General features: G+C 35.4%; 1 long non-coding RNA gene across 2 annotated transcripts; it reads right to left on the reverse strand.

Annotated features, from left to right (window-relative positions):
* Positions 1 to 30,790: 30,790 nt before the first annotated feature.
* LOC138708628 (uncharacterized) lies at positions 30,791 to 96,572 on the reverse strand. 2 transcript variants are annotated; one of them, XR_011334734.1, is made up of 6 exons: positions 96,316 to 96,572; positions 95,251 to 95,487; positions 88,984 to 89,066; positions 88,513 to 88,620; positions 66,159 to 66,331; positions 30,791 to 30,922 (listed from the first exon to the last, which is right to left on the reverse strand). It is a non-coding gene; the product is annotated as an uncharacterized lncRNA (long non-coding RNA). The 2 variants fall into 2 exon arrangements; XR_011334733.1 differs by lacking the exon at positions 96,316 to 96,572 and having other exon boundaries at positions 95,251 to 95,869.
* Positions 96,573 to 144,179: the final 47,607 nt, after the last annotated feature.

Below are 144,179 nucleotides of genomic sequence, written 5' to 3' on the forward strand. Positions count from 1 at the left end.
TTGCACTCCAATATTTCTCAAAGATATTATCATGGTCAGCCACTGAAGCACAGATTTTGAGGTGTTCCGAATCCATTTCTTCGTTTGAGTTGCACAATGGGCAGTTAGGGGACTGATATATTCCAATTCTATGCAGGTGTTTGGCCAAACAATCATGGCCTGTTGCCAATCTAAAAGCAGGTACAGACGATTTTCGTGGTAAATCGGGAATTAACTGTCGATTATGATGCAGAGAGTTCAATTTTTTCCCTTGATTGTGTTATCAAATTTTGTTTGTTGAAGTATAAGTATGTAGATTTAATAAATCTTTTCACAGAGTAATACGTAGATTTAGTAACAGGTCTGTAAGTAGCAGTGCTGCCCTTCTTTGCTAAAGCATCCGCATTCTCGTTTCCCAGGATTCCACAATGGGATGGTATCCATTGGAATACAATTCTTTTATTGAGTGATATTAATTGAGGACTTCACCCAAATAACGGCGTATACCCTTATACGCCCGTCTTCCGACGACCAAGGGATTAGATAGTTGAATGCGTATAGTACACTGTAGTAAATTTTCGTAAGTCTAGCTTCAATACGTAACACAGGAAACAATTTTACATGTTTACGTTGAACAAGTGGATGCACCTACTACAGCGGCAGTCACGTGCTGTTGCAAGCCATTCTGTAGTAGGCTAGTATTCGATGTTTAGGCTTACTTCAGGTCGTCAGTTGCAGCAGTGTATCATGACCGAAAATATGGGGGGGAAAAGCTTGTGACAAAACTAAATGGAAAACCGAAGAAAGAAAAATAAATAAAAACAGTGGCAAGTTATACACAACTTGTACAGGCAAGGAAATGGAAAAGAAGTCATATACACCGGTAAGAAGACGATGTATGAAAATGTGTACACATGAAATTTCAAAGGACGATCAACTCTCTATTTCTAAACGCTTTTGGGACATGGGTTCGAAATTAGAACAATATCATTTTATTACTTCTTGCCTTGAAAGAGTGAATCTAAAAACTAAGAAGCTTCAGTCTTTCAAGAATAGGGTTAATGTGTGGAAATATAGTGTTTTCTGTAATGAGGGTAAAAAATTTGATGTGTGTCGACACTTTCTATTGAGTCTATTGCAAATTTCAGAGAAACGATTAACAACAGTCCAGAATAAACTGGTTTCAGATGACATCCTCGATGATAAAACGGGTACACACTTAAATCGTCCTCATACAATCATGATGCAAAAGTATAAACAAGTGCAATACAGTACATGAGGGGTATTTTCAGTTTGAACCTCATAATCTGCATCATTTGTTTCCTTCAACATTTGGAAGGCGGGAATGGAAGTGTGGCAACTGAAACTTTTGAGTCCAACACAAATGAACCCAGTGCCTTTGAAATCCTTCAAGGCGGAGAGACCTCTTACAGTTTTTAGATGAAGATGGCCAAAGTTTTCTGGACTAAATGCTGAATAAAGTCGGGACATCATCACACAATGGTGAAGAAGACTGTAGCAACAATAGATGATGCATAAAGAAGAAAAAAACGTAAGAACAAGAAAACCATAAACTAAAAATGTAATATTATTTTGTGGGCCTACTTGTGTAATTATTCAATATTTTTATTTAATATGTTATGGTAAATGTATATTTTATTTCGTTGAATTTATTTTATTTTACTTTTTTTAATAAAACTATTTATTATTAAAGTACGAGATGTTCCCATATATAATTAATTTTCATGCAAAGTTAGTCACCTAGAACATCAGAATAATTAAAAACAGTACTAAAACATATTGTCGCCGGAAAAAGGGAGTATACAAAGTTCCATATTATATTTATTTACTAATAGCAGAACATACTTTTTGCTGTTATGTTTCAATAATTTTGTTTTAAATATCCTCGAAACTATTTAACAGTAATGAAAAACTTTTTCGACGCAACTATGATGAACCTGACAGCTTACAAACATTGAAATTAATTTATATCAGAACTACATTTTGCTGTATACGCCCTTATTCGGGTGATGTCCTCAATTGAGAGAGCATTTTAGTTATTTCTGCTGTTTGAGATGAAGGTATGTGTTTAGAGACTATTGATAGAATAGCTGCTTTGGAGTCTGACAATATAACTGCATTCTTAAATTTATTGATGTGAAATAGAAGATTCCTGAGACTTTCACTTATTGCAACGATTTCTCCATCAAAACTTGTTGTTCCATATCCAAGAGATCTATAAAGTGAGAAGAGACAGCATGTAACACCTGCACCGGCAGTGCACTTCATGTAGCAATAAATGCTCTACTGAAATTCCTGTCTGTGAGTTGTTAAACATAATGGTTGATGTCGTATATCTCAAGAACGGTGGGTAATAGAGACAAATGGTTTGCATATTCGGAATCAGCATGTTCCAGTTGTCTTAGAACGCTTGTTGGATACCAAGATATCCACCGAAAGTGTTTTTTTTTTTTTTTTTGTTATTCAGTGTTATCAGGCAGCACATCTCACTTGACGATATGTGTCAGAGGAAGAACAATTATTGTTTGTATGCATCTGAAGTCTGACTAGTGTAATATGTAGCTAGTCGGCGTTGTATTCTCTGGAGGGGGAAAGAAACTGGCCACCCTAACCCATAATCTCCTGACCTAGTTACCTCATAAGTGGTGCCTTCTTGGTATCACTTGTGAGGTTCAGACTTGTCTTCGGACAGTAGGCTAAAGAACAACAATAATGCTGAGTGAAAATCGTCGTTATCACACTGATTGCTAGCTAATGAACAAGATAAAGAGTGCCTATTAGGTAAGAATGATAACGTGTACATCAAACTATCAACAATAAGTAAATCATTTTTAGGGAGCCGTGATTATGTACACTATAAGAAAAAAGTAATGGGCCTTTGAATATTCTAAGTTCCAGATACAAGCAACTGCGCATGCTCAGAGACATGGAGCATTCGTTCTATTTCGAGTGCTGTCGTAAACCGTTCTGAAATGCACTTGAGAAAATACGAAGAAAATGGATTTGTATAGGTAATTTATATGAACGACTCAGCTCAGAAGGAAACGACTGAAAATTTAAAGTTTTGAGAAAACTGCATTTTAAAGCAATATGTTGTGTGAGTAACCAATTACTCCAGAATTCTGTTAATGATGTTTCATATAGTTATATCATAAGTTTCAAATAATTAGAATGCGTTAATTGGATTTTTCACAGCAACATGAAGCTTAAAATTCTGGTTTCTCATAACTTTAACTTTTGACTTGTTTCCCTCTTGAACTGGCCGTCTATATAGTGTACTATATTCAGAGCTCGGTGAGGGTACTGACAGACGACGCAGAAGTGAAGTCCTCTGTCTCGGCTCAGATGGTTCAGACATGTGCGAATCATGCAGGGAAGAGCGGATTCGAGCCTGGGCGCAGTGACTTTTATTTCTTGTTTAACTCGAAAATGGAGTTTATTTTACAGAGTCATGTGACCGATGTTTCAGTTTATTCAACATAAAGTGGAATAATTATTGCCCAAATCCTATCAGTTATTATTAGGCTTCACCTGCCTCAAAAATATAAAAAACGAACCATTACTTGGGAGATAGTTTGTCTTCTTGAAACAAAATAAACAAAACAGCTATAGAAAATGTTCTCTAAAACATAATTTTAGCGTTATTCCCTTTCCCTCGAAATTATTCAAATTAACTTCACAGGGAGTTATTCCTGAAAGCTTAATTTGCATAATACACGTCACTGTACGTAACAGAAAACCACAATTTAAAGTCACACAGAGATAGTGTGCACTCAAATGTTGGTTGCTTGACTGTTGTCAGCCCACTTTAAGGTCTGTGGATATAGAGCGAAAAATTGGATCGGTGTCGGGTAGAGTTCCCGGGTATCTCAGTGGGAGAGCGTTGGTTCGTTTAGCCAAAGGTCCAGGGTTCGATACCCGGCCCCGGAACGATTTTCCCCTCGAAATTATTCAAATTAACTTTACAGGGAGTTATTCCTGTAAGCTTAATTTGCAAATAGAAGAGAGGTTATTAATTATGTGTAGCTAAATTAAGAAAATTGCAAACTGTGAGACGGCGAGTTTATGTGAGGGCGGCAATGAACTTCTGGGTTCTCTCAAAGCCATTTGTAATTATATATTATTAATATTGTTGTTATAACAGTAATAATAATAATAATAATAATAATAATATTAAAATTTAGTAAAAAGTAGTATTTTATGAGGAACAAATATGATTTTAAGAATACATTACCACGGTTTACCCAAATATGTAATTATTTTATAAAATATGTGTATCTTGCTCTGTAATTATAATGTACCACCTGTATATTTGAATCGCAAGTTTCAGAAAGGAAGTAAATCAAAATTTGCATTTTTTGTGATGAAATGGTTAATATTTCCGTGAAGAATTGAAGGAAGAAAGGAACTTAGTCAAGCCTTCTCCTGTATCTCTAACATCAAGATGATATTATTATTATTATTATTATTATTATTATTATTATTATTATTATTATTATTATTTATTGAAGTGGGTGTAAATGTTGAATTGAATCTATGTTAATGACGCACATACCGCAGCCACATTGTCAAAAACATGCATTTTCAATTTATTTTAAAAGTGCACATTTACTATAATTAATATACCTGCTTTGAACTTTTATAACATGGTTAAAAGAGAAACAAACAAAATAATCCTTGCAATATAAATGTTAATATAATTTAATAGTATTTAATAATTAACACACATAATTATATAAAATCCAGTATTTAATTATTCTGTTCGATGGGATTAATATGTTCCCTTTTAAAGGATATAATTTTTTTTAGAATGACCTGGGTTTAGGGCGGAAAGCTGTAGTCTCATTTCTGCTTTTGCATTTAGCCTGTTTCGGTCATTTGTTTTCATGGATAAATATGCAGAGAATCCAGATATGAAACTGATTAATATTATTTTTTTAGATCTTTAATAATAATGAGATATAATGATTATTAATATGTATTTTGTAATTTTACAATTATATTATAATTATTATTAATGAAGAAGGTTCATGTTTTTATTGATTCGTATTTTCATGACTTTGTACACATTTTGTAGCAGGCCTATTCTTCAAATTTGAAATATTATTTAAATATAATTTACGATTCACCGAAGTCCACACTTTCACAAGCGCTGCATTATACGATTTATTTTGTTCGTATTTATTGATAAGGATGGATGGCCATGAACCAATGTAATGTATTACAACCATAAAACATTATTCTCCTCAGTAACTTTTTAATTTCGTCGCGATTTCGGTAGTGATTTTAAATGTGCATGTCCAATAGAGGGTTAATTATCAACTGCCAATATAAACATTAATTCCTAGAATCGCTATTGATGCTAAAAAACGTAAATGTTTTTTTCCCCTCCTACTTACTGTAGCAATAACATTAGATTCAGTCAAGTGACTGCCTCCACGCTTAGGTAAGAAAGAACGATTTAATAATGTGATATGATTATGTTTACTGTCATGTTAAAAAGTTACAGAATTCCGTGTTAAAATGTTAAATATATTAATGTTCTTCATATCTGTCGAGAACCTAATTTGTTTTAACTTCAAACAAGTGAATCGGGCGATTGGTATGAGCTGGCTGAATGACACCCCAGGATAAATGCCCTATTCGCTACCAGTAAGAATTTAAGTCTGCTGAACTTGTGCACGGAGTCCGTGAGTACCGCAATCCTTTGCGCCGGAAATTCCGACAAATCAGCCACTTTTATTCCAGCGCACGCTATTTGTCGGTACAGTGTATAGGGAATAAATGTAACTTAAATCAGAATCAAATACAAGGGCCACGGACAATGGCCTAAATTGAGTTTTGCTTTAAATGTTTCTATCCCAAGCGTGTTGAAATGGAATAACAATGGCGGCCAACTAGCTGATTGCGCTACTCTGCGTGTCCACGGATTCTGCTTGAGAAAGGATGTAAACAGTTACCGTACCTTCATATTTATACAGATGCACCTCCAGCTGCATCAGCCCCTCCTTCCTGATCATCTCCTTCTGCCTGTCGATCTCCTCCAAGTAGTCGCTGCTGGAGGTCTGGGTGGCCAATTGTTTCTTCTTCATCTAAAAGGCAGTGTAATTCTGAGTTAAAATCTCCGTAATACACTGATTGCTAACTATGAAGAGGATAAATACTGTAGGTACTGTCCGGCCGAATGGTTATATCGCATCCCGTTTCTCCTGTCCTCTCTGTAAGGGCTAGTGGCTGAGCTGTTAGGCTCTTCTCTGCTAATATTTGCTGTAGCCTACAGAGTTAAAAGTTTACGCAGTATTATACAACTGTTTAAAATAATTGAAAGGAAAGGACTCCGTTAAATAAATAACTGTCATGTGATTCCCCCCGTTTTGAGAACCGTGTGATATAACTACTCGGACGGACAGTAGCAACACAACATGTACGTCACCAAGCTATTCTAACAGTAAGTGAGTCATAAAAGTAAAGTAAAAAAAGGAATAAAAACTGGGGCACGTGATAACAATTATTCTAATGCAGGTATAACTTCAAAGAAAAATAAATTGACGGAAATGAAATAAAGGAAGTTTGGACTTTTATTTAAAAAAGGAAATTAATTTATGCATATTCTTTTATTTACAAATGACTTCTAAATGTTGTATGCCTGTGTGTTAAAGCAATTCTCAGAGTGCTATAAATGACAATGCTATGTTACAGTTCTCAAATTTCCATCTGAAAAGGATAAATTATGTCGCTAGAAGCTTTCGTATACCACGAAATGTCTTCACGCCAACAAAGCATTCAATCGTGTGTATTAAATACTTTGAAGTAAACGATTTGTATCTAGTACATGTTTCTAGAGACAGAGAAGAAAATGTGCAAGAATACCCCCGAAATAAATGTTCCTTAAAAAAAGATATTTCCAGATTTACCGGAACGATTAGACAACAAGAATGGACCCTGCTAATAAGTGGCAGAAGTAGGTACGTTCAGAGATTTGAGCAGCAACAAATTAAGTGGTTGCAAATGGACAAAATTAATTCGTTTGATGAACTGTATAACTGTGTACCGCTAACCTTTGTAACTTTACTTCAACGTCAAGCCTAATAATAACCCAAATAGCCAAGTCTGCATAAATAATAAATGTTTATTTAACTCACTTAGAAATCAGTGCATTGTGGTGGAGGATATATTTTTTATAATTATTTATAATTATGGCTCGGAAGTTGATGACCTAAAAATCACAGCAAAATGTTTATTAATAATAATAATAATAATAATAATAATAATAGGAATTATAATGATTCGTAGAATTTTTGGTTTGAAGGATCGCCGGTTGTCTTGAAATACATTCCTGTATATTGAAAAACTCTTCTCTACTTCAACTGACGTCATGGACACATACTTGAAGTGATCAACGTCTGCTGCTGAAGAATCATCAGAAACACTGAATATATATATATATATATATATATATATATATATATATATATATATATATATATATATATATATTAATTTTCTCTTTACCTTCTTGTCAAATACGCTGTGAAATAATTCATATACAATTTTTTTTCTCTCAAAAAGGAAGCAAAAACGAGCAAAACGGTATTAAACTATTTTGTTTCAAATATCTCAAAGAATAACCCCTTGAAATTAATGACATTACTTACGGTTAAACCTGAATAAAATCTCGTACTAAATTGTTTTGTTGGGTGGGATGAATATGTTCCTTTTTAAAGGATACACACTTTTTTCTACAATTATATGGTTTTAGGGCGGAAAGCTATAGTCTCATTTCTGTTTCTGCATTTAGCCTTCTTAGGTAATTTGTGTTCATGAATACATACGCAGAGAATCCTAATGTGAAACTGATAAATATTATATTTCCTTTTAGAAATGTTAAATGTTATGTTTTATTTAACGACGCTCGCAACTGCAGAGGTTATATCAGCGTCGCCGGATGTGCCGGAATTTTGTCCCGCAGGAGTTCTTTTACATGCCAGTAAATCTACTGACATGAGTCTGTCGCATTTAAGCACACTTAAATGCCATCGACCTGGCCCGGGATCGAACCCGCAACCTTGGGCATAGAAGGCCAGCGCTATACCAACTCGCCAACCAGATCGACTTCCTTTTAGATCTTTGATAGTATTAATGATATTAATAATAATGAAATATAATAATAATTATTATTTATATTGTAATATTACGATATATCATAATAATATTATTATTGATGATGTTTCATGTTTTTATTCATTCGTATTTCTGTGACTTTGTGTACATTTTGCAGTATTCCCCAATTTTAAAAATACTATTTAAATACAATTTACGATTCACAGAATTCCAAACTTTCAGGAGCGCTGTATTACACGATTTATTTTGTTTGTATTTATGGATAAGGAAGGATGGTCATAAAACAATGTACTGTATTAAAACCATAAACGTCATTCTCCTCAGTAATTTGGTGATGTTTCATGTTTTTATTCATTCGTATTTCTGTGACTTTGTATACATTTTGCAGTATTCCCCAATTTTAAAATACTATTTAAATACAATTTACGTTTCACAGAATTCCAAACTTTCAGGAGCGCTGTATTACACGATTTATTTTGTTTGTATTTATGGATAAGGAAGGATGGTCATAAAACAATGTACTGTAATAAAACCGTAAACGTCATTCTCCTCAGTAATTTTTAAATTGTGTCACTTTTTCAGTAGTGTTTTAAAATAATATTCATGTCCACTCGAGGCTTAATTATTATCCACCAATATACACATTTATTCCTAGAATCGTCACTGACGCTACAAATCGTAAATATTTTTATTCCCTACTTATTTTTGCAGTTTTCAAGCAGCAATTATAATATAACTTAGAAAGCTTACCTTAGTGGGAAGAGGTTCATCCTGGTTGTCCCGTGGGAATCGATCCGAGCTCCTCAATACACACACTCTCCATAAAGCGCTATATTTGCTTGCTTTAATTGAAATCAGAAAGCATAATGGCGGTCCAATATGTCATTTGCTTTGTTGAAGACGGCATTGTTACGTGTTGAGTGATGAACGCGAATTCCATAGAGAATGAAAAAATGGATCTAGCGTCAGAGAGTAGAAGCAGTAGTTAAGAAAATTGATAGTCCTTGCATTGAGAACTTTCGACCTGATTTTGAAATGTAGTCAACTGGCCGCAAAGGAATTAACAAATTTGATTCAAGTGCAAGAAGGCGAGAAATTTTACAGTGTTATTAAATCAAATTTCCGTCTGAAATGTGCGTTGATGGATATACGTAGTAGGGCCTACTTTCATTCGTTATTCGCATTATTATTTTCTTTCCTGTATCTCTCATACTGGAACCTCAATTTCGAAGTCTAATTATGATATGTGATCAGGGTATTGTCTACATATCTTATCTATTGTAATATAATATATTTCTTCTTACAAGTAATACATTTATTTCCTCCAAGTTGTCTGCCATTATCCCTCAAAGGAGAGAAATCGAGAGGAAGCATCGATAATCCGTCTTTCTATCTATAAATTTTCCCGTTGATTGTGAAATAATTTTGACTGTTACAAATATGTAATAATTTAGTAAATTCTTCAATTTCTGTATCGCTTTTATTTTGATCTTTTAAGTTTTATCGTATTATTTCTATCGTTTCGTTGGCCGGAATATTTGTGTACAAACGAGAAAAGTCTGCTGTTAAAGTTTTATTTAAAATCTCAACCAATTAAACGTTATTTTTAACATTGTAGCTTTTATTGTATTTAAATTTTGTTCTAAGGTATTTTTGTAGTCCGCCACTATGGAGTAACGGCTAGCACGTCAGACCGTGAAACGAACAGGTCCAGATTCAAATCCTAGTTGGGACAAGTTACCTGGTTGAGGGTTTTCTGGTTTCTTCTGGGGTTTTCCCTCAACCACTTCCAGGAGAATAGCACCTCGGACTCATTTCGCTATCATTAATTCACATATCATCACCATCCATACAGTCGGCCTAGGTAGCGTAGTCGGTATAGCGCTGGGTTTTTATGCTCGAGGTTTCGGGTTCGATATCAGTCCAAGTCGATGGTATTTAAGTTTGCTTAGATTTACTGGCATGTAAAAGAACTCTCCTGAGGGACAAAATACCGGCACACCGGCGACGCTGATATAACCACGGCTGTTGCGAGCGACGTTAAATAAACCATAATAAAAAAAATTATCATTCATACAGTAGCCCGGGTTAAGTTCACGGTGCGGCGTGCAGTACTTGTACAAAAGTGCGGCCGTTCCGCTACCCAATAATTCACAGAATAGGACTGGTAAGCACAATAAGCCTCAGGCTGCAATGTAAGACTTCCGGTCCCCTCCTCCGTACAAGAGAAAAAAAATATGTTTGTAGAAATGGAATAGAACATGGGTGTCCAAACGCCTATAGAACCAGATTGCATGTCAAACATGCTCTGCTAAGGTCAATAACTTTTCATATAAAATAGGAAAAACGACCTTAAAGATTATGCGCTGTGGGTTGCTTCGTACGAGTTACAATTGGACATCGCGCTTGCTCGTATGGGCATCACTTGGCATGAACGTGCTATTTGAATATAGTGACTTCTTAGTTGTCAGGTTGAATTTTCTTTCGCTTTGTTTCGAACTTCGGTACTGGCAAATACTACAACTGGCAGGTACTTTCTAGATGTAACGTTAAGAGAATCTTTTCCCTTTGTAGAATGCCAACGTTCATTAAACAAAAGTTACTAACCAGTTTTTTTTTTAATTTGAAAATAATTAATACTTATATTAATATTATTAATAAATAATACTGTAATAATAAATAAACACCATATACCTAGTGGGTTAAAACACTTCCTTACATTCAATTTACATTTGACTACACATTCCTTTACAGATTTTGTTCAAAATGGAGGGCCCTGTTTCTCGATACACAATTCATAACTAATTTACAGATGGCAGAACATAACTCACGATTTTCACGAATTACTGTTTGATCATCTGTCGCAATTTATATAGATCCTGCATTTCCTGAGCAAAAACATCGTTTTTCAGGATACCCCACAGCGAAAAATCACATGGTGTCAGGTCGCGTGATCTGGGTGGCCATTCTATTGTGCCACGACGGCACATCCATTCCTGGAATTGATGGTTCAAGAAGTCCCTCAGTCCTACACCAAAATGAGGTGGTGCTCCATCCTGTTGTCATATCGGCAAAACGAGGGCTGTTCCCAAGACATGACATCGGAAAAACAGTTGACGCAAGAACATGGTTGCCAACTCACCAGCTATTCGTGTTCAAGTTATGACATCTGTATATGTGTAGAAGCATGAAACCTTAGAACGAATATTGGGGAAAGCGACTTTTGACCCAACTTGTATTTTATTTTTAAAGTGATATTCGGTTTTCGGAGTTCGTGCTAATAATTTCATGTGGTCAAACAAAATAAATTTGTAGATTAGGTCTCATGAACCATAATTATTTTTAGTTAAATCGATTAATTTCGTGTTGTGAGATAAAATATGTTTTTATATTAGATCAATCATAAATAAATAGATAATATTTATTATTATTTCAGTACAAGGCATAGTGATTTAACCTGCTTTGGTGATATCTGGTAACAGCTGACAACATTGAAAAGATGGCCATACTAGCCTTTTAGGAACTAATCTTACGTGAACCCCAAAATATAATATAAGTCGTGGGTACGCCGGGGATCGAACTCGGGAAGTCCAACGCTCTAGCCACTAGATCACTTTTCCTGTAATCTAGAATGCTTGCAATGAGCCAAAATTCCGAAAATCGAAGTTCCGAAACCCAACATTATACCAGTGAGTTCGGTAACTCTGACTTGAAACTTGAAGAGGTTTTGTCACCAAAGTTTGATATCTGGTTTTATAACGCAGGCTTTTTCCAGCTTTATAATAAAAAGACCGTAAGAGACGAAAAAGACCAATACACGCCTGGAAGAAAGATAAATAAAAGTTGGATTCTTATTGCTGTACTTCTGGGAACATTTGTGTTGTTTACATAGAGATACTAGGAAGTGAAGGTACAGTGCAGGGAGTAATAAATCAATAACGTTTTCCTAGTTAGACAAGAATAAAACCTTGCATCCTTTTGTGACAGAGTTCCACGTGCTGTGTCGGTCGCACGCGCCTCTCGTGCAGGTACGAAACCGCTGCTGAAGTGTTTAATTTCTTTGGTCGAAGACAGAAGTCCCGACTTGTCTTGCTAACAGACTACATAAATACAAGTCTTGTAGAAAATAGGTGCACAATGCTGGCCGCGATGTATTCAACCAAGGCTACTAGAGATAGCCTTGATTCAACGGCATAGTGCGCAGATTTGACGATACATAAAAGCCACGGTCACGAACCCAACTTTAGTACTTACTAGTACAGCTGAGACGAGATGTTATGGCACCAACATGCGCGAAGTTTTAAATTGCCGGCCAGCAGGGTAGAGGAGTGGGGGTTGTTTGGGTTACGGTTCTCAAGCTCAGAGCGGCAGGCATATGCGTTCATATCTTTCCAGAAACATTCGTCTTACCTTAGTATCACCACTTTCCTACTCAAGAGTCCGAAGGTACCTAATGAAATTACGCCCGCTATTCCATCTTTATATTCTTATTCTCCGTCCGAATCAGACGACTGATCTGTGCTGGAATCAGATGTCCCTAAGTCTATGGAAATGTTCTAAAAATACTGTCCATCACGTGCTCAATTTCAATGTAATTATTCTCTACTTTCTTCAATAATCATACACTGATATCCATTTTGGAAGAAGTGATTGCAGAGTCGGCCTCTGCTTATGCGTAGCGTAGAAATTATAAATGAGTCTTCTTATGACTTCCTCATCAAAACTGTCTACAGCTGCAACAATCTTCTTCTTCGGCTGTGATTTTTCCGGACTGGGGAAAGAATCTGCTGTTCCTGCCTCAATATTTTTCCCTTCTTTCCTGATTCTTGCCAAGGTTCGCTATGAAATACCAGTGGCAGCCAGTACTCTTGCACACACGCTTTTCAATGGAATTGGTATTCCGTTTACAGCCTCTTCTGACATGAATTTCCACACATTGTATGCTATTTCATGTCCTTGACTATGAACTACTCTATGATTTCACACCTTAGACAATGCCATAATGAGGGCGGTCAGAAGGACAATGTTTTCAGTATTAGCAATAGCGGTAGTAGCAGAACGATCTGAACACTCGGAATGCTAGTAACCAACTAACCCAACACCCCTCCAGTTGTGTGTGAGGGCGAGTCCAAGCAAACGAACTAAAATGCGTCCCTCGCGCCGGTGCCATAACTTCTCGTCCGGGCTCTATAGTATTTCTTTATTTAACCTAGTACAAATAAGGTCATCAGGCCTTCTCTTCCCCTCTACCAGGAGATTACAGCTACAATATTAAGAATAAAATTAAAATTGTAATTACAATTAATATTACATTTACAATTACAATAAGAATCAAAGTACTAAATCATAACCTGATTAATAAACATAGACATTTTATTGTAGAAGTTAAGAAAAAAGAACATTTTTTTCACTGAAGTACAAATTAAACGTAGAATAATTATATAGGGATAAAATTACCGGAGATTCAAATATTTTATGCTAGAATAAGAGAACTATATACTGGAAGGTATGTCTGAACGAGTCTCAATTACTGACCAAGTGCCTAGTAAGTCGTTTTTTAATTCAATTTTATTTCCACAATTCCTGATGCTAGTAGATAGTGAATTCCAGAGTCTTGGCAGGGCTATTGGAAAGAGGTTGAGTATGAGGAGGTGCGGTGGGATGGCATTGTTAGTATTGTTTCATGGCGAGAACGTGTGTTCAGATTATGATGGAAAGAAAGGTAAGGGAAGCGAGACAACAGGTACGAAGGAATAGAAGAGTTCAAGATTCAAATTTTAGCAGCCACAAAACACATTGGACATTTCTTTGGACATCGATCTTGTATAATTAATTTTTACTTACTTACAAATGGCTTTTAAAGAACCCAGAGATTCATTGCCGTACATATAAACCTCGTCATCGGTCCCTATCCTCAGTAAGGTTAACCTAGACCCTAGCATCATATCCCACCACTCTGAAATCTATTTTCATATTATCCTCCCATCTACATCTCCGCCTCCCCAAAGGTCTTTTTCTCTCCAGCCTCCCAACTAACACTCTATATGCATTTTTGGATTCGCCCACACGTGCTACATGCCCTGCCCATCTCAAGAGGTTAAGGGTGTCTCAGAATAAAGTGCTTAGGAACCTATTTGAGGCTAAGAGGGATGAAGTTACAGGAGAATGGAGAAAGTTACATAACGCAGAACTGTACGAATTGTATTCTTCACCTGACATAATTAGGAATAATAAATCCAGACATTTGAGATGGCCAGGACATGTAGAACGTATGGGTCAATCCAGAAATGCGTATAGAATTTTTATTTTCGCTGGCAGAGTTAAGGCCATAAGGCCTTCTCTTCCACTCAACTAGCCTTAATCAATACAATAGTTACATACATATTTAAATTATGAATATTTACAAAACACTTAAAAGATTCTCCAGCACTATTCTTCAGTTAAGTTTTAAAGACTAGTACATGTTTATTTAAATTTAAGATAAAATCTATAAGAAAAAGTAATAACTTAATTTATGAGCTAATATAATTCAATTCAGTCTATATGCAATATGTAAAAAATTACAGTTAAGTTGAGATAGCTAGTTGGTTAAAAATGATGAGAATTCATTTAATATAAGTTTACAAGAACTATGTTATACGGAGAAAAATCTAAATCTAAAGTAAGTTATATTGATATAATGAGAATATTAATGTAATGAGATTTTGCCATTAGAGGTTTTGTATTATATTTAGAGAAATTAATGGTAATATTAAGAATGGACAGATGTTAGTTTCATTATAAGTAACAAATATTAATCAGTAATTAATATGTTAAGTAAGAATTTATGTAATTTTGGCCTAAATGAAGTTATTGTCCAACAATCCCTTTCATTACTCGGAAGCGAGTTCCAATTCCTAGCCACTGAAACTGTATAGGATGAAGAATATAAAGATGTCTTGTGGTAAGGTATGAGTAAATTGTTATGATGAGACCTGGTACTTAGCTGATGATATGAGGATAAATTTTGAAAACGAGAAGCCATATAGATTGGGGTAGCGGTGCGCAGAATTTGAAATAAGAGAATCCAGGGCTCGTCGATCGCCTAGCCTTAGCCAAGACAGATTTTGGAAAAACGGGGAAACATGATCATACTTACGAATATTGCAAAAGTAACGGACGCACGCATTATGCACACGTTGTAACCTGCTGCTCAAATTTTCATTTAGGTTAGGTACTTAATACAATATCGCAGTAGTCGAAGTGTGGCATCACGGGTGTTTGTACAAGGATTAATTTTAGTTTATTAGGAAGAAAAGTGTTGGTTGGGAAACCTGAGGGGGGAAAAAAAACTTTTGGAGAGGCAGAGACGTAGATGAGAGGACAATATTGAAATGAATTTGAAGGAGGTGGGATATGATGCTAGGGACAGGATTAATCTTGCTCAAGATAGGAAACGATGGTGGCTTATGTAAGGGCAGCAATGAATCTCCGAGTTCTCTAAAAGCCTTTTGTAACTAAATGTTAAAAAAAAAATAACTAAGTGAATGGCCGCAACCCTACCACGAGAAAACCTATTCAATACTGAAATTCTTAACTAAATTCTACTTGAACTCACAGAAACTTGAACCCGAGTTTTCGGCGATACTGTACGGCCCAATTGTATAAACCTCCCTGTCTAAAGATCGGAAAGTGAACTGAGTTCAGACACTTCTCATATTGTATAAAACTTTTCTGCGATCAAATTACCTTGGTTCAAATACAATCTAAGTTCACGTGAAAAGGATATTTCAACATCGCATAAACAGGTGAAGTAAGTGATGCGCGCCATGTTGTACAAGTTTGTTCAGTGTTGCCAATTGAGTGACTTTAACTCTTTTTCAACGACAATTTCTTATAACTTTTATATTGCTTAAATAGGGATTTAGCGACCGTTTTAGCACCCCATAGTGATAAAACGTAATCTTTCTTTGTTGATAATGAGAAATCTAGCGACTTTCCATACACTCGGTTGGAGACACTGGTTTGTTTCGTGCATTGTAAATAATGGCGGACAATAACAAGAAGGTTTATTGTTCTCCAAATTGTTATCATGTTATGGTGTTGTGGTGTAGTCACATAAACTGTAAATGTTAGGGTTCGTTCGGAACCTAAGTCCCGAAATGATGACTCGAAGAAATTGTAGAGTATATTTATTATAATATATACAAAATACAGATACTGAGCTCAACTGTAGAACTCCCAGTAGCAAAAGGCCCCTCTGGTAATGAATTCCATGCTTATATTATCCGAGGAAATGAAAAACTCCACCCTATGAGGTCATCGGCAGCCAATTAGGGGTAGATGTATTTTTAACCATGAGGTCATCAATAGCCAATAGTAGGCATGTATGGATAACATCTTTTAAGTTTATCACATGAGTGCTGTTTACTCTGACCATCTTACTTGTGATGAGAGAGTTAATGTTATTGTGGCCCTCTGCGCGTGATTTAAGATTGTTTATACACGTGCACTACAGACTACTCATGCGGGCGACTTCATTTCCTCGTGATATTGATACAACTAGACTCAGCTTGTTCCATGAACATAATACAGATTAATAATATATAATATTAATTCTAAATACAATATTAATTCGATAGATAGGTAATCATATCTGGTTATGCCTCTATATATGACACGCCCCTCCTTATTAAAAGTTTTACAATCTTTGTGAAGTTAAACTTTTCTTTTTGTCCAGTGAATTGGATCTTGAAGTGATTTTGTCATCCTACGTGACTGAGTGTTTGATGATAGTGATTCTAATGATTGAGCTTTAATCTGTTCTAACATTTCTGATACTTCTTCGTTTCGAATTGGTTGCTTTATTAGAGGGTCTTGTCTTTTTGATTTTGGTATTAGTTCTAATTTTATATTTTCATGTTCATCTTCCGAACTAGTATATGAATCATTTTGACAAACAGTAGTCTTTTGTCCATACTGTTGATTTTTAATTATAATAGGCCTGCAGCATGATGAACAACCTTTCTTACAGTCCCTAATTGCATCTTGCCAATTACAATATCTGAATAACCATAACCCACATTTACGACAACTAGAACAACAACAACAACACAAGCATAATGCAATACTAATTCCAAACACAGTACTACAGTAAAACCAAGTAGAGTATGAATACCAGAATGATTGATATTCTATTTTATCTTCCTCCTTTTTAATTTGTTGTTGAATGTCATCTATTCTTATTCCCATGTACTTAAAGTCTGAGGTTGATGAAAGGATATTTGGATAAGGAAGTGACATTTTTATTTTTGGAATAACCTCTTCTTCCATTTTAGTGAGACAACAATCTATATCCATTGGTACAAGAGGAATAATGTCTGTTGTTGAGTGGTTCATTACTTCATGTTTTATTGGAAATATCATTCCAACTGACGTTATTCCTTTACACTGTATGGGAAGTACCAATTTACCTCTCTTATACAATTTCACTTTTTCCTTCACTTCATCGTCACACACAAAAGTTATATCATCTACTTGTGAGGTTACATACAACCATTCATTACTTGGTGCCAAAGGAATCCAAATGGTTTCGCTTAACATCATGTATTGTTCTAGATTTATACATTCTTCAGGATAAACTTGAGTTGAGGGATGTATGAGCCCTGTCATACAGTCTCGTGTATTGAATAAATTTATGGGTATATTTTCAATGCATACTAAATATTTTAGTCCTGCCTTCTTACATTGATCAATTTGTCGTTGATTTAGATAAGCATATTTTGTCTTTATAGCGTTTGTAGCTATGTATTCCGTGTGAGGTTGAATAAATTTTGAAGTTTTATTATTCGGTAATTTTATTGGAAATGGAATCATATCATATAGACTGAATTTTTCTCTTTGCACAAGTGGTACCTTTACCCTATAAACTATCAACGTAGAAGATTTGAAAATTGTTGCAGTTAGAATTTGGTCAACCTGATCGTTTGAAAAAGGTGGTAATTGCAATTCTGGGGGAACTGCATTAGCCAAAAGATTCTTAATTTTTACGTAAGTTATTACCTGCGGCTGAATGATTCCTTGTCTTCCATTTACTACCATTGTTATTAGCAATGTGTAATACTCAAAGCAATCATGATATCCTAATTCTATATGTTTAATTATCAAATTAATTTTGGTTATCACGTCATTTTCATGTAACGTTTCTTTCCATTTCTCTCCCCATGCATTAGTAACTGTCTCAAAATTCTTTATTATTTCTTTCTCATTTAACGTTACTTCCGTGACTGTTTCGTTGATACTGATCAAACTAGACTTCAGTATTGTTAATTGATCTGAGCTTAATTGCAAAAACTTTAATTGTTCCGCCTGCATTTGATCCATTTTACTTTTATAGGTTTCAATTTCAGCTTCTGTTGCGGTTCCAAACAAAATACGAAATGTTTCTCCTACAAAACCTAACATTGATCTTTTGCGTCTCTGCTGGTTAGGACCAATAATTTCATCTAGAGTGACTTTTAATTGTTGGACACCAAACTTTCTTGATCTTATGTCAGTCAACCCTTGCTCACAATCGGTTTTATGAAACCATGTAAAATCCTTTATGGCTTTACATTCTTGTTCTAATCTTGTAATGCCCTTTTGCAATGTGTCATACAAATGTTGCACAGATTTTAAATCTACGTACGTGATTACGTCCCAAGAGTATGGCGTAAACCACACATCATTTACATGATTAAAATATAAACCAGTTTGTCCTGAAATTTCGTCATTCTGTATTCTAATACCTTCACTTACTCCTATGTATCCTAGAATCATTGCTATATAGAGAGTCATCAGCATGATGCTCTGCAACAAACAAAACAACATTGTCTTATTCTTTACTATTGTTACTCTGTTAATATGTACTATAGATCTCTTACGACCTGTTCCACCTATTTTACACAGTTCCACGTTTACTCCTTGTAAACCCATTACTTCATATGGTCCCATTATCTCATTCTTTGCATATTTTTACTCTGTTAATATGCACTATAGATCTCTTACGACCTGTTCCACCTATTTTACACAGTTCTACGTTTACTCCTTGTAAACCCATTACTTCGTATGGTCCATCCCACAAAGGATCCAATTTTTTTCTGTTTTCTTTCCTAACGTAGACCTTCATGCCTACTGTTATCTTTATTTCCTTTTGTTTCCCATTGAATTCTTGAACTCTATGTTCCTTACTCTGGATTAATAACTCTCTGGCTTCTTGCCATGTTATTCTCATTCTCTGTTTAAACGTTGCAACAAAATCATCATAGTTATACAGAATCCCTGCCTTTTTCTGTAACTTCCCTGGGATATTTGCTATCCTTCCGTACATTACTTCATAGGGGGTATATTTCGTACTACTATGGGGCGTAGTATTGTAAGTAAATACTGCGAATGGCAACCACTTGTCCCATTCATCCTGTTTCTTAGTACAATAACATCTTAAATATTCGACCAACACCTTGTGAGCTCTTTCGAGACTTCCATTTGACTCAGGGTGATATGCACTGGTATGAATTTTATCAATTTTAAGAAGTTTACATATTTCATGAAATACCTTACTCATGAACTGGCTTCCTTGGTCTGTTAAAATTACATGACATATTCCAAATTGTAAAATTATATTATTTACAAAGGCTTGAGTTACAGATTCTACTGTCATGTCTATCATAGGTACTGCTATAATATATTTACTTAACATGTCCTGACATGTTAATATATATTTATTACCGTCCAGTGATTGTGTTAAAGGACCCACAATATCTAGTGCTATTTTATCCCAAACGTTTTCTGGAGTGTCTGTTATTTGCATTGGTGCCTTAGGAATAACCTGTTGTGTTTTATTTACTTGACATGTTTTACAGTTTCTAATATAGTTAGTAATGTCTTTTAACATATCAGGCCAACTACAATATAACTTAATTCGTTCATAAGTCCTTTGCACTCCTTGATGACCACCAATAGGACATTCGTGAAGTTCTTTCATTATTCTGTATTTTCTGTCCTCATCCATTTCCAAAGTTTTCCTTTCTACATCTACATTGAAAGTTAGTCTACTCAAACAATCGGCATTCACATTTCTCTTTCCTGCTTTGTGAATGACTTCAAAGTCATATTCCTCTAACAAAAGCCTCCATCGTAATATTCTTGAACCTGGATCTTTTACGTTCATCATCCATTTTAAGGGCTGATGATCAGTTACTAATGTAAATTTAGTCCCTAACAAATATGGTCGAAAATGTTTACAAGCCCATATTATGGCTAATAACTCTTTATCTGTTGTGCTATAATTTAATTCTGCTCCATTCAAGGTCCTAGATGCATAAGCTATCGGTTTATCTTTTCCAATTATTCCTTGACTTAAGATAGCTCCTATTGCCACGTTACTAGCATCCGTAGTTAATACAAATGGTTTTGTAAAATCAGGAAATTGAAGAACGGGAGCTTCCGATAGTGCTCGTTTCAGTCTTTGAAAACTCTTCTCTTCTTCTTCAGACCATTGCCATGATTTACCTTTCTTTAACAGATCATTTAAAGATTTGGAAATTTCACTAAAATTCACTATACATTTTCGATAATACCCAGCTAGTCCTAAAAACGACTTTACATCTTTAGCATTCTTGGGTGTAGGGAATTCTTGAATTACTTTTACTTTATCATTATCAGGGCTAATCCCTTCCTTGGTTATAATATGTCCCAAATATTTTAATTCTTCTTTCAGAAATTCGCATTTGTCTGGCTCTATCTGAACTTGATACTGTCGGAATAGGTCAAACACAGATCGCAATCGTGTATGATGTTCCTCTAATGTTTCTCCAGCTATTATTAAATCATCTACATAAACAAAACAACGTGTCCCTATCATATGTGAGAGAATAGTATTCATGAAGCGTTGGAATGTGGCTGGAGCCGATTTTAATCCAAACGGCATTCTCTTAAATTCAAAGTGTCCGCTAGTTGTACTAAATGCTGTTTTGCACTGATCTTCCTTTGCTAAAGGAATTTGCCAATATCCACTGGCACAGTCTAAGGCAGAAAAGTATCGTGCCCTTCCTAATTTATCTAAAATATCTTGAATATTTGGCAGTGGGAAACTATCCCCTATCGTCTCGTTATTTAATTGTCTAAAGTCAACACAGATACGCCATTTTCTTTTCCCCGACGCATCTATTTTCTTCGGTACTACTAACAGTGGAAAATTCCATGGACTTTGACTTGGTTTGATTATGTCCTGTTCTAACATAATTTCTACTTGTTTTTGTACTTCATCCTGATACGCTTTTGGTAACCTATAATTCTTTAATGTCAGAGGTTTATGCGGATTAATATGAGGAGTTGGAATAGTATGTGCCAAACCTTTTACTTCGGTTAGTCTATCTCCTGGCAATCTGAATATATCATTATATTCTTGACATAAAGATAATAGTTCCTCTTTCCCTTCTTTCACGTGTGCTAGTCTGATAGTTTGCTGTAAATGTTTTAGTCGGTCGCTTCCATATAGCGGTTTAAGATGAGTATTGCACAATAATTTCTCTAGTACTGGGACTTCCGTTATGGTTTCTTCACTTTCTGACAAGTTAATTACAGAGACCATAAATGTATTATCCGTGCAAGATACTATACCTTCCGCGACATACACTCTGTCATTAAGTTGTTGTTTAGGACAATATCTGTCTCCTATTTCTTGGGTAGGAAATGCGATAATAGTTTCACTCATTTTAGGTATTAAGTATGTTTGTGGAATTCTTTCATTATTGGATTGCCTTATCCAATCTCTACCTAATATCATATGAATGTTTGAATTTGGTAATTTTGGTATAACATATAATTTTGTCTTAACTCCCGCTATTTCCATATCAACCCATCCTTTTATTTTCATAGTTTTACCCGTAATCCCCTTCACTTCCATGGGTTCAACATTAATTGAAATATGTGAATGTACTTTGTCAGCTAGTATGAATGAAAGACCAGAGCCTGTATCAATTAATGCAGTGCACATCCCCTTTATGTCCTTATTTTCTAACTTTATTAGAAATTCGTGCTGTTGTTGACAGTCTTGCGTAGTACAACAACACAGCCTCGACTGCTCAGGTGTGTCGACATCTAGTTTCCCTGACTTGAGTTACTTCCCCTGGAAGATCCTCGGTTTCCTCGTAGACCACCCCTATTTGATCTACAATCCCTTGTATTGTGCCCTATGCGTTTGCAATAGTCACATACTGGTGTAGAACATTCCCTCGCGAAATGTCCTATCTTATTGCATTTATAACACCCCTTTGTGTCCACCATGTGAACATTTTCTCTTTTAATCCTATTTCCTTGAACGTTCTGTGGGAAACGTTTCTGTACGGCATTCATGCCCTTATCCTGTATTTTTACGTTAGACCTACGGTCACAATCCTCAATGACTGCTCTATCTATTACCTCTTTCAATGACATTTTCTCCGATACCATTTTAACTGCTTCTCTTACTGCATCATGCAAAATTCCATTTATGAATACATTTCTACCTAGTTTAATAATAATATTCTGTCCTCCTTGTTTCTCTGCATTACTCCACTCTGTTGTAAAACGGGCAGTACTATCAATTGTGGCTTGAATCAACTGTTCCACTCTAGCCCCCCATTGAGTTATGCTTTCATTGGGTTTTTGTTTCACTTGACACAATTGAGTAGTATAGTAAGCAAAAGTTCTTTGAACAGAAAAATGAGTTTCAAGTTTCTCTTTTATTTCAGCCCAAGACGTTATAGTGGATGGACGAATGTTCAAAGTACGTTTAGCATTACCAGTGATTTTGGCCAAAATGTATTTTACTAAAATAGGTTTTTGATCAACATGAACAAGCGATTCTGCTGCCTCTACATTGTCAATAAATTCAGTTAAGGTAGAAGGTTCGCCTGAGAAACCTTTCTCAAATAATTTAGCTGCCGCAGTAATAGAGAATTCATTTGTTACTTGGCGTTGTCTTAACAAAGTTGCTATTTGTTCTTCAAGAAGTGCTATGCGTTCTTCATTTTCAGGTATCAAATTATTTGGTTCTGCCATTATTGTAGATCTAACGGGCCCTTTGTATTCTGTGAAATATACTATAATCTTAGGAAGATATATAAAGGATTGACGACGTTCCTCGGAACTAGTAGACAAAACTCACCCAGTAACTAGTGACTGTTGAACGAAGGCGCGCTCCCATCGAACGTGGATCCTCGGACTTCGGTTGTCAGGGCAGTCGTCCAGTGAGGCTGCTACGCGGGTCGCCAACGGCTGGAAGTGCCGGAAACCTTGATGAGTGACGGGCACCCCGAAGAGGAAGAGCTGAAGCAGGAACAACCGGCTCGCAGCTAGGGCTGTTGTAACTTCTTCGTCGTGGAACAACCAGGATCGATGAAAACAGCAAAGTGTTGAAAAGAATATCCTCTACGATGAATTAGTTGTTAATATGTCGATCATCATCACACCGTCGCTGCCACCAAGATGGTTTATGTGGTGTAGTCACATAAACTGTAAATGTTAGGGTTCGTTCGGAACCTAAGTCCCGAAATGATGACTCGAAGAAATTGTAGAGTATATTTATTATAATATATACAAAATACAGATACTGAGCTCAACTGTAGAACTCCCAGTAGCAAAAGGCCCCTCTGGTAATGAATTCCATGCTTATATTATCCGAGGAAATGAAAAACTCCACCCTATGAGGTCATCGGCAGCCAATTAGGGGTAGATGTATTTTTAACCATGAGGTCATCAATAGCCAATAGTAGGCATGTATGGATAACATCTTTTAAGTTTATCACATGAGTGCTGTTTACTCTGACCATCTTACTTGTGATGAGAGAGTTAATGTTATTGTGGCCCTCTGCGCGTGATTTAAGATTGTTTATACACGTGCACTACAGACTACTCATGCGGGCGACTTCATTTCCTCGTGATATTGATACAACTAGACTCAGCTTGTTCCATGAACATAATACAGATTAATAATATATAATATTAATTCTAAATACAATATTAATTCGATAGATAGGTAATCATATCTGGTTATGCCTCTATATATGACAGTGTTTGATACTGCTAAACATAATAAAGCTTTATAAAACGACAATATTGGTTTAGTAATACGGTTAATTGAAAATTTATTAATGTACCTATCATATCCATTAATAATTAATGGTTGTTATAAACATAATATAATTATAGGTTATGTTATTTGATACTGCTGAACACGGTAAAGCCTTATAAAATATAAGTCTGTTTGTGTATGAAGGCAGGAAATCGAAAAATATATATATATATAAATGTAACTACCATATGTATTAATATTAATAAAATAACTGAACTTGGATCGTCTAACTTAATCGGAGAAATTTCTTCAGTCAAAGTTGACTTTAGTTTAAGACAAATTAATCTCAGATTAGACTTTATACAACACAAAATTCCAAGTTCAGCTAGAACGAGGATCAATTTAATCTCTGATCTAAGATTAAATGGTTTATACAATCGGCCCTACGTGAGTCAAAACAACAAAATTATAAGATAGCGTATTATTGTCCCAATAATGTCGCAATCTTTGCTTTGTTCTTTCTTTCACACAGGAGAAGAGCGTCATAATCTTGGAGCATTTCTTGAAACTTTCAACTCATGTGGAATTTAATTGGAAGTCTGAACAAACAAGCTGTACTCCCACGTACTGCGAGGGACATCTGGCGACCACACGCACACGCCAGTGTTTTATTGGTGAAAAATTTATCAATGCTCTTAACTATGCTCAAAGAAGTTCTGGCATTCAGGAACGTATTAACACACACTCAAGAGGAACTGTGTGTTTATTTGCTACACAAGGTGAATGAAACTGCACTCACAGGCATGGTACTAAGAGAGCGGAATTAAACATTAAGAATTTTTATAATAATTTTAAAACATGTCTAGACTTTTTGTCGAGATATTAATCAGTGGCAGAATAAGATAAATTTGTCACTGTGACAGTTTGATAATAATAGCACAGTCACGAAGCTTGAGTTTAAGAGGGTACTAGGAAAAATAAACTGTGCAGGTACTATTTCACATTGTCTGTAATGAGGCGATAGTAGCGATCCTAGTGGTTAGCAACTATCTATGGATGCATATTTACTACGTATTGAGCTTCGTGATTGTATATACTATACTCTGATAATAGTCGTAATCGTAACAATAGAGCTGGATTTTATGGAGAAAGAAGAGCAGGCGTACGTAATAATGAAAGAGAAAGGCAGAGTGAATATAAGATTCGTCTAGATTCAAAACCTTCTAAACGCAATTTTTGCACATTTTCATGTTTTTATACCATGGTATAAATATTGAAGTTGAAAGCCAACCCAATCCGGCAGAAATAGAGTGATGAAAATTGGGTTTAGTTTCAAAATCCCCTGAAGAGCGTAAAATTTACAAAATTGTTAGATTCAAAATTCTCTATCAACAAAAGAGCCAATCGGTGATGAGGATCGGTCATGTGCCAGTATGGGGTCATGCATTCTGTTGTAGCTTAAATGAAGGGTTCAGAGCCATAGTGGGCCAAGCGCCATATATTAAAAACGAAGAAAACAAGGGCTAAAATTAAGTGATTACCATAATTTAATAAAAACATATAGCAAGTAATATAAAGTATGAACATTAAAACTAAATGGCATGTCAGTCTTCATTAAACTATTATATTCAGTTAACTTTAAACCTTGCTTTCTCCGTTTTAATAAATGACGCTTGGCCCACTATGGCTTTGAACCCTTCAAATACGGTCCTGTTGTGAAAACATAGTCGTGTTTTTCGTTGCAAATCACAGTAAAACACGAGCGAATTTAGTGCACATGCTTCTCTTCTCCACCGTATAGATCCAGAAAGCAAACAAGACAAACAGGATGCTGGAAGAGAAACTGAATGGGTCAAGAAAGGTAATTAAATTTAGCCTTTTAACACAGCTTCCAAGTTTTTTTACGTATTATTTTTGCAGTCAACATCGATAGGGTAATTATTGGCATTTTAATTGTTACACACACATTTTCTAAATTAAGCACAAGACGAAAATATTCCGAAGTACAACATCACGAATGACTGATATGAGCCGTTCAGAGCAGAAGTGGTGTAAGTCAAAAATGGGTAATAAGGGTTAAAGTAAACATTCTGTAAAATACAGCCCAAAGTAGCAATTAATATTCAATTTATTTAAACTATTACTAGTCAGTGGATAGCAAGAAGGCTATATTAATTGCTAGTTTGCGCTGTATTTTACAGAATTTTTACTTTAAACCTCATTATCCAATTTTGACTTACACCACTTTTGCTCTGAACGGCTCATATAATGAAGTTCCGTAAGGTATTTTATCAGTCTAAAGACAAAATACATCAGAATAATTGTATTCTACAACATTGCAAGTATTCTACAGTAAAGCAGTAGCGGCTCGCAATCTCAAAAGTTGGTGAAGCTCTTTTATTAAGGGACATGATGTACGACTTACCTATATTTTTTGTAGATTAAGTTGATTCGTCTGTCTCTACGAATGGAGAATTTGTCACTGATGTCGTCATGAAATGGCTGCTTCTCATTCAGATCATGTAGCAAGTCCTTGTGAATGGAGATGCATGCCAATGATGTTAATCTCGCTTGTGTCATTGAATTGCGAAGATTTGTCTTTATGCGGTTGAGTGCACAAAAAAACAAAAACTTCGCTCCACTGCAACGCTTGTTGACTGTAATGTCACAATAAGGGAAAAGAGCCTATAGGTTTCTTCAATACGCATTTGTTTTCTCTTACAAGTTTTAGTGCTTGTTTCAGGGGAAATGTTCTGGTACTCATGATCTGCATAGAGAAGCTCTAGTTCTGTTTTCAAACGACTTACATTGAACAAATTTGGGAAAGTCTTTTGTAGAGCGGCAAGAGCATTAGAAGGAAAAATATTAGAATACTGAAAAAATTTTAAAGTACTGACAAAAGAGCAAAACTGAAGCTGTGCAATATCTTGATATCTGCATAAATATGACGTCAAATATTTCAAAAATAATTGTTTGTACTTCTGAAAAAATTCACCTTCTGATAGCTTAACATATTTCCGCCCAGAAAATTCACTCCTTCCTTTAGCCTCTTCAAAAAACTGACGAAAACGTAATCTGTTTTCACAAAATCCATCCGAGTTCCATGCCAAATTTGTTATTCCAGCTAACAAACAGGGCCAAGAAAACAATTTTTCCAAATAAGAACTACTGCACAGCCACTGATATTCACTGTACCACGCACTTTTAAAATGTTTGGTGTAAGATCTTGCACCTTTCCTTTTCAACTTTTCTGCCGATATATTAATAACAAGTGTTGGTTTCCCCGCCAACAATTTTTTTTATTTTATTCGGTTATTTAACGACGCTGTATCAACTATGAGGTTATTTAGCGTCGATGAGATTGGTGAAAGCGAGGTGGTATTTGGCGAGATGATGCCGAGGATTCGCCACAGATTACCTGACTTTCACCTTACAGTTGGGGAAAACCTCGAAAAAACCTAACCAGGTAATCAGCCCAAGCGGGGATCGAACCCGTGCCCGAGCGCAACTTCAGACCGGCAGGCAAGCGCCTTAATCGACTGAGCCACGCCGGTGTGGTTTCCCCGCTAACAATACATCTCTTTCATCACCTTCAGTCCATCGCGAAAATGGTGTCTGTAACACGCTACACATTATATCCTTTATGGGATACATTCCTTGTTGTTAATAAAATTATTTAAGTCACCACTTTTAAAAATAATTATAAAACTATCACAAAAAATAAATAACTGCTTAGTTAACTTAATCTTCTAATATACCGTTTTAGCAACAAGACATAACACAGTCACTCTATTCACACGTCTCACAAACTGAAATTAACAGGTACAAAGAAGTGTGAACACTGTGAAAGACAAGGAATTTTATCTCATTGTATTCGCGTGCCGTTATTTTCCTTTCAAAAGAGCCAAGCCAGGAAGCTATAAGGTGTTTGCAGCTACAAGAAAAATGTTTTGTCAGCGATTCAAGTACCCTCGCAGACAGGTTCTATAGAAATCTTACAAGGGTTCGTTGCCATGGTTACCCGTAAACAAATCCGCAAATTGAGAAGCTCTACCTCTGAAAGAGGGATATAGCTGCAATTGTCACCCTTCCCCACTCTGCGGCAAGACTATGGGACTGGTGTTCCATAATGCAGAATACCTAAGTGCAGAACATATCACAACGCAGAACGTAAAAGACAAAGTTGATGTGAAATAAAATAGAAATATTAAAATATTTGTAAATAAGTGAAGTTACGCTTAGTAAACAGGTGAAGTGCCGCTTCACGAGCTTCACCCGAAAAACCGCCCCTGCAGTAAAGACTACTGCTGTACAAAATTCAAAGAGAGGATTAACATTTAAATGCAACATTCGTTGTTCGTATACACTATACAGGTTCCCTAATTCCTGTGTGTCGAAATTCTTTTCTTGGTGGTTTAGGTTTGAAAACAGACAGTTCGGGATGTTTAAAATCATGTACCTTTAGGCCTATTTGATTAGAAGAATGCAACCCAGGCACGTTTCAAAATTACAGCCAATTGGCATTTCAAATTTCAACTCTGTAATTTTTTTTTATTAATGCTGAACTAACACTCATGTTAATATCATACCGGTATGTACTGTATCATATGTATCATTCAGATTATTTATCGAAAATCATCCTGACACCTAATAATATTCATAAACCGTTATTCTAGAAACAACTTGATTCTTTCATGGAACTATAAAACATTGAAATTCCTATAAAATCATGTATGAGGATTATGGAGGGTTTTGAATCTAGACGACATCAACATCAATGCTTCTTTAATCTCTTTGGCTTAGGATTCCAGCAAGAATATGTCGAATTCGTGGTAGTTCAGATAGGCCTACATTATTCTGGAAGTGTTCCGCATTTCTCCTTAATTTACTATCATTTTTACAACCAGTATAGAAACAATAACTTCATCGTATCCATTGTATCATATTTCCAAGAGAGCAACACTGCAGGATTCCCACAGAGAAATTCTTCCAGAAAATACAAACTCAGATAAACTGTAGCTTACGATGACGTTTTAATCATCAAATTTGATATTCATCAATCAATCAATTCGTCATCCACATAAGATATAAGATATGATATGATTTATTGTCACCCAAGTGTTTGGTCCTACCGAAATTGAGATATTTGTCATATCATGGGAGCGACAGAGAGTTGCAGACGGCTGTGAAACGCTGGTTCCGATCTCAGTAGCTAACTTCTGCGACAAAAGGTTACAGAAATTGATCCCATGGTATGGCAAATGTCTCAGTTCCAGTGGGGGATATGTTGACAAATAGCGCAACAATTGCTGTATCTGTTTCAATAAATCTTTGCATGCAATTGTGCTTTTTTTTTTTCTGTGAACGGCCAGAGAGAAAATCTCTTCTGGACGATCTTGTAATTCCGGTTGAGTGACCAGAATTTGTATATGCACTTCTTTTGACATTATTAACATGGTGGAAGGAAAAAAAATTAACTTTTTTATCTGCCCCCATGAGAACGTTTGCTTGATAGTGGACGACTCATGCACTTATCTTTCTTTATTCAATACTGTGTCCTTCCGTGTTCATTCTCTTACTTATCACTTCATCTATTTCGCACTTTATTCATCAGTCGAAATGTAAGTGACGATACCTTGGTCAGTTCTCGAATGTGACAGAATTGAAGTTAATGTATCGAATTGCCAATCCTTTGTCAAGTTTGGTACAAATAAAATACCCATACGACAAAAGGTGAAGTTGAAGCAACTAAACTACAGGTAAATCATTACCAAAGGGACAAGGCTTCTAAATTCAACACGGACCATGAGACTTGTAAACAAATTAGTTGTGAATCATATTTCCCTACGAGTACTTCACTAAACATTTCTCACTCCACCATTAGGTCTTCTTCATTGATGCAACACTGTCTCGTCTCTAATTGGTATCAGTAATTTAAGGGGGACGTCAAATATTGAATCGGTTATTTCGAAAAGGCCACTTCTCCATAAAATCAAATTTTACAGGAGAACAAAAAACTGTATTTTTCAGAATTCACATTACTATACACAAATTGAGGTTACCAATATAAAGAGCGACTAATATGAATTGTTTTTATGTGCCTAAATTATTTTTAAGTGTATAACCCAGGGTTACAGAACTGACAAGAGAGGAGTGGAAAGCGTTCGTTCCCCGCCCACAGAACACTGGGGTTGAATGACGTCACTGCGCCCCTACGCAATCACATAACACAGACACTGAATACAAATCCCCTCTCCTACCAAGGCAATGACGCGGGGGTAGAAGGAAGAGATGCGTGACGTTTCCGATGAGTGATGACGCAACGCCACAATTGTCGCCCTGTTCTGCAAACTTGGTATAACCTCTTAAATATGTAAATATATGTATCTTGGAGATGTTGCCTTTTGGAACAAAATTGACATTGAGGACTACAAACAATGTTATCTGCTGGGACATAATGAGACAGAAATAATATTTTCATAAATAGATATTCAAATACATATATTATTTTATACTAATACCATAATAAATGTGACAATTAATACTTATAAGAAATAATCATAACATTTTTGTAACAAGTTATGATACTAGCCTAGGGAGCTCGTACTGAAGGGGAAACTCAATGGCAACCTCACTCCACTTTCTGTTCGTGTACACAACACTGAGTCGATGAACGGCCGCTCCACTTCAGCACAGTCACAGTCTGCAGCAGTGGCGTAGCATTATTATCTGAAAAGTCAATGACATTAAATATGGCTAATTGAGCAATATCTTTATTAACTGTACTTTCATTTAGTGCCATGGAGTACCACTTCATAGTTTGTATTTTATTCATTAATTGTACCCCTACATCAGAACTAAGTACCGCTGTTCTGCCCCAACTGTGTGAGGAGACAGACTGATGCACTTGAATTGTTAGGACAAACATCTTCTGCAACTAACACCAAAGTCTTTAACATTCTCCCCATTGCGAATGGTTTCATTCTACCCTCAATATATTTTGAAATGCGGTAGCTGGCACGAACCGAATTTTATGCTGTGGTTTGTTCACTATCTTGTGCGATTTTTTCAGTATTTTGCCTTTTCAGATTTGTTAACAACTACTTTCTCTCGTCCCCTATAATAGATAACAAATTCTAACGTTGATACAAAGTCGTGTAGAATTACACTACTCTAAACGTTAAATTTATTAGTAAACAGTCATTTGACGCAGCTAAATATTATCTGATAAGTCAATTCAGTAATTTATTACTTGTTTATTTTATTAAATTTATAATAATTCTACAGAAATGACATTCCGTAAATAATATCTGAAATTATACTTTTTCCATACTTCTTGGTATGCTTCGTACTGAACTGTTGTTTGATGTTAAAATGTGCAATAAAGCAAATTGGTACACAACATATCAAACAAAACGCTTTTTCATTTTGTTCACCACAAAAATAATCTAATTCCCATTCCTTACGGAAAGAATATTTTCTCTTTGGTTGTGCCATATTCCTTAGGTAACGTAGTACATTCACAGTCACGAAGCTCAATATGTAGTAAATATGCATCCATAGATAGTTTCTAACCACTAGGATCGCTACTATCACTTCATTACAGACAATGCGAAATAGTACCTGCACAGTCTTTTGTTCCTAGTGCCCTCATAAACTCAAACTTCGTGACTGTATATACCAGACTGTGGTACATAACTGACTGCTTCAAAACTATGTAATGTTGCGTAAACCGTGCGCGTAGCGGGGCGAGTGGTAGAAGGGGTAATGGAGGGGAAATAGCTTATGCACTCATTGAGTGCCAGCTCGCAGTCGCTGTACTAGCCTATACGAATAATACTTACAAATACATTAGTATTCATAAAGTATTTGTAAACGAATTATTCACTAACACTAATATAATGATCATATTAACACTACAGACAAATACGTATGACAATATAAAGAGAGCTGCAAACGGGATGTCGACTTTCTTACAGTTCCTTCTTATATTTTGTGAAGCCAGTAGTCAGTCAGTATTTTTTAACTTTCTAGTTTTTCACATCTAGAAGCCTTCTTCCGGTGATTCAACGTTAGCAGTTGTTGGCCAAGATAAGATATCTTCATAGAAATGCATTTGTTTCGCTGGGGATGTAACAAACCAATTTCATGCCGTTCATATTTTGTAATAATTAATGGGGAGCTTTCCTGAGTATGCTATATAATTGTCAATATATATATTTTTTTGTACTTTCAATTAGGCCTTTCACGTTTCCCTATTAATTTAGTTCAACGTAACTCCTAACTCTTGAAGTAGGTTTGCTGTTATTTCATAATTTCTCAAACATGATAGAACTTTCCCATTGAACATTCATCATATTAGTCTATTACATCTCAGTTTATCATGGTATTTAACAGACGTTTTGTGATAAGTAACATAACATCAGCTCTAACATTTCTCTTATCGTATGTAACGAAGACTTGCTTGTGGATTTACAACAATTCGTTTCATAAATTGAAATCGCACAATGTGTTACAATAAGATTTTTTTATATACAGATCTACAAAAGACCTTTCCGGTTTCCAACACATGTAATTTACGTTCTACGAATCTGAGATGCGTGAAATAGCACAAATGGAAAGAGAAACTCAGAAAGATTATTTGTGTCAACATTGTTTTCCTAGTTGGTAACACTGTCTTATAATAGCTCATATAAACAAATTTATTCATTGTTGAGGCGAAATGGCTGCTACCACAGTTGCCAGATGTGGCTACTGTCGCCATTCTGGCGCCTTTTATGTTCCTTGTGGCGACGAAAATTTCCACTTGGCGACCTGGCTACTTTTCTGGCGTCTTTAATGTTAAAATTATAAAAATAATTTAATTAAAACATTTTGTCACAAGAGTGACTGTGATCCCTTGTATGTAATATTCTTCAGAACGTAAATATTCGTCAGTTATTGCATTCCCCTTAATTTTCAAAAGATGGCAGACTAACGTTCAAGGTTGCATAGAAAGCTTCCCAGGCAATGACACGGGGATCAGTGATTTACAACGATGTCTTTAATAACGGAATTAATGCTTATAAATGTATTACATTAATGGATTAAATAAGTGGATTTTATTACCGATTAAACTTTTAGTTTAAAATACATGTAATCCATTTCTATGCTTAATTTCTAAACTTTGATAATTAATAAGATACGATGTTGAGCAGTAAGCCGTTAATTAATAATAGCGGGAAATCAGCAATTTACCTTGGACATATTAGCTGATTCTTTCACTTGGTTACTTTCTCTAACTGTGATAACTTTTATGTAGAAGATGCCGAAATATGAGAGGTGCAGAAAGTACAATGAGTTGGAGAAGCGGCCCTGGGCACCATTAGACTACAGACACACCTAATGCAGGAAATTAATATTTTCAGGCTGGCTTCAAGAAGCTACAGATTTTAAGAAAAATTCGAATGAAGCAATTTGTAAAGTATGTAATACCTGTAAACAAACAACAAAATGCAAGTAACAAGTATCATAGCTGAATAATGCCACTTAATGGTCGTGAATCTTTGTATTAAATAATATTGACAATAAAATTATTACAAATTTATTAATGAACATGAATGGTTACCGTATGTTCATAATAATCCCTACCGACTACAGTTGCTGCTAGCGGAGACAGGCAAAATCTCATTCAGACCTCCCATAACTGTTTACCTTCGTGACTGGTGTCCGTGTGCACCATTCTCGATTAAAATTTGACCATGGTTAAGTCGGCACTTGACCATCTTCAACGCCAATTTGCGGAGTATCAATCTCGATCGAAGTTAAACAAGCGAGTTGAAGATGATCAAATTTGATCACGGGTGTGGGACCGATTATCTTGAATTGAACATGGTCAAGTTGAGAAAACCAAAATGGCGGCACGATTTTACGTACTTGATGGAATTGAAGACGAAATGATGTATCTTGAACACGGAAATCACTGCGGAAATAACAAAATTGGTGTTATTGTAGAAAGAGTAAGTTTGTAGATGAATAATAAAAATGTTATTTTTTCTCAAACTAGACTAATGTTTTATATATGTTTGTGCTTTGGAAGATCGGGACTTTACTTGAGGACAAAATATTATTTAGGCGTAATTGTCCATTTTTGTTAACATAATAATAAAGTAGTTATTCTATGCCGGTAATATTATAGCAAAACTAAATGACCATTTTGTAGAATGCGAGATTATCACTTATTAGCTATAGATTTGCCGTTTGAAACTATTAAGACCTACATGACGTTTTGGACAATTAGGCTATTTACGCTTGAATTAAGAGAAATTACACGGATACCTTCCTTTCCCTCTTACTCCAAAATTCCAACCTTGTGAACACAAAATAAATGACAATTTCAGAACAAGGATACTTTCCTTTCCCTTTTACTCCATAATTCCAACCTTGTGCACACAAAATAAATTGGCACTAAAAACTTTCTTTTCGTATGCATGATGATGCGTATTCGACATACACAAACGAATTTTTTTTTTTTTTTTTTTTTTTGTAATTTTAAAATAATTGTTAGCGAGGTATACGTATACTGAAATTTTCCCAAATAAGTTATTGGCATCGAAATGTGTCTTTTCGTAAGCAAGATGATGAGCATTCGACAAACACATAGCCTACATATCTGCTCTTTTTAGTAGCCTATTTCAAGATAATTGTCAGTGAGGTATCCGTATACTGAAAATTTTCCAATTCTTATCAATAATATGAAATAACCACTGTATAAATTACGTTACAAATTATGTGGAATTATGTAAACACGTATAACTCATGTGAATTGTGAGGTTAAATCCAACCAGGTAGCCTGCTTTTCTCTTAGAGAACTTCCGTCAGTACTTTTATTCTGTAATATGGATGCATAATTGAGGCATTGACATGGGAAAGGTCGTAACTGCCAAAAATTCGAATTTTTAGGTTTTTCATTGAGAAGGTAGTAAATGGCCATGCCAATGGCACAGAGAAGGTAGTATGTCCGTATGTAATGAAACGAAGTTGGAAACGTAGTCACTAGATATTGTAACTTGTATGTGCACAGCTGTTGGCCCGGAGAAGGTAGTAACTCCTTTTACAACATCAGAGTGTGTCTAGACAAATATGGGTTGATAACTGTGCAGGGCAGAATAAGAATCGGATGATTCTAATGGTCCTGATTTACATTATTGCCAAGAAACATTTTGATTCAGTGGATTTGAAATTTCTGGTTTCAGAACATTCCTACATGCCATGTGATAGGGAATTTGGCATCATAGAGAAAAGATAAAAAAGATGCAAGACCATGGTTCCAGAAGAGGTAAGGCCTAATAATGTAATAATGATGAAGGATGAGGATTTCTTCGACATTTCTGCAGAATGTGACAAGTTTTTTAATACAACTCCTATCAAAATCAGCACCCTCAACTGGATTAGACTCTCAAGAGCTGATTTTCCTCTAATAAAAACAAGACAGTCATTTAATGACCTTGAAATGTGGATAGAGCACAGGATTTTTAAGAAAGGACAGTCATTAACGTCAATCACTAACTTGCAGTGCTTGCAACACCTTGAAAGAAGACCAGTCGTCCCTGATGCCAAAAAGAGAGACTTGTTATCCTTGTTAGACTTCCTCGATGAAAAGTATCATGCATTTTACAGAAAAATTTGTGCATAATGCATAAATAACGTTAATTCTCAGATTGGCTTAGGAGTGATTTCAATGTTGTATTTTCATAAAATAGGATTTCACAGATAAATCTGTGCCACACTTTTCAAATTTCATATGTAACACAAACATGAGTGTATGCCTTTCATTTAAAGCAGTTTCTGTAATAATGTAAGTGAGAAAGTGTTCATAAATTTGTTTTTTGCTTCCCCTGAAAAATTTTGTTTTTGGCAGTTACTACCTTTCCCATGTCAGCGCCTCAATTGCTGACGAGTTCTAAAGGAATTCCCACTGCGAACTGTGAGAAGTTCGGTGCTCTTTTCTTTTTTTCTTCCATGATTATTGAAACTTGTTATTTGAAAATAGCGAGGATGTTTGAAAGCAGTCCGACAAACAAAAACGAAGCGATAATTGACAGAGTGCGTTCGTTCGCTGTTTTATACGCGGTAACCTAGCGCTCAGATGATTCTTCTCAAGCGAGCGTACCGTCAGCTGACGGTACTGAGTTGATCGAGGGAAAATGTCGGTGCACCGCATCTGTAACTTGATCACTGTCAAGAATTAACCATGTTTCCGTGATTGCTAATAAACGGGATAGATGATCGAGAATGGTGCACACGGCCATGGATATCGCTCGCCTGCCGTCAACCTTTTCTCACAAGCAGGCAGGCTTGTGGTTGCACGTGACTCCCAAACAGTCCTAATAGCGACCAGAAAGGCCGGTTTTGTTCCGCAGACCTGCACCAGACTGTGTTGCTTTCAGGTGCAGGATAAATATCAACCAAATCTCATCCAAACCCGACAGGAAGAATACAGATATAGACAAACTATTGAAAACTTAATTTATCGTCTTCTGAAAAGTAATTAATATAAAGAAAACTATTTCTCGACAGCATAATATACATTAAATGCCAACAGTTAGGCCTATTATAAATTACTTACACTTTCCTTTTCATCATCTACACTAATAATAAATCCGTAGCCGAAATTTTTCTGGTAATTTTCGATTTTCCAAAAATAATTGGTCCTAACATATATAATTAACCACCCTGAAACCGAAAATCGCTTTTTTTTTTTTATTTTCGTTTGTATGTCTGTCTGTATGTTTGTTACCTTTTCACGCGATAATGGCTGAACCGATTTATATGAAAATTGGAATATAAATTAAGTTCGTTGTAACTTAGATTTTAGGCTATATGGCATTCGAAATACTTTATTTAAAAGGGGGGTTATAAGGGGGCCTGAATTAAATAAATCGAAATATCTCGCTTATTATTGATTTTTGTTAAAAATGTTACATAACAAAAGTTTCTTTAAAAAGGATTTCCGATAAGTTTTATCCTTTACAAAATTTTGATAGGACTGATATTTAATGAGATAAATGAGTTTTAAAATTAAAATAACGCCATCTAAGACGGTGCAATGAATTAAGAACAAATGACTTCGTCTATAAGGGGCCTTGGACAACAACAATCGAAACAGGGGCCTTGGACATCAACAATCGAAAGCTATTAAATATAGCCTACAGAAAATTTGATAGACTATTTTGTACATTCGTTTTCTGTATTTCTTAAAATAATATTTATGTACACTCATTTTAATCTCAGAGAATTAACGAACAACGAGAGTGTATTGATTTAGTATGCAGTAATAGTACGTTAGCTTAGCAATCCATTATTTTATAATTCAAATTTTAACTATGCTAAATTGAATCGTGTTAAAATGCATAAAATATATATACAATAAATGCAATGCAAAAACAATTGGGTAATGAGCGAAGCAGATTATCTTGCGCTGTTGTAAAAGTTGTTCCCTGGATCAAACGTCCTATTTTAATTATGTAATTACTTCATATTTATCTCTAACAGGTGCAGCGGAGCGCACGGGTACGGCTAGTAGTAATATAAATTTAGTGCAAACTCTTCAAACTTTAAGTTTTACAAATAAAAATAAATCTATTCCATAGAAGTTAAATAGCAAATGAATATTCTGAAGGACGAAAAACATTTTTACATTTTATAGGTCTTTATAAGGCTTATAATTGTTGATAAGGAAAAAGTTAAAATTGAATTTTTTTCCTGTAATAGATGTTGATATTCACAATAATTGTTACAATGTATTTTCAACATCTTTTTTCCCTTCCCTTCCCTTCCCTTCCCTTCCCTTCCCTTCCCTTCCCTTCCCTTCCCTTCCCTTCCCTTCCCTTCCCTTCCCTTCCTTTTCCTTTCCTTTCCTCTCCTCTCCTTTCCTTTCCTTTCCTCTCCTTTTTTTAACTAGTCACAAGTTAAGAAATGTTACTATTTAGTTGAGTCAGATACACTTTTGCAGGAAAATAAAATGTATAATATTTATCTTATTTTTTATTAAATTCTGTAGTGAAACAAATTGTGAAACTATGTTACTTTAATAAAGAATTTTCTGCCGTATTTTACCAGAAAATACAGATTTCCGAAGTGACTAAATAGCCAACGAACTTAGATTTCAAACTAGTACTGTTTCATGGATATCTGATTGCAAGTCACCCTACAATACGACTACACAGGCAGGCTTTCACGGGTCCCGCCTGGACTTGGCTTATAAAACCAGGGCTGAATAAGCCAGTCTAAATTCTAACCTGTTCTGCAGCTGCGCCGGAAGCCAAGCCTGACGCAGGCAGTTACGGGCGTGTGTTGTCTGGCTGCTAGCCCTAAAACCAGAGGACAAACTGCTACTGCATAAGTATAGAGACTTTAATTGAAAACGATGGAGAATTGATTCGTTCCGTGGTGATTTGTGACTAAGCCACTTTTCATCTTTCTGGTAAGGTGAACAGACATAACCTCAGAATCTGGGGATCGGAAAATCCGCGTACCTACGTGGACCACTTGACTAGAGATTGATGTGTGATGGGGGGACACATTGAACATCTTTAAGGTAAGAAAGTAAAGTTTTTTAGTTTCTCTTTCCATTGGTACTATTTTCAAGCACCTCAGATTTATAGAACATAAATTACATGTGTTCGAAAACGGAAAGGTCTTTTGTAGGAGCCCTGTATAATACAGTCCGATTATACGGACTATACGGGCCGAGGGCAGGGTTGCCAGATGTCCCGATTTGGCGGGACATGTCTCGATTTTCGTTTAAAAATCTCGAGTCTTAAAGGGACGAAGGTAGGACCCAGTAATGGAGAAAGATGTTACTCACATGTAGGCTCACATAATAAAAGCGTTTTTATTCATAATAATACATTTATTACATAACATAGTAATACATTCCATTTTGATATATTCTTCCTTACGTTTTTCCATATTAACCATTTGTACTAAATGAGTTGCTTTCATTATATTCCAATGTATTTTACTTTCTTTTTTTTCTATTATGGTATTATTTTCATGTTGTTTAGTGTCGATTTTATTATGCTATTATTATTTTTTTTTGTAATATGTTAGTATTTTTTCTTTAACCTTTGTTCTTAATTTTAACTGCTTGTATACATTGTGACCTGGTAGAGTGTAAGAGAAGGCCCTATGGCCTTAACTCTACCAGTATAAATAAAGAATTATTATTATTATTATTATTATTATTATTATTATTATTATTATTATTATTATTATTATTAAATACAGCATGTAATTAACTTAAAAAAAACTGTGTTTTTGTTGAGTGCTGTATATAATGTACACTACTGCAATTAAAAAAAGTAATCCGGGTAACAGGGAAGGAAGAGGAAGAGGAAGAGGAAGAGGAAGAGGAAGAGGAAGAGGAAGAGGAAGAGGAAGAGGAAGAGGAAGAGGAAGAGGAAGACGGAGGTGGGAGGAGGAGGGAAGGGAGGGGAGAAGCATTTGAATTGAGGATATGAAGAAGATTGGAGCGTGTGAAACAGACAGAATAAGAAATGAAGCTGTGTTGGAAGGAGTGGGTGAAGAAAGAATGATGCTGAAACTGATCAGGAAGAGAAAAATAAATTGTTTGGGTCACTGACTGAAAAGAAACTGCCTACTAAAGGACGAAATGGAAGGAATGGTGAACTGAAGAAGAGTTCCGGGCAGAAGAAGATATCAGATGATAGAGGACATTAAGATAATATAAAAATAAAATGATGTCGCTGTATAGGAATATGCAAAACCGCAAAAAAGGTGAACGGAAGTAGCGTTTCGATCAATTAATTCATCGATATGTATCGTTTTTATTATGTTGCCAACCAACCAATATTATTTGAAAATTAATTTGATCATAATCATGGCGGCAATTTCGAATGCTATAGGTCTAGTTAAATATAAAAAGGAGTGGCTCAAATTCTTCCTGATGGTTTAAAATGTAAGACTAGAAATGAAATTATGGAATTATAAATAGAACCTTTTTACTTACTTTATCCATAAATACAGATATGTTCTATGTTTTTTATGTGATTGTGTTTTACTTAGGAGTGAAATGTTCTGCGAAACATGTAATTCTGGGATGAGTTTGAAGAAATGTAAAAGTAAACGAGATGGACTCATGTGGTGATGTCATCGGAAAATACAAGGTATTAAATGATAAACAAAGGAACGCCGTATCGTAGCACGTTGTGAAATCACTTGGATAACGGAGAAAATTAAACGAAACATCTCCAGTGAGGTCCAGTTAAATGCTAATTTTTACATCAATTTTTTGACCCAAGGAAAATACCAGTAAAAAAGTTCTTTTTTATGGAAGACTAGTATTTTCCCTGGACCAAAAATGCAGTATAAATAGAGTAAAATTAGTATTTTGTAATGTTTTATAAAGATGATTAATATCAACTAAATTTAATTGTTGTATTAATACCAGCGTTGTATTATTTGAAAGTTTAATGTCACTGGTTTTTCAAGTTTAGTTTCGGTTTGTTTCTTTAACTTTATTTTGAATATAATATAATATATAACAAAGGTGACTAATATGAGCTTATTTCATAGTTATTGGTTTTATTAAATCATACTTGTAGTATGGTTTTAGTTTTGTTAAGATGGCATACTTAATACAATAATCGAAAATATACAATATATTACAATCGATACTCGAGGTGGGGTCCTATAATGCATCTCCTCCAGTATCTCAATAAAGGAACCGTAACTTGATTCCTGTATTTTCTATGCAAGAGTTTTATTTGAGCATTTTTATTCCTTGAAATCCCATTTCCATCATACTGATGCCCAATAAGACGGATAGTTAATATCATCGTTAAATATAAATACAGAATATGTAATATAACATATTTAACTATTGCTTTTAATTATTGATGTAGGCACATGAAGTGCAGAGATACATTAAGATTACGATAGCGAAAACTAAGACCTATTTTCTGTGTACGAAATGTATGATTTTCAAACCAATAGGCTAACTATTCCAGGATGTCTCTATGCCAACATACGAAACTCTTTACTTCAAAGGCGTCGTTAAATAAAATAAGCATCTCTAATGAGCCTAAATTTGGACTTTTTTGTCTGAAATTAAGCGGATAAATAGTCAGGTTTCTTCGATAGGCCTATAGAGTAAGCATGACACTTGTCTAAAGTGCAGTACTCTTTTTTTTAGCTATTTTGTAGTAATGGTAATAAAAGTGATTTTGTAGCGGTAATAGGCTAGCAGTAGTAGTAGTAGTAGTAGTAGTAGTAGTAGCAGTGCTGATATAGGCATCCAACAAGGAAAACTCAGTGCGCAGAAACCAGTGGGCGTGACTGTTTCGCGCAGATGACGTATGCTCCCGTTCCCAGCATGCTCTCAAGCCTACTGAAGGGGCATGCGCGGCGCGAGAAGTTCGAGCTGAGTTTTGCTTGTAGGATTCCTATAGCATTTGTGGTAACAGTAAGAATAATAAAGCTAGTAGTAGTACAGGTATACACCTGGCAGCAAAAGAAATGCCGATACGAAATTATATCGTTTCTCCGAGGACTTTAGCAAACATGGCGAGGTGGAAAGCTATTTTCCTGAGATTAGTTTTATAAAAACATATAAATACGACTTCTGTAATATATTCACGTTATTATTTAAAATGAATTGATTTTAAATTATTCACATACAATAAAACCTCGTTAATCCGGACCATGATAAGCCGGACTTCACTTAATCCGGTCAGGCAATAGTACATTATGCAACGAGCCTATAATGGTAGTAATTAAGATGCGAGGATGTTTATGAAACAAGCGCAAGCGAGTTTCATAATTTTTATACGAGAGTTTTAATTACCATTATAGGCAAGTCTCATACGACTTTTATGCTCGACTATATTTCTAACTTGAAATTATTCATAAGTATTCATGTTATTGTCATGTGAGTGAGTGCAATAGCCTACCTCATGAATTGTGAGATGTGCGCAGACGCGAAAGTATTGATTTTTTCCGGGAAACGAATGTCGACGACCTTGATATAATCTAGAGAGTAAGATAAACTTTAAACTTGATATAACCTTGAATTCGACATTGAAAAACGAGATGACAAATTGAATTTATTTGAATAATATTTACAATTAACGCTAATTATTATAGTAACAGAACATAACCTTCTGCGACAGTATTGGATTTCCAGCCTTCGTGACGTTTCCCTAGTTGTCTTTCGATTGTATATCCGAGAATAATCGAAAACCTGAACTTTGATGAATAGGTGTACTTTAATGACATGCATTAAAGGACTGCTACCAGGTGCATAATAATTACTACATTTCGGCATGGTCGAGCATAATAGTACATTATGCAACGAGCCTATAATGATAGTAATTAAGAAAGCGAGTATGGATGTTTATGAAACGAGCGCAAGCGAGTTTCATAATTTTCATACGAGCTTCTTAATTACCATTATAGGCGAGTTCCATACGACTTTTTATGCTCGACCATATATCTAACTTGAAATTGCCGGTATTCAGATGTAGCCTATACATTTTATTTGTATTTGACAAGATCGGAAGTGACCTTGTTCAAGGTCGTGAATTGTGAGATGTGCGCAGACGCGAAAGTATTGATTTTTTCCGAGGAACAATAATGTCATTGACCTTGATGTATAATCCCGTTAAACTTGATAATATTATAATATTATAACCTTGATTATTGAATTCGACATTGAAAAATGAGATGACAAATTGAATTTATTTGAATATTATTTACAATTAGCGCTAATTATTATAGTAACAGAACATAACCTTCTGCGACAGTATTGGATTTCAGCCTCCGTGACTTTTCGCTAATTCTCTTTCGATTGCATATCCGAGAATAATCGATACTTGCGGTTTTATAACGGTACAAAGCTGACTTGTCATTGGCTGAACACATGTAAGCTGAGTTATCATTGGCTGAAGACCTGTACTTTAATGAGTAGGTGTAATTTAATGACATGCATTAAAGGACTGCTACCAGGTGTATAATTAGTACATTTCGGCATGGTCGAGCATAAAAAAAATTATGAGTTTGGAAGAATTAAAGAACCTTGTTTCAAGACTTTTATACATTAGAACTATGGACTTATAATCATTGCAATATTACTCCGATAGTATTAGAAATAAAGAAAATTCATCAAGTTTGCATTAACGTAATTAAACTATACAAATTAATATTATTATAGAATACACAAACAAAGATTAAAAGTATAAGTAAGAGGCAAACGAGAAAATAATGTTTTAAATGGGGTTAAAAGTCAACAATCGCATTCGTCATATAGCTCCGTAACGGTCAAGAATATTTTCCTATTGCTGTGGACACTCATTGCAGTCAGTTTCTATTAGAGTCCGTAACAGGGTAGTACAAATTGCTTCTACTCTTGTAAGTATGGAGAAATAAAGTACAAATTTACAAGAAACCTTCGTGGAACACAATTCTATTAACACTATTATAGGTATCCTACAAACAAAACTCAGCTCAAACTCCTCGCGCCGCGCATGCTACACCCCTCTTACCCCCCTGCAGTAGGCGGGTTCTTTAATAAGCGGCTACCGGTATAGCTATAACGGCTACGGTTGCGGACATGTGCACTCAAAGATCAGCTGTTCCCACATCTTCCACCTCAACATCACAGCCGTCAACAATACAACCAGACTCCGCAGAAGAGTGTGACGAGGAAATTATATTTTTCTTCGCATATGTATGTTTTTCTTATTTTTATTTAGTAATATTTATTAATAAATTTTTAGCGATGTTTCTGGGGATTTTTTAACAAACTTTCGACAGATTTAGCTACTTTTTGTTGAAAAGTTAGCGAGATTGTAGGGCGATATGTTGGCAACAGTGGCCTATAGTTACAGCTCAATATTAGACCATACTTTTGTGAAATAGGGCCCTAGGGCAGAGTTCTTGATACTGGTAATCATGACGGTAGTGATTGTATTATTGTTATTATTATTATTATTATTATTATTATTATTATTATTATTATTATTATTATTATTCAAATGTTCTGCCCAAGAGAAGGTCTTTCAGTGCAAACCGAGCATTCTCCAGTATTTCATACGTTCCGCCTTCCTCTTAGTCTCCATATATTAATGAGCCACATATCTGAATGTTATCTGCCATCTCATATCATCTATTGCCCCGAATTTTTATTCCGTTCACCATTCCTTCCAATGCATCCTTCAGTAAGCAATTTCTTCTTAGCCAGTGGCCTTTTTCTCTTCAGTTTCAGCACTACTCTTTCTTCGCTCACTCTTTTTAGCACAGTTTCAATTCTAATTCTGTCTGTCCATTTCACACGCTCTATTCTCCTCCAAATGCTTCTAGTCGCTTCTATTCACGTCGTAATGTCCATGTTACTGTCCCATACAATGCTACACTCCACACAAAGAACTTCACTAGTCTCTTCCTTAGATTTTTTCCAGAGAATAGCAGAAGATGCTCGTTTTTTCTTTTAAAAGCTTACTTTGCCATTGTTAACCTCCTTTTGACTTTCTGGCAGCTCATGTTACTACTTATAGCACACCCCAAGTATTTGAAGCTATTCATATCGTCCGCTACTTCGTTTCGAATTCTTTAATTTTTCTATAACCATGATCTTCGTCTTGTTTGCATTTATGTTCATCCCATAGGCTACTGCTCACAGCTTCATGTACGTCCAGTAGCATGTAAGTATTGTTTACTAAACGACATATCATCAGAAAATCTAATGCACTTTTTTCTTCTTTCTACTATCACCCTTCTCATGTTCTGAAAACAGTTCTTCACTAAATCCTCCAAGTAGATGTTGAACAGAGTAGGTGATAAAGGGCATCCTTGTTTTACTCCTCTCACTATTCCACTTACCCTTTGATATTTATTCTCCCATCCTGTTTCATAAAGAGGTTACAGAATAGCCTTCTCTCTTTCCAATTCACATCTATTTTCAACTTATTATTATTATTATTATTATTATTATTATTATTATTATTATTATTATTATTATTATTATTATTATTATTATTAGCCTATTTCTGTTACATGAAAGCCTCGATCTACACTAAAATGACTTTAAAATGTTCTACTGATATTAAAATTTCATATCGCAGAGCGCAGAAATACAAAAATAATCCAATTTACACCGGGGACAGAACAACTAGAGGCTTCAATGACGTCACTACAGAAGAGCCCACACACAGCAGAATTGTTCGTTGCACTACAAACTGAAAGCGTTAACCACCTACTTTCACTGATCCAGCTGCGATCTCTCAATACAAGCTTCCAAGCTTCTAGATGTTCTGTCCCCAGTGTAGAAACTAACCGTAGTTGAACACCTAATTTGCATAAGCGTTTTGACTGTTCCATGCAAGCAGGTAAATCTCTGTAGGAAAACCTCAAAGGTTTAGAATTAAATGGAAGGATGTCTCCTACTCTTAATACGCTACAGAAATCTTTTTAAAGCACACTAGCCTACAGCATTATTGGTCCCGCGCCGTAGCGTAGTAGTGCAAGGCGTCATTCCCAAGATGCGCCTTACGGAATGAGCGCTGGTTTGAGTCCTTGTGGGGAGAAATTTTCTCACGAAATTTCTGCCAGTGAATAAGACCGGTGCCCACCCAGTATCGTGATGAATTTGGGAAGATAGTATAAGTAGCGAAACGAGGTTTTGAAAACCATCTATAACTGCTATAACACTTTACTCCCGTACTGGATGGATGATCGTTTACCTCTACTGAGACATGAAGACGTGGAGCGAGCAGCCGGCTGGTTGGCCACGAACGAAAAGAAATAAAATGGCAGAAATAATGGCTACAGCAGTGGTCGGCAAAGAGTGCAGTCCGTGATACACAGCAAAGGGGAAGTAGGAGGAGACTGCTTAACTGTGAATGAAGAAGTGATGGCTAAGGGAGGGGGATCATGTCTTACTCCTCCATCCTACTTGAGTATTAAGGGATTAACTGGCGAGTCAAGAAATACCGACCACTGGGTTCGGGTATTTGCTTTCCACCAGCTCAGATCAATGTAGACCTATGTGAATATTTTTGAAAAAATTTTTTTTTTTTAATTGCGTAGTTTTTTCTGATATATAGTTTATTTATTTATTTATTTATTTAATTTAGGATTACAAATGCCTTTCATAGATTATGAAAAAGCTTTTGTCAAATTAAACAGAAAAATTGTTAATTATGCTAAAAGAAAACGAGATCCCAAAGCAAATATTACAATCTATTTATAATATGTACAAGAACAAAAAAATTGTTGTTAGAGTAAATAATCAACCAACAGATTTTAAAAATATTAACACAGCTGTACGACAGGATGTCCTCTCTCGCCTCTGCTTTTTATAATCTACATGAACTCCATGATATGTAAATGGCGTTTCAAAACCATAGGCGGAGAGAGAACAGTTTCCTGGGGGGGGGGGGCAAAGCAAAACCATAGAATCCCGATATAACGAGATTATGGGGGACATCATTTATCTCCTCCCTCCATTATAGTTTGGCCTTATTACAGTATATCGGAATATGATCATAATAAAGGGTATTGTAAAATAAAGTAAAATTGTAACAAAATATACAGAGAATTTTACTTTTTTTTCCCTCTTGTACGGAGGAGGGACCCGAAGGCTTGCACTATAGCCTGATATTATTGTGCTTACCACTCCTATTCTGTGAATGATTGGATAGCCAAACGGCCGTGCTCTTGTATAAGTACAGCAGGCCGCACCGTGAACTTAACACTGGCTATTGTATGGATGATGATGAAGATGATGATGATGAAGATGATGATGATGATGATGATGATGATATGTGAATTAATAATGATGAAATGAGTCCGAGCTCCAACACCGAAAATTACTCAGCAATTCTGCTTCAATTGGTTGAGGGAAAACCCCAACCAAGTAACTTGTTCCAACCAAGGATTTGAACCTGGGCCGCTCGTTTCATGGCCAGACGTGCTAGCCATGAGTCCATAGTGGAGGATCAATTTTACATTTACGGTCTTACTAATAAAAACTCTATATACAGACGTTTAACTGTCTTATACTTATACATTGAGTAGCTCGTTTATACGTCGTGTGTAAATTCCTTACTGATAATCACTACATACGTCGTGTATAACAGTATAACTGTTACACAGCTACGTCATAGTTTCGTCATTACTTCGTTACGAAAGGTAATAGAATATCTGAGGTTCTCTATTGCATTCGGTAGAGCGCTCTAGTGTGGCGTGTTAAAAATCGATAGTACAACTGGCTCTAATCGATTACCACACTACATTTTGGTCAAAGAGTACAAGCTACAGCAGTATTATTCTAATAATTCTATGATCTTTGGTTTGTTCTTCTGTGGTTACAAGGTAACCATGGTAACCATCATCATAAAATGACAGTCGATACGAACAGCTGTTAGAGGGGCGGCCATTTTTTCGCTATATACAACGCTTAAACAAGGGGTTTCGTGTATATAACTACTGCAAAGCAATTCCCATTGTATAGTTACAGCCTGTTTATACGTCCATAGCTTATTCATGGTTTATTAGTAATGTTTTCTGTCTCAACTCTGCATAAGTCTCGTATAAAAACTATACACGGTTTATTAGTAAGACTATTAATATATATGTTCATTTAAAAAAGCAATATATCGTAAGAAATGTAAACTCTATTTTATTTAATTTCGTCTTTATGTTTACGCATTATACCGGGATCACTTTTCTTTTTTCTGCATTGTTGTGCAGTACGTTATTCATATTTCTCCAAGTGACTGCTTGAACACCTACAGAGTTCTAACACATCAGTACAGGCTGTTACAAAAAACATTGCAGTGCTTCCATCCCTCAATTGAGGTATAGAAATTCTTATACATTCAGAAATTTGAAATAAATATTGTAGACCAGCCACATGGTCTGAAGACATTAATTCGTCAATTTAAGCACAGAAACTTAATCATAAACAAAAGCAAGAAAAATGTTTTGAATTCAACATTTTCTAAAGTTAATAGAAAAATAATTCGGCCAAGTTGGGGGGCAGTGCCCCCCCCCTGTAACTCCGCCTAGGTCCAAAACCCAAACAGAGGCTATGTTTCTATAAATAGATACAATCAATTCTCTTCGCAGACGATCAGGTTCTGTTGGCCACTTCAGAAGTCCATTTATTCATTGAACACAGTTGCAAGGGACTGCAATGTGACGACTTCTGTAGAAAAGTCAGAAGCAGTGGCGTTTAAAGGTAAATATCCAATAAGAAGTAAAAACAGAATTCTACAATAAGTGAACACATTTAAATATTTAGGGTACCGTCTTTCATATGAAAAAGAAAAGGATATCGATTCTAAAATAACTAATTTTGTAAAAGTTATCGGCATTATCAATTCAATTTTTAAACCTAATTTAGTACAGAAACATACAAGATTAAAGACGTACAACATTTTAGCACGACCTATTTTAATCTAAGGATCAGGAGCCTGGACTTTGACAAAAAAGATGTACAATGTATAACTCCAACGAAATGAAATTCATGAGGAAAACGGCGCGATACACAATTTGGGATAGAAAACGAAATACAGAAATTTTGGAAGAATTGATCGTCCAACCCATATTAAATTTTCTTAAATTCTATAGAGTTAATTGGAAACAGCATGACGAGAAAATGCCAGCAGAATGCTGGCCAAAGGCAGTGCTACATTACCGCCCTTCTGGACAACGATCTATTGGAAGACTATTAAAAAGATGGCAAGAGACCATTGAGACCGCAACAGACCACTAGGCCTAGTGCTTGAAGTGGATGATTTATCTATCTATCTATCTATCTATCTATCTATCTATCTATCTATCTATCTATCTATCTATCTATCTATCTATCTATCTATCTATCTATCTATCTATCTATCTATCTATCTATCTATCTATCTATCTATCTATCTATCTATCTATCTATCCATCTATCCATCCATCCATCCATCCATCCATCCATCCATCCATCCATCCATCCATCCATCCATCCATCCATCCATTCATTTATTTATATGGACATGTTCTAACACAATACAAGTAAGGTAAGATATTCACTTTTAACTTTAAATTAAATTTCCCAAAAGATGCAATTTTTCCACACATATTATTTCATAACTCCACAACCATTATTGATAGAATACTGAAATTTTTTACACTAATTTCACATCTATTTATGCAAAAAGCAGACTACAATAATGCTCATGCCTTTGAAAATGAAAAAATGGGTCACAAAAAATTATGTAAACTTTAATATATCTCATATAGGACACATAAAAATCCAATTGTATTAAAATTAACAACTCTACATGTCTGAGAGTAGTCCACTTTTTAGAAATAAGTGTTTATTACATAAAGTAAAAACATTAAATGTGTCAGAGAAACTCTAACATTGTTATGGTTAGCAAATGATATACGTAACTTCATTTTTTTTTTCATACTCTGATAAAACTGGCTTTAAAAAATATTAGTAACTTTTTATTATACTTCTATCAGCTATTTAAGTTCTAATAAGTCTTTTTATGGTACATTGTAATTTTTGTCCACTTGTGAGTTCATTTTCTTGTAAAATATTAGAAACTTAGAGTTTGCACATTGTGATATTATTTGCGGTCGTTCACGTACATAATATACCCTTAAATAAAAGAAGATGCTTTCTATAACGATATGAAGTTCGATTATAGATGATATATGACCTAAATTTCCATCAGTTCTTTTCTTCCGCTTTTAGATGCTAAATATGTTTCAAAGTGTCGCATATTATAAAAGATCCTATACTGTACACATTTACGTGATGCACTCCTAATAAAACGACATAAGACAGCTTTATGTATCTTCCTATGTAGTTCCAATAATAGAGAAATTAACTAGATTTTCTCGAAGTACAGTACTTCCATTACTGTCAACAATTTCCAGCACGTCTCTATTATTCGTAATCATTCTTGCCACCATTACAGAAAGCCAAGCTACAACGCCTAATCATGTTTCAACTTGAACCGAATGAGAATCAGGTATATGACAAACGTTCACGAGATTTCTCCTATTGGTGCAGATGTCTGAGTTAACTGTTAAGGTTCGATGATTATGATGGCTATTATTATTATTATTATTATTATTATTATTATTATTATTGTAGTTGTAAGTACGTGTATGCAGCAGGAAGGGCGGATGTTAATATAAATGGGAGAGTTATAGTTTAATACAATTTCTTTTTTACTTGAAGGCAAAATCTTCACATAAATCTTTGTCTTTTCGTGCCAAGTTAGAAGAATTATCTGTAGTAATGTCACGAGAGGTCTGAGATCTGCCGATAAATCCACGAGCGAAGCGAGTGGTTTTATCTGGGAAATCTCAGACCTCGAGTGACATTTATTAGGACTATTTCGTGAATAAAATAAAAATTTAAATAATATATCCCTAAAATTCGATCACAAAATGTTAATAATTGTATATTAACGAATACTTAACCTATTCAGACATTGTGAAGTTGAAATACTCGTAGATGAATATCGATTATTGCAATAAAGAAATTCGATGTTATTATTCAGTAATGCCAATTGCGAAAATCGAAATACAGGTTTAACATTGTTAATTACATGTACTGCACTTTTCTCTTATTATTATAACAAATACATTTTCATTATCTGCTGAAATCATAATTTAATTTAACAGTAACAGTGGGGACAGCTATATACCAATGCTTATGTATTCACAGCGAGACATGTTGCTACACAGTGAAGCCATCTCTGTACAGATAGGCCTAATTAAAACACGAATTCTATTACGCCATACGAAAGGCAGTTTGATCAAAGACATTATTACTATGCAAGGTCTTTGAGTTTGATATGCGATGATGTTACATAAATTTGAACGTCTATTAATTGTTTAATTTCAATACAAATGTTATAGGCTACAATTTTATAGTTTACGTTAGGCTACCTGTGGAAGCAGGACCAATGTCAGCTGTGCCTTGTTTCGACCGTTACAATGAGTGCTACACGAAAGCATTTTTTATAGCTCGACAAACGAATTCTCGCTGTAGTAACGGAACTAAAGCTGCATCTACACTGTTCAATATTCCAATCGCGTATGCGTGCAATCTGGGAAGAATAGAATCAAGTTTAAAAGGTACGTTCAATTAAGATGCATAAGGATTTTGTGTCTACATGGTGCGCCGTTTTGGATCTTCACTGCGTAAATATATTAATTAATATTAAATATCAATCTTGCATTCATTGTTTTAAAGTTGAAAAAAAAGTTTAACCGTGTAGTTGCATCTTAATGTATTCATGATCATCAATTTACGGGGAAACAGTTGGCGACAACGACTAAACAAAAGAACGACCATGCGATAAATTGATAGCGATAAATCTAGCTGCAGAAATTATCGCAAAGTCTGACTGTGATTGGTTGGAATTCAAAATTTCATTACACTTCATTGGTCCAAAATGGAATGACGTCATATAAGCGAAATAGTCGTTGCGATTCAAAGTAAAACAAAAATTACACAAAATGTTGTCTTTCAACGAAGTAATTAAATGAATCAGGAAGAGAAGAAAATGATGGAGAAACCATGTATGCAGAATGGCTGAAATGGCTGAAGACAGGTTACCTAAATCGCCATCAAACACGCCAAATACATCACGACCATTGAGGCGGCATCAAGGCGGTGGCAAGGAATATGGTCACCAGACACATAGTGAAGCAAAATGGAAAAATATAGGACACAGTCCTAATATATGAAGAAGAAGAAGTCTTTCAACGGCGACTTTGTTATTGTTCATTGGAACTCACTATCCTACCCCATTATCTCCTGGCCTAGTTGCTTCATGAGTGATGCCTTATTGGTGTTACTTATGAGGTTCAAACCTGTCTTCGGACAGTTGACTAAACAACAAACAATTGGTCTCGAACGTCCCCTTCTAGAAATAATGCATCGAAACTATACAGCATTCTGCAGTCATAATAATGATCATAGTGTACAACAGAAAATGTATCTATATTGATGATAACTATGAATTATGATGATGATGATGATGATGGTGATGATTATGTCGTAATGATAGATAAGGTAAGATAGAGAGATAAATAGAGAAATAATAAAAAGTTCGAAAGCTAGAAAGACAGACTAGACAGACAGAACAGACGAACCAGACAGACAGACCAGAACGCACAGACTAGACAGACAGACCAAAAGAAACAAACCAGACAGACGAGAACAGACAGATCAGACAAACCAGACAGACAGACAGGCAGAGAGATAGATATTTTTGTTCACCAAACAATTTTATTCCACTCGGAATCTTTGCGATTTGAACCGGGTCTCCAACGTAGAAAGCCGCTAACCTAGCCGTTCGGCAAATAAGATTCCATGCCATATCCAATATATGGTTAAAGATGTGCTCATTCCTTAATGTATGTTGACCAGCAAGTATTTTATGAAGCATAAATGGTCTTGCTGGATCCCACGTCGATGTTTCCCTTTCACAGCAACGCGTTGGTGTGAACGCCGCTTCACCTAGACCTCGCAGCTTTCAAACACGTGCGCCGCAGCAACTGCATTCGTTTTTTCTTTTCTTCCTAATAATATTATTTCCCGGAAACTTCTTTCAAGTCGGAGCAAAATAAAAGACACTAATGTACACAATAGAATAGATATAGCAGCATCGAAGAAAAAATATATAAATCACTGCAAAAAGAAAATAATTGTGAAGTGAATGTAAATACCCATTAGCAGTTTTACATTCTTCTATGGTGGACACAGTGAAGATGTGAACTCGTAAATCATTCAACTGCTTATAGGCATGCGGAAAGCTGTGCTCTGACTTCAGTCAACAGAGGGAAAAACCAGCTTCATATGCTTTGCATCGGGTGGGCGTTACGTCCCAACAATATGCAATGGCAATTAGAATTCAAACAGGTAAATACGTCATGATATTTCACACCCAAAATGGAGAACTGCCAATTCGATGCCAACATTGAACTCCGTAATGTACAGTACAACGAAACACAGACACGAGATCCATTTCGTAAAGTCAAAAATGTAGTGTCTACTTTCTTATGGCCATTAAATTATGACTAGAGCCCGAATTTTATGTAATTACATATTCTGGTCCTATAAGAAAAGCTAAAATGTCGGCGAATCACACCAAAGGAATCATTATTCCGAGTTTTAAGTTACATATTTTTACATATTTTGGTGCATAATAAATATTTTGGCATACATTACACATCTATATATATATATATATATATATATATATATATATATATAACTTGAAATGGTAATGGAAATTACGGGAAAACGGCTGAACGGATTTTAATGAGTGACCCCTCATTTTCACGCCTGGCATCCAAAGTTTTTCGGAAAAGTAGTAGTTTTCAATGAAATGTCAATTTTCCTACATAATTTTCCTATTTTCCAAAATCCACCTGTTGTCAGTTTTGAGAACTAATTTTATTGAATCACGGCCGACTTGATTGAATTTCAGAACAAAACACACACTACAATAAACAATAGGCTATTACACGAAGGCCATGACCTGCAGGATTGCCGACATATTTAGAGCTCAATTCAATTTGTTATTAAAAACTGATTCTGCAGTGTATAATTTTCTGAGTACAGCTGTGTATTGGATATTCAAATCTACGAAACTTGAGGTGGTTTGATGACATTATTACCATTAGAAATTAAATATTATTATAGTTAATATCATGATGCGTCTATTTTTCATTAATTGTACATAATATTGATGCTATATTGATGACATGAAAGTGAAACGTTTTGAGGTTATGTAAGTAAATGTAGAGAATATCTTAATTTAGATCTACATTTCTATAATTTACTGAGTGGCTGCTATATACAGTAAAACTACAAAACTTAAGTAAGATAACAATATTGTTATTAGAAATCAAATATTTTTATACTTATTAATCCAGTGGGATTGGGTCTTTTTCATATACTTAATGGCAGTGTAGTGTAGATATTGATATGTGTCATTGTCTTCAGTATTGGCTCGAGAGAACGCAAAAATTACAGTTCCTAAGGAAAGCTCAAAGGTATTACTTACTGATAAAATAAGAGGCCTAGAAATTTTTGTAGTCTCCAGATCATTTCAGCAAGATCTCTTAGTAGGATAAAATGATTTTACGCTCTACATTTCAAGTTCTACATGCAGCAGCTATACGAAAATGCTATTGTTCGAAAGCTTAGCAAACCTGACATTTTTTTTAACTTTTGCCTACAATCCACAATGACCTAAAATAGCTACTGCTATCGTCCTAACAGTGATACTTGCGTTTTCGTGTTGAAACTCAAAAAATGAAGTTGGATAGGTTCAAAAAAAAAGTATTTGGCATAAAAAAAATCCATTCAGAGGGAGTATGTTTCATTATTACGGAAGCAAATAACTATCAAAAATAAGTATTCTTCATTGAAAATAAATCTGAAAAATATTTATTTGAACGTCTAACGAACTTAGTTTGCAGCAGCATTTGCTGCACAAGCCACTAGTTTTATATATTTTGAAAGGACACACTTCTTTTTTACAAATTTTCCCTCGACTTAGCTCATAAGTTATACGTTTTAAAATTGTTTATAAAGCTTTTTCCTTCGTCTCTAGTGCATAAAAATAATTTAATAATTAAAAATGCATTCTGTCAAAAAATGGACATCCCTTTGCCATGTTAACATTTTATGTATCTCTTAGGAAGTAACGGTAAAGTAGGAACAAATAAAAATGCGAGGGATGGGCCATTGTACTGCTACCGTTTGCCACAAACACCCCCAATCAGTTGCTCTGAAAGAAAACAGTAGGTCTTAAGTTTTCTTGAGAAGCTTATTCTGACATCAGGTGATAACAGCTAGCTAGTCTACTGCTATGGCGCCAGTCGCATCCAAGTTAAAAGATCGCAATTAAATTGATGATGCCTTTACTATAGTTCGGGTCAGCTTACTTCATACCCTAATGGTGAAACCTAACCACTTTTCCCCCTTTACTACATATGCTAGTGGATTGTGGTGACTTTCTAGTTTGCAGGTTGAATTTTCTTTTGCCAACTACGTTTCGAATTTCGATACTGACAAATACTACAAATGGCAGTGATTTTGTACCTAGTATATTGGAGTTCCATGAAATTGAAATTGTACTAGATTTCTGAGTCTATTACTGGAAAGTAGTGAAATTTGAACATACTAATAATTAATTAATATCAGTATTAATATTAATGCATAATAGATATGTTATGTGTTGCGTTGTGGTTATAATTCAAGACTGTAGTCAGGTAAGTTTTCGGAGTTAATACTAATAATTTCATGTGGTCAAACAAAACACATTTTTAGGTTAGGACTCGTAAGTGAATTTTTTAGTCAAACCAATGAATTTCGTATTGCTAGACAAAATACTTGACATGTTGATCCCTTTCTCGCATAGTTTGCCTACGAAAATATGTTACAAGTTATTGAATTATTTAGAATAACCTTCCAACGGTAAGCAAGTAAGTCATTTAGTACGAAGGATCGTCTGATATCTGGTAACAGTTGGCAACACTGACAAGACGGCACTATTTGCTGTTTAGGAAGTGTTCTTATGTGACCGTCACTATAGTGACTGCAAAATCGCTCCGTACAAAATCTTCATGTTACAAATAAAAAACGTGCTCCGTCGAAAAAACAAGTTCTTTTACACAAGTGGTGCTGCAACCTTCTACCAGTGAATTTAATAAAGATTTGTGCATGGCAAAGGGGTATAAACCACAGTCTAGTATATACAGTCGCGAAGCTCAATACGTAGTAAATATGCAAATATTAGGTAGTTGCTCACCACTAGGATCGCTAACATCGCCTCATTACAGGCAATGCAAAATAGTACCGTCACAGTCTATTGTTTCTAGCACCCTCAAAACTCAAACTTCGTGCCTGTATATAGTAGACTGTGGTATAAACTTGGAGTGCCAGAGTTTCAAGCATTCCTAAGCAAATACTGCAACTCTGATGTTTCAACACTCTGGAAAAATTATTTGAACTCCTGCTACATTGACACAATGGAAAAGATTAGAGCTTCACTTGTCGATTCCTATGCAATGGGTTACAGCAGAAAATATGGAAGAAATATTTAATTGTTAATTGCGTCTCTAAATGAGCATCAATCACATGTGCGCCTGTAATTTTGCAAAATATATCTAATAGAGCTTACATTTTAAGTTACATATTTTTTTATTTATTACATATTTATCTAGATTTACATATTTTGCCATTTTTGGCTACAGATGTCGTATTTTCATATTATATAAAATCCGGGCTCTAATTATGACCATAAATATATGTCCAACTAAGTACATGTTCACTTTATTTTTGTCCAAAACACAAATGTTGTGTCCACACTTGTACGTCCACTGCATGAATGTCCAATTAATTAAGTCCATCTACAAATTTAATGTCCACTTAATCAATTACCCAGACGTCGTCTTCTGTTTTTTCATTTTCATATTACCTTCAAATAACTAATAGCTTTAAGTTCGGATGTTCCTGTACAAATTGCATTATAAGTACCTCTCTTTTCACATTTCCATTCTCCTGCCCATTCCTGCCGTATGAATTTGTACAATAACAAAGGTTTTCCTTTCTACGACTGGATAAATTTAGCGAGATAGGTATAACCAAATCGTTCTCACAGTCACAGTAAACAATGAAACAGAACATTGAGCATTATAAAATTGCAACGATGATGAAAACACTGTATTAATTTGTACAAATTTGCCTGGTGGTGTGTCTTACGGCCTTAACTGTAAATAATACACATATGCATTTCTTATTCTGCACTACCGTGACTACAGTAACCAAGGGCCGGATTTAGGTATAGTGCAGCTCCTAGACAGTGCTAAAATTTACCGCCTCCAACTCCCACAAACAGTTTATGAGCAGCTATTATACAGGGATATCATTTTATTTTTACTAACATTTCTAATATTAACCTGGCTATACCTCTGGATTAACGGTTGAGAACCGAAAACACTATTTGCTACCCCTTTCCACTGAGTTCGATGATACTGGCGTAAAATACAAACAAATCATTTTACTAGGTACAGGAGGGAAGAAAAGTAGTTCATCCATTTACGTAAAGTAGGAAATAACGCAATTTTGAGTTTGATAATATTCATGAGGTTTTTCTTTAATCAAAATTCAGTACAGTATTAACAACAAGTGTTTTCACTCATGAACTGAGCTATCCATTCCGACATATTCATTATGCAGTGTACATTATACTGTCTATTGCACATTCGCGTACAATATGGAGAATGAAGATAAATTCAAGAATAATCATAATATGGACATTTAAACATATTTTTGAAAATGGTGGCCGTTCATTTCGATACAGGCTTCAGTTCTTTTGAACATATTATCGCACTATAGAATATTGTACCTAATTTTAAATTACCAGTTTCGTCCTTCGTACTAGTAACTGATGTTGGAATAATTCTGTACCTACTCTATAAAAGAGTACCTTACATACTGTAAATACAATCTTCACTTCTGCCGTTCACACCTGTGGAGTAACGGCTAGCACGTTTAGCCGCGAAACCAGGTGGCCCGGGTTCGATTCCCTGTCGGGGCAAGTTACCTGGTTGAAGTTTATTCCGGGGTTTTCCCTCAACCCAATATGAGCAAAGGCTGGATAACTTTTAGTGGTGGACCCCGGACTCATTTCACCAGCATTATCACCTTCATCTCATTTAGATGCTAAATAATCTGAGATGTTGATAAAGTGTCGTAAAATAACCTACTGTCTGTCTGTCTCACTTCTGCCCGATCCGGAAAGATAAAATTACTCAAACAAGCTATCTACTGTCCGTCCAAGTGGTTTTGTCGCTGGGTCGTAGAAAGGAGGGAAATCACGTGACATTTAATTAACGAGGCCCTTTTATTTAAATCATTTTAAACAGTTGTATAATATTACGTAGACGTCCAATTTCTAACAGAAATTAATGTTTTCAGAAAAGATCTAAGACAGCCCAGCCACTAGCCTTTACAGAGGGCCGAGCAGAAGTGGGTGAGGGAAACCGGAATGCGACGTATGCAAACGGACGATAGTACCTGTGCGAGAATATGATTCAATATTGAAAGCTCTTTCGTCACTGGAAAATGCGAACATATTTCTGGAACATACTATACCCACTAACTCAGTACTGTTTGTGTTTACTATGACCGTAAGGCGACTTTGACTTCATAAGCTTGGTTCTGTGTGAAGGACGGTTGCAAATTTACTAGTAGAGAGGGTGGGAGTGAAGTACATTCAAAAACTCAGGTACAATAAAAATTGAAGTAAAAGTAAAATGATGTCCCTGTATATGTCATGTTTAGTTTAAATTAGTTTTAAATGAAATGTTACAATTCAGAAAAGAATAAATTACTGGAATCAAAATACATGCGTCTTACTTATGAATTATAACGATTTCCTTCTCACTTTCTTCCCAGAGAAAGCATTCATGACGTCATCAAAGTAGATCTGACGAAGCATATCAGACTCGAAGCAAATAAATACGAATATATTCAAACCTAATCATTGTCGAAACAAAATTAATTTGTGAAAGGCAAACTGTGGGTTTTGTCTGTGGTATAATAATTATTACGAGTATTTCTTACTTCGATAGGAAGTATAAAGTAAATTGAAAAATTAACTCCAATCTTTTTGCGGAATAAACCTTTCATATCGAATTATATAGTGCACATTCTGGAAAGTGGTTAAATAATATTGTTGACGATATTTCGGCAGAACTCATATCACTATTCGTTGCGGACGGGCGACGGCCAACTGATCTACTGCGTCCATTCATACTGCGTTCAAGTAGTAACTGAGGGTTCTAGTTACTATTCATAGCAATAATATAATAAACACACATCCAATTTGATTTTCAACAATGCATTCTTGTTTATACAAGCAGTTAAATTTAAGCAGTTTCACAGTACAATAACGTGATACCGGCATTACAATATAATTATGCAGCTGCACACTTTCCTTTTACTATCGCCACGACCACGACAATGCGATAACAAGACAGTATCCAATTTCCACAAGGTGTTCAAGAACAAACTTCCGAAAAGATTTACCAACAAGCATTTTAAAAACAAATTTCACTCTAAAATGAAAAGGAAAAAAAAAAAAAGAGACAAAGAGAAAGAGGGAGAGAAAATTCCGCCCCTCTGGAAATTACCGCCCTAGGCAACTGCCTAGGTTGCCTAGGCGTAAATCCGACACTGCAGTAATCTAGACATACAGTCTATAAAAATGGACATAAATGTGCAAGGACACGGTTCGTATGAACCTCGCAAAGGTTACTTGAACGAAGTATGAATGGACGCAGTAGATCAGTTGGCCGTCGCCCGTCCGCAATGTATAGTGATATGAGTTCTGCCGAAACGATTTCCTGACTTCAGATATAAGTGAATAATGTAGCATAAGCAGAAATTCCGTAGGCAAATATTTTTAATTAAATATGTTGTTATTTCAATGCCTTGCATCTAGCAACGAAGTCATTAGCATTCTTGCTCTCCAATACTTCTGGGCTACAGTGTCTTCTGCAGAGAGTGCATTGCAGTGGCTCTTGACTGTTGCACAGGGACACGATTTGTAATTCATGTAAGTGGCTTGCCAAGCAATCAGCCCGAAGGCTACAACTGCAGTTTTCCGTGGTGCTTGTGGGATTACTTCTGGGTTCAAGATTAGGGTGTTCCATTTTTTGTTTTCGGCATGTATTTTTGTTTCCTCAATATGAAAGTGTGAGAATTCAGAATTGATTAGGCGATTTACTGAAGCCATTGACAAATTTTGTCGTTTTCATTTGCTGTAGCCTATTGTTGTGCCTTTCTTGGCAAGTGTATCTGCCAGTTCGTTGCCCTCGATCCCACAATGTGCCGGGACTGTGCCCACTGTATGCGAATTGTTTTGTTAAGATTTTGAAGTTGAACTAACATGTCGTAGCAATCCTGTATTTATTTTCAAATATAAGGTCATAATATTAGCTGTATATTTGCAAATATGTTTTAAAAATTCAGAAAAAAGAAAAAGATATGGAATGAAAAAAGTAAAGGCTTTTGTCAGCCAGATTTTGCAAGACTTACTTATTTTATTTATTTATTTATTTATTTATTTATTTATTTATTCATTTATTTATTTACTCTGATAGAGTTAAGGCTATCAGGCCTTCTTTTCCACACCATCAAAAACTTATTAAACTGCTTCACGAAAAAGAAACATATGAGAGAAGTGAGAAGCCTTGAAATACAATTAGGTACCAGATATTAATTGAAAGACGACACAAGTACACATAATCTAAAATTCCTTATGACAATAGTAGACAACAAGGTGTAACGTGTAGGCCTAATAGTTATGTAATTTCAAAAATGCTACATTTGCGGCTGTAAGCCCAAGGAAATGAATAATACCGTGAAAGAATGATCATACAGTAGCGTGCAAATTAATCCGAACACGACATATTTTTACATTTTCTGTCATTGTTGGCCTCACAGCTGCTCATACAGCTTTAATTGACATCTGTAGTACGTGTAATTCCATTGTTGAAGGTCTGCCGTTATTATTTTTTTATAATATGTGACATTTTGCCTGTCGTTTTGTACTTATAAGCATTTCAGTTGTGTTGAAGACTTAATACTGCAATCCTGTGTACGTTCTGTCGTCTTCACAAATGGATACAACTCCACGAAAACGGTCTAAAATTATAACATTAGCAGAACATTCTTCTATGACACAGAGGCAAATTGCTGCAGAATGTCACATCGGTTTGGCTACTGTTAATTCGATCATAAAACGATGCAGGGAGACTGGATCCATCACACCCCAGAAAAAAGGAAACTGTGGCCGGAAAAGGAAGACTTCACCTGCAGATGATCGTTTCATTGTCAGGAAAAGTAAATTAAATCCTAGACTAACTGCTGTCGACTTAACCCGCGAGTTAATGGCTACCACTGGGGCGAATATTCACGTCACAACAGTGCGGCGTAGGCTTTTGGAAGCTGGACGAAGGGCTCGTAAGCCTACTAAGAAGCAACTGCTAACCCCTGTTATGTGCAAAAAACGCTTAATGTGGGCAAAATTACATCAACACTGGACAGTGAATGACTGGAAGAATGTACCTTTTTCCGATGAGTCTCATTTCGAGGTCCACGGCTACCGTGTTTCTTACGTACGGAAAGGATCCGAAAAAGTAACAGTAGCTCATCTCCATCAAGCACCCAACTACCCCCCTAAAGTAATGTTTTGGGGTTGTTTTACACATGAAGGGCCTGGAGCATTAATACCTATCAAGGGAATGATGAATTCTGACAAATATATTCACTTATTGGAAACCAGAATCGTACCCCAGCTGCAAAAATAATTTCCGGATGGCAGAGGTGTGTTCCAACAAGACCTGGCACCATGCCATACGTCTTGAAAAACTATAGAATTCTTCAACAAGAAGAATATTCAGGTACTCCCCTGGCCAGGCAACTCACCCGACATCAACCCCATTGAGAACTTGTGGTCAATTTGCAAAAGAAGAATGCAAAAAATGGATTGTTCTACAAAGGAGATGATGATTTCTGCCCTCATTGGTGTATGGTTTCGCGATGAAGAAATGAAGAATATTTGTGGGAAATTAGTGGAATCCATGCCAAATCGTCTCAGAGCTGTTATTAGGAACAAGGGAGGCCACATAGATTACTGAGATATGTCTTAGATCCTTTTTTTTTTATCCCGTTTGAGTGTTTTTGCATAAGTAATTACGTTGTTCGGATTAATTTGCACGCTACTGTATTTATCTGCCATTACAGCTTCTTTATCTTGGACACATGTGCAAAGACTTCTTACACATTTGGCTAGAGTTGATATACGAAAGTAGCAAGTCAAGATAAAATGGAAAAAAGTGCATCAGAGGAGGAACTGATTAAATCATCAGCCCTCCAGTGAGGGTGACCACAAATATCAGAATATAGAACAGTTATGTTTTTTTAATCGATTAATTAAAAAAAATACTAAAATTTCGATTTGAGATGCGCTTGATGCCAAAATGTCATATTGACAAAATTATCTTTCTTGAAAATATAGATGATATTGAATGATATGTAAAGAGTCCCTAAGAATTTGTAATAAAATGTTTCGTATTTCAAGACTTGGAATTTTAATTTCACTAATAGCCTAGTTGTAGGTAGACTGTGGAAGGGAACCTCTCGCTCCAAATAACATACCTTTGACGACCCACTGATTCACAGGTATGTTATATTTAGAAGAGAGGAAAGGTAGGCATGGTTCATGTACTTCTTGTTTTTCCTTGTTGACCTCGTCCGCTTGTAAGAGGTTTCTCTCAAAGCGGATGGTTGGATCTAATATCATGGCCTTATCCTTAACCCTGCCGATGGCTATGATGTCCGCGCGCCTGTTGGAATCTGCGGCCGAAATGCAATGAACCTCTTCGTGAACCTCCCAACCAAGGTGTCTTAGGACTTCTGCAATACTTGTCCTCACTCTGTGATGTCTGTTGTTCCGTAGCAGCTCGCTTTTCCTGCAGAATCCCAATACTTGACCGATAGTTTCTGTCTCGTTGCAGACAGTATGCCTACAACGGGTTGTATTAAAGGATCTGCCAGGAACGGATCTTCCAGGAATAAGATTGCAAGCAACCTTCACCGCATTGACGTATTCAGATGTTGAAAGAGGTTTTTTGCTGGATTTTTTTAAGTAGGTTATTTTACGACGCTTTATCAACATCTTCGGTTATTTAGCGTCTGAATGAGATGAAGGTGTTAATGCCGGTGAAATGAGTCCGAGGTCCAGCACCGAAAGTTACCCAGCATTTGCTCATATTGGGTTGAGGGAAAACCCCGGAAAAAACCTCAACCAGGTAACTTGCCCCGACCGGGAATCGAACCCGGGCCACCTGGTTTCGCGGCCAGACGCGCTTGGACATCCATGAATTAACTTTAGGGCACTCAGCATACATAATCACTCCTTTCCCTTTATGTGGCAGTTGACGCCAAGCCTGGAAAGGTCTCGTTCTTAGAATTTCTCTAAGTTCCCTCCCACTTGTCTTTGGAGAAAGAGACGACTTAGTAAAATTAAATTTTCCAAGGGTCGCATTTTTCTCTTCTTCAAGATTCCGTATGTGGTGTAAATGTGGATCATGAAGGGGCTGAAGACGATTACAGATATTAAAATGCTGTATACTGGCTTCCCATTCCGCACACAGTATACCCAGTCGACGAACTTTTTAGATGAATATAACAAAGAATTTGGAGTGTCGTCTGGCAACATCGTGATTTCTTTGACAGCACTTCTATTTTGTCAAGATCTCTTAAGAAACCGGTGGATAATTGATTTAAAGGTGCACATTGTAAGGGATATATGAGACTAGGCCACACATATTCATTAATAATTTTTAATTTCTGCTCAGATTTAAGTAATATTATTTGTACAAGGCCATTAAGATCAGATGTTAGATTTTTAAAAATTCTAAGTTTGTCAATTGAAATTTCATCAGTAAAATCAATGCCAAGATATCTATTTTTTATCTGTTATTGAATCAATTTTTTACCCTTGTAAAGTTGTAATTTTTCCCTGTGTTAAATTCCCTTTCCTTAGTTCTAAAGCTTTACTGTTTGAAGGATTAGTTGTTAACCCAACTCTGCAGACTGCCCTCTGCCACATTGAGCATTGTTGTTTACTGATCAAAGTTATGTTATCAGCAAAGCAGATAAAGACGGCAGATTTTCCGATAAATAATTTGTATCCATATTGTTCAGTGATTTCATGACCACGTATTAAGTCCACCAGTGAACGAAATTAAATTTGTTACTTTCTATTCCTTTATCTTTCATGTTGTGAAGTTTAATGGTTCCAAGTCGCCATATTTGTAAACTGTGAAACAAATTCTTAAAAATGGTTTTGTGTAGTGTATTGAAAACTTGTCCGGTTTACGAGTAATTCAGTTTTTCGTCATTCGTGTAAAGAAATTGTATGTTGGACGTACGGTAAAGTGGGGATATTTCGGACGCAGGGGTAACATCGGACGGTAATTCAATTTATCATATTTTATGTTGGTAACACCAGTTCTTAGCATCTTTTCCGCGCTTTTTACTATGTTCGTATGTTTCTGCACATTTTTAAAGACCCATTGGTGAACTGGTGTTACCAACATAAAATATGATAAATTGAATTACCGTCTGATGTTACCCCTGCGTCCGAAATATCCCCACTTTACGGTACCTAATACGATTTGAAACGAAGCTCCTCGTTCAACATCTAAGTACTCGCGAACTATCAAAGTGACCTCCAAGCAAAAATACGAATAATTAAAATATAAAATTCATTGTTCCACGTAACCTTTCTAGCTCTTATGGGTCATTACTTGCCAAAATGTTCTTAAGTAATAATTTGCATGTATATACACTGTAATACGTGTGGGCTGATTTGTAACATTAGTAGTCGCGTGGGGGTTAGAGTGGCCCCCAATTAAAAACACGAATTAAAATACGAAATATCCTGGTTCTTACTTACATTACTTACAAATGGCTTCTAAGGAACCCGAAGGTTCATTGCCGCCCTCACATAAGCCCGCCATCGGTCCCTATCCTGTGCAAGATTAATCCAGTCTCTATCATCATATCCCACCTCCCTCAAATCCATTTTAATATTATCCTCCCATCTACGTCTCGGCCTCCCTAAAGGTCATTTTCCCTCCGGTCTCCCAACTAACACTCTATATACATTTCTTGATTCGCCCATACGTGTTACATGCCCTGCCCATCTCAAACGTCTGGATTTAATGTTCCTAATTATGTCAGGTGAAGAATACAATGCGTACAGTTCTGCGTTGTGTAACTTTCTCCATTATCCTGTAACTTCATCCCGCTTAGCCCCAAATATTTTCCTAAGCACCTTATTCTCAAACACCCTTAACCTTTGTTCCTCTCTCAGAGTGAGAGTCCAAGTTTCACAACCATACAGAACAACCGGTAATATAACTGTTTTATAAATTCTAACTTTCAGATTTTTTGACAGCAGACTAACTTAGATGATAAAAGCTTCTCAACCGAATAATAACACGCATTTCCCATATTTATTCTGCGTTTATTTTCCTCCCGAGTGTCATTTATATTTGTTACTGTTGCTCCAAGATATTTGAATTTTTCCACCCCTTCGAAGGATAAATTTCCAATTTTTATATTTCTATTTCGTACAATATTCTGGTCACGAGACATAATCATATACTTTGTCTTTTCGGGATTTACTTCCAAACCGATCGCTTTACTTGCTTCAAGTAAAATTTCCGTGTTTTCCCTAATCGTTTGTGGATTTTCTCCTAACATATTCACGTCATCCGCATAGACAAGAAGCTGATGTAACCCGTTCAATTCCAAACCCTGCCTGTTATCCTGAACTTTCCTAATGGCATATTCTAGAGCGAAGTTAAAAAGTAAAGGTGATAGTGCATCTCCCTGCTTTAGCCCGCAGTGAATTGGAAAAGCATCAGATAGAAACTGACCTATACGGACTCTACTGTATGTTTCACTGAGACACATTTTAATTAATCTCTACTGTATGTAAATACTCTGACTCATATGCATCATTACTTGCCATAATCTTCTAGAGTAAGAGATTTCACGTATAGAATCACAAAAATAATACTATACTACTTGTGGACTAATTTATGATATTAGTAGTCGCGTGGGGTCAACAGAACCCCAAGCCTAGAAAATTTAAATTAACGCAACAAATGACAGTGATAAACTGGAAGTTATCATGTAGTCGTATTGCCGACACCTTTAAGGAAGGTACTGATAAGCTGGGCAACAGCGTAAAAATAATACAAACCAACATATAACACGCGACTACTTAAATTTTAATGTGCGACTGCAGTGTCAAAACACTCAATAGTGATTATAGTTACTCACATTATGGTAAGGGGCTGCACCAAGTGATGAGTCCGTGATCTTCAGAGCTGGAATCAACGGAACTGAGGGAGTTAATTACTTCCTCGACACACTCATCCAATATTCCCTCTTTCGTCCATGCCTCTTCTTTTGACGTCAGTCACTACTCCTGCCCAGTCTGCTGCAGTGACTTCCTGTTTTCATGGCAAAGAAGCACATGATGGTAATGGAGTAACACTCAACATATCTTAAATGGAACAAGTGTTGTGAAATTTAATCCTATACTACGCATAAGTAGGCAGTTCAGAATCGATTCTGAACAGTGCTGGAACAAACTTTATGAAATAATTACATAAAAAAAACATGATAGCCCTTATTTGGTCCATGTAGCATCCGTCTTTGTACAAGAATAAATCCTTCAACATGTTTCCGGATTTAACTTGTATATAAATAATAGAATATGATAATTTTAGTTGATGACGCATATATTTGGTGCAAGAATAATTCCATTAACCTGTTTCTAAATCAGTCTTGGATACTGCACTTAATAAATCAATCCAATCCAATTTCAATAGCGTGGATTGTGTAGGCCTAACCTATCAAGATAATTCTTTGTGTTGGCCTAATTGTGCATCATTGTTTACGTTGTAAGCAAAAACAAATAAAAAATTAAGGTGGAACATAAATATTATTTTAAGAAACACAGGAGAAAAAAGTGAATAAATGATGAGCACAGAAACGCTATTGCATGGCACTTTGTTTTCTTAACCACTAGAATAACCTTAGGAATTAAAATGAACAGCTTCAGTAGGTCCACGGTAAAATAGTAATTTTTCCTTAATTTGTATTTTATTTTTTGGCCTAGGGAAAATGCTCGTCCTTTACAACACTCGCAAAAATACAATTTTTATTATTATTATTATTATTATTATTATTATTATTATTATTATTATTATTATTATTATGGGCTAAGAGGGATGAAGTGAGAAGAAAATGGAGAAAGTTACACAACGCAGAACTGCACGCATTGTATTCTTCATCTGACATAATTAGGAACATTAAATCGAGACATTTGAGATGGGCAGGGCATGTTATACGTATGGGCGAATCCAGAAATGCATATACAGTGTTAGTTGGGAGACCGGAGGGAAAAAGACCTTTGGGGAGGCCGAGACGTATATGGGAGGGTATTTATTAAAATGGATTTGAGGGACGTTGGATATGATGATAGAGACTGAATTAATCTTGCACAGGATAGGGACCGATGGTGGACTTATGTGAGGGCGGCAATGAACCTGCGGGTTCCTTAAAAGCCATAAGTAAGTAAGTAATTGTTATTGTTATTGCTATTATTATTACATTGCAATTTTGTAAAAATTAGTATTTTAACTTATGTTGTACAAATAGAGATGAAAGCAAGTCTAGTGGTGGGGTTGCCACCTTTAGCCTATGGACAGGCTGAGGACCATACGTAAATGTGACGAACACCGAATCATTGCCAATGAAATGGAGTTTTTAAGAAGAACTGCTGGCTATACTAGATTAGACAAGAAGAAAAATATGGATATTTTGAAATGCAAATAAGACGAAGACCATGTCATAGGAAGAAAGATAAAGAAGGGAAACTTCCGATTTCTAATTGAGGCAGTAGAGCAAGAGAATATCTTCAAATACTTGGGGTGTACTATATAAGCAATAACATGAGCTGCTGCCACGAAGTGAAAAGGAGGATAGCAATGGCTAAGGAAGCTTTTAATAGAAAAAGGAGCATCTTCTAGGGACCTCTGAAAAAAAGAACTAAGGAAGAGACTAGTGAAGTGCTTTGTATGGTGTGTAACATTGCATGGGGCAGAAACATGGCATTACGACGAAGTGAAGAGAAGCGAATAGAAGCATTTGAAATGTGGATATGGAAAAGAATGGAACGTGTGAAGTAGACAAAGAGAATAAGAAATGAAGCTGTGTTGGAAAGAGTGGGTGAAGAAATAATGAAGCTGAAACTGATCAAGAATAGTAAAAGGAATTGGTGGGTCACTGTCTGAGAAGAAACTGCCTACTGAAGGATGCACTGGAAGGAATGGTGAACGGGAGAAGAGACCGGGGTATAAGAAGATATCAGATGATAGACGACATTAAGATATATGGGTCATATGAGGAAACAAAGAGGAAGTCAGAAAATAGGAAAGACTGGAGAAAGCTGGGTTTGCAGTGAAAGACCTGCCCTTGGGGAGAACACTAAACGAATGAATACTTACTTACTTACAAATGGCTTTTAAGAAACCCGAAGGTTCATTGCCGTCCTCACATAAGCCCGCCAGCGGTCCCTATCCTGTGCAAGTTTAATCCAGTCTCTATCATCATACCCCACCTCCCTCAAATCCATTTTAATATTATCCTCCCATCTACGTCTCGGCCTCCCTAAAGGTAAAACGAATGAATGAATGAATGAATGAATGAATGAATGAATGAATGGTCAAAAACTCGCATTTTCAATACAGTTTAAAGTGCACATTCGCTGTAATCAGTAAGCCTACTATTAACTTTGTAAGATTTTTAAAAGAATAAAAAAGAAAATAATCCTCACCAGCTATATAAATGTTAATATGTTTTGATAGTATTTATTCACACACGTTATTATATAAAATCTAGTAGTCAATTGAGGACTGAATATGACAAACGACGGAAAGTGTCACAAATCTCAATTTCCGCTTCTTCGCTTGGAACGATTGTAGCCTGTGTGCCGTGCTTTGTAACCTGGTGAACGTGGAAAATGCTAGTTCCATCTGGTTTAGTATAATTTTTGTGGTAAGACTTAGCTAATGATGAGGTGCAAATTATGGGAAATTGGCAAGATCCCCAAACTTTTCCTTCGCGGCACTTTCATCGGTCACCAGTCCTCAATTGTTCTGTGGGTGGGCTGAATAATTACGTTCCTTTTTAAAGGGTACACATTTTTTTGTATAATTATCTGCTTTTAGGGCGGAAAGCTGTAGCCTCATTTCTACTTCTGCATTTACCTTATTTCGTTAATCTATTTTCATGGATAAATACGCAAAGAATCCAGATAAGTTATGAAACTATAAATATTATTATTTTTTAGACCTTTAATAGTATTAACGATATTAATAATAATAAAATACAATTATTAATATTTATTTTGTAATATTACGATTATATAATAATAATTATTATTATGTTTCATGCTTTTTAGATCTTAAATAGTATTAATGACATTAATAATAATTAAATATAATAATTATTACTTATTTAATATTACGATTATATCATAATAGGCCTAATTATTATTGGTGGTGTCTCATGTTTTTATTGATTCGTATGTTCGTGACTTTGTAGCTATACATTTTGCAGTGTTCTCCAAATTTAAGATAGTATTTAAATATAATTTACCATTCACAGAATTCCAAACTTTCATAAGCATAGCATTATACGATTTATTTTGTTTGTATTTATTGAGAAGGAAGGATGGTCATAAAACAATGTAATGTATTAAAACCATAACACCTCATTGTCCTCAGTAATTTTTAAATAGCGTCGCGCGTTCGGTAGTGTTTTAAATGTACCTGTCTAGTCGAATCTTAACTCTAAGCCCCCAGTACACACATTAAATTTATTCCTAAAACTGTCATAGACGCTACAAAACGTAAATGTTTTTATTCCGCACTTATTGGTGCAGTTTTCAAACAGAAATCTTACTATAACTAAGAAACCTTACCTCGGTGGGAAGTGATTCATCCTAGTTGCCCCATGGGAATCGAACCGAGTTCCACAATACACATATTCTCCATAAAACGCTATCTTTGCTTGCTTTAATTGAAACCAAAAATCATAATGGCGGTCCAATATGTCATTTGCATTGTTGAAGACGGCACTGTTACGCGTTGAGCGATGAACACGAATTCCATAGAGAATGAAAAAATGGAACTAGCGTCAGTGAATAGAAGCTGTAGATAAGGAAACTGATAGTACTTGGGTTGAGAACTTCCGATCTGACTTTAAAATGTAGTTAACCGGCTGCAAGGGAATTTAAATTCTGTCGTTTTCATATTTTATATTTCAAACGTATTTTTAAGTTTTCTGAAGATTGATCTAACGTACATTTTATGATGCAAGTATGTACTGTATACTTGTTACTTATCAGTAAAAAAATCATAAATCTTTACTTAATTTTGTATTTGAAACTTCATTCTTACTATGTTGGCTGCGTTTTCATAACAGTTAGGAGATGAAGCTTAATGTTGCGACGCTCAGTGGTCCGAATCGCTTAAAACCCGGACAAAAGTAATAACTTCTTTTCCAGTGCCCATATTAACTTGAAATTTGGTACACTTATTACTAATAACATGTATCTAACGTGTGCAAATTTTGATGTCATTTGGAAATGAATAACTACCCCTCTTGAGGGGTGAGATAATTATGCGTTCATTAATAAGGGCCAAATTAGATATTTTTATCACACTGCTGTTATTTTATTGCAAAACTCGATAAATGCAATAATTATAGTCATTTTATGTACACGATTTCATCAGCAACCCCTAATATAAGGGTTGAAAAGTTACATAAGTTATGTAATCCACAAGTTTAAAATTATATATAACCTGTATAAGTTATAATCGAAATTCAATTAAGGATTGTATTTTTGTGGGTGAGTACATTCTTACATTTAGTAACATAAATAATCCGTTAGTATTTTCATAGTTTTGTAGGGGTATCCAAAATGTTACGTACCATTTAATACTGCTGGTAATATAACTTGTATGAACTTGCACACTTGTAAATTCCATTATATTATTGTGCTAAATTATATTAGAATATCTACATGTTTATACATTTTGCTATGAAGTTTATGGCTAAGCAGAAATAAAGTATGCATTTTGATACTTACAAAGGTGTTGAGCATTTGCATCTGAGAAGTGTGCCTTGGATGCACTGAGTAGTTTCATTGTTGTAAATGCAGACAAGTTGAAATACAGAACTGTTTGAAGGTCGCAATTCAAACACCAATCAATCAGTCAATCTTCGTAATGTATCCAGCTGTTTGCTGATAACATAAAGTCCACTATAGTCCACTGTAGTCTTTTCAGTTTTTCTTTTCATGAGAAATGAGGGGTATTTTGATCGGTGTTCATTATAGATGCCTGTTGCTAGTAGCCAGAGGTGGGGTGTAGTCAATATATACTGCAGGGCTGTGTCTTCTGCAACTGGTTCTGATGATTTTAATTTACTTCTTTTGAGGTTTATGGATGGACAGTATAGAAGAATGTGTTCCAGATCTTCATCATGATTATTACACCAAGAGTGATTCGAATTTGAAAAAGGAAGACAAAATATTCTTACGTGATAAAGTAAAGAATTTCAAGAGGAACTTAGATCTCCAGCCTGTCACTCGTCCCCGCAAGCTGATGTTTCAAATTCGTCATCTTCCCCTTCTCTTCTTCGGATATTACCAAAAGACCAAGCACTTCCGAAGATATATTTAATTTTTATTTTCTTTTGGTGGTTTATTCAAACTGGAAATTAATGGGTCAGAAGTCAACATTAATCTGATAAAGAGGTCTAAATTGTCGTCTCGTTTTAAAATTCTTCGAATAAAACTTCCCGAAATGTTGTCACATCTTAGTTTTTAGATTCAGTGGCATCATCTAATAATTCTGCAACCGATAAAATAACTGAGCTGCCGGCACAATTACAGACCCATGCAGGCCTACTTGGGTGGCATACAGTAGGCCTATTGACATTTTGAAAAATCCTGGCTGAGTGTAAGAGAAGGCCTTACGGCCTTAACTCTGCCAGGTTAAATAAAGCCATTTTATTATTATTATTATTATTATTATTATTATTTTTATTATTACTATTATTATTATTACTATTATTATTATTATTATTATTATTATTATACTTGCTATCATTGATAACACTTTTCAGAAGAATAAGAAGTAGAAGAAATGTCTGTAAATGGTAACTAACTTTCTCGTTATAATCAGTCTGAATTTTTACGAAGATACGTGGTTTCGTTGCGGTGACTAATTTTGTTCTAACGCTGATAATATTGAAGAAAAAACCACATTCTTATTACACTTTCTAGTGACTTTGTGCTATGACTGTCCAAATTTAATTCACATTTATTCTTTATATATTACACAACATATTCTTTATGTTGCACAAGAATCTTATTACCCTTTTCTTTAATTTTCTTGTAAATTTCTTCGCAACTAACACAAATTCATTTTTATACACTACATTATGCACACATTATACAATGACCTGAAATCAACAAAAGTCCTCTGAATATGGAAAAAATTAAGGGCCTTTGTTGTTTACTTCCAACAAATCTCTCCTCAGTCTTTTAAGTAATCAAACATAACTCTCGGTAAGTGCGTACGGCGCGACACGTGTTGACGGACCAGGCTCACTGATATAATTCAGAGGTCATAATTCGCAGAGTTGCAGGGTTTTGCAGATGACCGTATGGAACGAAGACAACTACAATGGTTTGGACACGTGCAACGGATGTCAGACGAGAGGTGGCCCAAGAAAGTATTGAATTGGTCTCCACCTGGAAGAAGAAAATGAGGACGGCCTAGATATATGCGGAGGGGGAGAATTATAGAAGCAATGAGAGCTAGAGGCCTGGAAGATGGATCCTTGAATAACAGAGAAGAATGGAAAAAGGGAATCCAAGGCAACCGCTTATAAAGTGGAGAAGCCTTAAAAAAAAAAAAACAACCTTCAGTGACAAACTTATAAATGCCTACCAATATACATTATGTAAGTTTCACAGTGTACATTGGTGAACATTTTTTTAAAACACTAAAACAATTTAGTTTTTTTGCCCAAAACAAGAGCAATAGAAACTTGATTTATTATCAGTACTTAGAAACAAAAAGTACTGAAAACTGTAATTGTTCCTAATACATAAGATCATAATACCTTCACAAAAAATATACTTAGCATTTTACTTTGCATAATTAAGGTATACACAATGTTCAGAAATCACTTATAAAAATGCAGAATTAATCAGGAAAGATTTGTGTCACTTTTGCCCGTAAGTATTGACCAGAACCTTTCAAGTATTCTTCGAAAAACACTTGATCTTATTAGAATGACTATTGAGGATTATTAGTGAGGTAATTTTGTGTTTTTAATATGAAGTTCGAAAAATGACTTTTGTCCGGCTTTTTAGCGATCCGGACCACTGTGCGACGGTGCAGTTAAGAAAACACAGTTCTTCTCACATGTTCGACTGTGTATTTGGGTTTAAAAAAATTACATTTATTTTCTTTGGATGTGTCCCCATTTTCTCCGGAACAAGTGAAAGTAGACAGTTGAAATTTCACAGTTTTTATCATACTACATTTAAGCAACGGTTTGTCTACTGTGATCTTCGCCGACGATCTTCGCTGGGATTCTGTCCCGTTGATTTGAATGTGCATGGTTTCTTTACAGCCATGAACGTCAACGAACATCGCTGGGATGGACGAACATCGTCGGAGTTTGCCTTCGAATCAAAAACTTGGCGATCATCGCCGAGAAACCAATTGTAAAATTACAGTAGGTTATGAACTATATATATTAGGCAGTTTACAATGCCTTTTGACATTTTCTGACAGCCAAATATTAATTTACAGTCACTGATAAATGTGTCGCACTGCAAGGTACCACTCCCCTCTATCTCTCCATAGGTCTTCTCCTATGCCCTTTTCCATGTTGTCATAGGCCTTCCTCTTTTCCTCCTTCTTGATGGGGTCCAATCAAATGCCAACCTTGGTAATCTTTCCGTATTCATTCGCATCATATGCCCATACCATATTAGTTGTTTTGTGAAAATATCCTCTACAATATCATTCTTAACTTGCATTTTCTCTCCGATTATATCGTTCCTAATTCTATCTTTTCTTGCAATGCCTGCTGATCGTCTCCAATAATCCATTTCTAAGGCCAAAATCATGAACTAAATAATTTAATATCATGTGATCTACACATTATACATATCATAATGGCGGTAAAATAGAAATCTTTCTGCACTTTCTCCACAAATGAAGACCAGATATTAATTGATTATGTTTTTAAACACAAATCCCTGTTCGACATGAGCCAAAAACAAGAACCAACGTAAAGAATAACAAATCTATATTTTGCAACAACCAGAACTGTTAATACAATTGAGTAAAATGATTCATAATTGAAGAACACACACCATGCGACAGATTTAGCTAGGTACTGAAGCAAAAGTTTGAGTGTAAAATAGTGAGTGAAGTGGAATGCCGTGCAAAGGGGACAAGTGCAACAACCTCCTTCTCACATTATTTTTATCGGAGATAAAATTGGTCATTTCTTACTAATTTTGGGGTGCTAAAAACGAAAATGACCTTCATTTTTGTGGATTAGTTCTCATTTCGATTTTGCATAGTATTTTTGCTCGAATTTCTCGATTTTTCTCGAGATGATATTTTATTTACATTTTATATATTATTTATATTTACATGTATGTCGATAAACACATAGTGTAAGGACACAGTAAGAAATATATACATATATAGTGTAATGAGCAAAAAGAGTGAGTTAAAAGACTCTAATATTAGCATCGATAGTGACTTTGATTATGAAGTGAGATGCAGGTGGAAAGTGTTAGTGCTTTTTTTGAAAGTGGCAAGGGCAAACGGTCACTACGCGAGGCTAGTGAAGGACAAGTTAAAAATTAATGGCGAGACTTTCGACGTAGAGTTATGTTTGGACAGTCTAAATAAATCTGGAATAGGTGAAAATATAAGCGAAGAAAAAAGAAAAATGCTTAAGGATAAAATAATGGGGATAGTGAAAGAAAACTCATTTAGTACGAGGAACGAAGGCGTGAAGAGCAAGAAACCTGACATGCTAGAGAGTGCGGAAGTCGGAGTTTTGTCGAGGACAGCAAATTCCGATCGAGAAGCATGCGGCAGAACCATGGTGGAAACATAGTAGAGGTGTGGGACAAGCTGTGCGTGTTTTCGTTCAGTCTGCGCATGACGTCACCTTCACTGCAGGCCGCACTCGAATGACACAGTCAACATAACAGATTGTTGATGGTTAGATCTGCGTCCATAGATTTAAATGAATAAATAAAACTCATGGTTTGTGTATTCAGTAAATATTTACAGTATATATAATAGGGTCTACCTTGAAGTGATAACATTATAAAATAGTGAACAATAAATTAAATTCAAGAGTCAAGAAATAATGTGATATGGTAGTGCAACGTTAATAATAAAATTGCTTTCTGTAATATACACGTACTTTTATAATAATTGTAATATATTATGCTACAAATATGCACAACATTATGCCCATATAACACGCACATTATATTACATATGAATTCAAGTACAATAGGGACTACCTTGAAATTATAACGTAATAAAATTATGATCTATTATATATTAAACCAAGTTTCAAGAAACAATGTGATATGGCAGTGTGTTATTAATAATTGCCTTCTGTAATATACACATGCTTTTATAATAATTACAATACACTGTGCAATAAATATTTACGTATTTAGATCTATACAGTTATTTATAACATAGTACATTATTTTAGACATGAATTCAAATACTTTTGAACCTTCATTAACGTATATGTAGTCTATATGCATTTCTTGGAATAATTTGTCATTATATAGTAAACAAATATTTTTATATATTTAGGCTATTGGATATATAATATATTATATTCTACTACATTATTTACCTTACTATTCCACTCACGACATAGTATAATTTCACTATTCTAAATCCCACTCTGTTAAGTAAATACTTATTCCTATGCAATCTTTTTAATTTTCTTTATAATATTTCTCTTTGAAATTCCAGACATTTTTATTGTTTCATTCAGTTCTTTAATTCTAATAAATGTTCTTGTTCTAACCAATGTCGTAATTACTTCTGGCGGAAGAGGAGAACTGATTTCTGCTTCGCTTTTCATGGCAGAATTAACCAAATTTACAGTCTTTTTATTATATATTTCTCATGAGAAACGGAATATCTCCGTGTACATCTGAGAATATATTGTCAACAAGCATGGAAACCAATTGTAGATCCTTAGAAGGGAGAATTAAGTTTCCACGCGACACTGTAGTAATTCAGTCTTTTTGATTAGCAGAAGTTGGCAATTTTGTGGGAATTCCAAGATTCGGGTATTATATCTTGCAATATATTTTAATCCTTCCTGGGATATCCGCTGTCTTGCAGAGATTTCATATATTTTTTTCTGGGAGACCTATATTTTCTTCAGAATCTCCATCGTTGGTAGCCTAAATTTAACCGGTTTCACAATGCCTTTAAGAAATTCTGCCGTTGCACACAGTTCTTTCTGCAGATTATCATTGACTTCTGATTGGCTTGTAGTAGGACCCACTATTAATGCCTCTTCTTCCGAAAGCAAATCGGAGGTGTTTTTGTTCTCACAAAACTGAGATAATGGATTTCGACCTAGTATGTACCACTTCAGTCTATGTTTAAAATCTAAAGCAGAGGGATGATCGTTTGTTTTACCCATGCTTCTAATTTTCGAAAAAAAGTTTTCTCCCAAATCTTGGTTAAGTTTTCTTGTGATGATGTATTCAATTTTGTACTTGCACTTCATTGCCTCATACAACAATGTTAATGATTTATTATTTATTAGAATCCCCTCCTGGTAAGGTAATTTCCTGTTTGCTCCTCCTACTTTAACTGTGGTCATGAAGTCATTCATTTCTGAGAGTATAATATTTTGATCTTGAAGGTTTGTTCCGTAACTATGCAGCCCACGGTGAGTACCGAATTTAGAAACGGTATTAAATAAATCAAACCAATCATTATTTAATTTTATTGCCTTTGAAGTTTCTTTCCATTCATTTGATTTCAACAGCTCGTTTTCACCACACCATTTCAAATCCTTTGCTACCCTGTTCGAAAATAGTTGTGCTGCCAAACTAACTTTTTGTCTTTGGGTACCACGGACACTCAAGTGTAAAGGAGTTAACTTGTAAGCTAATTTTGTATGAGAGGACGGGGATGGACGTAAAAGTTCATGAATGGGTTCTGATGACATGTTCAATCCGTTCAAGTTGAAACCATGATCTAGAAAGTGATTCCTGTGTAATTTCAATTAATGTGGAGCGTCTGATTTTGGTAGAGCTTCTAGGGTATATATTAAAGAAAATGTACTCAACGCAATGAGCTGCGATCGCTGTCTGCAGTGAAAATGACGTCACACGCCTCGGCCGCTATCGCAACAGCATGCGCAATCCCACACCTTTACTATGTTTCCGCCATGGGCAGAACGACCCCGGCCCGGTGGATGACGAAAGATGAAGATAGAGGGAGGACCGTGCGGAGTCGAGAGGGGAAAAGTGGCATGAACGTATGAAAGAAATCTGTAGTGACGTTACCACAAGGTCACAACAAGAGTGTAATGTGTCAAACGAATAGGAGCGGTAATGTAGACGTGTGTGGTGTCAGCGAAAGAAATGAAGGCAACGTGAGACAACAGCTGGGAAAGGTTAACGTGCAAAAGAAAGACGAATAGGGATAAGAAAGAGGGGTTAGGGGTAAGAAGTGAAAGTATAGAGAAGGTAAATAGAGCAGTTAGAGGAAATAAGGCGGAGAGCAGCAAGGATAAACCAGCATACAATCTAAGGAAATGGTGTGTCAGTGGAATGAAGGATTAATTAAGGGTGCAGTGAATATGGGTGAATAGTGTTAAGTATGAGAAGGGTCATGATGAGTTATTTAATTAGTAGGAATGAGTAGGACGTATTGTAAATATAGGAAGAGTATAGGAGCTAAAAGTAGGACTAGACTAGATAGGTATCAGTAGGACAAAGAAGTAATACAGATAGATGTAAAGCAAATAATAGAGGGTAGGCTTAGTTAAGACTATAGTACAGTAAAATGATTGTAGTGATATGTTAAACAAGTTGGTCTGTGAAAATGATGAATAGAAAAGTGATTGTTACGTTGTTATTAGGAATAGGAAATAGTAGAATGTAGGAGTAGAGGGAAAGAAGGAATATTTAATAAACGCAGAAATATAGGAAGTGTGGTGAATCAACATGAAAGACTTAGTGGGTGAACATTAAATGATGAAAAGAAGTCGGTCATTAACATCGAGTATTATGCAAGTTGTAAATAGTATATGGAAGGGACTGCTGGCCCGAATACTATAATGTGAAGGGCCAGCAGGACCAAAAGTTTGAGTGAGAATAAACCATATCATACCATACAAAAAAACCATACCATACCATACCATACCATATATAGTGTACACATTTGTAAATCAGTTATCACACAATTACAAAATTTACTGATATGCCCTATTTAACAACCTAGCAACCAACGAGAGATAGGGTATTTCTTATAAAAGTAAGCCTTCCTAAAATAAGAATGACTCAAATTGAACTAAATGATCTCGTTATGGACTTAGATCTGCCTAAAAACAAGGCTGAATTACTACGGTCACGACTTAAGCAGTTGAATTAATTATCTTGAAAAAAAAAAAAATGTTAAAATTACCGAATTTCGAGTTTGTCAGCATCCCCTCGAAAGATTTTTTTTCTGTGCAGGATAATCTTGTATTCTGCAATGATGTTGATGGATTCATGGATGCTATGGGGATTCAACACATCGCAGAGGAGTGGCGCCTTTTTATAAACTCACTCAATGCCAGTCTTAAAGCAGTATTACTGCATAATAGCAATAAATTACCAAGTATTCCAGTCGGACATTCAGTATCCATGAAGTCCACACCTGTGGAGTAACGCTTAGCGCGTCTGGCCGCGAAACCAGGTGGCCCGGGTTCGAATCCCAGTCGGGGAAAGTTACCTGGGTGAGGTTTTTTCCGGAATTTTCCCTCAACCCAATCTGAGCAAATGCTGGGTAACTTTCGGTGCTGGACCCCGGACTCATTTCACCGGCATTATCACCTTCATCTCATTCTGACGCTAAATAATCTGAGATGTTGATACAGCGTCGTAAAATAACGTACTAAAAAAAAGTATCCATGAAAGTGACATGTGCTGACATTAAGGTATTAATTAACTGTTTGAATTATGATAAATACAAGTGGTGTGTATTCAGATTTGAAAGTAGTTGCGTTAATATTTGGTCTTCAGCAGGGTTATACGAAATACTGTTGCTTTTTGTGTAAGTGGGATAGTCGTGCAAGAGATACACTATCAACTATGTTGTGGCCCCTTAGGCAGAAGTTAGAACCAGACATTAAAAATATTATTCGTATGCCACTGATAAATGAGACCAAAATAACATTACCAGCGTTGCATATTAAACTGGGACTTATGAAAAACTATGTAAAGGGTATGAAAAGAGCTTTTAAGTAACTCTTTCATGAATTTCCACGACTCATTGATTCTAAAATCAAAGAGGCCCACATTTTCATGAATTTCTAACAGACAAGGAGAAAATCGTTTGGGAATCATTTCACTTGTACATAAATTTCTTGGAAACAACAAAGTGACAAATTACAGGAAATAAGTGGACTGCAATAGACTGGGGTGCAACATGTATCTCAATAGTAATATGCGTTACAAGAGCTGTATGTTGAAGTTTTCATGTTCGAGGAAAAGTTTGAAAAAGCGAAACGTAGTTGAGCTTTTTTAATTTCCGAGAATTGAAAGAAAACATACCGCTCGTGTATCGTGCATTATTTTGTGTGAAGATCGTTTATTACATACCTGAAACAGGAATTTCTAATTAGTTGCAATGAAATCTCCATCTTGGTTTCTGTTCAATGACGGCAAATGTGCAAAACAAAAATATCTTTCTTCAACATTGTTGCTTTAAAATGTTTTCCGTGTTTACTATACTCCAGCAGGCCGTGATATAGGCCTACGTCTGTCTTCCCCCCCCCAGTCTATGATGAGTCTGGAATCTTGTTGATTTTTTCACGGCTTCCTTAATGTTACTTGCATCACGAATGCAGTAACTTTAGTGTAGTTGTAGAGTTTACTTAATTTTGTAAATATTTAAAACCAATAATTAACAGTGCAATTTATGTGAAATTGCAGTGGTAAGTTTCCAATTTATAATTATTACTATACTGAACGTCTCTAAAAATAATATGTTAAAAGCCTAAAGCAGTAAAATCAATATGTCACTTAAGCGGTAAGAAGAGGGAAATTGTTGGGAATACTGAATGTGGAATTTTAGACTTTCCGCGGATAGGTTTTGTGCGGAAACCAAGCAAATACGCACGATCTCGCACAAAATACATTTCCTCCACTCCACTTGGACTTCTTCCCTGACAATCTCGGAAAAGTAAGTGATTAACATGAAGCACTACGATGATTGCTTGTCAGTAATAAGGTATGCCCCATAATTAAAATATAGAAGAAAGGCTAAAAAACTTTGTCTGAGTCTGTAAGGTATGAACATAATATTTCAAATTTCTAGACTTCTGGTTTTTATTGAATATATTTTCTTGAATATCTTTTGAACAAGACAACATTAAGGAAGCCGTGAAAAAATCAACAAGATTCCAGACTCATCATAGACTGGGGGGGGGGAAGACAGACGTATATCACGGCCTGCTGGAGTATAGTAAACACGGAAAACATTTTAAAGCAACAATGTTGAAGAAAGATATTTTTGTTTTGCACATTTGCCGTCATTGAACAGAAACCAAGATGGAGATTTCATTGCAACTAATTAGAAATTTCTCTTTCAGGTATGTAATAAACGATCTTCACACAAAATAATGCACGATACACGAGCGGTATGTTTTCTTTCAATTCTCGGAAATTAAAAAAGCTCAACTACGTTTCGCTTTTTCAAACTTTTCCTCGAACATGAAAACTTCAACATACCGCTCTTGTAACGCATATTACTATTGAGAGACATGTTGCACCCCAGTCTATTGCATGCACCCCAGTCTATTGCAGTTCACTTATTTCCTGTAATTTGTCACTTTGTTGTTTCCAATAAATTTATGTACAAGTGGAATGATTCCCAATGGCATTTTCGGAATCAGCACATCAATTTCCATAAGAATCAGCTACCTTGACCTCGAAGTTATGAAAAAAAAAATACTTCCTATTTGTTGGCGAATGAGAAAATTATTTATAATATATTATGAAGTTCAAAATATCTTAAAAACAAGAACTAACTAAGCATTTCAGTTCACAAAGTGCAGTCGTAGAGAGCGGTCGAGTGGTAAACGGTGTCTATAAGTAGGTTAGCGTGTGGAAGAAGTTGTGGGTGACGGTCTAGTTTCCTACAGGGCGCGGATCGGAGGCTATAATGCAGGGCATTACCACAGGCATACAAAATGTGAAAATGCTGTAGTGATAGATTCAATATATTTCTGACCGCGGCTGTTTTATCAATCCTCTTAATTATTGGAAATGTGGAGTTAAACCCTGGGCCTGGTTCTAGGGAAGGAAGAGATAACAGTGATGAAGTGTTTCAAAGAGAATGGATAAACTATATGAAAGAAACGAGAGAAGACAGACAGAAAGCAAGTGTTCTACTAAATAAAGTTTCAAATGACTTAGATACACTAGTTAAGAGGTATAATGAAGTGGAAAATAAGTTAAAAGAGGTCATTCAAGAGCAGGTGGTGTTAAAAACAATAGTGAAAAGATGGTAAATTGAAAGCAGAAGAAATAACATTGTTTTCTATGATGTGGAAGAGGAGAATTATGAAAAAGAAGTGACACTTGTTTCGTTGTATTAGACTTATTAACTAAATTTTTCAGACTTAACTTGGACGTAAGCGCAATAAATAATGCTTATAGAGTTGGGGGACGAAAGAATACAGCTCGACCAAGTTAAGTCTGCGAGCCGGAAGGGAAAGTAGAAGGCAGTTCTGTAGTGAAAGGAGGCGGTAACGAGAGGAGACCAGTACAGTCTCATATGACAGCAAAGTTTTCCAACTGCGCGCTTCAGTTCATAGAGCGGTAACTATTTAAGACGCTTTGAAATAGACTGTACTTCTAATTCTGCTTGACAGTGAGGTTTGGCGTTCTGATTGGTAAGCGTGGAGAAAGTTGCATGAGGGGGGAGGCTTGGAGACAGCGTAACTGTTGCCTTTATATGAAGACAAGGACAACAAATGCGTGCGCTCCGTAGTGTATTTTAAACGATGTGCACACGTTGAAATCTGAGCGTCAAGTGACCTATGTGGCAACTGTGTTTTGCCTCTACATTCCTCTACATTCCATCCTGTTATCCCCACTCGTAGACTTGTCTTGGTCGAGCTGTAGACCAATTGTCGTGAAATTAAACAGTTATTTCATCAAAGAACACATTATGGCTAACGCGAATCAACTTAAAGGATCTAAGATTTACATCGAGAATGACTTCTCGAAAGAAATAAGAGAGAAACGAAAGAAATTAGTACCATTATTAAAAGAAGCCCGCTTTATAGGCTTTAAAGCAATCTTAGTGAATGATAAAATAAAGATAAATGGGAATATAGTCGACCTAGAATTCCTCAAAGATAAAAATATTGAGGATGTATTGAGCAGCTGCAAAAATAATAGAAATACGAAAATGGCGACAAATAGAAATAGATCATCCTCTCCACATCACGCAAACAGAAGAAGAAGTGGGTCACGAAATAGAAAATCTAGAAGCGTAGAGAGAACTGAGCAGATAAGTAATGCTACTAATAGGCTTCAGCAATCTGAAATAACAAATTGGAGAATGGATGGACTTACAGGAGCGAAGGAGTTAATAAGCTACTTAGATAAAAGTGAGAACGATGTTAACAGATATCCCGACAGACGAAACAAGCGTGGAGAAGGAAAACCTAGTTTGAAAGAAGTTAAAGGAGCCAGAGAGGATGCTGTTAGGGGAGGTGTACCACAGGCTACCAGGGAGGGTAGTCCGAGGGGCTCGAGTAGATGTATAGCAAGAAGGAGCGGTTTTGGAGCAACTAATGAGGTCAGCGCAAGTGAAGATCTGGCGACACAGTCTGGTGGAAGTTCGTGGTGCTTGAGAGGAAGTGAAACGTCTACTGTAAGGAGAAGCGTTGCTGGATCAAACGATGAGGTGGATGCAGGTGACGAACATTTGCTCAGAGGTAAAATGACAGATAGGAACTTTAATAGAAATAGATATGAACAATCTAATTCGAATAAGGAGATAGTTACTGAAAGAATTTACTCGCTAAGAGATAGGCAGCAACAACGAATAAACTTTCCTGTCATTAGAAAAATTAATAATTAATTAAGTAAGAATGGTAGACATATTTAAAAATAAGATTTATTAGTGTCGAAGTTTTAATAAATAAAATTGAAAATAATACTTTTATGAATTTATTAAGTAATAACGGCGTAAATTATTATAGCTGATAAAAAGTGATAAAAAGATTAAGACGTTATAAATTGGTAAATATTATTCTTTAAATTTGACAGGATGGTACTAAGTTATAAATTTATTAGAAACATACTAGCAATGAATGTAAATGAGTGCATGCGATTGAATTGATTAAAGTGGAATTTATGTTATCATGTAATTAGATTGACAAATAATGTGTTTAAACAAGTAAGCTGACAGCTGTATTGAGGTTACGTCGAGGATTTTGCTGGCAAGCGTAAGCACGAGGTTAGACACTGCCCTACATATACACATAGACTGCACTGATTCAGCTTTTCTGTTTGTTCTCATATTGTCGGCATCTGCTAACCTCTATGCGATATTTATTACATGAAATAGTTAAGTATTCTGTAAACGAGGAACTGAAATTTAAATATAAATATGACTGTGGTAAAAGATAATTAGATGAATATAGCAGCAGGGACGATTTATATGCACTTGTTTATTATAGAATAAAAAAATGAGAATTTCAATCTTAGCATGTAAACAAGTTTTGAATGTGTAAAATAAATGCGATAGGGTGAAAACTTGCACTAAAACCAGAAGTAAGTGTAAGTTAAATCAACATAAGTTGAATAATTATATGATAGAAAATTTGTTATTAATTATTATCATTATTTGTGAATGTATCAGTTTTAAGATTAAGTTTATGTACTTTTGAACTATTAATAAATAATACTAAAATACTACTAAACTAAGCATTTTCGTTATCACTTTCGAATTTAGGAGGTCAAATTACACTGTAATTGATTGGTTTTACTTCCGATAGATACAACTTCTTAAAATTTGTTTCCTAAATAAATGCTCTTAAATTAAAAAAAATAACATTGTAAAAAGTAATAATAAAATGTTTATGTCATTGGTTTTTACCTTAAAGTTACTGCTTATCTTTCAGCTGGGCTCATTAGTTTGTGAATAAATTTCGTGGACAATGTTACAATATCATTATTTTTCAATTAAACTTAAAACAAAATGAAATTGTTCGGGAGGAAGTCTGAAATATTCCTTAAAATTGGTGGGATCATTTTCAAGATGTCTCAATATCAATGAATTAAAAGAGCCCTCTGTATATCTATTTCTAAACATAACATTAGCTACTTTGAAGGTCCGTACTAAGGCAAAACTTATAACGTTCTCATATTATCATCCACTTATCAGTTGATCAGGCATGGTCAACTATATAAAACAAATTACTATCCCTACGAAGTTCGCCGGTAAAGAAACCACTTTGACGATGAACGCGGCGATTTTAATTGTTGTAGACCAGGGCTGGGCACATTATGTGATTCTGAGAAATGAGCGCTGTTTACTTTAAAGAGCATTTCTCCCGAGCGGTGTGACGTATGCATACTCTACGTCACTTGCTGTTATTGCAGTGGTTGACTCTGCAGTAGGATGGCGAACTTTGAAGATGCACCCGCCGGAGAAGCTGTATGTCAGACGAAAACCTAAATTATAATTTGAACATAGCTAATTCATTAGTTCCAAACATTAAACGACTTCTGCAAATGAAACGTTTTCATAAGTCTCGGAAAACAACCACATAGTTATTTTGGCTATTGAGTTTGGAAAAGTTTTGTTTCAATAGCAAATATTTATTGATTTCAGATTGATAGAAGTACGATTTTGTTACAATAGTTTATTCATACAAAAAAGGTGTAAGAGAATTTTTATTATTAATTTTGTTATTGTGTTTATTTTATTTATTTAACTAGCTAGCTAGTGAGTATCAATTAAATTTATAAAACAAAAGTGTTTCTAGCCACTACCGTAACAGCCAGTCTCATGTACGGTGTGGTCTTAGCCAATAATATAACGTTAAATTTACAAGGACAGTAAATTTCTGATTTAAATCCTTTATTACATATGTTTATATTATTAATACCTTTATGTAATTGTTAAAGCAGTGTGAATATAGTCTAATGATATGTGTGCATGTGTATATGTGTTTAGAGCAAAGTTTATTTCATTAAATTAATAAGAGTGTTATAAAGTCTGTACTGTACAATGGATTGATATAATATCCTTATAAACTGGTAAATATTAGGAATTTTATTGTAGATATTTCACTTCCTATTAAAAATGTTTGGTTAATAAATGAAATTTGATGTGATCTTATCCTTATAAACTATTATGTACTGACAGACTGAATGAATAGAACAACCGTGGCTCTTGTTACATTAATTCAGGAAGGTAGCTGTAATGTGAGTCCGCCACTGCGTGAGCGTTCTGCTCTGACTTGGAATTGAAGTGCCTTGCGGAGCGAGAGCAGCTCTGGCCGGCTACACAGAGCCGCTCTCATGCCCGGCGCTTTTGTAGACAAACGATAGCTTTATACCGGTTAGCACACACATCACGTTCTATTGCTAGAATCCTGCATTTGAGAGTACAAGCAAATACCTTACTATAATAATACCGGACAGCTGTTCAGTAGCGGCTGGTGACTTAAAAACGCTAGATCTAGCTGGAAAATCGCTGAATTGGCAACACACACAACGACGAAATGAAACATAGTTGCTCCGAAAGGATCGAGGTCAACTACGAACATTTTTAACATTAACCTGGCTATACTCGGACACACTGTTGCCCCCTTCCATTACAGGAGTTTGATGTTACTAGTGCAATATGTAAACAAATCATTTTACTAGGTATAGGAGGAGAGAAAAGTAGTGTATCCATTTATGTTGTAGGGAAATACGATATTACGATTTTCAGTTTGATCATCACTTTTACGGAATTTATCAAAATACAGTAGAGTAGTAACATTTTTTTTCATAAACTCAACTTTTCAGGCGGCTATGTTCGTTATGTAATGTCTACTTTATTTAGCATATTAATTATTGATGTTAACATACAATATAGAGAGTGCATTTAAATTGAAGGGGTCATAAGTAAAGGCAGTAAGTGCACTTAAGTTACTTTTGAGAAAATGGGGTTTAAATATTTAAGCTTTCGTAAAATCGGTGAAATTGTTATTTAAACTTTAATGTGTGATGCGATTAAAATATCCCTTTGCCACTAAAATTTTAGATACTTTAGCTTACTCTGGATGCACTTAACTCATGTTATTACAAATATCACTAGCATTCCTTTGCTTCTAGCCACCTCAGTTCAAAATAAGCTAATCTGAATTTTTAAACAAGTTGCTGAAATGGTTGCCGTTCATTACAATGCAGGCTTCAATTCAGTACGCATATTATTAAAAACATTTTGAAGCATATTCTCTGAAATTGAATTTATCGTTTCTTGAATATAATTTTTTATTACGATATTATTAATATAGGTTCTTTCTTCTATAGAAAACGCAATCATATTTATGAAACACACTATACGCTGCAGTGTTTACTTCACTGCTTGAAGACTTCGAATGCAACAGCGGCCGTAAGTTTGTGTGTCTGACGGGAGCAAGGACATTAGTGAAGGGGTGAGAGTGAAGTACATTCAGAAATGCAGGTGCAATAAAAATGCAAGTAAAAATAAAATGATGTCCCTGTACATTCCAGTACCAGCCTCCTCCCATATGGCTGCACGATAGGAGATGCGAGTATCGTTATTTAATTGCCTACACCTCTACACTTGAAAATCACTACTACTACTTGGAGCAGAACATGAGGAATTGGAAGAGAAGAAGGTGATTACGGGGAGAATAGGTGCAATGCGAGGAGAATAGGGAAACGACACAAACACACACAACAACAAAATAGGTTAAAGAAAATACCACACTTTTTCGTCTTCTTTTTCGTCTTCTTCTCCTCCTTCTCTGCTCTGCTTCGTAGTCCACAAACAGTATTTCTGCACAGAGCAAAATGAACTTGATCGTTAAGCATGCATTCACTGGCTTGCATTGAATGTCGTATTAATAGGGCGAGGATTCGTAAGCTAGCCACGCAAAAACATTTTATGCATGTTTTGAACGTCTGCAGTGACGAATACTTGAAGTTACTCGTGCATATTTTTGCACATTTCAGGCGCTCTTCTATATAAACTGGATTCCTATGCAATAGTTTCTTCAGTGTTAAAGTCACGGCTTCACCCACGGTACTAGTTTCTGTAGACACCAGTTACATCTTTCAGTTGTGGCGACGAAGATTCCAAGTACTCAATATATTTCGGAAGGTCACTGAAATGTACCTTGAGGAAAGCAAGGGAGCCATACATGTTGTCGCTGCTAAGTACAGATTTTGCCTTAGGATTGAGGCAGCCTCCTCCATGTGGAGGGTGTTCTCTCTCTCTCTCTGTCTCAATGTATTGACATTTCTCTCAAAATTGAAAAAAAAAGTCAATATAAAACGCAGTAAATGCAAGATAATGCTTATCAACAATGATTTAGGTTATTTTAGGTACTAAAGTCCGATTGAGGTTTTTTTTAGGTTCAACAGAATTCACATATACGACTCCTACTTTCACGATTCGGAAAAATATTAGAAATTAGGAGTTGAGAAGTAAGAGAAAAAAAAAGGTAAAAACCTACAAATCCGGTCCCTATAAAGTGCTCAATAGTCCATTTTGTAGTTGGAAATCCGTTTATTTTTAATTATGTTTTTGAATGACTTACTACGTTTCACTGTTGTGTATGCGGTTTTATCTTTGAAAGTATAGGTGTAAACGACAGCCAAAATAAGCGCAAGTGTGTTTCAAGGCTACAGGCATAATAGGCTATCACATTCCTGTCCTCACTGCCTGGACACTAGGATAGAAAATGTAATAATAAATATCATTCGTTTCTAGTTGCATTTTGTCGTTTATTTTAGCATTACATTTACTACCATATTAAAAGCTAGAGAATTGCGTGTTAAATTAATGTTCTTCCTTTCTGTAAAGAACTCAATTCAAATATTTAACAGCAGGTTCTACGAACGGCGACAAATTTAACAAGCGGTTTGAGCCAACTGGCTGAATGGCACTTCTCGATAAATCTGCTCTTCGTTACCAGCAATGGAACTTGTGCACAGCTGAAAGCGCCACCACTTCAGGAAGTAAACAATACAATTACTGTAGCCTACCTTCTTCACTGCTCAAAGTGATCGTGCTTGCTTTTCTGCCCAGATGGTGACCGCTCGACGTCGGGTTGACTTCATGCTTCATCTCCTTGTGAATCCGTTTGGACATATCTGAAATGCAACATAATTCTGATTTTAAATCGTCGTAATAAATTGATTGTTAGCTAACCTAATGAACAGGATAAATAGGTAGCATATTAAGTAGACAGCATGTACGTTATCAACTATTAACAATAAGTAAATCATAAAACTGAAGCTTGAAAAGGAATCAAAAGTTGAAGCGCGTAGTAAAGTTACTTCTAACGCACATTTAGCCTTAAAGAAAACAAATTAAATGAAATAAAAGTATGAGTATTTTTTTAATTTCTTTTAAAGAATGAGATTAATTTATCCTTATTCTTTTATTTACAGTAAAAATCGAACTTGTTCGTAGATGATAGCGCCAACACTTCAGGATGTAAACAATTACTGTACCTTCATAGCGACTGGTGTGAATATGCTTGATGTTCTCTTGTCCTTGTCGTGACTGCTCGACGTCTGGCTGTCTTCGTGTCCACCTAAAATGCAACATAATTCTGAGTTTAAATCGTCGTAATAAACTGATTGTTAGCTAATGTGATGAACATGATAAATAGGAGTATATTAAGTAAGTAGACAATATGTACATCATCAAACTATTAACAATAAGTAAATCATAAAAGTGAAGTTTGAAAGGGAATCAAAAGTTAAGCGCGTAGTAAAGTTATTTCTAACGCACACATACTCTTCAACTCAGTACAATATAAAAAAATATTATTCCGGACATTTTAAGTCCTCGAAATAATAAACACGTCATTTACGAAGCTAACAGATCAGAGCGATCATTAAAAATGTTTTCCATTTTCATTTTACTTCTAAACAAACTTTAAAAATGCTCTGCGGTAAAATTTACAAAACAGTAGATAGAACCTTGTTAGTCTGAGCACTCGATTGTTCGGCTTGGTTAAGTGGTAATGATTTTACCGCCAAACATTGAGTTAAGAAAAAAATATTTCGAACTTTTTATCACGTTTCCTTATTAAACGGCGAGCTAGGACGGTGTTGTTAATCTAGTTTCAGACAAAGTGCCACATAATCTTTAAGAATTCTAGAACACTCGTAATTACTAACTACATTGAAGAAAACAAAGCAAATGCATGAGCTTAGCTTGCAGAAAGTCTGTTGCCGTTCACACATTAATATCAGTGCACTCTAGTGGCAGCTAGAGGGAAAGAGATTTCTTGGGACGGAAGTATGAAAAAAATAGGAACCAAGAAAAAACGTACCGGTACACTCTCTTCCTGTTACATGGCCATAAACATGATTAATTCATAATATTACAGCTCCAAACATTTCTAGGCGTGATGTGCCTATCGGAATACAAAAGAATTAAATGAAAAATGCGACCACACGCACTTAATTATCGCCACATTGAGTGGAGCCAAGGGACGGAGCGTGAGATTCAGACAAATTTTAGCACATAAAGAAAAAGGCCGCCAAACAAAACGAAAGTTTTAGTGGTTGGTAACATTAAGGACTGCACATAATGTACTATTACTGCAACAGAATTGCTTCACGCAGAACGATCTATCTGAAACTGGCTCTGTGACATAGGCCTACAATTTGTACCACTTAAGTCTAAAAAGACAACGAAACCTACGAAATACATTCTTTAAACAGGGACAGCAGTCACCCTTCACACTTCTCTTATCTTCTTCTTTGACGAATGATAGTGCAAACATGGAATCTTCCTCGTTTTCTTTTTCTTCTTTTTCTTCTTCTTCTTCTTCTTCTTTTTCGAATGATGGTGCTGGTATGGGACCTATGGATGCTGCCATGGGAACTCGAAAGGCCTCTGGGTAGTTGGCGACAAGAAGCAAAACAAACTTGATCGTTAAGCATGTGTCATTGCAATCACTGGCTTTCAGTGAATGGCATATTAATAAAGGAAGGATTCGTATGCAACTGTATATTTTTTGCTGTCCATTTGCAAGTCATAAAAAATCTTATTTTTTTAATGTTTTGAACGACTGTAATGACGAATAGTCAAAATTAATTGTACCTCATATTTTTGCATATTTCAGGCGTTCCTGTATATAACGGACTATTCAGCATGCAATGTAGCATATTTTCAGTGTTTGTGTCATCATCATCATCATCATCATCCTTCACGAATTAGGCCTCTGTAGACCTGTTTCGGCCCCATCTAGCAGTCTTCTTAACAGTCTTCCTGGTCGACGATGTCCTCTAGGTTTATATTGCATCATAATTTTTGGGATTCTTGAATTTTCCATTCTTCTTACATGATCTAGCTAATTGAATTTGTATCTGCTGATTTTTTCTTCTACTGACTCTACTTCTAATTGTTCTAAAATTTCTTCATTCCTTTTTCGGTCTAAAAGAGTATATCCTGCTGTCCTCCTGAAAAATTTCATTTCCGTTGCTTTGATTCTGTTCATGTCTTTTTCTTTAATGTCCAAATCTCGCTTCCGTATAGAAGGGTGGGTAATGCTAGTGTATTATATATTTTTATTCTTGTAGATTTTTGTACTAATTTAGCTTTTAATGTATTGTTTATTATTCCTAGAATTTGTGTAAATTTGGTAATTTTCTTGTTCACATATTTTTCATTTTGATAAGATAATTGAAATTTTGCACTTGTTCGAGGCATTGGTTATTGTGTATTATCTTACTTCTCACTGGGTCTTGTCCTAAAAATGCCATTACTTTTGATTTTTGTGCTGAAATTTCCATCCCAAAATCTTTTAATATTTTATTTAATGTATACAATCCTCTTTGTAAATTATCCTCTGAATTGGAAATTATGACTTGATCATCGGCATAGAGTAAGGTATTTAATGTTAGAGCACTGGTTATTTTGATTCCTGATGTGTAGATTTGGTTCCATTTTAAAATAATTTCATTTATATAAATATTAAATAAAGTTGGTGATAGTGGACATCCTTGTTGAACGCCATTATTAACTAATTTTCTTTCGGATATACAGTTATTTATTTTGACACTTATTTTGCTGTCTGTGTAGATTTCTATTATATTTTGTAATAACAAATTTGGAATATTTTTTTCTTGTAATATGTCGAATAAAAGGTCTCTTCGGACTTTATCAAAAGCTTTCACAAAATCAATAAAAGCTATATGGGTTTCTAAATTAAATTCTCTTCTTTTTTCCAACAATAGTTTGATACTAAATAATGGATCTACACATGATCTTCCTTTTCTAAAGCCATTTTGACACTCCAGAAGGAAAGTTTCAGCATGTTTCTTTAATTTTTCATTTAAAATCCTACTAAATATCTTATAACATGTGTTGAGGATACTAATCCCTCTATAGTTTACAACATTCTGTTTATCTCCTGTTTTATATATGGGAATAATTACACTATTTTTCCATTCTTCCGGTAAAGTGGCAGTCAGATATATTCTGTTTAGAAATCTTAGTAATCTTTCTTGAAATAGATCTCCTGCATATTTATACAATTCTGAATTTAGGTTATCTTCTCCAGGTGATTTACTATTTTTCGTCTTCTTTAATGCTTCTTGTAGTTCTTCTTTTGTAATGCATTGTTCATCTGGGTTTTTTGTGTCCCAGAATTTTGAATCAAAAGTAGGATTGTTCCATAAGTTTTTGTAAAAGTCTAGGAATGTTTCTATTTTGGGGCAAGGGTTTATCTTGGCGGATTCCTTTATGTCTCTGTTCATGTATTTTAAAATGTTATATGTATTGGGTTTCATTTTATAAATGTCAGTTTCTAAAAAAGATATAAACTCTTTCCATGATTGTCTGTGTAGTTTTCTAATTTCTCTGTTAGCTATCGCCCTTTTATGTTTATAATCTATTTCATCATTAACGGATTTTGTTTGAAGGTATTTTCTATAAGCTATATTTTTATTTTTTATGATCTCCTTAATTTCATCATCCCAAGATCTTAATTTTTTCTTTTGTGTGAAAGCCTTATATTTTCCGATGCTCTCCGTGGCTGCCTGTGATATTTGAGTTTTAATATTTTCCCATTCTTTGTGAATGTCTTCATCTTCAGGTATTTCTAGCATTTTTTGTTCAAGTCTTTTTTGATAAAGCCAGCGTACACTGTCGTCATGGATTAATCTAATTTTGTAACGCATTAATTCTTTTTTGGGGGAATTTATCTTTGTTAAATGTAGCCATCTTGGTGTATATCTCACTTTTGCTAATACAAGGTAATGATCTGATCCAATGTCACTTCCTCTGAAGACCTTGACATCTAAAAACAATTCGGATAATTTTCTATTTGCTATAAAATAATCTATGATAGATTTTGAGCCACGTGCTGACCATGTATACATATGAATATCTTTATGGTTGTAAAATGAATTCATGATTTTCATTTCATTGTATAATACAAAATCTCTTACTTTTTCTCCATTATTGTTTATGGTAGGTTCTCCAAATTTTCCTATGGTATTTTTTATTTCGTTGTTGCCTATTCTACCGTTTAAATCTCCGGCTAATAATATGTATTTATTTTTATTTACTTTATTCAAAATTTCTTGCAACTGGGCATAAAACAATTCAGTTTCTTCAACTCTTCCTTCCTCTGGAGCATAAAGACTAAAGAAAGTTAGTTTGCCTCTTCCTATCTGGAGTTGTACTTCTAATTTTCTTTCATTCCAGTATGTATAATTGTTTATTTTGTTTTTTATTGATTTATGAATCCAAATCATTACTCCGGCCTGTGCTCTTGTCTTCTTATTAACACCATTATATATGATTATGTTGTTTTTTGTTTCAGTTGTGCCTTTTAGTTTCTTTTTTGTTTCTGTTATTGCTGCTATTTTAATCTGCTTTTTATTCAATATTTCATCTAGTTCTTCTTCTTTATGATTGATCCCTCTAACATTCCAAGTAGCGTATGTGAACATATTTTGTTTTTTCCAATTTCGTTTAACCGTTGACTTGCTCTGGGTTGTCATCAAATTATCTATCCTTATACTGCTTGTTTGAGGCTTGAAAGTAATGTAGTTTTCCCTAAGATAGGTTACTAGCCTTATCGTTAGGTAGTCCAGTAGTGGGGCTGCCACTTTTAGCCTCTGGACAGGCTTGTAATGCAGCATTTCCTCTGCATTTGATGAAACAGTTATACCGCTGTGACTCGGTCGCCATTTCCTCGTTGGTAGAAACAGGGTGGACCACGGGAAGGTGAGGATGGCATTTGGATAGGAGAGGCTGTATGTTTCGCGTCAATATCCCTTCTTCACCCCTGTTTGTGTCATAAAGCCCCAAATTAGCATATCGATGGCCTAGATCTAGTATCACGTTTGTGATTTTTCCAAAATGTTTAGGAGAGACATAAAACTATTATTATATATAATACTGTATCTATTTGAACCACTGAAAATCACAATAATCAGTAAGAATAATATGTACATCTGTAATTCAAAGCTTCATGTTGCTGTGAAAATTCCAATTAACACACTCTAATGTGAAACTTACGGCATATATATAACACATGATTTAATTTTGGATTTAGTTCAGTGATCCTTGGAATCTTCACAGCTACTTAAAGCTTCAGAATGCAGGTTTCTCAAAACTTTAAATGTTGAGTTGTTTCACTTTCGAACTCGGCCGTCGATATTGTATTACTCTTTTGTCTGTCTGCACACTTGGATAAGAAACAACTATTTAATAATATGATATTATTATGTTTACTGTCATATTAAAATGCTACAGAATTTCGTGTTAAAATGTCAAATTAATGTTCTTCGCTTCTGTCAAGAACCTAATTTGTTTAACTTCAAACAATTAAGAACAGATTCTACAAATTAAATATAAAACTATACTAATTTATGAATAGATCAAATGTAAAACTGAAAAAAAATAACGCATTTTTCATCAAGTCATAAGTGGCATTCGTGTCGGCAGCAGACCCACTAGCTTCATAATATGTTCATATTATGATAGTAACTGTAAACTTGAATTACTACTTATCAAAGTGCTTTCTTAATGTTGGGTCAGTAATTGTTCCTAACGTATGCATAATCTTTGTTCTGAGGTGTCAGTTCCACAGCCTCACGCATTACAAATTCTGAGTGTAAATCTTCGTAATGCATAGGATAAATAGGTACTGCTCCGCCGAAAGGTTATGTCGCATCCCATTTTGCCCCACTTTTCTCTGTAAGGGCTAGTGCCAGCACTGGCTGAAATGTGCAAAGGGTACGCGGTGCCGTCCCGTGGGCACCGTCGTGCAGCAGGAAGAGGTAGAGAGCATACCTGCTAGCAGCTACTAGTGCACCATGGTGCACTGTGTTTTCCGCGGGTAAGAGACGCTAGCCCCAGGGTGCTCTGCGCTGAGGACCGCTGGACTAGTGGATGAACAGTTAGGCTCTTCTCTGCAAATATTTTCTGTACAGAATTGGAAGTTTGCGTAGTATTATACAACTGTTTAAAATAATTTAAAGAGAAGGGCCGCCTTAAGAAGTAACTGTCATGTGATTTCCCTGCAACATAACCACTCGGACGGACAGTAGCATGACAACATGTACGTCACCAAACTATTAACAATAACTGAATCGTAAAAGTAAAGTCTGAAAATCAATAAAAAGATGAAGCACGTAGTAACGGTTACTTCGAATATAGATACAACCCCAAGCATTTGTTCTCTGTGGGCAGTATTTAGTTACTTCTTACCTACTTTGAAATATTACTGATGTAAACAATTACTGTACCTTCAGATTCCATTGTTTGTGTGGATGCCCGCGTCAACACAATATCTCCCAATAACTACAGGCTCCAGTACAAGTTCTGGCAGCTGGTCTGAGTGGCTGCTTCTGTCATTGTCTCTGCCGGTCCAGCTGAACAGCCTCCATCGTCTTCATCTAAGTTGGTACCGGTACTGCTGTAGTTGGTGGTCGCCTTCTCTAGAGCTGTCCGGATGGCAATCGGGCTCTTGGTCTCCATAGAAACTGTTAAGTAAAGCAAAATCAACATAACATTGAACAACATAACTAAATTGCATACTTTGATGTTTGATTTCCTAAAATATTTTACTTTGTTCGCATTACTGTGTTCTAATTTAACATTTTAAAATCCAGGAGTACAAGGGGAACAAGTTCAAAGCAAAGCAAACTTGTTGAATACAAGGAGAACAGCGTGAATACAAACAGAAAGAGGGTAATACATGTAGAGAACGGCGTGTACAAAGAGAACAAGGGCAATTCAAGAAAGACATAGAACATTCAAGGAGAAAAAGTGGACTGGAAGAATAGTATTATATATCATATATATCGTGTGATGTCATGTATCATATATATGAATAGTACAGGGGAAGAACCTGATAAGTCACGTTTTACTGTTTTCACAGCATAGCAAGTTAAAGTTTCAAAATCAATTATATTTTATTATCTTTGGGTGCGTGAGTGAGGTTTTGAAATTTATTAAGGAAGATAAACTAGAGGCGGCCTACTCTGCAGTTGGAAAAAAAGTTTGTGAACGTACACTAACAAATCCTGCCACAACTCCCTCTCTATTCTAAAGAGGGTAAAGGCATTTGTGAGAAACTCTTAGGCCAAGAGCAAATGTTAGAGTCGGCAGTTTTGAAACTGAAAAATCTTTTATTAAGGAACTGTCACAATAATTTCGATTTTACAATGTCATCATAGACGAGTCTAACAAACAAAACGGGAAAATCGTTTTGCAGTTAGTAATTTATTTTCTAAATATTTATTGTATTTAGTTACTGCTCCCCTACTTTGAAATATTACTACAGTCATTGATGTAAACAAGTACTGTACCTCCAGAAATGCTGGATTCTCCTGTCTGTGTGCTGCGTCCGTCGATCTTCTTTCTTCCTGTACGTTGGCTTGGGCCATGATGTGTCCTTCCCAGTATCCCCCTCCCGGATATCCGAACGGGGGGATAGTTCACGTCCGGAATCTTTTACGGGGAAAGACTCATTATGCCATTTGTTTTAATCAAGTCTTCTTGGGATAGATAAATGCGGTAGCTTCCCATTGCTGTCCGCACACCACTCTCTCTTTCGCATCTTAAAAGATCCCAGGGGGCTCCAGCGTAGACTTCACCGCAAGGGTTAAATACCAGTTCCATCAGGGTTTTTGTTCCGATCAGAGACCAGGAAATCCCAATTAGCCTTTGCCGCCCTTTTTGAGTCTAAAGCATTATTAAGGTCATCGATGTGAAAAGACCAACTAAGATCCTTATCGAACGTGACACCAAGAAATTTAGTCTTGCAGGATAATTTAAGCAATGTATTGTGGGTCCCTATCACCACGGCATGGCGCGTCCTCAGGTTGCGGATAGAGGAGACAGCCTCCAGATATAATAATAATAATAATAATAATAATAATAATAATAATAATAATAATAATAATAATAATGACTTTATTTAACCTGGCAGAGTTAAGGCCGTAAGGCCTTCTCTTACACTCAACCAGGATTAAAACTTGCTTACACAGTTGAACATAAAACTGGATCGGAATTAAGTAATTACATATTGATACAATTTAGGTACATAATGAGATCAAAAGAGCTACTTACATACAATTTACCTCATAAAATAAAAATAAACACAGTGAAATACATATTAATGTTGTTAGAATCAAATACGAGGGTAGCTGCAAATATATGGAATAAGCAGTCGTGGACAGCCGATAAGGGGTGGTCCTCCAGACTGGGGGTTGGACGAAGGGCTAACAACCCATCACCGTAAAGAAAAAACAGCTTCTTACGAATCCATACAATAAGCCTCGGAATGGGACTGATTCTCTGGCACGATCACAGCAAAGTGTTGTACAGGATAGGGACCGTTGGCGGGCTTATGTGAGGGCGGCAATGAACCTGCACGTTCCTTAAAAGCCAGTAAGTAAGTAAGAGAGTAAGGATGAATTAAGATTAAAGTCATGTCATTGAAAATCTCGATATGTAAAATTAACATTATTACTAAAGAATAAACTCGATGTTCTGTCTACATTAATAATAACATTGGCAGAACGACATCATTTTTAATTCATAAATACCATTAATCAATATTCAGTTTGCGCAATACCTAGATGCGAAACAAGAACAAGACGAAATTAAACTTCTATAAAGATTAACCTAACACTTCAATATTATTAATTTATGCAGTGATAAAAAATTTGTGAAACAATACAAATGAAAAATCGTGACCTGAACATAATTTATTAAAGTAATAATTATATGATTGATATAATTTTGAAGAAAAAAAGTTTTAACTCAATTTTTATATTCATGTGAGTGGGGGGCACACAGGTAGGCATGGGGTAATTTTGATTGTGCTATGAAAGCCCCTTAGATCTTGGTGTCCCTGAGTGAAAATATGTCCAGCAGAGCTCACATTTGACGGAAACGCCATTTCGTGGCACTCCGTTTTCTTAACCATTAGGATAACGTAGAGCAGCGGTCATCAGCACAGTGCACCCTCGGTCTAGCGTCACTTATTCGCGGATAAGAGACTGCACTATGGTGCATCCGTGCCTGCTCGCAGGTATGCTCTCTTCCTCTTCCTGCTGCACGACGGGGCATATTACGATGCACTGCATACCCGTTATCCATTTCAGCGAGTGCTGACGACCACTGATCCACAGTGTGCAGAAATGCAAATCTAGATGGACTAAACTAATAACTTTTATGCATTTTAACTGATTGTTATGAAACTTTGTACAGACCTTATTGGTAGCACATATTTTTTGTGTATAAACTCTGATTACGGATGTCTAAGAGGAACTACCCCTTTATAAGGGGTAATTTTAGACAAAATTAAGAACTTCTCTCCTACATAACAGATTTTTATGAGATTTGTACAGGAATAATTACAAATAACATACATGTTTTGTGTACAAACTCTGGTTACATCTGTATGATACCTGTAGGCTAATTGTTGTACAAAATTTCATAAAAATACTCGTATATTATATAGAAGAGGAGTTATTAATTTTGTGTAAATGCACCATTCCTAAATGGGCAGTTTTTCTCATAAAAACATAACCAAACTTTGTAGACAAAAATATATTCTACCTCTAACTTCCGTATGTTTAATAAAAATATTATTTAATAACTAATACACGTAAATATATAAAATATAGTACTTAATAGTTCTGTTGAGATAGGTGATGTTTCATGTTTTTAGTGATTCGTATTTTCGCGAAATTGTACACATTTACACTATTCTCTAAATTCAAAATACTATTTAAACACAATTTACGATTCACAGAATTCCGAACTAATATGCCTGTCCAATCGAGGCTTAATTATCAGCCCCCAATATACACATTTAATCTTAGAATCGCCATTGACACCACAAAACGTAAATGTTTTTATTCGCTACTTATTGTTGCAATTTTCAAGCATAATTCGTAATATAAGGTAGAAAGCTTACCTCAGTTGGAAGAGGTTTATCCTAGTTGTACTATGAGAATCGAACCGAGCTCCTCAATGCACGTACTCTCCGTAAGGCGCTATCTTTGCTTGCTTTAACTGAAATCGAAACTCATAATGGCGGTCCAATATGTCATTTGCATTGTTGAAGACGGCGTTGTTACGCGTTGAGAAATGAACGTGAATTCCATAGAGAATGAAAAAATGGAACTAGCGTCAATGAGTAGAAGCTGTATTACAGCTGTATTTATTTGCTTATGAACACAGCTGTAGGTAAGAAAATTGATAGTACTTGGGTTGAGAACTTTCGATCTGATTTTAAATGTAGTCAACCGGCGCAAGAGAATTTAAATATTGTCGTTTTCATTTGTTATATTTAAATCATATGTTTTAAGTTTTCTGAAGTTTATGTAACTTACATTTTTATCTGTATAAAAACCACAAATCTGTACTTTTTTCTGAGAATATTAATTTCAAAACTCTTTGGCTTAGAGACCTTCTTTTTCTTCTTCTTTTATTAATTTCATAACTGAAACTTCATTCTATACTATGTTCGATACGTTTTCGTAATAGGAGATGAACCTTAATGTTGCGACTGTGCAGTTAAGGGAACGTAGTTCTTCCCACGTTCGTGTGTCTATTTGCTTTTTAAAAATTACATTTCTTTGCATGTGTCTCCATTTTCTCTGCAGTAAGTGAAAGTAGACAATTGAAATGTCACCTTTTTTTAACTTACTACATTTTGTCAGTCATGTGGTACCGTACTGATAGAAAATATAAATTAGAAACTTCTGTAGAAGTCAGAACTTTTTCAAATATTAATGCAATACAAATAGGTTAATTCGGTATTGGATAATTCGAATGGATGTTTATTACTACAACTGCAACTGCATTACTACAAAAATATAGATTTCCAGTTTGACTAAACTGCATATTTTTGCATACTTGACAGAAGGTATTGGTTTTTGAACGAACAGTATCTCTGTCTGGCTTTCTTTCCTTCTTTCTTTCTTTCTTTCTTTCTTTCTGTTTGTGCATAGGCAATTCGTGCATGTTATTGAACTGTTAGGCCTACTCAGTAATCTACAGTTTATATGCAAGGCCACCTTGAACAGTGCATTATACTATTTACAGTTGAACACACTGGATTTTTTCGAATGCTGACCAAAATATACAACACGTCTTTTCGAAGGTTAGATCTGCCTTGCTTCCTGCAATGGCTGCGTAATATAGACCATCAGTCTGTCGTGCAGGCAGTCTTGGTTTGAGTCTCGGTAATTCTGAGATTTTTCATTCAAAAATGCATAGTGATACTTGAGGCGGGCAATTAGGATTCTTCTCGATATTCTTCCGCTTCCCCGTGTTAGGCATTAATATTTTTGTGGCCGCCCTCTATTCCGTTATCATATTCATCACGCTTCTCTGATCACTGACATATAGAGAAGGCCAGCTGGACTGCGGACGTGAAACCAGTATGTCTATATGCAGCTAACCTTAGCGTAGTCAACTGGTCTTGTTGAAAATGCGCCTCGCCAGAGACTGGCGTAATAGTTCACTATGACGTAGATTTAGGTTTCACCCTCCCCCTTCAAGGTGTTTTCAAGTGAATTATGTTAGGAGAAGAAGTAGACTAGATACATGGATTTATTCAGCAATACAGGGTGATTCAAATGTCACGCGACATAGACAAACGCCGTTTTTAGTGCAGATAGTGAAAAATGGACAGAAGGGAAACTTGTTAGTCCAGTCTGATGTGCTTGAATTTTGAACGTAGAATACACTGTTCAGGCTGTGCACTAGTACGACACACCCGGCAGTCCGAATGTTGCGAAATTAGTGGATTTTCCGCTTTTACCGGATTTTAGATACGTAGTGTATAGGGTAAATTACGAAATTATGACGATGATTGACAATATTACCAAAAGGCTACACGTTGAGGGAAAACCGCCAGGCAAAAATGAAATTTCTCTGAATTCTTATCCTATCAATGTAAAGAAATCACAGTCTAGTATATACAGCCACGAAGTTTGAGGTGAAGAGAGTGCTATTTCGCATTGTCTGTAACGAGGCGACAGTAGCGATCCTAGTGGTTAGCAACTATCTATGGATGCATATTCCCTTCGTATTGAGCTTTGTTACTGTATATACTAGACTGTGAAGATGTGATGAGAAGTTAAATAACTGCTAAATTATGTATGTCAACTATTCTGCCCTGCTAAGCAAAAGTGCCGTATCTGCAGGAAAATTGAAAAATGGGGTTTTCGCACTTTATAGGGTTTTGTACTGTCAGAAATTCATTGGACTAAGTAAAAAATACGGTATCTCCAATGACAAATGCAATATAAGCTTTTTATTTTGCCGTATCTGCACAAAATCGCTAGATGAACTAAGCAAGATTGCAGTATGTCTCTCATGCTAAGCAAAAGTGCGGTATGTGAGTTGCAGATACAGCATTTTTGCTTATTACCAAGCATATACCGCGGTCTTTCTTAGCATTGTCACACTCTTTTTATCCACATGCCGCTTTCTGCTACAGTATGCACCTGTCAGTGCTATATTAAACAGCAATCTGTGTTAAAAACAATTATAATTATGTTTTCTTCTAGATCTAAACAATTAATTAGTAAAATTAGCTTTGGAAAAACGTTCTTTATCCAACATGATAGAAAATGAAAATTTTAATTCAAGTGTTGCAAGTCAACTTATGAATTCTAGCTTATCATGAGACATTCGCTTCAGTGGGAAAGAAATCTAAAGTGAAACCTTTTGCATTTGTTTGGAATGAAGCTATTGCAGGACGAAATCGGGAAGGTATTATAGGTACATTTTACATGTTCCTGAAAGACACAGAGATGTCAAAATATGGTAATTTGGGTAGATAATTTTTCAAGCTAGAATAAGAACTGGTGTCTGTATTCTTTCTTGGTCTTCATGGTGAATTCCAAGGAAATAGCTGCCCAAGAAATCAACCTTTTCTGTTATGAACCAGGACACACATTTATTCTGCTTACAGTATTCATCACCAAGTTGAAATGTCTCTCAAAAAGCAGAAAAGAACATACGACTTTGACGATTTTGTAGACGCTTGTCAAGATGAAAATAATGAAAAATGGAACTAATTAAGATAGATCACACAAACTTCCACAAAGGAAAGATTGCACTGCCCATCAGAAAAAACTGCAAAACAACTACCTTACCTCAAGGATATCGTTCATGTGAAATCAGTGAGAGGTAACTATGTATTGGAGTACAAAACAACATATAATGAAACTGAAAGTTACAAAACTTTAGATTTTCTGCAGAAGAAAGCACAGAAAAGACATGGCATGCAATTCCCTGAACATCTGGATAAGTCCTGTGGATTTGATCTTGAGAAGAGAGATAGAATTGAGAACACCTTGAAAGAAGGCATTCTAGAAAACAGACTTAAATTCTGGCGAGATTTACTAATACAGTAAATATTTTGTGCATACTTATGTTTAAAGATTGATTATTATTAATAATATTACATTGATAATACTATAATTTTGTTCATGACTTACATAAATTGTGATTTTTTGTCTGTCATAATGTTATGTTGTGAAATAATTGGAAAGGATTTATCATATGTATTCAATTTTTGTTACTAATGGGTTTCTGCATTTGCTATTGCATATTATTCATGTAATTAATTAATTAAAATAGAGAATCGTCAACTTCAAAACTTCAACATAAAAGACGCCTAAAATCATAAGGGCCTAAAGAACACTATGGTGAATTTGTATATTTTAGCATATATGCATGTTCTGTTATATTTTAATAGATATTGTGGGATGTATAAGATTGTACCATGAACAAATCAAAACCCAACATATTAGAAATCTGAATAATAATTTGAGTGTCATAAATTAATGTGAATTTTTCGATTCCGTACTTTGGGCCCTTATGGTTCTGGATGCCTATTCTTTCATTTCTTAATTTTATGCAGATACCACACTTCTCCTTAGTAGGGCGGCAACATACGGCATTTTGTAGTTAAGGCAGATATTTATATATTAATTCATGCTATGGTAAAGAGCGGTATCTGCATTTTCTATTAAATCGCTGAATTAATATAATTTTTGTTTGTTTCACTAATTTTGTAATGTCGTATATAGCTGGAAACCATATAAATTATGTAATCATACGTAAAAATCGAAAGGCGCTATACAGAAAACTTTAAACTCATTTTTCTCGATACTTTGCTTTTTGTACATACGGCACTTAGCCTTAGCAGGGCAGTATTCTTCTCCGTTAAATAATACATGCAGTATCTAAAATCGCGTAGAACTAGCCGAAAAGTGACTAATAATGCAGCATTGGAACTGGCAGGTGTGTCATACTAATGTACAGCCTCAACGGTGCATTCTGCGCTGAAAATTCAAACATATCAGATTCAAAAACTACTTATTTCCAACAAGTTTCTCCTGCTCATTCAACTCTAGGACTGAAAAATAGCCTAGTTGTTCCTCTTCACCAATACAGGTCTCAGAGGGTCAACTTTCCTCAAAATGCTCTCCCATTCATATTGCTGAGATGCCAGCTCTTACTTTGTTAATATTTAGCGCAAATCTCGCCATTAATTCAGGGTGATCACAGAGAAAACTTTTGATCCAATCAGAGGCTGGGGTATTATTCTTGAATTAAGGCACACTTACACCTTTGCCTGGCATATAATATAGCACAGATATTTTAAAATCAGTTTCATCCACAAGAAACCCAAAGGGTGCGCTTCCGAACAGGGGCAGCAGCATTTCCTCTAAGGTTAGAGCTCAGTTTAGGTGTGTATGTATTAATTGAAAATTAGAGACTACAAAGTATTGAGAATAGGACGCATGTTTATATGACATTTTTTTTTTTCGATTAATACACACCTAAACTGGGCTCTAACCTTAGGGGAAATGCCGCTGCCCCTGTTCGGAAGCGTGCCCAACCCAAACTCTGATAACTTGATAAGATGGTCAACAAATGATTGCTTCTCCCTATGGTTGAAAATCTTTTGTCCCCCCCCCCCGCCCCAGTGTTTTTGTGTGCCTGTTTTTTTTTTTCAGTATGTTCTTCAGAGTTGTAATAGGAATTCCATAATTATAGCCGCTTTTCTTTGCCTTAATCGCTTCATTAAGACATTATCTACAGCTTTCTTCAGAGTTTCTTCATTGTAGTTTTTGTAGGGCAGGCTACCTATTGAGGACATACACGTGTGTGCTATGATGGATCAATACGTACCTAGGCGTACCTATATGAAAAAAAAGCAATTACCAGTATTTGTTAGTATTCATGTATAGCTATAAATGCAAATCAAAAATACCTAAATTCATTTTCAATGCAAAACATGAGCAAACTTTGATGAGATAAAGTCACCCCAAATCGCTGTTAGAAATGTCACATTTCCCTATACTCAACACAGTAATCTAAAGTGTTAGCTCAATAATTGTAACTTTCAAGTAGACAGTCCACACCTGTGGAGTAACGGTCAGCGTGTCTGGCCGCGAAACCAGGTGGCCCGGATTCGAATCCTGGTTGGGGCAAGTTACCTGGTTGAGGTTTTTTTCCAGAGTTTTCCCTCAACCCAATACAAGCAAATGCTGGGTAACTTTTGGTCTGGACCCCGGACTCATTTCACCGGCATTATCACCTTCATTTCATTCAGACACTGAATAACCTAGATGTTGATACAGCGTCGTAAAATAACCCAATAAAATAAAAAATCAAGTAGACATAGTATAGAATGAAAACAAATACTTACCAGCTTACTGAAGTAAGTTCAGACACCTGTTGCAATAGAAAGTTTTCTGCACAAGAAATTCGCTGAAAAATGTAAACAACACAATAGCTCCAGTACAACCAACTGTGGAACCACAATGTCCAGTCTGAAATTTCCATACTGATACACCCTGTGATGATTAACTCATCATAATCACAATAGTTGAATTAATCATCACAGTCGCAATAGTTGAATTAATCATCAGAATCGCAATAGTTGAGTTTATCATCATAATCGCAATAGTTGAATTAATATCATAATCACAATAATTGAATTAATCATCACAGTCGCAATAGTTGAATTAATCACAATCGCAATAGTTGAATTAATCATCATAATCACAATAGTTGAATCAATCACCACAGTCGCAATAGTTGAATTAATCATCATAATCGCAATAGTTGAATTAATATCATAAGTACAATAGTTGAATTAATCATCATAATCACAACAGTTTACTTAATCATAATAATTACAATAGTTGAATTAATCATCATAATCATAACACTTGAATTAATCATCATAATCGCAATAGTTGAATTAATCATCATAAGCACAATAGTTGAATTAATCATCATAATCGAAGTTCTGAGAAACGAGGAAAGCGTATAATCAAAGTCTGACATAACAATAATAGTTAAACAATAATTATGCACATTGTTATTAACAAAATTTCGTGCTGCTCTTTCACAATCATTGAATTAATCATCATAATCGCAATGGTTGAATTAATCATAATTGCAATACTTGAATTAATCATCATAATCGCAATAGTTGAATTAATCATCATAATCTCAATAGTTGAATTAATATAATAACAATAGTTGAATTAATCATCATAATACCAATAGTTGAATTAATCATTACAGTCGCAATAGTTGAACTAATCATCATAATCACAGTAGTTCAATTAAACATCACAGTCGCAATAGTTCAATTAATCATCATTATCGCAATAGTTGAATTAATCATCATAATCACAATAGTTGAATTAATCATCATGATTGAAACAGTTGAATTAATCATCATAGTCTCTATAGTTGAATTAATCATCAAAAGCATAATAGTTGAATTAATCATCATAATCGAAGTTCTGAGAAAAGAGGAAAGAGTATAATCAAAGTCTCACATAACAATAATAATTAAACAATAATGACACACAGTGAACCATTTATTTGATTAATCGTTTGTCTTCGAAATAGGCCTACTTCTTATAAGCAGTAAGGACAGAAGGAGCAGAAATAAAGGATGCCGGTGTCGAAATACAGTTTTAATATTGTATTGCTATTTGTTTTTCACTGGGTCTGAAACGGAATTGTATTGGTTTTATCCGTATTTAGTTTAAGTACATTACCAGTGAACCATTTATTTTGTGTATGCCGGGCGTTGTTACACATTTATGCATGAAGAAAAAATGCTGCTAATTAACAAAACTATGGACTTAACTTCATAAAATTTACATGAAATATGATATATCAGTTGTCTTTTTCCTTTTGACATTGCAGTTATGTGCAGCACACACAACAGGCATGTTTTTTCTTCGTTTTTTTTGTAGTTCTTACCTCCGTTATACAACATTGTAAGCAGACGAATTTTTACAGAGGTGGGCGCTTAGCTCAGATCTGCCGTGTTTCGTGGTGGCACCGCAAAGAGCGCTGTACAGGACAACATGGCCACTCTATAGTCTTCTCTTTCTAACTCGTTGCTACACTCCTTAGCAATGAGAGAAAAGCTGCTACCATGTATTTCCAAAGCCAATAAGTTGTAACCAACGAGTTAGAAAGTCTTCTCTTTCTAACTCGTTGGTTGTAACTGAATGAAATCGTGGACGTAGTTCACAGACAGAACACCAGAGTCGCATTGACACGATGCTTCCTAGAGCTCTATATAGACCTCTGTTATTTGTCTATGATATAGACAGAGTACCGCAAAGGTCGACGGTGGACCCAAGCGCCCGCCCTGTTAACATTGCTGGAATAGGGAAATTGACGCGCTCTCTCAGTTTTTATGCTGTAAATTCCATTCTAGGGCACTGATAATAATTGTAAATAATACTGACATGTACCTAAATGTCTCACGCATGACACTATGAATTTTTAAATGTAATATCTCAAATAGAAGCGTTGCAAATACATGTTATTCGTGTATCAGCTCTGGCAAGAAGGGAGAGCAAATATATAATGTACGCGTACTGCAAGTATTATTCCATGATATGTTTTGAACTAGGAAACTCAGGCAGACGATAACACTCTTGTTTTACAAGTAGAATTTTAAGAAGTATATTATGTAGTTTGATGGCAGTTACTTACATACAATATCGAACAGAATACATGAAATAAGGTGACTGGCCTATTCAGTTTCAGTGGAACTCTTTACTTTAATATTTGTTTGCAATATTCTCCAATAAAAGCTCAATATTTTAGTAATTTTAGTACATTTGTTTTTAAAGCAAACACAAACTTATAGATACATAAATTAGAACAGTGAAATAAAATTATTTGAAGCAAATACTCGAATATAAAATTATTATAATCATGGCCATTTTCGATCACTCTCAGTAAAATGCGTTGCCTGAAATATGTTTGTAAGGCTAGCATTAATTGTCGAGATTGATGGAAGAAGTGCGTAGCTAAAAATGCAGTTATGAGAAAATTAGTAAAAAAAAATGCACCAATAAAAAAATTTAGTTAAAATTCTCATACTTTCATAAATGAATCTTTACAATAGCTCGTAAGTGAAATTACACTTATTCAATTTTTTAATGGTTTAATAATAATGTTGATGATAATAATAGTAATAATAATAATAATAATAATAATAATAATAATAATAGTAATGGCTTTATTTAACCTGGCAGAGTTAAGGCTGTAAGGCCTTCTCTTACACTCAACCAGAATTGAAACTTCCTTACATAGTTGAACAACAACTGGATCGGAATTAAGTAATTACATACTGGTACGATTTAAGTACATAATGAGATCAAAAGAGGTAGTTACATAAAAATTTACATCATAAAATAAAATTAAACATAGTGGAATACATATTAATGTTGTTAGAATCAAAGACGGACATCTGACTTCAATCGAAATTTAGATAGCTGTGGTTTTTATACAAATTTTCATGCTGTTGCCAGTTATAGTGAGACCATATGCAAACTCTAACATTATATTTATAAACTAAATTGCCTTAAATATTACAAAGAACACTGTGAATTAAAAAATTGCCTCTAGATCAAAACTATGGAGAAGACAGATGTCCGTCATTGATATTAAGGTACTCAAATACTAATCACACAAAAATAGAAGCCGATATTCAATAAAAAATTTACACAGTAAAAATAAAAATAAACATTACGTAGTATTAGATTACAAGTAAGTAAGATTCACATAATTAAAGCAGAAACCGACTATATCAGACTGAAGCTGTCAGACAAAAAAACTGACGTTTAAAGTCAAAGTAGTACAGGAGAAGGATTTTAGAAAGCCGAAGGACAAAAAGTTCTTTATTTTGAAAGGAAAATTGACACATGTAAGACTCTTGAAAATAGGCCTAAAACCTTTGTTACACGTGCACTTAGAATTAGGAGAGAAATAAAACCATAAAAACGAGGCATGACGGTCGCACAAGTTCAATGAAGAGAAGGAAAAACGGCAAACCTTGCCCTTCAACATTTCTGAAAAGTAGAGACTTTCATTCTATATAAAAAAGGAGTTACCCATTTTTAAAGTTTATTGTTTTCGTAACGCGGTAAATGGGTTGGGTGACCCTTTCAATATTTCGTTTTAGAAATTCGGTGTCCATCATTCTTCCACCGTGGCTGTTTGTGGATTACTAGAAGAAAAACACATTACTTGAGCTCTAAAAATTAGTTTCCTTTTAACATCTCTCTTTAGTTACTGCTTACGGAAGGTCAATATTTTTCTTCCCCTTTTATGACTCTGCCTTTCCGAATACTGTATTCAACAAAACTTTTCCCCTTTTACGATCATGTATGCTACATAGCGAAGAGGAGATTTTCAATGTAAAGTTACAACACATTATTGACCAGTATAACTAAAAACTATCCTCTAAATAAGGCTCCGAACATATTACAGATATTCCCAAATGAAATGAAACAAAATATTATTTTGTTATTAATTAAAAGGGCATGATAAATCGGCGAGTAGTGCAAAGTGTGGTAGTAGAAGTGTTGGAATGAGAGAGGCAGTTCGAACTTTGAAGTAATTTAGGTCCCATTATAAAGATTGCAATGTTAAAATTGACAATATGGGTGGAAGAACTCCCTAAGTCAGGTTACGTACTTATTTCAGATAATTACTGCAGAATATGATTCTCTGGTGCCTGTAGAATGTAACAATAGTTCGAACTAAAGTCATAAACCTTGATATTACATTATTTTATTAAAAACAAGCATCTGAAACTGGAATAAGGATGTAACTCAAGAAAATGAGAAACCATAGGCCTAATAATAAAATTAGGTTACTAAACCATCTTTCACTATTGCTATTTCTCGTCACTGGAATTCTCTGCCACCTGAAGCCAAAAGCTGCCGAACTTTATTTTCTTTTAAATATAAATTAGAAAAATATCTTATGATGAGTTGCCAGGCCTAACGCGTTGCAAATATTTAATGCATTGTATTCCACTGTATTTATTTTTATTTTTTGTTTCTTATTTTTATTGTGTAATCATGTAAATCGTGTTTATTTATCACTTAACACCAATATGTATCCCACTGTTATTATTATTATATATTATTTATTATTATTAGTGGTGACAGACTACAGTCACTAATCGCGATTATCGACCTAATCGCGATCGGGTTTGTAGTGTGTCACCGTCCCGATCGCGATCAGGAGCTTAATCCTGTTTCCAGAACAAGATAATCGCGCTGAGGCACGGCCCAGTGGACGAAAGTAACATTTTAGTAGACTTTAGTTTCGAATCACCTTGATTTATATTATTTAGGAAGTCGTGATAGCTTCTGCTGTGAAATTTTGTTACCCTTTCCATTGTATTATACGAAACAGAAAAGAAAATGAATGGCTAGAAAATGAATTTGGCTACTATTAGACGTAGCGGAGAAAGTTAATAAATATGTGAGAAAAGTAAAAAAGAAATATATTAACAAAGGACAGACGAATTATTCATATATATATATATATATATAGAGAGAGAGAGAGAGAGAGAGCAATAGAAGGCTGCTGAAAGATGTTTCATTTCAATAAATAATGGATTACAAACTGGAACTGGTTTCTTTTTCAGATTTTCAATTTCAGTCTCCATTACGACGCTATCGTTGAGGTTAAAGTTGATTTTAAAAATATTACAAAATAATATACACTTTTGGCATGATATAAATTTTATAGGTTATAAAATCCCTTTTGAAAATAATATAAATAGTAATGGTATAAATTGTATCAGTTTACATTGTGAAGCATATAACAATTTTAACAAATAAATTCCCATATCAAGCTGCAAGAAACAACAACAAAAAAAGGGGAGAAAACAATGAACAAACATCAAAAGAAAGTATGAACTTTAGGTGTTGTCCAGGAGAGAAACAAACATATATGTATGTACATAGAGAAAATTCTTTCCTCTATGGTAATTCAGCTGTTGACCAGACGGGATGTAGTGTGTCACCACATTTTCGGTAATCGCGATCGGGCCTGATCGCGATAAGTGCTAATCGCGATTAGTACTGTAGTCTGTCACCAGTATAACAACATATCCCAGGTGAGCAGTAATGAGTCCAAAATAGGGTGAGCAGTCCAGGGTTAAATTGTATGCGTGATGTAAAAGAAAACATATTTTTAGAATGGATAGTATGCACAAGGAACCAGTACGCTCTGCCGTACTTGCCCCTCCCCCACACCCCTGGACACACTAGTGACTAGCAACTAGGTGACTTGTAAACTACACATTAGAGAGCTTTGAACATGTATGCTTTGCAGTGACTGTAGTATGCTTGAATCATGGCCTTCTTCACAGACAATTTTTCTAAAAAACCATGATATCACTGATGATAGCACTGAATTAAGAGGGCAGTGTCCTAATGCTGTTTCATTACGAGTTATGTGGAAAGGATAAGGACCTAATATATTACAATATTTAAAACATCGTAAAGAAAATATTAACAATTCCAATATTCAAAGTTAACGTTTTATCTACATTATATTTTTCATTATTTCACTTCCAAAGCATCTTAAGATATCATAACCCCAGTGGCGTGCATTCTGGGTAGGCTAGGTCTGCTGCGCCTACCCAGACAGACAGGAAGAAATTTATTAAATTTGTATTTAAAAGTAATACTGTTAATTTAAGAAAGTCTACAGAGTCCTTAACTAATTTCAGCAAATTTTGGCTTGGCATCCTATTTTCATTTCCTTTTGATTGGTACTGTACGTCGCATTTCAATTATTGTCCGCTGTGTGCTCGCTCTCGTGTCATCTTTCGTCACTGGAGAGTTGGGCAGCTCGGCTTGCTGAGCCTCCCTGGCCCTGCAGTGAGCGTAGTGTTTCCCTTCATAATCAGTACATTAGAACAGCTGGCGCATGCGCCCTGATTTACGTGTCTTGCCCATTGCCGTAGTACGTTAGGCTGGTAGGCGCTAATGAAAGCGCTTTTGGTGATGAAATTACTGTATTATAGTGTTTATTTGAACTTCTATTGGTAAAGTGAGTGTTATAGAGTTTATTTAAACAAAGTGAGGTAAAACTAGTGCGATATTGTTGTAATATGGCAGAAGATCACTGTATAATTGAACAGATTTTTAAAAGGACTTTCGGTTGTAGATCATTGAACGAAAAAGTTGAAATTGTAACTGTGGGGGGAAGACCAGTGCCGGCGCTTCCGAACTTTAAGTTTTTACATAAAGAAAAGAGTAGAGAATATTTACGTTATTTCAATGTGAACCAATATGTGAAAACTAATTAGCTAACAGGATGCAGTCATTATTTTGCTGGCCATGCTTATTAATTTGTAACGATTTTTTTGGTAGGTTATTTTACGACGCTTTATCAACAGCTTAGGTTATTTAGCGTCTGAATGAGATGAATGTGATAATGCCGGTGAAATGAGTCCGGGGTCCAACACTGAAAGTTACCCAGCATTTGCTCATATTGGGTTGAGGGAAAACCCCGGAAAAGACCTCAACCAGGTAACTTGCCCCGACCGGGAATCGAACCCGGGCCACCTGGTTTCGCGGCTAGACGTGCTAACCGTTAATTTGTAACGAACAAAGTGTGTGGAACAAAGAGGGTTATAATAATTTAAATAATCTCAGCAATGCCATTGTCAAACACGAACGATCGCAATGTCATTTGCGTTCGGTTGTTCAGCTTTCTTGTTTTGGAAGTGTTCGTATTGACACCCAACTTGATCAACAATTGAAATCGGATGTGGCGCGTCACAATGAAATGGTGAAGAAGAATAGAGAAATAATGAAAAGCCTAATCGACACAACGTGCTTCTTAGCCATGCAAGTACTGCCGTTCAGAGGGCATGGCGAAAGTGAAGATTCACTTAACAAAGGCAACTATATAGAATGTTTACATTTGTTGAGCAGCTACGACACTACTCTTCGAGAACATGTAGAGTCGTCTACACATTTAAGGGCACATCAACAGAATTCAAAATGACCTGATAGCTGCTATCAGTGGCGTGTTGATGGAATCTATTAAGAATGACATTTCCATGGCCCAGCATGTTGCAGTTATTTTAGATGAAACATCCGATGTAAGCAACAAATCACAACTATCCACCACTCTCAGGTATGTCCATGACCAGACAGCACAGGTTCAAAAAACGTTTATTTCCTTCGTTGATGTGAGTGCAGATAGATCCTGTAATGGTTTATTTAATCATGTAATGGACATAGTGGGATCTTATGATATTAGAGACAAATTAGTTGGTCAAACATATGACGGTGCGGCAGAGATGGCTGGAGAAATAAATGGACTTAACCACAGTTCAAGACATTTATCCTAGAGCTCTATTTGTTCATTGTTTCAGTCATGTCCTAAATCTAGTCTTATCTCAGTCAGCTATGAGTATTAAGGAGTGCCGGATCTTTTTTTCAGACATTGAATGGACTAAGTAGCTTCTTCTCCAAGTCTACAAAACGCGCGCATGCTCTTACTGAATATTCCAACAGAATAATTCCAAGAAATGCACCCACAAGATGAAATTTCTCTTCCAGAATAGTCAATATTGTAAAGGAGAACCGTAAATTGCTGGTGGACTTTTTTAAAAATATACTCAACAACTCATCAGACTGGGAAAGTGAAACTGTTGCTCTTGCGCGTGGATATTTGTCTTTCCTTTCAGAGTTTGAGACCAAATTTCTTCTAAATGTGTTATCAAAGATCTATGCATACATTGACATTCTGTACAACATTCTTCAAACGAAGCATTTGGATATTCTGTATTGTGTAGAAAAGGTTAATGAAACAAAACGTATTGTTCTACATGAGAGATCCAGATTTGATGCATTATGGAGTGATGTTTGTAATGAAGTCGAATGTGAAGAAGTGCCGCGAAAAAGAAAATGCCTGGAAAATGATGTCATAAAATACAGGAGAATATTTTTTGAAAAAATAGACAATGTGACAAACCATATTACAGATATGTTTGGAAATCTCCCTCAGTTGGAATTTATTTCATTGCTTGATCCAAACAAATTTCAATCTTATAAATTAAATTTTCCTAATTCCGCCCTGGATGCGCTGAATGTAAAGCACAGTGCAGTGTTTGATATAGTTCGTCTAAAAAATGAATTGACAGTCCTATATTCAATGGAAGAGTTTCGTGGAAAATACCCTCATGAACTGGTGACACATTTAAAATCAAAACAACTCCACACAGAATTTGTCGAATTCTACAAATTGACCCTACTGGTTTTGACCATACCAAGCTCATCTGCATCTGCTGAGAGGTCATTTTCTGCCCTTAAGCGGATTAAATCACTTCAAAGATCAACTCAAGGGCAAGAAAGATTAAGCAGTTTAGCCTTGATGTCCATTGAGAAGAAAAAGCTGAAAGAAATCTGAAAATCCCCTACATTCCACAGCGATGTCATTGAGGAGTTTTCTAAAAAGGAACGCAGAATGGAGTTCACCTTTAAGTAAATAAGGTATGATTTATTTAATTACCAATTTATTTTATCATTAGTTTCCGGAAGTTTCTGTTTTCTTACCCTCCTTCTGGCTGCTGCTCTGGTTTGATGTCAGAACTCACTAAAATTATATCAAATTATCAATATGTTCGAGATATTGTAAGTTGTATACCTATGTAGCATGCAAACATGAAGAGTCTACCCTAATGCAATAGGTTGCGCACGCCACTGCATAACCCCAATTGCTGATGAGGTATCCACGTTTGTTTAGTGAACAAGTCAACAATCAAGCAAGCATTTTCATTTACTAGCTACTACGGACTTGATTGCTATTCACTACGTAGCTTTGGATCGTAACTTCTGATGTCACATCCGGCTATTTAGTAAACAATCTAGTTCACTTCAGCTGAAAATGCAGCTTTGAGACACGGCCTTAGTATCGAAATGTACGGAACATGGGAAACCATTTCTCTCTCTTCATTTGTGAAACCGACTGCTTAGTTAACAAATCATTTTTTTAGTGGGAATCTGTAAAAACAATAAACACGTTACGGAATCTTTCTATCAATAACTGTTATTGTATGTATAGTAATACAAAATTACGGCACGCGAACCTGCGCGAGAGGTTTCAAATTTGTATACGACACCAGCGCCAATTGTGTGCCTAGATATATAACTACAACGTCTTTGGGACACACTCCACTCTCAACCGCTTAGTAGTTACTGAAATTTAAAAAACGTGGGGTGTGTTTGTGATTTTGTATAGACGTTGCTAGTGTTCTGTTTATAATAGGCCTATATTGTTACTATTATAGCATGCAAAATGCCAAATTGTCAGAATTATAGCAGGAAAACTAAGGCTCGAGTGTTATTTATCACATGTTTCCCTCTGATTCAAAGCTGCTAAAGATAACATACCAGCAAAGAAAAAATTGAAATTAAACGCCCAACCATCGCTGAATTTACCAGTGTGCTATGTGAAAAACTGAGATAAACCTGATAAACAGTGCTAGTAGTAAACGTGTAGAAGAATGAATGCATTATTTGCGGAGACATCAATGTCGATTATCTAACAAAAAGCAATAGGAAAGATCAACTAAATTCATTGCTAGCATCTTTCAATTTAATACACACAGTAAACTTTCCGACCAGAATACAGGGGGATTCAGCTACTGCAATAGACAACATATTCATCGGAAAAGAAAAAATAGGTATATCTCAAACAACCCTAATAATTAATGGTCTTTCGGATCATGATGCTCATCTCCTAAGTATAAATATTAACACATCATCAAAAAAAAAAAAACAATTAAAGTGAGATTCAGAAATATAAACAGGGAATCATTAAATAATTTTGAAATAAATCTTAAAAGTGAAACATGGGAATCAGTATACAGTCAAAGTGATACGAACAGTAAATTCAACGAATTTCATAAAACATTTCTAAATATTTTTGAATCCAGTTTTCCTGTAAAGTATAAAAATGAAACAATATGTAGCAATACATGGATTACGCAAGGTATTAAAATCTCATGCAAAACCAACCAGCCTATCTCTTTACTTGTTTCAAGTAAAATTCCTGTCTTTTCCCTAATCTTTTGTGGATTTTCTCCTAAATATTCATGTCATCCACATAGACAAGCAGCTGATATAATCCGTTCAAATCCAAACCCTGTCTGTTATCCTGGACTTTCCTAATAGCATTTTCTAGAGCAGTGGTCGTCAGGACTCGCTGAAATGGATTACGGGAAAACAGTGCATGGCAAAATGCACTCTCGTGCAGGAGGCAGCATACCCGCCAGTAGCATTGGATGCACACTGGTGCTGTATGAGATCTGCGGGTAAGAGACGCTAGCCCGAGAGTGCAGTGTTCTGATGACCGCTGTTCTAACGAAAAGTTAAAAAGTAAAGATGATAGTGCATTTCCTTGCTTTAGCCCGCAGTGAATTGGAAAAGCATCAGATAGAAACTGATCTATATGGACTCTGCTGTACATTTCACTGAGGCATATTTTAATTAATTGAACTAGTTTCTTGAGATTACCAAATTCAATAAGATTATATAAAACTTCTCTCTTAACCGAGTCACATACCTTTTTGAAATCTATGAACCCGAGGCTTATGTCGTGGTTTCATAACAAGCTGTTTATTTACGGTGGTGGGTTGTTAGTTCATCGCCCAACCCCCAAGCTGGAGGACCACCCCTTATCCGTTGTCCGCGACTGTTTATTCAATATATTCACACCTATCATCCATATATGGAGGCTGTCTCCTCTATCCGCAACCTGCGGACGCGCCATGCTGTGGTGATAGGGACCCACCATACCTGGAAGCATTTCAATACTTTAATTAATATTAAATCAGTTTAAGTAATAGGTATTTTGCAACACTGTTACAAGATGCATGTCTCACCTTAAGCCTGAGCACCGTAGGTACAGGTTATAAGGGCAGTCTCCTCGTGACTGCCATCTGTGCTCCAGGGAAGTGTTTCGTCTGTTGACAAGTGCTTCTGAATTCACTGCGATGTAGCAATTTTTAAAGAAACGACCTTTGTTTTTATTTGCTTGCTTAGAGTATAGAACCTGTGTTTTGCCATAGGCATATCACAGGATATTTACAATGTTATACACAGGATATTTACACTATTATACACTTATATTTCGGATGCTATTCTTGAAGAGAACAGTAGATGATGAAACTTGTCACTCTTACTGGGTTTATGTGTGTCCTCACCATCTGGTGCTGATTTTGCTTCGACAGTATTGAAGGCCGGTCTGTTGAAAAGTGTGTGCATTCCGTCAGTAAATGTATTGCTGACTGCACAGTTTTCTCCGGGCAGCTGCATAATGGGGACGGTGATTTGTTAATTCTGTGCAAGTATGATTTGAAGCATCCGTGGTTTGTCAAGAATTTGGTGAGGATATAGATTGGCCTTAGGAATATTAAGAGCCTATGTGTGATGGATGGAATATACTGTTCGATATGTAGTGCTACCTCTGTGTGTATGTTGTTATATAATGTTAATGTTTATATAATTTTGGATTAGTCGTTTAGAAAGATGTAGTGGGATGGAGTTATATTGTATGGTATTTCTATATCTGGCTGTAGTTTTGGCCAGATATTCGGCTCTTTCATTGCCCTTAATTCCAGAGTGGCCTTTGATCCAGATCAGTGACATTTCCGTAGTTTTCTTAAGGTCAATAATTTTCTTTCTGATGTACACTGCAATCGGCTGTGTCGTTCTTTTGTTTGCTACTGCATGAAGTGCAGCTTGCGAGTCGACGTGGATGCCATACGATGTTTTATCCTTACGTTGGGATATTATCCAATCAATTGCCATTTTGATTCCAATGAGTTCTGCTTGGAAAACCGTGCATTCGTTTCCTAATCTTTGACTTTCTATGTATATTTCTAACGATTTTTGTACTGCTGCCACTTCTGCTCAGACGTGTTCCTCCGTTTTGGAGCCATCTGTAAATAGCGGTACATTGGTTGAGCTGACTTTGCCACTGAAGTCCACATTTATAATGTTGTCTATTGAATGTATTCCACTGCCACATTCTGTATAATTCTTCTTACCACCATTCACAGAAGAGATGCAGCTCTTTGCTTGTTTCAGTCTCTTGAACTGAAACAACCCAGAACTCACCACGTGGAGGTGGCTGCATGTCGAGTTCCGCCCTGCCCATCCCAACCTCCCTACCATGTGGGCAAGTACATTCCATTGTTCATTCATTGTTATTTTCAATCATTGTTCATACTCTGTGACATAAATCAATATTTAGGTTTGTATTTCATATCTCTTTTGTTTCAATTTGTAAAAGTCACATTATTAAAATTCTCCAATACAATATAATCAGTCACTGTATGTTTGTGCAACGAAAAATGTGAAGAAATACTTGATGTCATTCTTTTTGTCTCTCATTTTTTTCTTTTTTGTAGAACCGTTCATATAAATGTTATGCGATAGCTAAAGTGTAAGATATGTAACTTTCGGTGCGATGAATAATATTTTTTCACACGAATTTAATAACTTTTATTTCTTGTTTCTCTATTTTGTGGTTTTCCCTCTTTCTATTTTCTCTCTATCTTTTTATATTTGTTGAAGTTCCTCTCTTTCTACTCTTGAAATACTCTACATAAAATTTGAATTGGAAATTGTGAAGAAAATATGGAAAAAAAACATGTCAATATCCACTTTCAACATTTCTACCCATTTTTTCCATATCAATGATTGCGGGGTTGGGCAGATAAAACTGGCCTGCCTCTTCTCATTTGATTTGAAACAAACTTTTTTTTTTTCAAAGGAATGGAATAAAATGGATAAATGAATGTGTCCTGTGCTAACCGTCGTAATAGATGTTGAAAGTGCCCTCCACCAGCATCTAGACACTTCTGTGCACGTCTTAACACGTTTATATAAAGACGTGTCAATTTCTCACGGATGATAGTGCAGATGCTATTCCTGATGTTGCCATTCAGTTCATCAATAGTACATGGATTCTGCTCGCTTTCTGTCCGGACACTTCAACTTTCGGCATGAATTCAGGAAATGATGACTAGGAGTCCTCGAAAGTCCACCACAAAATTGGCTCAACATTTGCGAACATGTGTTAAAGGCTTTGAAATTCAAACCATACCGAGTGACAGCAACTGAAGGAGCCCGATAAGAATAAATGCTTAAATTTCTACTGCTGGTTGTTGAATATGATTACGGATGGTGATTTGAACCCGCTATTGTTTATCATGATTGATGAGGCTTGGTTTCTTCTATCGGGATATGTAAACTCTCAAAGAACACGTACTGGGCGACAGAAAATTCTAACCTAGTGTACGAGCAACCACTACGCGACCAAAAGATCGGTGTATGGTGTACTATCACTGCAAAACGCATTATCTGTCCAATATTCTTCGACACTACTGTCAACACGGCTGTAGACTTGACTTTCTTGGATGAATTCTATCCCCAACTAAAGAAGAGGAGCGTAATTACTGCTTCTTTCAACAAGATGGAGCAACATCTGACACATCTGAGAGGTCACTTACGCGTATTCATCACATGTTCACCGAAAAGCGCATTGTGAGCAAAGGCTTGTGGCCACCGCGGTCACTAGATTTGTCGACATGTAACTTTTATTTAGGAGAGAGGGGGTACTTGAAGGGGAAAGTGTATGTCTCAACTACATGGGCTTGGCCAATGGATAGGGAGAAATGAAGCATGTAGCTAGACACGTATTTGGAAAATGGCAACTGATATCAATCTCGTTATTGTTACTAGACAGGGAAGAATGGGAGAGAGGTCATCTTAACGAATTCCCACGTCGTTGTCTGGTGTACTTTACGGATGGTTCCAGAACTTACAGCGATGCTGGAGCAGGGATTTATGACGTAAGACCCAGGACTAGAATATCTATTCCCGTTGGTTAATACACTACGGTTTTGTATGCGGAAGTGTTTATGATATCAGCTTGCGCTCAGGAAAATCTAAATATATCATGTCAAGGCCTGAATATCTTTATTTGCTCTGATATACACAGGGTGTGCTAAGTACGCACAGAATCGACTCCAGGCTAATTGAAGAATGCAGAACTAGCCTGGAAACCATATCAAAATGTCCCAGGGCACTGTGGAATGTATGACAATAACAAGCTAGCCTATTGGTCAAGTAAGGAACTTCCTTCCAATGCTATGGCCCTGAACCCTGTGTTGGCATCTCTAAGTATATAATCAAATAGGTCCTAAAAAAGAGCCTGATGAAAAATTTAGAATCTAAACCTGAATCAACTGAACAACTCTTGGCATTGGAAAGGAGAATTTTTAACATGGTTAACTGGAATTTTGACCGGACACTGCCATCTACAATATATTGACACCTACATATATTGAGCCCTAATGATGACTCAACTTGTAGGAAATGTAGGATGGAGACCGAGTTATCATTTGCCATTTTGCTGGATTGCTCAGATCTAAGTCAATCAGGCACCGTTATCTCGGGAAACAAACATTGTCTTCTGAGGAAATTAATCCCAGCAGCATAGCAAAGCTGGTAATGCATTGCAGTCTCCTGGGCTGATCTCCAGTGTATGGGGTGCACAAAGGGCCATTTGTTGCCAAGTGTTATAGCAATAATCTACTCACTTAATTTAGAACAATAAGAAGAAGAAAAAGATTATATCCCGTTCAGTTATTGCGCAAAGCATTTCCAAATCCACATTTGCTGCTAGTTTTTGAGTAATTTCTTTCCTTGATATAATTGTCTTGACCATCTGAATTCTGAAGATTTGCCAAAATATATATTTACCTTAATATGGTGGCGGTTATTACATTGATATAATAAATCACCGTACACATTTTTTCGTCTGCCCTAGAGATGTACATTTCTACTGATCATTTATGTTACATTTCAAACATAATATTTTCGTTTCCTTTAAAGTAAGCTTTAAATGATTTAATATTCTCTGACGTTGTCTTAATACTTTATATTGTTCCTTTTCACAATACCATTGTTCTTATTACTGATCTATTACTCATAATAATATCAGGAATTATTTTCAGTCTTTTATATTGAGGTACTGAAGATGTTTCTCCACGCAGTCAGTTCTCACTATTTGCCAATATGAATATGGCGACTGTGTCTCTTCTTGTCTTACGACTATCTTTCAACCAGAGTCCATTTGCCCTCTATGTTAAGTCATATTTTCGTTGCACATTATTGCAGTTTATTCCAAATTCGGTTTTTTTACACGTTTAATACATCCTTGTCACGTTTCAGTTAACCAAAAAAGTCGTAAGTTTCGAGCGCAAACTTAAAAATTGGAACGATTCTTCAGTGTTGGACGTTCTAACTTTCTTAAATAACTATAATGATGCAAATTAAAAAAAATAATATTCTGAAGTCTATTTTTGTTATGCATTATCTAAAATTTCTACATTGTTGTAGCATAAAAGGTTATTGAATACTGCATATAATAGTAAAATGTATTGTCATTTTAGAAATTAAAATTTTATCCTCTCATCTTGGTGTTGGAATATCAAAGGAAATTTCCATTGTCGTGGTATAAGTCAAGAAATTAACTGAAGGGCTCGGTGCAATAAGGTATTAACCCACACATAGTTACTTCTGAGATATGAGCATTTTAAAGTTTAGAAACAGGCATAATTCCAAATATTGAAATTTAAATGCTGAAATTGCTTTCAATGTGAAGCAGTGACTCTTAAGTTACATTTACGTAATTTTGAAACATTTTACCGAATTTGGAAGACCTATATTACAGGCATATTTGATAATCGGGGATGTCTATGTTGGTTAGCACCTTATTGCACCAGATGGTTGGACACTGCTTTGAGAGGGATTACGAATGAATTACAAACATAAATTTATTCTGAACGCTTATACAACCTAACTAAATTAGAATTATAATGAATAATATCTGAATTTGTCCTGTACACTTGGACATTCTAATTTAACGTTGTATTATACTGTGTTTACAACAAGATTTGCTTATAATAATAATAATAATAATAATAATAATAATAATATAATAATAATAATAATAATAATAATAATAATAATAATAATCCGAGGCAAGACAGTCCATGAAGGACCATGATCGTCCAGCCGGCTGCTGACTTTACGTCCACAAACCGAAGCAGAGGTGGACGATCATCCAAGTAGAATGCAGGTATTGTGTCGTTAGCACGGTGATCCCCCCAGCCGTTATAGCGGCTTTCGTAATCAGATTTCGCTACCTATCGCAGCTCCTCTTGTGCATCACGATGCTGGATGGACACTGGTCCCATACACTGGCCGAAATTTAAATGGCATTACAGCAATTCAATTTTACCATGCACTATATATCATCAAGTATATCCACATTTTCAGGTTAATGTTCTTCACCTGCAGTACCGTGAGTAACGAAATTCCTGTAGAAAGCATGATGTACTGGTGGGATCTATTCCAGAAGTAACATTACATCTGCCAATTTTCCACTCTCTATAGGAAGTTGTGTTGAATATTTAGGTTGTAAATCACAAATTGAAATTGTTGAACTATGACGACTCCATTTCTTGAGAGTGTACTGCATGTAATGACAGTTCATGCCAGTAAGTGTAACCAACCTCTAAAAAGCCTGGTAAAGCTGAGTCAATCTTAAACAAAGAGGCATTTGAAAATTGGAGAGGTTCCTTTGAATCTGAAACTATTTTTTTCAGTATTGAATAAGTCAATGGACGAAAATTTTTAAAGTCCAACTGATACGTCTTCGTTACTGTAAACTTCTTTTTTTGTATTAGCATTTAAGATTATACTGGGTATATCAGAAGGTCAGGTCAAGCCTTAAGGAGGTGATTCAGGATCCTATTTGCAACAAAAATCCTAATACATTTTTTCAATATTCATCCCCGTTTCCGAGTTTCACGAATATCACGTACCGTAGCTATTCCCATTTGATTCCACACCTAATGGACCTGTCTGCTTGAGAGAAGGTAGGTTAATTGTCAGTAGTCTAGAGCAGATGCTCAAAATGTCTCCCTCTCGCACGAACACATGCTTCAGCACGCCATCTGACCGCTCGCTGCACATTATCCAATCCGTGCTGGTGTATCTCCATTGCAGTCGTGTTAATCTTTTCAACGAGCTCTTCCCTGCTTGCTATCTCCGTTTGGTGCATTTTCTCCTTCATGGAGCCCCAGAGAAAGAAGTCCAATGGTGTTAGGTCTGGGAACCGGGCTGGCCAGGCAATGGGACCACCCCTTTCAATCCATCTACCTCGAAAATGGTGATCTAACCATTGGTGTACTGGAAGTCTGAAATGTGGTGGAGTACCGTATAGTTGATACCATAGTTGCCTGGCCAGTCCGGTCCCCAGACTTAACACCATTGAACTTCTTTCTCTGAGGCTGCAAGAAGGAAAAAGTGTACCAAACGGAGACAGAAAGCAGGGAAGAGCTCATTGCAAAGATTAACACGGCTGCAATGGAGATACACCAGCACGGATTGGATAATGAGCAGCAAGTGGACAGACGGTGTGTTGAAGCGTATTCGTGCAAGAGGGGGACATTTTGAGCATCTGCTCTAGACAACTGACAATTAGCCTAGCTTCTCTCAAGCAGACAGGTCCATTGGGTGTGAAATCAAATGGGGATAGATACGGTACGTGATATTCATGTAACTCGGAAACGAGGATGAATATTGAAAAAGTGTATTAGGATTTTTTGTTGCAAATAAGATCCTGAATCACCTCCTTAAGGCTTGACCTGACCTTTTGATATACCCTGTATATGACCAGTCTTCTGTAGTGTAAACGGTGGAACAATATCTCCGAGAATACAACTCTACTGTATGCGACCAAAATCGCTATCGCTCTAGTTTGAATAACTTCTTTGTTCAATAGTGAAGCATATTGTTGTCCTTTATTTTTCCTTCTCTTCTGTTTAAAATGTTCCCAGACTTGATGGTGACGCTTTCTTTTCCTGTTTGGAGGGAATTTGAAGTGAATGTTCTCAGGTTCCCTTTATATGTTTAATTTATTCACACTGAAACAGTGGAGTAAAATAAAAAAAATAAATATATATAATATATATATTCATATATATGTAACTTTTATAACGTTTAACTTTGATGCAAGAAGGTGTCATCCCTCAATACTATTTTAATAATGAGAAATTAAATTAATCCTTACCTCTTCCGATGTGCCTTCATTTCCAGTCAGATATAATATAATCTGGGTAGTCGATGCTATCATCATTATAGTTAATCACGTCATCGTTTCAATTAACTTATTTTTTTTTTAGAATCTGTTCATTTGGCTACTTTCTCCTTCCAACTTGGTATAGGTTGGCGCCTTATTGCTCAAAACAAATGACTCTTAACATTGATTAGAAAAAGGATATTCATTTACTGCTGCGAAATTTATTCTCATACCAGATCCATATTTTGACAGAAAGTGCACAATATTATTCCTCGTATGTTTGTGTATAAATCTCAATTTTCACAAGAGTGAGGGTTAGCACCTTATTGCACAGAGCCCTTCAACTGTTTAATACTTCAATGTTGTATATTTTGCGAAGTGTATGTCTCTGTTGGGTACAATTTCAGTTCTGTTTCATATTTTAATTTCTGTTAATTTTTTAGTTGGTTATTTAACGACGCTGTATTAACTACTACATTATTTAGCGTCGATGAGATTGGTGATAGCCAGATGAGGCCGAGGATTCGCCATAGATTACGTGGAATTCGCCTTACCGTTGGGGAAAACCTCGGAATAAACCCAACCAGGTAATCGGCCCAAGCGGGGATCGAACCCGCACCAGAGCGCAAATTCAGACCAGCAGGCAAGCGCCTTAATCGACTCAGCCACGCCGGTGGCTGAATTTTCGTTATTACGTCACACAATAGAATTTTTTTACACGTTTAAAATTGAAAAATTCACTTTACTTTTACTATACATTACAACGCGACTGATTTTATGATATTTATGTTTATGTAAGTTCAAAAATCGCGCCGCGCTGAAGAAGAACATAGCGCCGGCGACTCCACTTCTTGCATTGTGACTTTCTATTTCGTTGCTATGGTTACCGTAGCAACAAGACTCCGATACGTTCTGCGCCGGTGGAGTTCAATTTTTCTCCTGTTAGTGTTTCACTAAGCTATGGTTACCATAGCAACAAGCCTACATCTCCTCGCCCCGCAACAAGAGTTTCACGGCTTGGGTCAGACGTGAAATAGTAGAGGAGACGAATTCATAACGTTCCGCCAATCAACGGCAGAGAGTCTAAACAAGGTATCCATCTCTAACAGTCAAAATTACAGAAATTTAAAAGTGTTAAAATTAATTTCCCCCATAGAAAAGATATATTAAATGAATATGTTTATAACTTTTTTAACCGTTTTGCTAAAGAAGCAAACACGAGTCTTGAGAAAAGTGAAAATATAATGTAAGAGGAATTGAAAACTTGGTTATGGTGTTTGCGTTGTAGGTACTACTGTAACCTATACGCAAAGTTAAATTTGCCGCGATTTCGTGATCGAGTACGCATAAAGATCCCATTGTGTGCATTATAAATTATTTTCTCTACTGTTCTTATTACATTAGTTATTAGGTCTATTTTAAATTAAGAATAATATTTGTTCATAAAATCAGTGTGCTTTAAAGATTTAGGGCTGTTTATTAACAAGTTTGTCCACGGAAAGAAGTTTTTCTTCCAAGAATCGCACTAAAAACTAATGTAATTGCTTAATTCCATGTCACAACAAAGGCTCTCGTCATTCGCAAATATTTCCATGCAGAAGCAAATTGTGCATATAATTATAAAAAAATCAGCCTTTTCATGACGATGTTACTGATAAATTCGCTGCCATGAACAGAAGGATTGAACTTGTCTTCATAAAATTGCTATGATTAACTATTTGTTACCGTTAATTTATGATTAAATTATTATTATTATTATTATTATTATTATTATTATTATTATTATTATCGCCATAAAGACACGTATTTAATATACATAGGTCTATACATAATTTTTGTTGTTATAAAATTAGAAGTGAACCTAACACTACTTCATGCACTTTTTACGTCACGAGCCGCCACTGACTTCCACTGACAGAACTTAGAACAGATGCAGCTCACTTTTGCTGCCACAACTTAAAATATTTACAATTTTAATAGAGGAAATGTGCAGTGGAATAAAAATATTTGTTAAAGATACAATTATTGTTAAGATTCTAATTTATTTTTAAATCAACGAAGTGATTGTGTAAGGACACATTACCGGATTACATATAATATATTGACTAGGAATTATGTGGCAATAAAATTTTCGACAAAATAATACTAAGAGATTAATTATCAAGAAAGTACAGTAATTTAAAGTGTAGCGAAATGAAAATTACAAATATTAATGAACAGAAGCGTGTTGAACTGAGGGTAATTCTAGCTACAGAACTACGACATCACGAGAAGGCAATAGCAGAATGCTGTTAATTCTCGGTTAGCAATATGCGATGTTCACAACAGTGATTCAGACAGCGGAGAACTTCTATAACACTATAATATGCCAAAGTATTTAATGTTACCTGGAAAATGAAATTATGATTTAACAACATTGAAACATTATACTAATTTTATGATGTTATAAAACTATTTTATCTTCTTGTATTTAAGGTGCGATTAAGATTACCACTGTAGCTGTAGATTTAATTTTTCTAGACTTTGTCTTAATTAAATTGGTCTTTTCAAAATCATTTTACACATATATGCACTCATGTGGGTCTAATGGACGCGAATAGGGAACTGTGTTTCTGGACAGCAGACAAGAATATATTCAACTGTTCTAATGTAATGTCAGTGCTGATCATATCAGCCTCTTATCTGCCCAAGCCATCTAGTATGTTATTTTATTTATTCAGAAAGTCCATTTTGAATCTTGCGTACACTACTTTTAACACTTGAATATAAGTAATTGATTAACTAGCGGACTTACTCGTGTTAATTATGTAAGTCTGTGTGGCATACAGCTGTTTCGGTGCTTCATCACACCATCCTCACAGCCTACTAGATCTCGGCGTCATCCCGAACTTCTCTGCCTGTTGTGTGGGTGCGTTTGATTGTTGAAAGGTGTTGAAAAGTGGAGTCCAATAGTGAAACTGATCTGTGTGTTGAGAATTTGATCGGGGTGTGTTTATATATTTCGTATTGTTCTAGTGTGTTGAGTTTTTGGTTCTTGGGTTGTATGTGTAGGATTTCCATGTCCGCATTTATGTTATTGTGTGTATGGTTAGCATTAGTTATGTGATCGGCATATGTAGATGTATTGTGTACTCTGGTTATTGCTTTAATGTGTTCTTTGTAGCATGTTTGGAATGATCTGCCTGTCTGTTCAATGTAGAACTTGTCGCAACTATTACATGTGAGTTTGTATACGCCTGTGTGGTCGTATTTATTTGTTTGTGTTTTTTTGTGTGTTGAGATGTCTTTGTAGTGTGTTTTCTGTTGTGTATGCTATGTTGTATTTCTGTTTTCTGAACGAAGATGCGATCTTATGCGTGCTTTTGTTTTCATATGTTAGTGTGATGTATTTCTTGTGTTCTTGTGTTTGTGGTGTGTTTTGCGTGTTTTTGTGTTTGTTAAGTTTTTGTTTTGTCTTTCTTATGATGTTGTCTATTATGTTTGGATTGTAACCGTTTTCTTGTGCTATGTATTTGATTGTGTTCACTTCTTCATTGTAGTGTTGTTGGCACATGGGTATGTTGAGTAATCTGTGTACCATTGTCCTGAATGCAGCATGTTTGTGTTGTATGGGGTGGTTAGATGTGTTGTGTATGTGTGTGGTGGTGGTGGTGGTGGTGGTGGTGGTTGGTTTTCTGTATATTTTGAAGGTGTGTCTGTTGTCAATTTTTGTATGGTGATGTCTAGGAATTTTTATGGAGTTGTTGTTTACAAGTTCCAGTGTGTATTGAAGTTTTGGGTGTAATTTGTTTATGTATTCGTGTAGCTTGTGTATTTGTCTTTTGTTTCCTTTGTATAGTATGAGTATGTCGTCTACGTATCAGTGCCAGTATATTATGTTGTCTGCATATTTGTTGTGTTCATTGTTGAGTATGTATGTTTGTTCTATGTTGTGTAAAAATATATCAGCTAGTATGCTAGATTTGGGTGACCCAATTGGCAATCCTTCTGTTTGGGTGTAGTGTTTGTTGTGTGAAATAGTTTTGCTTTGTTATGATGTCTATGATTTGGATGATTTCTCCGATGTATTCTTGTGGTGTGTTGTTGTCTATGAGCATTTGTTTTAGTAGGCTATCTGTAACGTGTCTTGTATTGGTATACCAATACAAAACACATTACAGATACTAAAACAAATGCTATCTGTAGGCTATCTGTAATGTGTCTCGTATTGGTATACCAGTACAAGACACATTACAGATACTATTGGTATACCAATACTAAAAAAATGCTATCTGTACGCTATCTGTAAAGTGTCTTGTATTGGTATATCAGTACAAGACACATTACAGATACTATTGGTATACCAATACTAAAACAAATGCTATCTGTAGGCTATCTGTAAAGTGTCTTGTATTGGTATACAAGTACAAGACACATTACAGATACTATTGGTATACCAATACTAAAACAAATGCTATCTGTAGGCTATCTGTAAAGTGTCTTGTATTGGTATACAAGTACAAGACACATTACAGATACTATTGGTATACCAATACCGAAACAAATGCTATCTGTAGGCTATCTGTAAAGTGTCTTGTATTGGTATACAAGTACAAGACACATTACAGATACTATTGGTATACCAATACTAAAACAAATGCTATCTGTAGGCTATCTGTAAAGTGTCTTGTATTGGTATACAAGTACAAGACACATTACAGATACTATTGGTATACCAATACTAAAACAAATGCTATCTGTAGGCTATCTGTAAAGTCTATTGTATTGGTATACCAGTACAACACAAATTACAGATACTATTGGTATACCAATACTAAAACAAATGCTATCTGTAGGCTATCTGTAATGTGTCTTGTATTGGTATACCAGTACAAGACACATTACAGATACTATTGGTGTACCAATACTAAAACAAATGCTATCTGTAGGCTATCTGTAATGTGTCTTGTATTGGTATACCAATACAAGACACATTACAGATACTATTGGTATACCAATACTAAAACAGATACTATTGGTATACCAATACTAAAACAAATGCTATCTGTAGGCTATCTGTATTGGTATACCAAACTATTGGTATACCAATACAAGACACATTACAGATACTAAAACAAATGCTATCTGTAGGCCATCTGTAATGTGTCTTGTATTGGTATACCAATACAAGACACATTACAGATACTATTGGTATACCAATACTAAAACAAATGCTATCTGTAGGCTATCTGCAATGTGTCTTGTATTGGTAGACACATTACAGATACTAAAACAAATGCTCATGGACAACAACACACCACAAGAATACATCGAAAAAATCATCCAAATCACAGACATCATAACAAAGCAAAACTATTTCACACACAACAAATACTACACCCAAACAGAAGGATTGCCAATGGGGTCACCCATATCTAGCATACTAGCTGATATATTTTTACACAACATAGAACAAATATACATACTCAACAATGAACACAACAAATATGCAAATAACATAATATACTGGCATAGATACGTAGACGACATACTCATACTATGCAAAGGAAACAAAAGACAAATACACAAGCTACACGAATACATAAACAAATTACACCCAAAACTTCAATACACACTGGAACTTGTAAACAACAACTCCATAAAGTTCCTAGACATCACCATACAAAAATTGACAACAGACACACCTTCAAAATATACAGAAAACCAACCACCACCACCACCACCACCACACACATACACAACACATCTAACCACCCCATACAACACAAACATGCTGCATTCAGGACAATGGTACACAGATTACTCAACATACCCATGTGCCAACAACACTACAATGAAGAAGTGAACATAATCAAATACATAGCACAAGAAAACGGTTATAATCCAAACATAATAAACAACAACATAAGAAAGACAAAGAAAAACTTCACAAACACAAAAACACGCAAAACACACCACAAACACAAGAACACAAGAAATACATCACGCTAACATATGAAAACAAAAGCACGGATAAGATCGCATCTTCGTTCAGAAAACAGAAATACAACATAGCATGCAGAACAGAAAACACACTACAAAGACATCTCAACACACAAAACACAAACAAATAAATACGACCACACAGGTGTATACAAACTCACATGTAATATTTGCGACAAGTTCTACATTGGATAGACAGGCAGACCATTCCAAACACGCTACAAAGAACACATTAAAGCAATAACCAGAGGACACAATACACCTTCATACGCCGATAATATAACCAATGCTAACCATACATACAATAACATAAATGCGGACATGGAAATCCTACACATACAACTCAAGATCCAAAAACTCAACACACTAGAAGAATACGAAATATACAAACACTAAAACACACTCCGATCAAATTCTCAACGCACAGATCAATTTCAGCACACACACACACACTATTTGACTCCACCTTTTAAAACCTTTCAACAATCAAACGCACCCACATAACAGGCAGAGAAGTTCGAGATGACGCCGATATCTAGTAGGCTCTGAGGATGATGATGAAACACCGAAATAGCTGCAAGCCGCACAAACTTACATAATTAACACGTTTAAGTCCGCTAGTTAATCAATTACTTACATGTAGGTTACTTATTAACTTATTATTATAACCTATATACTAATATATAATTTAAAAAAAATGTATGTCACAACACAAATCGTAATTACTGATACATAATATAAATATATAGGCCACAACACAGTGCAAAATTGCAGGTCACAATACAAAACTTATTGTAGCCTACATACTGATACAAAATTTAGAAATGTATGTCACAACACAAAAGTAATTGTAAATACAAATACATAATGTAAACTAGTAAGTCACAACAAAACTATACGCAATGGAAACATGCAGGTCAAAACACAAAACTTACACATAATGCAAACTTACAGATCACAACACAAAACTTACACATAATGCAAACTTGCAGATCACAACACATAACTTACACATAATGCAAACTTGCAGATCACAACACAAAATTTATTGTAGCCTATGTACTGATGCAAAATTTAGAAATGTAAGGTCACAACAAAATTTAATGTCGCCTATATTCCTATTACAGAATTTAGAAATGTATGTAACAACATAATTATAAGTAATTGTAAATATAAATTCATAATGTTAACATGTAAGTCACAACACCAAACTTATATAAGTACACAAGGCAATCATGTAGATCACAACACAAAACTTATTGTATATAAATCCTAAAAATTCTAATTTAGAAATGTACGTCATTACACAACTTATTATAGCTTATAAATGATTTAGAAATAAATGTCACAACACAAAACATATTGTAAACAACATCCAAATTTAAAAATATGTCACAACACAGAAGTTAGCCTACATACTGATAAATAACTTAGAAATTTATGCCACAACACAAAATTTTTTGTTAATACTGAAAAACAAAATGGCCCTAGGAGATTTTATTGTAAACACTTCCTAATTTAGAAGTGTATCACAACTCAAAACGAATTAAACCGATAGCCTACATAGTGATATATACATAATTATAAATGTATAACAACTCAGAACTTATTATACCGATAGCCTACATAGAGATAGATATATAATTTGGAAATGTATGTCACAACTCAAAACTTATTACACCGGTAGTCTACATAGTGATAGATACATAATTTAGAAATGTATAACAACTCAAAACTTAATAAACCGATAGCCTACATAGTGATAGATACCTACATCATTTAGAAATGTATGTCACAACTCAAAACTTATTATACGGATAGCCTACATAGTGATATACATAATTAAGAAATGTATCACAATTCAAAACTTATTATACTGGTAGCCTATATAGTGGTAGATACGTATCACAACTCAAAACTTATTATACTGGTACCCTATATAGTGGTAGATACGTATTACAACTCAAAACTTATTATACTGGTAGCCTATATGGTGGTAGATACGTATCACAACACAAAACTTATTATACTGGTAGCCTATATAGTGGTAGATACGTATCACAACTCAAAACTTATTATACTGGTAGCCTACATAGTGATATACGTAATTAAGAAATGTATCACAACTCAAAACTTATTATACTGGTAGCCTATATAGTGGTAGATGCGTATCACAACTCAAAACTTATTATACCGATAGCCTACATAGTGATATACATAATTAAGAAATGTATTACAACTCGAAACTTATTATACTGGTAGCCTATATAGTGGTAGATACGTGTCACAACTCAAAACTTATTACACTGTTAGCCTATATAGTGGTAGATACGTATCACAACTCAAAACTTATTATACTGGTAGTCTATATAGTGGTAGATACGTATCACAACTCAAAACTTATTTTACTGGTAGCCTATAGAGTGGTAGATACGTATCACAACTCAAAACTTATTATACTGGTAGCCTATATAGTGGTAGATACGTATCACAACTCAAAACTTATTATATTGGTAGCCTATATAGTGGTAGATACGTATCACAACCCAAAACTTATTATACTGGTAGCCTATATAGTGGTAGATACGTATCACAACTCAAAACTTATTATACCAGTAGCCTACATAGTGTTATACATAAATAAGAAATGTATCACAACCCAAAACTTATTATACTGGCAGCCTATATTATGGTAAATACGTATCACAACTCAAAACTTATTATACTGGTAGCCTACATAGTGACATAGGTACATAATTTAGAAATCTATCACAATTCAAAACTTTCAATACTGGTAGCCTATATAGTGGTAAACACGTATGACAACTAAAAACTTATTATACAGGTAGCCGACAGAGTGATATAGGTACATAATTTAGAAATATATCACAACTCAAAACTTATTATACTGGTAGCCTATATAGTGGTAGATACGTATCACAACTCAAAACTTATTATACTGGTAGCCTACATAGTGATATAGGTACATAATTAAGAAATGTATCACAACTTAAAACTTATTATACTAGTAGCCTATATAGTGGTAAATACGTATCACAACTCAAAACTTATTATACTGGTAGCCTACATAGTGATATAGGTACATAATTAAGAAATATATCTCAACTCAAAACTTATTATACAAGTAGCCCATATAGTGGTAAATACGTATCACAACTCAAAACTTATTATACTGGTAGCCTACATAGTGATATAGGTACATAATTTAGAAATATATCACAACTCAAAACTTATTATACTGGTAGCCTATATAGTGGTAGATACGTATCACAACTCAAAATTTATTATACCGGTAGCCTGCATAGTAATATAGGTACATAATTAAAAAATGTATCACAACTCAAAACTTATTATACTGATAGCCTATATAGTGGAAAATACGTATCACAACTCAAAACGTATTATACTGGTAGCCTACATAGTGATATAGGTACATAATTTAGAAATATATCACAACTCAAAACTTATTATACTCGTAGCCTATATAGTGGTAAATACGTATCACAACTCAAAACTTATTATACTGGTAGCCTATATAGTGGTAGATACGTATCACAACTCAAAACTTATTATACTGGTAGCCTATAGAGTGGTAGATACGTATCACAACTCAAAACTTATTATACTGGTAGCCTATATAGTGGTAGATACGTATCGCAACTCAAAACTTATTATACTGGTAGCCTATATAGTGTTAGATACGTATCACAACTCAACACTTATTATACTGGTAGCCTATATAGTGGTAGATACGTATCACAACTCAAAACTTATTATACCAGTAGCCTACATAGTGTTATACATAATTAAGAAATGTATCACAACTCAAAACTTATTATACTGGTAGCCTATATTATGGTAAATACTTATCACAACTCAAAACTTATTATACTGGTAGCCTACATAGTGACATAGGTACATAATTTAGAAATATATCACAATTCAAAACTTTCTATACTGGTAGCCTATATAGTGGTAAACATGTATGACAACTAAAAAATTATTATTATGGTAGCCGACAGAGTGATATAGGTACATAATTTAGAAATATGTCACAACTCAAAACTTATTATACTGGTAGCCTATATAGTGGTAGATACGTATCACAACTCAAAACTTATTATACCGGTAGCCTACATAGTGATATAGGTACATAATTAAGAAATGTATCACAACTCAAAACTTATTATACTGGTAGCCTATATAGTGGTAAATACGTATTACAACTCAAAACTTATTATACTGGTAGCCTACATAGAGAAATAGGTACATAATTTAGAAATATATCACAACTCAACACTTATTATACTGGTAGCCTATATAGTGGTAGATACGTATCACAACTCAAAACTTATTATACCGGTCGCCTACATAGTGATATAATACAGTAATTTAGAAATGTATCACATCTAAAATCTTATTATACAGGTAGCGTATATAGTGGTAGATATGTATCAGAACTCAAAACCTGTTATACCGGTAGCCTACATAGTGATATACATAATTTAGAAATGTATCACAACTCAAAAATTATTATACCGATAGCCTACATAGTGATAGATACATAATTTAGAAATGTATCACAACTAAAAACTTATTATACATGTAGCCTACATTGTGATAGATACATAATTTAGAAATGTAGCACAACTCAAAACTTATTATACATGTAGCCTACATAGTGATAGATACATAATTTAGAAATGTATCACAACTAAAAACTTATTATACATGTAGCCTACATAGTGATAGATACATAATTTAGAAATGTATCACAACTAAAAACTTATTATACATGTAGCCTACATAGTGATAGATACATAATTAAGAAATGTATCACAATTCAAAACTTATTATACTGGTAGCCAATATAGTGGCAAATACGTATCACAACTCAAAACTTATTATACCGGTAGCCTACATAGTGATATAGGTACATAATTAAGAAATGTATCACAACTCAAAACTTATTTTACTGGTAGCCTATATAGTGGTAAATACGTACCACAACTCAAAACTTATTATACCGGTAGCCTACATAGTGATATAGGTACATAATTACGAAATGTATCACAACTCAAAACTTATTATACTGGTAGCCTATATAGTGGTAAATACGTATCACAACTCAAAACTTATTATACTGTAGCCTACATGGTGATATAGGTACATAATTAAGAAATGTATCACAACTCAAAACTTAATATACTGGTAGCCTTTATAGTGGTAAATACGTTTCACAACTCAAAACTTATTATACTGGTAGCCTACATAGTGATATAGGTACATAATTTAGAAATATATCACAACTCAAAACTTATTATACTGGTAGCCTATATAGTGGTAAATAAGTATCACAACTCAAAACTTATTATACTGGTAGCCTATATAGTGGTAGATACGTATCAGAACTCAAAACTTATTATACTGGTAGCCCATATAGTGGTAAATACGTATCACAACTCAAAACTTATTATACTGGTAGCCAACAAAGTGATATAGGTACATAATTTAGAAATATATCACAACTCAAAACTTATTATACTGGTAGCGTATATAGTGGTAGATACGTATCACAACTCAAAACTTATTATACGGGTAGCCTATATAGTGGTAAATACGTATCACATCTCAAAACGTATTATACTGGTAGCCTACATAGTGATATAGGTACATAAAATAGAAATATATCACAACTCAAAACTTACTATACTGGTAGCCTACATACTGATATAGGTACATAATTAAGAAATGTATCACAACTCAAAACTTATTATACTGGTAGCCTATATATTGGTAAATACGTTACACAACTCAAAACTTATTATACTGGTAGCCTACATAGTGATATAGGTACATAATTTAGAAATATATCACAACTCAAAACTTATTATACTGGTAGCCTATATAGTGGTAAATACGTATCACAACTCAAAACTTATTATACTGGTAGCCTATATAGTGGTAGATACGTATCACAACTCAAAACTTATTATACTGGTAGCCTATATAGTGGTAAATACGTATCTAATTTAGAAATATATCACAACTCAAAACTTATTATACTGGTAGCGTATATAGTGGTAGATACGTATCATAACTCAAAACTTGTTATACTGGTAGCCTATATAGTGGTAAATACGTATCACAACTCAAAACGTATTATACTGGTAGCCTACATAGTGATATAGGTACATAATTTAGAAATATATCACAACTCAAAACTTATTAAACTGGTAGCCTATATAGTGGTAAATACGTATCACAACTCAAAACTTATTATACTGGTAGCCTATATAGTGGTAAATACGTATCACAACTCAAAACTTATTATACCGGAGGCCTACATAGTGATATAATACAGTAATTTAGAAATGTATCACAACTAAATCTTATTATACTGGTAGCGTATATAGTGGTAGATATGTGTCAGAACTCAAAACCTGTTATACCGGTAGCCTACAGAGTGATTTACATAATTTAGAAATGTATCACAACTCAAAAATTATTATACCGATAGCCTACATAGTGATAGATACATAATTTAGAAATGTATCACAACTCAAAACTTATTATACATGTAGCCTACATAGTGATAGATACATAATTTAGAAATGTAGCACAACTCAAAACTTATTATACATGTAGCCTACATAGTGATAGATACATAATTTAGAAATGTAGCACAACTCAAAACTTATTATACATGTAGCCTACATAGTGATAGATACATAATTTAGAAATGTAGCACAACTCAAAAGTTATTATACATGTAGCCTACATAGTGATAGATACATAATTTAGAAATGTAGCACAACTCAAAACTTATTATACATGTAGCCTACATAGTGATAGATACATAATTTAGAAATGTAGCACAACTCAAAACTTATTATACATGTAGCCTACATAGTGATAGATACATAATTTAGAAATGTAGCACAACTCAAAACTTATTATACCCGTAGCCTACGTAGTGATATACATAATTTAGGAATGTATGTCACAACACTAAACTTCTAAACGCATCCTAACTTATAAACATATAAGTTATCATGATGCAAGACTAATTGTAAATGTTGCAGTATAATGTATGGTTTGAATATGTAGATCATAGTACAGAATTTCTTATAAAGATAAAATATTTTGAAAACTGTTTTTTCTTTTCATTTTTATACATTTTCACTTTCCTCTAGGCCCTCTTCCTTTAAGGAAAATAGTAAATCTGTAATCATCCTTCTTCCTTATAAAACTATTCTCTTACTGTTGATCCCCTTCAGTGTGGCAGAGTCAAGTTGTCCCAGAATATCTAAATCAGTTTTGGCTTCTTTGGCTTTGTTATGTTGTCAAGTATATCATTTGCAGTGTTCAAAATGTCTCTCTCTAGGCTCGAATTCGTGTCGCTGTTTCTTTCTTTTCTTTCTTAACACTCCACTTGCAGATGCCGCTCTACTGGTAGGTGGAACATTGACCGTACAGGTCAGGCTGTAAGGGCTCATTCTTTTCCTCAGCAACCTTCAAAAAGTGAGGATCTTCGGTATCAAGTGCAAAACAAGTTGTCTGAGAGTCATCCTAAAACGATGGAAGTTAAGAGCATAAGAAATAATATTAAAGACATAGACTGTCCTTTGCGAGCGTCCTTCTGTGCTGATCTCGCTGGAAGCGGATGGGTCCTCTGAAAGGTTAATTTTCAGTGACAGAGCAGTTTTCCACCTTTTAGAAAAGTGAATCGGCACAATGTGAGGATTTGGGAACTACTAATTCCAATGCACTTGTGGAACACCAGCGTGATTCCCCCAAATTAAATGTCTTCTGTGCCATTTCCCATGAAAAGATTTATGGACACTATTTTTTCAATGAACGCACTGTGACAGGACATGTTTTCCTTGATGTGATGTAACAATGGCTCTTCCCGCAGCTTGAAGAGGATAGTGCAGACTTCATTCTTCAACTCGATGGTGCCCCTCCATATTACCATGGCAGCGTTCGGGACCATCTCAATGGGGCATTGCAACAACGATGGATAGGCCGTAAATGTGTGAGGGATGCGCATCTGCTTCCTTGGTCACCTCGTTCTCCCGATTTCACCCCATGTGTTGTCTTCATATGGGGTTTTGTAAAGGATCATGTTTACGTACCACCACTTCCAACGTCACTGAACGATCTGCGCGCCCGCTTCATAGCAGCCATTGTTGAGATTGACCGTGACCTGCTACAAAGGGTTTGACAGGAGAGTGACTATCGATCTGACATGTGTCGTGTTACGCAGGGTGCTCACATAGAACACATGATGCGTCTGAAGAAAACTTTGAAATTTTACCTTTCGAAACACACATCTCACAATACGATATGTTCATTAGATTTCACACAGTTAATTACTGAAATCGGATTCATCATTTTGACTTTTCCTTTTGACTGTGTTTTGCCTTGTTATCACGAATTTCGAATGTATTTATTATCTGTTGCTATGTGGAACGGTAGCATTAAGAAATTTTCTTTTTACTTTTCCAAAATTCCTTTTATTTTATCTATTTTTTTTTTCAGATGTCTTTTATGAAAATCCTTTCCTCTAATGTAAATTTCAGTTGTGTAATTTGATGGACTTAGTCTAAACAAAAAAAATATGAGGATTCGATCGTTAAGTATAACTAAAGTGGAACTGAGGAAAAGATCGAGGAATAATTAGTTAAATGTTAAGGGGAAGACGAATAGAATAAACCAGTAAAAAGGAAAGTAGTAAAGAGAGATAAAGTAGTTATAAGTGTTAAGTAAAGAATATCGAGTGTTTTATGAACCACAGAGAGGAAGTGCAGTAGAGAAAAACTGAAAGTGAATGCAAGTAGAGAGTGAACCATAAAAGCTATAGCCAACCAATGAAAGAAAAAAGTGGTCAGTGAGTTGAAGAAGTGATAGTAAAGACGTACTACAAACATTAGAATATTGCAACATTGCATCAATATAAGAGTAAAATTCTGAGAAAAAAATAGGCAAATAATGTAATATTGTAATGTATATGAAAGAGTGGAATATAAATAATTAGTGAATATGAGTCAGAGATAAAAATAATTGAAGATAAACAGAAAATTAGGAACGAGAGAAATGAGAGGTAGCAATGATAGCAGAGGAGGGTTAGCTAGATTGCAGCCGAGAGTGTTTCTAAACAAGAGTAGGCTAATGTAGACAAGTATTGCATAGTTATCAGTAGACCGCGGGAGTGCGGGCCCTAATACGTCGATTGCAGCTGACTATGCAGACGAGTCTCTCTCGCCTTTCGCCGTACTGTTCCGTGCAGCGAACCCGAAACATTCAGAGTGTGTTTGGCTGTCGTACCAAAGAGTTGCGTGTGTGAAATGACACACATTACAATGCCTAAAACAACTCACGAAGTGAAATACTAAATAATTTAGTGGAACAATTCGGACGCGAGATATTTAGGCTATTATAGAAGGAGAAAGTGTTGTATGTGTCATCAGATTATTACGAACTAAGAAGTACTGTTTTGAAAGACATTGTAATAGTAAAGCACACAAGGAAAATGTTGAAAGCAATTAAAAAAAGAACCAATCGAGTTCAAATAGTCTGTCACAATATTCAGTATAGACTACTGTGACATGTTGGTACACAAAAACATTCTATTCAGAACTTTGGACAATCCCAACTTTAGATCATTTCTGAAAAAAAATATACAAAACAACATATTCCAGGAAAAGCAACAATATGTAAAGAATATTTACCAATTTCGTACCAGAATACGATTGCCAAAATTTGAGAAAGAGTGAACGATCAGAAAATATATGGGTTTCAGTTGATGAGTCTACAGACGTAGGCTAAGTGGTAGATATGTAACAAATGTGGTGGTCGATATACTTTCCGAGAACTGTGTAGGAAAAAAAATTGTGCTTACTCAAGAGAAATTGGAAATGGTAAACCATGCAACTATTATCCAAGCCTTTTGTAAGGCTATGCGCCTGTTATGGCCGGAAGGGATTAAATATGATTATGTACTTCTTTTCGTCACTGATGCAGCTCCATATATCATTAAGGCAGAAAAATAACTTAAAGAGCGATATTCCAACATGGTGCATTTAATTTGCCTGGCGCACGGACTGCATAGAGTTGCTGAAGCTATTCGTGCTTTATATAGTGATGTGGACTATTTTATAGAATATGTGAAAAAAAAATTCTCAAAGCCTCTTCAAGAATATTAAAATTTCGAGAAATTGCACCAAATATTCCCCTTCCACCTCAACCCGTAGTTACAAGATGGGGCACCTGGCTTGAAGCTGCCTTATATTTCGCAGAACATTACAATAAGTCAAACTAGTTATTCAGGCATTAGATGGCGAAAGTTCAGTACAGTAAAACAGTAAAATCCCTGATTTGAGAAAATATGCACCAAAATCTACAATTCATAAAGACCAATTACGGAAACTTGTCACAAATTATAACTCAACTGGAAACGTCTGGTCTACTTAATGTCCGAGTGAATTAAATTAATTGAGAGAGTATGGGAAACAATTAACAAGGTACCCCAAGGACTGTGTCCTGATAAGGTAAAAGACAAAGTTATTACATAGACCCTAGTGTAATAAAAAAAATAATGTCTATGCTGTGTTGAACAGTTTGGTGAAAAAAACAGGACAAAAACTTAAATGACAATGTAAACCTTTCACGTACTCTTCATTTACCTCATGCGATGTCGAAAGAAGATTTTCGCAGTACAAATATATTGTAACTGATAAAAGCAGAAGTTTCTCCTTTGACAATCTACGTATGTACATAGTGGTACATTGTAATTCCTTATTGTGAAGAAAAAGATTCCGTCGACATCACATCAATCAGATAATTACGAAATGTATGATTATTGTAAGTATGTAATTCATATACTCAAGACTGTGCGTCTGAACCACGCACAGTGAGTTACTTATCTGAGAGTTCATTAAGCCCGGTTCACAATAAACCGGGAACGGAAATGAGAACGAGAACGAAAATAATGTTAAAATAAATGTATTTAAATGTCAGCATTTACAATAGTTAAGTGTGAATACTTACATTTAAATACATTTATTTTAACATTACTTTCGTTCTCGTTCTTGTTGTTGTTTCCGTTCCCGGTTTATTGAGAACCAGCCTTTACACTCTCCACGGAACGCTCCAGTCATATAATAACTTGACGGTAAAGGGCACGCACTCCCGCGATTTAGTTATCAGGAATAGGACAGAGGGAAGACAAAGGAGTACGACTACTACTACTACTACTACTACTACTACTACTACTACTACTACTACTACTACTACTACTACTACTGCTCCTACTGCTGCTGTTCCTGCTGCCACTACTTATTACAAATTCTAGCTTTCTATTGTTTTTTTTTTTACAACGAAACAACTTAGGAGCCACAAACAGATAGTTCACCCTTTTCAATTTCCCAAAAAAAAATAAGATAAAATAATTTTTATCAAAATAATACATTTTCCTGTATTCATCTTAAAGTTTAAGTGGGCTGTGATTTGCGAAAAAAAATTACACAGCTACTCACCAATTGTGTATTTAATAATACATAGTTTTTAAATTTCCACTTTTGAGTAGTGACTCTCATCTCCGTCTCCTTCCGGAACGCAATAATTGATATTCTCACAGAATCAGTTATATCGGCCGCAATTACTAACTATATTCAAGAAAACAAAGCAAATGCTAGAGTTTAGACTACAGTAAGTCTGTTGCCATTCACACATTAATGTCAGTGCACTCTAGTGGTAGCAAGAGGAAAAGAGATTTCTTGGCATGGAAGTGTGAAAAAGATAAGACCAAAAAAACGTACACCCCTTTCATGTTGCTTTCCCATAAAAATATGATTAATTCATAATATAAAGCTCCAAATATTTCTAGGAATGATGTACCTATCGGGAAACTAAAGAATTAAATGGAAAATGCAACCACACGTGCTTAATTGTCGCCACATTGAGTGGAACCAAGGGACGGAGCTGCACTTCCAGCTAGTAGAGATGACAAACACTCAAAACATTTAGCTACAGAAAACAACAATCAGAATGACGAAAAACAGCTAGAAGATACTTCCGCAGCAGAGGAGGACCTCGGAGAGACTACCGAAGATGCAGTGAGCGACACAGAAATGGAAACTGATGAAAGTATGCAGAGACGTAAGAAGAAAACAGAAAGTACCAACACCTACGACACTCATGCAACAAAGCATTTCAAGGCAGATTTAGTATCGACCAATCAGCCCGCTCCGGATGATGTGTGTCGAGTCGAATCGGAGCAAGGAACATCAAACACATATCAGCCAGATCAAGGCGAAGGTGAGGAAGACAAATAACAATATACGCAAGCTACAGAACACCACATATCACCACGGGACCCCCGCTTGAAGAGCACCGAATCGGCCAAGAATTCCCTTGAACACAAGACCGCAAAAGACAAATCAAAACCACCCAGACCCCACCCATATGCCATTTACGGGCGAACAAAAGAGATAATCAAAAGCAATAATAACAATACTAACGAAAGGGATTGATCGTCAGTATCAACGCTTCACCCCCTCATTCCAGCTCACATCATGTTTTCCACAATTAATCTCCCTTGGCTTTGGTTATTATTGACTCTAAGCTGTCCTTTAATGAATATTAGTCGCACATATGCCACGATAAATATAAACTGCATCAGAAGCCATCACAAACAACTTTTATTGAGAGATTTTGTGTATAGTAACGATATCGATATACTCTTCTTGCAGGAAGTAAATTTACAGCATCTCGAGTTTCTTGGTCCCCGTTATAATTACATTTGCAACCTAGGTGACGAGCAACGAGGTACTGCAATAGTGTATAGACATGGCATAAATGTAGTGTCCAGTGAAATGCACCCAAGCGGACGACTGACCTCGCTACTTACCGACATGAACACTCTGTACGTAAATGTCTATTTGCATTCAGGCACAAATCGTAAACGCGAACGTGAAGATTTTTTCACCAACCAAATGCCCTTTTACTTGCGGCACAGATTCCACAAAATCATGCTGGCAGGCGACTTCAATTGTGTCCTGACAGCAAAAGACCAAAAGCCAGAATATCATCCTTCCCCTGCATTGCAACGCATGTGTCAAGATTTAAACCTTATCGACTTAAGGGAAGTAGTTCATGTGAATGCCGATGGATTTACATACTTTCGCAACAACTCAGCTTCGAGACTTGATAGATGGTATACCAATAAAGGTTGCCAAGTAGACGTACAAAATATAACTAATACTTCAGTGCCCTTTTCCAATCATCATTGTGTAATAGTATCCTGTAGAGCTGACTATACCACTCCACCATATGGCCGCAGCTACTGGAAATTGAATTCCCGATTACTACATGATGAACAAGCAGCTACAGAATTCAAAGAGCTGTGTAACTCATTACACACACGAACACAAAAATTCAACAAAGATGCGTTTCAGGCATGGACTTCTATATATAAACCCGCTATCCAATCCTTCTTCAAATGGAAGGGCATCGAGCAAGCACGCGCACGGCGATCAACATTGAATTTTTATTATTCTGTAATGCGTGAGCTGCATAAGAAGCAAATGGAGGGGCAAAACGTTTCGGTGGAACTTAACGACGTTAAACAGGTTATCTGTGAATTGCAAAAACGCATTATGGAAGGAGTACGAGTTCGTTCTCGAAACAAAACAATCATTGTGGAGGAAACAACTGCACTTTTTCATGTTGCCAAAGAGAAACAAAACGGCCAATCTCGTTTCATTTCAAATATTCAATTGCCCAACAACCAGGTCGCCCATACAACACTCCAATGTCTTACAGAAGCGGTGCTCTATTTTGGCGATCTCTACAAACACAAGGACAATGATTTACAGGCACAGCACGAAATTCTATCGCAAATCACACCAAAACTAGATGAGAATGAAGCCAAAGCAATGACGAGGGAAATCTCTGAACTTGAACTGGAAGCTGCCATCAACGAATCTAGCGGACATTCAGCACCAGGGCCGGATGGATTGGACTACAACTTCTATAAAGCATTTTGGAAACTTCTGAAACAACCTCTCCTGTTAATGTTTAATATGATCCTTCGAGAAAATCCGCTATGTCATTCCTTTAACGAAGGCATAATAATTTTAATTCCTAAAACAACGCCGGCGAAAAGAATGTCAGATTACCGACCTATAACACTGTTAAACACAGATTATAAGATCCTGATGAAAATACTGGCTAATCGCATAAAAAGGAGCATGAACCACTTAATACAGGAAGGGCAAACATGCACGGTACCTGGCAGATCCATCATTCAGAATATTCAGCTCATCAGGAATATCATACTGCATTATGATATTCATTCGGAGGAGACAGATGCTATTTTGTCATTAGATTTTCAGAAAGCATTCGATAATATAAGCCACCGATATCTATGGGCAGTGTTACACTCTTATGGCTTCCATCCCTGTTTGCTTAAAGTAATCGAATCATTATACCACAGTGCACAATCCAGAATACAAATTAATGGTTTCTTATCCCAACCTATCAATCTGTCCGTCAAGGTTGTCCTCTCTCAATGATCCTGTTTGTTTTATGTCTGGATCCCTTCATGAGATTGGTGCATACAAACCTTACTGTTCTCCATAACCCCATG

Source organism: Periplaneta americana, chromosome 11 (genome assembly GCF_040183065.1).
Source record: "Periplaneta americana isolate PAMFEO1 chromosome 11, P.americana_PAMFEO1_priV1, whole genome shotgun sequence".
NCBI lineage: Eukaryota > Metazoa > Arthropoda > Insecta > Blattodea > Blattidae > Periplaneta > Periplaneta americana.